The following is a 138,512-nucleotide window of genomic DNA, read 5'->3' as shown; positions in this document are numbered from 1 at the left end:
AGTGAAGTACAAGGGTTCAAGTGTTCGGCAACTACTTAGGTGAGAGTGGTGATGACAAGCGATGGCCAAAAACCCCTCAGATCTGGTCTGGACAACGGGTAGGGGAGAAGAAAGTTGGGAGGAAAAGAGTACATTCTACCTTGGCCCCATTGAGTTGGCGGTGCCTCTGAGACTTCGAATTCTTCCACAGTGGTCAGCTGGACATAGAGATGTAGTCTGAAGATAAATCTGTGAGTGTCATTGCAATAGAGATGGTAAGTGAAATTGTAGGAGTGGAGAAAATCACCAAGGGAAAGAGTGTGAGAAAAGAGCCCAGAACCAAGACCTGGAGAACCCAGGTATTTATAAGTCAGAGCAAGAAAAGCTGACAAAGAAACTTATAAAGAATGGCCTGGGTGATAAAAAGAAATACCAGGAGAAAGTGGCACTCCTGAGCACAAAGAAAGAAAGCATTTTAAGGGAGAGAGAATGGTCAACTGAATCAAATGCTATCGGGAGGTCAATTAGGATCAAGACAAAAGAGCTTCTATGGGATATAGCAAGTGGGGGCACTGGTCACTTTATCAAGAACAGTGCAGAAGAGTGGCAGGGGATGGGAGATAGATGGAATCACGCATTAAATGGGAGGTGAAAAAGTGGATCACAGGACACTGGGCCAACGCAGGAGAAAAAGTTGAAGATAGATGAATGAGATATAACTGATGAAGACCGTTTCCTCAGAAGGCAGGAGGGGGTAGGGTGCAGGTAGAGGAGTGGATGAAGAGATTAAGAGGAACACCTTCATTGAATAATAACAGGAAGGAAGTAGGGACAGTGGGTACAAAAGCAGGTTGGGTTGAAGATTTGTTGGCAGGAAGTTCACGTTGTTTCCATCAGATGGCTTTTATTTTCTCTGAGAAGAGTGAATAAGAAGAGAATGAAAGAAGTTTTGAGGAGAGAAAGAAAGATTTGAAATGATGCTTGCAGATATGTGGAAAACAAATGATTCTAAAGAAATGTGGAAGACATCCAGGCAGTGTTGAGCCCAGGTGAGGTAGGTAATCATGAATTGCAGTCTGCCAGATTGCATACTTTTTCTCAGGATTCTCTTGGCAGCCTGGAGTGAATGCATGATATGCAAAATTGCTTTGACCCATGAATATAACAAAAGGACAAGGGGGAGAGGAAGTTGAGAGTATAAGTAAGAGCCTGACTGGAAAGATGGACCCAGGACTCAAAGTTGAATAATGTGCATACAAGACAGAACTGATGAAAAGAGATAGTGTAGATGAGCCAATGGACTGGAGGCTCTGATGCAGTCAAGGAACAGTTGGGAAGGTAAAAGCGGAATCCCCAAGGAGAGGAGGTGGTGGCCAGACAGGGAAGAGACTGAATCAAGACATTTTGGAGATGGGCAGTTTTGAGGGATAATGAATTCCAGGCTATAGCCATTGGAATAGATGGTTGAGTAAAGGCAGGGGGAAAGGTCATCAGCAATGTGGAGATGATGGAATTGAAAAGCCACATTTTGGGGAAGTCACCCACAAGGACACTGAAATCCACCAGGCTTGTGGCAGTAGAAAGAAGGCCAGTGGAAGGCGATGTAAAAGAAGAGTGGGAGGTAGGTGCTCAAATCATTTGGGAATGAAACGGAGAGGTAGATGTTGGAGCATCCTGGAGCTTCTGGTGGATTCTAATTTTCAAATATGTAGAGTTCTCAGAGTTTCATACACTTGACAAATTAAATTTCCTAAATCTTAGAGCAGTGCAGATCTAGATTTCTTAGAAGATGCCCTAATATATAGATTTCCTGGTATTTCATAATAAATAAAAGAACCTATATATTTGTAAATAGATCTTAGCAGATTGAAGTCATTTTTACGTCAGAAAAACAACAAATGTCTAAGCATTAACCACACACAATCCGAGTCATTCAAATCAAGAACCTTATAATTTTTGCCAAGATGAATCATCACCCAATGACATACCCAACTGGTCACCTCCAGCAAATCTCCAAACAGGTCTTTCCTATGATATGCAGGGTCTTTATCCCCTGTGTCTTTTCTATTTCACATACAGTTGTCCCCTCTTATCCACGGTTGTGCTTCCTGTGGTTTTGGTTACACGTGGTCAACCGTGGTACAGGAGCGGATGATCCTCCTTCTGACAGATTGCCAGAAGGTCAACAGCAACCGAGAGCTACATCACAATGCCCGTGTCATCCACCTCACTTCCTCTCTTCACGTGGGCATTGTGTCATCTCACATCATCACAAGAAGAACAGTACAATGAGATATTTTTTTTTAAATTTTTTTTTTCAACGTTTATTTATTTTTGGGACAGAGAGAGACAGAGCATGAACGGGGGAGGGGCAGAGAGAGAGGGAGACACAGAATCGGAAACAGGCTCCAGGCTCTGAGCCATCAGCCCAGAGCCCGACGCGGGGCTCGAACTCACGGACCGCGAGATCGTGACCTGGCTGAAGTCGGACACTTAACCGACTGCGCCACCCAGGCGCCCCTACAATGAGATATTTTGAGAGAGACTACATTCACATAACTTCTATCGCGGCATATTGTCATAATTGTTCTGTTATCAGTTATTGTTGTTAATCCTTTACTATTTCTGATTTCTAAATTAAACTTTTTCATAGGTATTATGTACAGGAAGAAAACATAGTCTATATAGGGCTCCGTATGGCCTGCAGTTTCTGGCACCCACTGGGGGTGTGGGAATGTACCCCTGTGGAGAAGGAGGGACTACTGCCTTACTATTGTGCTCAATCTCTTTCTTACATAGCAGGTAAATAGAAAATCAACAACAAGAAAGTGTTACCACAAGTGTGAAATCTGTTGGTGACAGTAGAAGTCCCCAAGAAAACAGCAGTGCAAAAACTTAGCCTTTTCCTCTGATATTTGGCTCAATAATTATAATGGGTAATTCGCCCACCCTCATCTCAGCTGAGGCATCCAAGCATCAAGTATCTGGAGTTGCTGTTGAGGGAGGAGGATGGAGGCAGAAAATCATCTAAATCAGCACCACTCAGTGTGGCTGGAAGACCACTGCGGGTCCATGAAGTGTTTGCTACCCGTCTGTGGCAAGAACAGCACAGAAATGAAGTTTAAAAAACTTTACAGCAGGGCGACTGGATGGCTCACTCTGTTAAATGTCCAACTTTGGCTCAGGTCATGATCTCCCCTTTTGTGGTTTGAGCCCCGCGTTGGGCTCTGTGCTGACAGCTCAGAGCCTGGAGCCTGCTTCAGATTCTGTGTCTCCTTCTCTCTCTCTCTCTCTCTCTCTCTCTCTCTCTTTCTGCCCCTCTTCTGCTTGCGCTCTGTCTCTCACTCAAAAATAAATAAATAAACATTAAGAAAATTGAAAAAAAAAACTTTATAGTAATCTGATAGAATATTTTTTTGTTAGATCGAATCATTGAAAACAGGGGCTTGCATTCTGTATATCTTTACATTATTTTTCATTTCATTACTTCCCTAGTAATTCTTTTGATTGTATTTTACTAAAATGTTGATCCACAATGAATTGAACTTCTTTAAAAATCGGATTCTTTACCAAAGACGGTTTGAGAAACTCAGGTTTAAATCACACTCCCCAGCTTATTCCCAGACTCAGGGAACCTCAGATTGGGAGAAAGAGGTAGTGAGATACCATTGGTTGAAATACGTAGACTTAGACTAACCTGGTTCCAAGTCCCCACTCTACCACTTAGAGTTGACCCTAAAGAATTTAAAATCCTCCTCAGGGGGCGCCTGGGTGGCACAGTCGGTTAAGCGTCCGACTTCAGCCAGGTCACGATCTCGCTGTCCGTGAGTTCGAGCCCCGCATCGGGCTCTGTGCTGATGGCTCAGAGCCTGGAGCCTGTTTCCGATTCTGTGTCTCCCTCTCTCTCTGCCCCTCCCCCGTTCATGCTCTGTCTCTCTCTGTCCCAAAAATAAATAAACGTTGAAAAAAAAATTAAAATAAAATAAAAATAAAAAAATAAAATCCTCCTCAGGAGGTACATATTGCAGCCATGCTTGGCTGCCATTGTCTTCCTGTCTCTGATTTTGTTCAGGTATTGCATGTATGCACTTCAGGGGAGCAGGGCTCCTCCCAAGGTTATTGTTTCCCCCATCCAGTGACCGACTTAGGAATGGGTTTGTGATGTAACCTGGTCAATGGGACATGAGGAGAGCTTGGATGACGGGCTACTGGGAAATATTCTTCTTCTTCTTAAAAGCAAGGAAACTAGGCTTTTTTTCTGCCTCTGGATGTTTTCCATGTTTCAAGCCAGGAATTGCTGAAGCCTTCTCTGAGATCATGAGGGGACTCAGCCTGAGGAGATAAATCAACAAATGGAAAATGGCAAGCAGAAATAACAGAAAGAAGTAAGTCCTTGGTAACTTTGTCAAACACACGAGTTAACCAATCCTAGATGAGAACTATTTCAGAATTTTCTATATATAAGATAACAATTTTCCTACTAAGTCACCGTTGATTGGGTTTCAGGTTACTCACAGCCAAAAATATGTACAAAAGATATGCGTGAGCCCTTGGGCCATAAACAGTCAAACAACACTAATCCTGGGGCTTCCCTTACTCCCTTCCTCCTTCTGGGTAGCTAGCTGAGTCACCTCTGACTCGTCCACTGAACCCCAAATATTTGAGGGAGTTCAGGATGGTCAAGGAGTTCATTTCCCTTCACCACAGCACATGACTCCCTAGTTTCAGCCAATTCTCAGGCCAACCCCTATGCCATCTTCTTCAATGTTTTCACCCCAGGAAACCAGACCCTTGTAGAGCTGTGTGCACACTGATGCTGTAAGTGAAATGTGTGAGGAACGCTCGCTTATTCCTCTGGCCCACATCTGCTTTCTCCCAGGGTTCTACCTTCTCACTCCCTTCTGCTGAGGTAGACTCTCCTTGGCATCTTCCACTTCCCTTTACAAAGGCCTCCTCTCCCACAAATCCTTCCACCGCAGTGGGAGACCAGATAGTTATTTCCATTCATTGAGCAAACCACTGAGCCACACATTTAGACAGTTGATGTTATTCTAGAAGGTTCTATCTTCTCATGAACTTCACATTGTCCCTCACACCTGACTACACCTTTGAGGGCAGGGAGGAGTCTCGCAGTCCTATATCCCTAATAGTATCAAGCACAGAGAAGGCATTATATAAATGAGTTCAATTAAAAAGAAGATTTTCCTGGGGCACCTGGGTGGCGCAGTCGGTTAAGCGTCCGACTTCAGCCAGGTCACGATCTCGCGGTCCGTGAGTTCGAGCCCCGCGTCAGGCTCTGGGCTGATGGCTCAGAGCCTGGAGCCTGTTTCTGATTCTGTGTCTCCCTCTCTCTCTGCCCCTCCCCCGTTCATGCTCTGTCTCTCTCTGTCCCAAAAATAAATAAACGTTGAAAAAAAAAATTAAAAAAAAAAAAAAAGAAGAAGACTTTCCTTATAGTTACCAAATCACAGATATTTTGAGTTAGACACTCAAATGCTCTCTTATCCACCTGCCATCCACAATCACGCTAACAGACGGACAAGAATTGTGATGTGTATACGTCAATATTTGCAATGAAACAGAACTCATTACATGGTGTTACACCTGTTTCATTTCTGGACAGCTCTCATGATTGGAAATCTCTTTTGATTTTCTCATCAGGCCCAAATTTGCTTGGCTATAACTTACTTTCAGTTATTTAGTTACACTTTCTGGGATAAAATAGAATAAATATATTTCATTTTCATATGGATAGTCCTTCAAATATTGAAAACAGCTATTATATCTATCCTCAGTCTTAATTTCTTTAAGTCATCTGACTTAAAGCCATACATTATTCAAAATGTATGGTTTCCAGTATCTTTTCCATTCCTGCATTTTTTTTCTTGTATGCACTCATTAAGACAGTCCTTTCTTTTTTAACCCTCACATATTAATTCAATATTGATTGGATTCTTACTACGTGCCAGGTACACAGCAGAGAATCACATGTGGAGCTTACAGACCCAGAAAGGAAGACAATTAAACGATGACAGTGAGGAACAAAGGGTGCCTGATCACTGTGTTGCACAACTTCGGGGGCACTCTTCACACACAATATGATACGAATTTCACCCCTTGGAGTTGTGCAACATGGTAAACCGGTAACTGATGGAAGCAAGCAAACTGGACCAGGAAAGTCCTCCCTGGAAGAAAAGAACATTTAACCTGAGACCTAAAATATGAATACCCATCAGTTAGGCAAAGGGGGAAAGGAACAATGTGCTGGGCCGAGGGAACAGCAGGTAAAAAGATGTGGAGGCAAAGGGGGAAGGTATGAGACTAAGAAGAGGGAATGGAGAGAATGAGACTTGAGAAGTAAGCAGAGGTCAGGCCATCCAGTTTCTATTAGGACACGTTAGGGAGGGTGACTCATATCCTAAAGAGAGTGGGAATCCATTGAAGGGTTTTAAGCAGGGAAATAACATGACTGTATTTGCATTGCAGCTGCTATGTGGAAAGTGGATTTGCAGAGGATAAGACCAGAGACTGGAAGACCGAATCAGAACCTGTTACAGTAATGCAGGTAAAAATACAATACAATACAATAATGAAAAATCAGACAGTGACTTGCACAAGGATAGCAAGGTAAGAGGAAGCAGTGGGGAGCCGTTCACAGAAGAACTGAGAGTGAAAACTGGAAAAGGAAAGATACACGCATATCAGGGTCAGCACGTGTCACTGAGGCTGACGCTTGTTAAGGAGGAGACAGAGCAAAAGCAACTCCATGTTACTGCCAGAACCCAGAGCTTTGGGTGCAATCGTGAATGTCTAGAAAGGAGGGAGGGTGGGGAAGTTGCTGACATACATCTCCCTTGGACTCCGGTGACCCCGTGACTGGAATATGTTTATTTGATGGCTGATTTTGCTGTACTGGGCTCTTTCTTTCCTCCCCTTCTCCTTTTGTTTCATAACACACGATAACACTCTCCTCTCTCCCTTCTTTTTTCCGTGGGAAAATACTAAGAATGAATAAAGTCATATTAGTACTATGAAACAAGTAATCTATCATTCTAGAATCACAACATCTTTATTCTTGTATTCTGAATCAGATGGCCTTGCTATCTATAATCTCTTTGCAGGAAAAGAGTTGGCCTCTTCTCTTGAGGCAGAAAGGAAAATAACCAGTCTTCTTTTTTTTTTTTTCTTCTTAGATTTCCCCAAAGCTACTTAGGATATTGGAATTAATTAGACAGAATTATTAGAGTCAGCTTTATCATGGGCATATTAGTTAAGATAACACTAGCTGCTGTAACAGATCAACCCTGAAATCTCAGTGACTTAATAGAAGTTTATTTCTCACTCATGGAGAGAATGCGTCTGGAGAGGGTAGCAGCGAGGTACAGGCAAGAATTCTGCTTCACCTTCACTCATGATGATGGAGGTTCTGCATTATAGTCACTCCTGAGACAGGATGGATTCCCCTCCCAACAAAATGCGGTTCAGATGCCAAGACTGGTGATGCCACACGCACACACACACACACATTCCAGGAGGGTATGGAAAGGTTTATTACTCACATAATGAGGCTTTCTTGGAGGGAGGAGGGCTGGTTCCAACAATGGCTTGAGCAAAAGCAGGGAGGGGCTACTGGTGTGGGGTTCATGGTCATTATGTGATGGGACTTGAGTAAGGATTCCCGGGTGCAGGCTGAGACTTGTGTGGTTTGAACTTCCGGTGAGTGCCACAGGAGGGGGCGCTCAAACTTCCCTTTCAGTTTTGAGGGGCAGAAAGGGAAAAGGGGAGTAGCGGGCTTGAGAGCCGTGAGCAGACATCAAAAATGGAGTCAAACTCTTAATTACACTTTGGGGCCCTCAGCTTCTGGATACAGCCGGAAGACAAGGGACAAAAATGTACGGGAGGTTTTAATAGGTCAGGCCTGAGAATGGTGGCCCTTTCTCTTCGGCCACATTCCACTGATTAGAACCAAACCACAAAGGAGCAACAAATATGGAAGGTGCAAAAACCTTTAGTGAATAGCTTGCCTTTTCTGCCAAGCACCAATGGATCCAGATTTGTGGGGCCCAAAGCTTGAATAATTTAGAGGTTGTCTTTAAGAAAAAAAAAAATGAGACGGGGTGCCTGGCTGGCTCAATCAGTTAAGCATCCGACTCTGGGTTTCGGCTCAGGTCACGATCTCACGGTTTGTGGGTTCGAGCCCTGCGTCGGGTTCTGCACTGACAGCAGGGAGCCTACTTGGAATTCTCTCTCTCTCCCTCTCTCTGCCCCTCCTCTGCTTGTGCTTTCTCTCTCTCTCTCAAAATAGATAAATGAACATTTTTTAAAAAGAAAAAATCCACTAGAGGTTCGAGATGTCAAATTAAAAAGTATTTTTTGCGAGTCAGGACACAGAAGCTGGGCTTCACCAGCTTCACTAGGTAAAGAAAGGTCTCTCCTTGCAAGTCATGGGGCAATTCTCAGAAGGCCATCACTGGCCACTCCCCAGGGTCACCCAGCGGGGAGCCAAAGGGAAGGGGCGTGGTTTCTGGTACGTGGTTGTTACACAGAGTTACAGAGCTACAGAGGGAGTAAACTCAGGGCTGGTGACTCCAGCTACAGAGTTCACAGACTAGTCCAGAGCCTTTGAAAACAGTGCCAATGTGCTGTGAGAACTGGGGAAGAGAATATCGTTACAAATTTGCTATTAGCAGAAACAGCTAAAATGTTACCTCTTTGTGACCTTAAGAAATTACATCCCCTTGGGTTTTGCTCTATATGTAGCTCCTCAGGGGTTTGGGGGCAGGGGTATTTTTTAAGCAAAAGGTTTGTTAGGGGTGAAGCACCAAAAATATGATTTGGTGTTCCATGATTCAGCAAATTTGAGAAACACCAGTATCCTTTCGCAGAGCTCCCGCCTAGAGATTTCTGTGTTTCAGAGATGCCCCCCGAAAGTCCATCACTCAGCCTGCTTTCTGACTTGCCTGGGTGAGGGCATGGGATGGAAACTGGAGAAGAGCTAGGACCCCATAAAAATCACGACATACCACTTCCCCTGTAGGCTCCAGGAGCAAGGGACACGTCCCCGTGCCTGTGATAAGGCTGTGCCCCTGGACGGCACTCAGAACAGGTCCTTGCCAACACATGGCGTGCAAGGGTCTAGACAGCGCAGCCCTTTACAACTCTGGGTTTCGGCTCTACTCAGCTCCCCCAGGTAGGATCTCCTGCCGACACACATTGTACACTCCTCTCCTTACTTTCTCATTTTTCTTTTCTTCTTTCTTTGACTTTCTCATGTATTTTTCTCCAGCTATAGTATACTGCACTGGATGCAATTTTGGAAGCTTCTACTTGGGGGAGAGTGGCTAAAAATAAAACACTAAAAACACAAACAAGTCATAAAGCGAAATAACCAACATTTGTTTAAAGGCTGTCATCGCCAAGTCTAGACAGAAGCCGGGTCATTAAAAGGATTTCTCAGGGCATGTTTTAGTCCCCAGCTTCATCCATCCACTCGGCCAGCATTTCCTGAGCTCGCTGTACGGGTCGACTCCCCAACAGGGACTGGGGATCGTGCCTCCATGAGTCCACCCTACTCCAAGGGCGCAGGGCTCTCAGCTTGTCCCCTCCGGGCTGCGCAGGGTTATGGGCAATTTGTCTGCAGCAGCCTCTGCTCAAGCCTGCTGGGGACACCGGGTTGAGGAATGAGACGGGTTGGAATGGTTAGTGCGGTTACTGCCACAGGACCCACTGAGGGCAGAACAAGAGGAAATGGGTTGAAACAGCAGCAGCAGGGATCTGGGTTTGACAGAGGGAAGGCTTCCCCTTTATCAGGGAAGGAGACGCTGTCTCAGGTGACGGGGGAGTCCCAAGCATCAAAGTGCCCGGCTCTGCCCTCCAGGAGGCCTTGCCTGGGTCTCAGAGCTCTGGGGACCGGTCCTGCCCCGAGCACGTGCTGCGGCGGTGGCCACGCCCTCTGGAACTTACTCATACACAGCCTGCTGCCACCGTGCACGGAACCGCCAAGTCAGGCAGGCAGAGGCTGGGTCTCCTGTGTCTTCCTTCTCTGCGAGGAGTACTGGATGCTGCTAGGTTCCCACCAACATCTCACAAGCATCTGAGGGCCTACTGTGTGCCAGGCACCGGCGATGAGTCCGCGAATAAAACACACTCGGATCTCTGCGCCCGTGGAGCTTAGGTTCCGCTGGCGATAAATAAGTTCCACAGGTTTCTAGAAGGGGATCAGATCTTTGGGGGGGAAACCTGAAGTAGGGTAGCATTTGGTGTGTACATTCTATTTCAATTAAAACGATTTAAAATGTAAGGCCACAGAGGGGAGTGGAGAGTAAGAGTGAGGGGTGGGGTGTAGGAGGAAAGACTGTAGTTTTAAATAGAGCAGTAAGGCTAGAGGCATCATAGAAAAAGTGATACACAGAACATAAAGGAAATGAATTGTGCAGATATCTGAAGGAGGAGTGTTCCATCTGGGGGGCGTGGGGACGGGGGGGGGGGAATGGCCTATGTGGTGCTGCCCTTCCAGATCCATGAATGCTGTAGGCCTCTAAATTTGGCCTCAGTTGCTTTCACGGCCTCCTCTTTGCCTCTGGGAAGTGTCCCAACAGGCTACGTTGGGGTCCTATATCAGAAGAGATTGTTTACGAGGTACTTAAGCTGACCTCAGTTTACAAATCTATAAAATGGGAATAATAATACCACTAACCGTATAGGGGTCAGAATTCAGAAGAAAAGAGGGATGTCTGGGTGGCTCAGTCGGTGAAGTGTCCAACTTCAGCTTAGGTCATGATCTCATGGTTCCTGAGTTCGAGCCCCTCAGGCTCTGTGCTGACAACTTGGAGCCTGGAGCCTGCTTTGGATTCTGTGTCTCCTCTCTCTCTCTGTCCCTCCCCTGCCCACACTCGTCTCTCGCTCTCTCTCTCTCTCTCTCTCTCTCTCTCTCTCCCTCTCTCAAAAATAAACACTTAAAAAAAAAAAAAAAAGGGGGAAAGAGAAGGGACAGTCCACAAAGGGGACCAGAGGTCTCTGAACAGGACTGAGCAGTGTCTTCACCTGGTTCACATTGGCTATGTGCCGGGAACTGGGCTAAGGGTTTCCACTGATTAGCTGGTTAACTGTCACAGAAGCACCGTGATGGAGATGCTTTCCTGCCACCATTTGCTAATGGGGGTGGAGGCTCACAGAAGTCGGTGGCCTCAGCCCGCACGCAGAAGGGGCGCAACGTGGTCTGGGCCTACAGGAGTCCAGGGCTCCAGCCTACCCCACCCGGCAAGCCTGACCCACATCACTGCAACTGGGTCTTTTCTGCAAGAGTGAGCAGGGAGGACGGGGTTCAGAAACCCAGACTAGAGATAACGGCTCTCACGTTTCCTCCCAATCAGCCCTGATCTCTGCGGCCTCCTGTGAGGGGGTATGACCCAGTGGTTTTCTTCGCCAAATTCTTATGAGAATAATACTGCTGAAATCGGGGGCCTGATTAATTTTGGCAACTGTGGGAGGGGAGAGAAGGTACACATTCTTAGAACCGGGGCGAGGCTGGGCTGGCGGGCCCCACTTTCGGCACATTCTAGATGCCATGGGCTTGGGAGTTTCGAGAGAAACCCTGTGAGTCACCCTCACTTCCCATGGCCCCTGTTTCACTTGAAGGCACACTGCCTTCCCATCATCACCCCCTGGCCCCCAACTCTGCCGGCCACTAACGCCCTCCAGTGACACACCCAGCTGCTCCCCGTCCCAGCGTGAGTGTGGGGGTCCTCTCTGCTAGGTCACAGAGCCACAAACCCATTGGCCCAAACATGCCTGCAGCAGCCGATACAGCGGCCTCCCAGGTCAACCCAAAGCCACGCAGTGTAGGTCACCTTTACTCTCCTCTAGTTAAAATCAATCCACTCACGCCAATGATACAATAACAGGACTACGACCTGCGATAGAGGGTAACAATGAGTGCTAACTGAGGTAAGCGATATCATGGTGTTAGTCTGGGTCCTCTGAGAAGGAGCTGCCAGAATGAGATTGAACTTGCAAGGGGTTTGCTTAGGAGAAATGTATTCATGAGACAAAAACATGGGGGGAGCCTGGTCAAGCTGGGAGAGCCATCAGACGATGGCTGACCCCAAGGAGGAGCGAAGCAGAGAAAGTTGGAGGTGCGGTCTAAAGAAGTTTCCCCAGAGTTGCCAGAGAATCCTCAAACCAAAACCAGCCATCACTAGAGTCCCGGTTTCCCCAGGAACTGGGGTACCTTGGCCTCCCTGCTGGGCCCAGTCACGGCTGGGGCAGATGGAGGGAAACAGGGCCTGAGCGTAGATGCAACAGTGGATTTCAGAGCACAGCAGCTGGGGCCCTTCGGTTGGTTACGCTGTAATTGGAGGACTATGAGGCCCATCCTCATAATGAGTACGTATTGTTTTAAGTATTATTAAGAACTTTTGTGGAGTGCCGCAATTATCATCCCCATTGTACTGGCTGATAAACTGAGGCTCCATAAAGTCAAGTCACCTGAACATACTTTGAACCCAGTTTAGTTAACTCCGAAGCTCTCTCCCGCACAGTGTGCATCTGAGCTATTGAGCACCGCATCCCAAACCTGATTCCTCAGACTCCACAATCAGTGGAGGGCTGGGCACACCATGAGTGTCCCATAAAGGTTTCTGGGGGTAATATGGTTGAGCTCTTGCCTAGTAAGAAAAACTGCTTGCAAGTCTCCTGTGTCTGCCCCAACACCTAGAACTCTGAGCCTGAGTCACCTTCTTCAGCATGTGCCTTTGTCCCCAACCAGAGAGAGCCCTCTCTGGGAAGCTCCCATGGCACTCGGGGCCTCGCTTACGGCACCTGCCAGTCTGCCTTGTGTCAAAGTCATTTGCACACCGCCATCTCCATGGTGTTCCCACCAGGGGCTTCCCAGTCTGGGGAGCCGATCAAGTAACATGCTCAAGACCAAACACCAGCTGAGTAAGGCTGAACCTCAGATTTGTTTTTGAGCCATTCTGCCTGTACACCCAAAATAGATGCAAATATCTGTAACTGGGCGAGCAGAGCCACTGATGTGGGGAGAGGCTGAAGGAATCCCCCTTGCCCCTCCGCATCTGATTCTTCCAGTCGCCCACAGTGCAGCCGAGGGTATATATCTATGTTTTGGGAAGTGCTTCAAATACCCTCTTAATCTCAGCTGACTTATTCTATCCCCAGATTGCCCCACTGCTGACAGCAAAGTCATTCATGGCCCTGTCATTCAGCAAGCAACATGCGAAATGCATTGATTCATAAATTGACAGTGTCTTTTTGGGAATGCCTCCCAAAACATAAAATGTACGTATCCTTTGACCTAACTCGCACTTCTAGGAATTTATCCTACAGAAACCCTCACACATGTGCACAGAGATGTTGTGCAAGATGTTTGCAACATTCATACTAATAGTTTAAAAAGAAAAGGCAACAAATGAAACGTCTGCCCACCATCAGCAGATAGTTAAATAAATTGTGGCTCATCTCTACTATGGCATACTCTATAGGTGTTGTAAGGGTTCTGGGGCCCCTGGCTGGCTCAGTTGGTAGAGCACACGACCCTTGATCTTGAGACTGTGAGTTTTAGCTCCACGTTGGGTGTAGAGATTACTAAAAAAGTAAAGAAAAAAAACTTTAAAATAATGGGAAAAAAAAAAAGAATTCGATGGTTCTGAGTTCAGCCTCACTAAGGTAGGCTAAGTTTAAAAAGCAAGTTGCATGTTAATTAATAGGGATGAAAAAGCTCTGGAGACGGGATGTACAACAATGTGAATATACTTAATGCTATTTAACTCGACACTTAAAAAGCGGTGGAGATGGGGTATTTTATGGTACGGGTATTTCACAATTTTTTTAAAAAAAGCAAGTTGTAGAACATACCTAATGATTCCATGTGCACTTGTGATAGCCCTCAAAGAAATTCCTCATCTGTGCTTATAAGGATATATATGTATGTAGATAAATTAATAGAAATTTTGGTAAGGCTGGATAAAATCAAAATCAAACCGAGCTGTTGAATGAAGTTATTTCTGGAGAGGGAGCTGGCGTGGTTGGGTGGGGAGAGAGGTTGTAACCAACTTTCACATTTCACTCTGAATGCATACACAATTACACGTGCATGTAATTTCTTTGCTGTTCGAATTACTAAAATTACTTGTGTTGATTGTTCTGTGGATGCATTCATCCACCCGACATATCCCGAGCACCTATGTGGGGTCAGCTGCCATTTTCAGAACTCGGAATAAGCAGGTCAGGCTGATTTCTCATCCTTTACTCTTCCTTGCAGACCCACTCAGAGAATGGCCTGTCCCCTCCTGCCTTCAGCCCCGGTGGGGCGGCTGTGGGTGCAGCCAGTAGGGTCAGAATCTCACTATGAATGAGGACCATTACTTAGAAGAGGTTTCTGACCTGAAAAGGGAGATAGCTGAGTGCCAGAAAACCCTAGGCCCTTCTGGGTCTTACTGCAAAAAACCAGGTCTCCCTGTACCACACAGGCTGTAGGCACAGCTAACCGACGTCTGGGGCTCAGACTTAGAGGAGATCGTGGTTTCTTTGAAAAGCAAACCTCTGACTGGTGTATTTGGAACCACAGGTCTCCAAATCAGAGGGGGAGGGCTGGGAGAACTCTGCTCATTCTGAAACTTGAGGCCTCATAGCCCCTGGAGGCTGGAGTTCTTTGAGGAACAAGATCCCCCAGCTGCCTGGACTGAGGAAGGACTGCGAGTATGTTTCACTTGCTCGCAGACACCAGTGGCCTCAGCTCTCCAAAGGCTTGGACTTGGGCCAGAGCCACCCAACCCCAGGGACTCATTTGCATAACCTCTGTAGATAACTGTGCATCTCGGGGCCCCAGAAATGCCACTCTCCCAGGAGCCGAAAGGTTAAGACCCGGTATTTGGTCACACTGAGCCAGAGGGACTGAAACAGAACCCAGGGGGAGGACAAGGCTCCTGGAGGGGGAGGGTGAAGGGGGAAAGCCAGTCCCAGCATTTCCCTTGCAAATCCTGGCAGAGGGGTCTCGAGGAGTAGGAAACTTCACTGTCCCACGGAGCAAGAAAGTTATGCAAACAAATGCATTTGCATGGCAGCCTGGGCCCCTAAAAACGACTTACCACACACAGGTTCCGACAGCCCAGCCCCACTCACCCCTCCCCACCTGAGATCCTGCAGGCTTCACAGCCAAGACTTCCTGGCCAGAGGCTCTGGGTAGTCGTTTTCCCCCAGAGCAACAAACATGCACCCCCCCCCCGCCCCCGCCCGCCACCGCCAGAGGGTGGTTGTACATTCCGAGGTAACCCTAGGTTTGAGATGTTGGTGTGTGAAAAACAAAAAGTGTGGAAGCTTAGGTACATTAAAATTGGAGCTCTGGCTTTTTAGTGACAGAGAGGAGCAAGGAAACCCTCGACAACCACTGCTCCCAGTTTCCCAAGAGGGGCCCCCAATTACAAGTCACATTAGCCTGTTTTTATAACGACTTGTAAAATGGGTAACTAAAAATGATCTAAGTTTAAGGCTTCTTTAAAAGTTAATGGAGAACAGAGGGGAAATCCCAGTGGGGCTCTGTTCCCAAATTCTGGTTTGGGGGAAGGAACCACAGTAAATGAGAGGAATTCAAGTTGGAGGGGCGCGGAAGAGAAAAGGGGCAGAAAAACGCCGAGGGGGGCGGAATCAGACTTCCCCCGCAGACAGACCGGTGGGGGTCAAAGGTCAAGCTGCAGTGGTGCACAGACAGCAGCTCAGACCAAAAGACGGAAGGAAGGGGTGAACCTAGACTCAGAGAAGGAAAGATGTGGCTCTTGCCGAGACCAGAGTGGAAATCTGATGGGAAAATCTACCCCCGTGCTCTTCCCTCGTGGTTTATGGTCAAATCTGTCCTCCCACAGCGAGCTCCAAGGGCATTTCAGAGGAGGCGCGCCAGGGTCTCTCCCAGAAAAGCTCCACAACCACCTGTCCACGAGGGCTGGACACACGTCTAACGCATCTATATCTCCCCGAAGTCCTGAGCACTGGGCCTGGCATGTAGCGGGTGCTCCAGAGGGGCTGAGTCGGAAGGTGGTGCCTTAACTTTGAGAGCATGGGGAGTCTTCTCCAAGAGCGGTTGAGCCGAGGAGGCCAAAAGTACAGGCCACCCCCTTGTCCACCCACGGATAGAGCCCCTACTTCTCAAAGTCCTGGCAAGGCCACATGTGATCATCACGCGCCTCAGTGGGGGTAGGACTGATACTATCCCCAGGATAGGCAGAGGTGAGGGCTTTGCCCGGAGGACAAGGATTCAGGGCGTGCTTCACCTGACCTCACTCATCCCTCCAGTGCCAAAACTTTTGGGGGTGCTGAAAGGCTGTCCCGGGACCACCTGGGCTTGGATGATAACCGCCCTCACTGTCTGGGGCAGTTTTGAATGGATAGATTCAGACCCCAAAGTCTGTGTCCAGGCCAGTGGATGCAGAGAAAGGACAGAACAAGGCCTCCCAAGGTTGCATACTGAGTAGGACCTGGGTCCTACACGTGGTTTTTCCCAAAGCACAGTGCATAAGAGTGTGTGCCTGGGTATTTAGTGATTCAGGGCGTTGGGTGCTCTCTTCACACTGGTCTGAGTGCAGGGAGGGGAAAGGTAGATGAATTTGCCAGAAGGCTCCCCCAGAGCCAGAGCTTGGTACTCCTTCTGAAGAGTAGCTACTTCCAAACTTGGCCAGTTTCCGCCCCCCCCCCCACCCCGCCCCTGGGGTGGCTGAGCCCCTAACTGTGGGCTTCAAGAGTCAAAGGCAGGAAGGGGCTGTATTCCTGGGGCCCAGGGCACAGAGGCTGCCCCCCAAGGTTGCTCCCACACCCACTGGGGCCCAGCTGGGGAGTGCCCAGCAGGTTTGTTTACATTTACCTGCGGAGGGCGGGCACTTTCCCCAGCCTCACCAACCCCATCCTCCTCCCCTGAATAACTGAATTTCCTTCACACCCTGAGCAGGCACTACCCACTCGTCACTCACAGCCCTCCACAGCGCTTCCTGTCTCCAACCAAGTCAAAGGAAAACCCCAAATTTACTGTTATTGTTTACCAAACCAACTGCCTCCTCAGCCCAAGGCACACACATCCTGAAGCTGAGGGCGGGATAGACCCAGCCTAGACCAGTGACCCTGCTCCAAACCTAGGGATCCCTGTGTCCTCTGGACGGTGGGATTCATAAAGGCCACCTAGTGCCTTACGAAGCATTAAAATCCATGATCTCATTAAATTCCTCACAGTAGCCCCAGGACACAGGCACGTCACCCCCATTTCATACAAAAGGAAACAATTCCACTCAGTGGAAGGGAATCCAGTCTCGCCCTTGGCTCCCCCGCTCCACTTTCTTATCAAGAAACTTGGGGGAGGGGGGCGGTATTTGGTTTTATTTGTTCTTTTCAAGGAACTCTAAACTTGGAAGCTGGAGTCACAGGTGAGATTCGCCACTGCTTCGTTGTGAGGTCTCGGGAGAGTCATTTTACTCTGTGAGGCTGCGTTTCCTCAGGTAAATTGGAGACTAGTCCTTAGACCCTCTTTACATCTTACAGCACTTAAGGGCATTCAGGAATCACACCACTCTGTCTTTTGCACCCCAGAAGGCCAGCATTTGTCATTAGGTCAAAGTTCCCTTTCCCATCCCACCTGGGAGTTTAGCAGGAGAGTCACAGAGCCACCCGTGTGTGGGTCAGGGGCATGGGGAGGAGGGCAAAGGCATGGGCAGGCCCCATGCATGAAGCCGGGCCCCTCAGGGCCCTTCACCCCAGCCATCCTCCCTGAACACCAACTCCATGCTGGATGGTCTCTGGCCACAAGCGTCCTGAGCCGGGCTGACCCAGACAGAAGAGGCAGCAAACACGAGTGTCAACGTGTGGGGACAAGAGGATGAGAAAGCTGTGGGACAGGCCTCTGTGGCAAAGCAGGTGCCTTGCAGATGCCACATCCTGATCCTTGGACCTAAGAACCCTGCAGATAGAATTAAGGTTAAGAGCCTTGTGATGGGGAGATTATCCGGGATGATCTGGGTAGGCTCAGTCTCATCACACAGGTCACTAAGAGTGGAGGTCAAAGCGGGGACAACAGAAGCATCGGAGGGATGTGATGTTGCTGGCTTTGAAGAAGGGAGAAAAAAGTCACTAGCCAAGGAATGCAGAAGCCTTTTGAAGCTGGAAAAGGCAAGGCAATGGAATCTTCTAGAGCCTCCAGAAAGGAATACCGCTGTGCTGAGACCTTGATTCTAGCCCAGTGAGACCCTATCAGACCAGTGACCTGTAAGATATTACATCTGTGCCGTTTTAAGCCATGGAATGCATCAAGGACTCAACAGAAAAGGGATACGGCCTCCAAAGACAATGGAGCTCTGACCATGCCCTTCTGCCCTCTCACCCTGGTTCCCCTCCTATCTGCCCTCGCTCGGCTCCTCTTCCCCCAAGTTCTCGTCACTTCTGACACTTGTGTCAGCGCAGAGAACACAACTGGATTTCTCTGAACACAAAAGCTCATGATGGTTCACCCGAGCGGTGGTTTCTAGAACACTGAGTGGGGTCTCAAGCTAGGAACTAGCCTCAACAATCCATTCAGGGGGCATAAAGTGGAGGTCGGGGGTCAACGGGGGCTGCCCTGCCTGAGCCCACCAGCCTGAGCAGTGGAGCTGTGATCCTGCTAATGACTGAGGGGATAAGCAGGCCCCTCCTCCAGCCACAGTCAGGTGTGAGGATGGAAAACACCCCCCACCCCCACCCCAGGCCTTTGGATCCTGAGTTCTAGTCCAAACCGGTTAGCCGTGTGAGCTCCAGTACATTCTTGCGCCCTCAGTCAGTTCCCTCATCGTGAAGCAGGGGTAACCACCCTGCCCTGCGTTTCTCCCCAGTCAGCTCTGAGGACCGTGTGAGAAGATGGAAAGTTAACTACTCGGGTGCACTGTTTTTCCTCTCCTTTCCTGAAAGAGCAATGGGGTCAGGAGACCAGTTTCGACCTTAGGCCCTACTGCAGGCCAATCCATGGTGTGACCCCAAACATCCCACCTCTGGGCCTTGCTAGTTTCATCCGTGAACTGGCGGGAATTGGGTCCTGTGAACACAGAGGGCTCTTCCAGGTCCATGTAGAGTATTTTGGTTTAAGCCTAACCCCTATCGCCCCCTGCTGGAACTTTCAGGAACTACACCAACCTGCTCCCCTGGTCTCTCCCAGGGTTTGAAACAAGTTCCTCCCATCCCAGGCCAGCAGGGCCCCTCAGGCTGAGGAGGCCAGCACCTGGCTGTGGCTAAACAGGTCAAAGAATCAAGTACTGAGAAACAGCTTCCCTCCTGATTCAGTATTTCGCAAAAGAGCATGGCCCCCCCACCCCTTGTTGCCATCCCATGCTGCTATAAAGGACAGCAGCATTCATGCCCCTACACCAGACACATCCCGGCCAGACCCTGGACGGGACAGGCGCTGGCTCCCACTCACCCCGGAGGCCCTCCCGTCCTCTCCCCTGCCAGGACACCCAGACTCTGCCCTCCCAACATACAGAACCATCTCCATCTGTGGGAAGAAGAGAAATGGGGGGAGGGGGGTAGAAGGGCTGAGTCCCGTGAAGGAAAAGCAAGGAAACCTTTCAACTATTAAATCTGTTTAGTAAAGACAGTTTCGCTCATACAAAACATCAATAGTTTACAACAATCTGAGTGCTGGACACACCATCAGAGACAGGGAGGCGCTGCAGGCCCTCCGAGAAGGGCCTTCCCCTGTGCCCAGAGAAGAGCCGGGGGGCTCCTCCACCACCTTGCCCCTGAGGGAGACGAAAGCTGAAGGATTACAGCCCCGAAGACCATGGCACAGAGGACGTCTCCCCAGGTTGCTCATTAACACTGGGGGAGGGCCCTCCCCACCCTCCCCTCACTGGCCTGGATACGTGAAGCTGAGCTGTTTGGGGTAGGGAAAGTGGCCAGTGGGGACGGGGGCGGGGGCAGAGCCGGGACATCTTTGGTGTGAAGGATCCCCCCCCCCCCAAAACACACAACAGCACTTGAGTGGTGTTGCCTTTGCCCGCATGGGGTGGCTCGCCAATGCCTCCAGAGCCCAGGAGAGAGACAGCAGAATGCAGAAGCTGTGTATCACTTCTAGACTGCCCAGGCTCACCCACGCGGGCAGAGGGGAGGCCTGTTAAGAAGTGGCTAAAAATGTCGGAAAACTAAACAAGAGTGGGTTAAGAATGGCAGGAAGGAGAAGTGGAGAGGCCACTTGGAAGCTAAGCGCCTCAGAGGACAAGGACCAGCCCTAACTAGGGAGCAGGGGGTGAGGACGGGGGGTGGTCCAGTCTTCCTGATTGTTGTGCCAGTGCCTAAGTCACTCCTCTCTGCCTCCCAGAACCGGCTAACGGGCAGGCCACGGAGGGCCTGGCCCAGAATCTGGATAGGCTTCTCAGGCACTTTGGCAGACCCGACATGGGCACGGCAGGCCCAGGGAGGGTGAAGGCTCTTGAGCCACAGCAGGGCCCCTCCCTCTGCAGCCCTGCCTGCCCCCGGCCCCTCAAATGCAGTCCCAGACACAGATCCGGGCACACATACACATGCGCGCGCGCACACACACACACACACACACACACACTCTCATACTCACACTCGCCTCTGTGCGTCTGGCACACGTCTGAGGGCTCCAGCGGAGGTGGGTGGCATCCCAGCCCCGGCCCTGCATGGCTTCGAGCTCCCAGAATGCCTCGGCCAGCAGGGACCTCAGGCTGTAGTGGGGAAGGAGAGGGCAGTGGGACCACACAGCAACACTCCCTAGAACAGTTTCCACAAATACCCTTTAACAAACCCCAAACCCTTGCACATCCAGAGGAAGGGGTTTGGGGAACAGGAGGGCAGAGTGGGGCAAGGAACAATAAAAGAAGTTTCATAAAAACTCTAAGTCAAATTACTGACAGAATGGCAAAAGGAGCACGGGTTCAAGAGCATCTTGCTCCCTTCTCTCTCCACGCCACCCCTAACCTCCCGGCCTCCCTGTCTCTGAGGTGGCCGTTCGTTTGGAACCAAAGGCAGGATTCAGCCTCTGATGGGGCTCCGGACTCCATGCCGCCGAGGAGGAGGGGAGGCGGAAACGGGACAGTTCTGTGTCTCTTCGTTTAAAAAATATATCCAGGTCGAGAGTTATTGCTTGCCCTGCCGTGCAGTGGGATGGGCTCAGAGGCTCAGTGAGCGAGGGCCGCGGCCTCCAGGGCCCGAGCTTTCTTCCGCCTCTTCAGAAGGAGAGGATTGGATGCATCTTCAATCTTTTTTATCTTGATCTGCTCGTAGTCGACGCGCATTGTGGCCAAGGCACTGGTCATCTCCTCCTGGGGAGGGGAGGGTTTCACCGAGGGGGAGACACGGGAGACAAGAGACACGAGGGCAGGGGGAGGGCGACGGGAGGCGGGAGCAGAGAGGACAGGCTGCTTAGTTAGTGGGTCCAGGGCCGACAGCGGCCTGGGCCCCGGCGTGGGTCACCGGAGCCTGGGCACGGCATCCTGCTGCTCTCCCGGAGCCCTCCAACGACCCCGCAGGAAGGCAAGAAGAGGACCAGGAGTCCCGTGAGCTCCAGCCTGTCAACAGGTGCGTGACCCTGAGTAGTAGCCTTTGGGGTCCCTTTAGTGAGTGGTGGGCTTAGCGGGAATAAACACAGAGTCCCCGGCCCACAGCCTGGCCAGGGAAGTGGCTCAGAGTCACTGCTCTTGGTCTAACACAGATCCCCGGGGTGAGCGAGCGCAGACCCAAACTCCCCCCACCCACGCCTGGGCACCCCTGGCGAGCCGCCTCCCCCAGCCCCTCGCAGCCAGGGCTTCCCTCACCTTGACATCCTCCCACCGCTCCTTGTCCTCCTTCAGGACCCGGCTGGTGTGCAGTGGGGTCTGAGGGACCTTTGTGGATTGCTGATGGGGAGAAAAGGAGTTTAAGTGACAGCCTGGGGGGGGGGGGGCGCAGTGGTGGCTGAACCCTCACCCTGAGGGACGGTTCCCATGGACCCAGGTCTATCCGGCCTCTACCAGGCTTACCATGATCCAGGGGTGGTTCATAAACTCCGTGATGGTCATCCTCTGCGTGGGCTCTGTTTTCAGCAGGTTCCGGATAAGCATCTTCACTGGGGGGTGGGGCGGGGGACAGAGACAGTTCAGGGGCCACTCTCCCTCTTCTGCCTCTTCCCAAAGTTTGCAAGGTGAACCCAGATTCGGGGGTGGGGGTGTTGCATGGAGGCAGACTGCCCTAGGAGCTGCTGAGGGCATGACGCCTGCACCACTTGATAGGTTACGCGTGGCCCCACAGCCCTGGCCCTGCGCCAGGCCCTTCACACAGACCGGACGCACCCAGCGGGCACAAGCACAGGTACAGACCCGCTGCCACACCACCCCCACGAGCGGGACACCTACATGCACACACGCGCACGTGCCGGCCTGGGGTCTTTACCTTCCTCTGACACTTCGGACCATTCTGGGTTGGGAAATTCATACTGGCCCATTCGGATGCGAGTCTTCATGCCCGGAGAGATGGCAAGACCATGGTTGGAGTAGAAGGGGGGATACCCACACAGCCTAAACCACGACGCAGGAAGAGAGGGATAGCGCTGGTATTACGTAGGGGGCCTTGCACCAGGAACAGGCTGAGAAACAGGCTTCTTCTTGTCAAGGTCACAGAGAAATTGGAACTCATTGATTCGGGCACAACGTACGAAGTCATGACCAGGGCCCAGAAATCCAACATGCGGAGTATCTAAAGCACATTTTCCTGCCCATTTATCAGTTTATACCACCACTTGGCTACCAGAATCCAAAATGCATTGAGAGAAGGAGACATGCCGGGGATTCCCAGGGAAACCCCATCCAGAAGGGGACGCTGACCTTCGCTCCTTCCTCTTGTCCCAGAGAGGTACAGGCCTCCTTCCACCCCGCTGCCCCAGCCCAGCACCTCCCCACCCCCCCCCCCCCACCTCTCCCTGGCACACTCACAGGATGTACATGATGACACCCAAGGACCACATGTCACAGGACTTGTCATACTTCTCTGGACCCAGCACTTCCGGAGCTGCAAACCAAAGGTCCCTGTGGGTGGGTCTGGCCCTTGGAGCACTGTGCTATCTCCCATTTCTCTGTGGAACATGTTCTCCCTCCCAGCCCTTCAGCCCCTCATGATGGTCCTGGAGCTGGGGGTGGGAGGGGGGGAGCAGCCATCACCCAGTGCTGGGATTGGGGGTGGGGAACAGACCCTCCTCCAAGAGAAGCCCTGGGGCTAGAGTCTCAAGACCGAAACAATTCCTGAACTGAACAGCCTTGTCAACCCACGCTGTCCATTTAATTCGACAAACACGTTCGGAGAGTTTATTCTGTGCCAGTCAGCTGGGGCCCCAGAACCAAAACTGTGTCCCAGGCTCCACTGGGAATCTGATGGCAAGGACCGACCTTCTTGGGGAAATTACACGTGGGCACAAAATCCTGCCTCTACTCTCAGAAAATTTCCCATGATGCCTCAACCCCAGCTTCACTCTGACGAGCCCTACTTGTGGTCAGGTCACATCAGAACCAGCTCCGGAAAGCGTCAGAGGACATGATTCTCCCAGGACCGGTGGCACCGAGAGCTGGAGGGAGGGTGTGAGAGCAGCCCTGGGGACAGATGGGCGCCCCAGGCCTCCTTGGGACTTACCCACATAGTACGGCGTATAACAAGGAGTGGTCAAAGAATTGTGGCTGGTGGTTTCCTTGGCAAAGCCAAAATCGGTGAGTTTCAGAATGGCATTGGGCCTTTTGGAGGTGTATAGGAGATTCTCAGGCTACAGAGAGAGAGAAAGAGAGAGAGAGAGAGAGAGACAGAGAAACGGCAACTCTGCTGAGCCTCTGAGGGGCTATGAGAATCAGAAGGGTGACGTTCCTGTCTTCCCTCCCCCATTCAACAGTCATCAACAATCAGGCGGGTATACATGACCAGGGGTCTGCCTTCTGAGAACTTACAGCGTGCTCGGAGACAGGAGACTAACACAGACAACCACAAGCAAACACCACAGGGACACAGAAACCAAAGGTGAGGACCACAGGGCTGGGCACAGCCACAGGCGGCTTTGCTCCTGGGTTTGGGGGTGTGCCCAGAGCGGGCAGGCCCCGTGGGGCAGAGAATGGCACCCCGCCCTACTGTGCCCTCAGGAGCCAGGCAGCAAGGCTGCAGGACACTCCTGGGAAGGACAAACCTTCCCAGGGTCACCGCGGTCCCACAGCTGCGGCCCTCCGCGACACTCAGTCAGGGGGAGGGGCGGCAATAAACGGCTGGTACCTTGACATCCCGATGGGCAATGTTGATTGAGTGCAGATACTGGATGGCCTCACCGATGCTCTTCATGATTTCTGACGCTTCTGTAGCCGTGAGAGGTGGGAGAGAGAAGGAAGGTCACAAGATGCATTGTCGGGTTTGAAACCCCGCCCCCCGCCCCCCAGTGCAGCCCCAGACTCCCTACGTCCACCACCCACCCTAGAAACCAAGAAATGGGGAGCAGTCACATTTCAGCTGTGGATGCCAGCCTCGGCAACAAGCTGGAGGAGGCCGTGGGCCTCGGCATCCCTCCTAGAGAGCAGGCACTGCAGAGGCCCCCTTCCCACACCCCTGCCTGCCAAGGCCCGTCCCCACAACAGACCCTTTCTACCTCTTTCTGTGAACGCTTGGTCTCCTCGGTCCTGGATTCGGCTAAAGAGCTCTCCGCCATCCAGACTGAAACAAAGCCACAGTCAGATCCGACGGGTACAAATTCCTGCCACCCCTCCCCACCGCCCGCCAAAAGAAATTAAGCATTTACGTCTGAAGCCGTGGGTCCAGGCCTGGGCAGTGCCCGGAGGGCGAGGGGCCTGAGTGGGAGGCGGGGACAGGCTGGGCAAGAGGCAGAACGGGCACGGGTGCGTACCATTCCATGACAATGAGCAGGCACTTCCTCCCCGCGTACAGGTTCTCGTAGACATCGACGATCCGCACGATGTGTGGGCACTGGGAAGCCCTCCAGTGCAGCTCAACCTCCCGGCGGGCCTTGGGGCAGTCCTGAAGCATCTGCAAGCCAAACGGCCACCTGTGTCACTGCACTGTCTCTGCAGGAGGACAGCTGGCTGTCGCCCCGGGTAGGCCTATTCCAAGGCCGTGGCCCGGGTGCCCACGGACATCCACGCTGGTTCGCCAGAACTCCCCACCACTCCCATCTGGTCCCCCGCCAGCTCCCGTGGCATTTTCTCTGGCCCCTCCCCCTAAATCCTGACTTGGAGCTCTGCAGCTCCCTTATCTGCTCTGAAAGAAACCTCAAGATGACCTCCATGGGGCCTTGACAACTACACCGAAATCAGCCCGTGGACCATTTTATCCAGGTGGGCCCTTCCTAGCCATGGGCATGGAGTCTTTTCTAGAAGGCAGGCAGCAGTCGGGCACTGGGAGACAGGGGTTAGTAAAGGAGGCATGAGGAGAAAGACAGGCTGAAGAAAGTGAATACAATCATAGAAAGGGGCCTGGAGAAAGTAGAGACTCCAGAATCAGTAAGAAAAGGGACCCCCAAGATCCCTCACAACCCAGCACACCAAATCCAGAGCAAGGTGCTTTCTACCTCTGTGACATACTTCGTTCGACCAACCGATGGCCTAGGGAGTCAGCCTGATGCGGTTCGAATGCCGCTTCTTACATGTTTGCAACCTTGAGCACATTCCTTACTTAACTCATGAGCCTCCTTCCTGTGCCTTCTTCCCCGGACCAGGTGGCCAGGGACACTAATGGAACCTGGGGGGCTGAATCTTGATTAATCCAAGCCAGTCTCACTAATTCCTAGTCCTTTACTAGTGACTAGTTTTGGAACAAGCCTAAGAGCCAACGCCGGCCAAGATGAGATTTGTAAAAAATCCGCTAGAGGCCTCTTAAAGGGAGCACAAGGAACCCATGCCGTCTTTCCTGCTCGCGGTACCTGGAACGGGGACAGCCACCTTAGTGCCATACAGGAGGCCGCCTTAGAGGACAAGTTCATGCCCTGAGGAAGCAACCGGGAGAGGAGACAAAGACCTGGATCCTTGCTGACACCAAGAACCCGCCCTCAGAACTTGTTTGTGGTAAGATCAGAATCTTTCCTTACTATTTAAACGGCTTTTAAGGAGAGTTCTTTTATTGCGCGGAGCCAAAGGCACCCTGATCTATTCCTTCGCAAAATGGGGACAGAGTTGCGAGGATTGAACCACCCCGCAAAGCGCCTAGCAGAGTGCCTGGTACATGCCCGATAACCAGAGCCATGGCTTTCATTCCAGAACGTCCGCTATGCGCACAGCACAGATGCCAAAGTGATTAAGACAAAGACCTGGAGAGACTTACCATCTCTGTGGGAAGTCAAGATTAGCCCTGCACAGTAATTTAAGGGCGGTGGAGGCTGAGAAGGAAATGGTGAGGCAGAAGGGAGGGCATCCAGGCCGGGAAAACAGTGGGGATCGGGGCACTGACTGGGAGGGAGTGGAGTTGGGATGGATGGCTGATGCAGCCCAAAAGCTCAGATGGTCCGGATCACAGAGGGCGGTGAAAGGCAAACACAGGAATTTCCAACAATAAAACTAGAATTCATCATGCTACGGTCTGCGATATACTAGGCCTTTTCTAACTGCACAACTGCCTTTTTTTTTTTTTTTTTTTTAATATAATTTACTGTCAAGTATACAGTGTGAACGGTGTGCTCTTGGTTTCGGGGGTAGATTGCCGTCATTCATCACTTACATACAACAACACCCAGTGCTCGTGTCAACAAAATGCAACTGCCATTTTATGGGAAGAGGAAATTGAGGCTCAGACAAATAGCGTGTCCAGGGCTAAGTTCCTAGGGAAAGGCAGAGCCAGGGTTGGAATCTAAGCATGGTGGGTTCTAAAGCACAAGCCTTTTCCGTGACACGAGTCTTTAAAAGGAGAGCTGGAGGCTGAGACTTGTCAGTTCCGGACAGGCAAGTGCAGACTGACCTTGCAGAGGCAATCCCCAGACAGGTGCCCAGATAGTTCAGTCTCCTAAGGAGCAAGCAGGAGGCAAGCTTCCTGTGGGGTCACACTGCCACCTCGTGGCCATCTGGGGATACTGCACATGTTCTGAGTTCCGCCACCTTCAACTTTAATTCATTTGGATGGACCAGGAAAAAAGTTTACTTTCCTTCCCATGCTCTAAGGAAAGCAGGAGGAGGTACTGACCAATTTCATTTGCATGTAATTCAACTCAGTAAGCACTTACTGGGTCCCACATTGTGTTGAACGTCAAGACGTAACAGAAGAGTCCCAATCTGAAAGAATTCAAGCTGGGGCGGGAGGAATCAGGGTACTAGGGGACATAGACACAGAAAATACTTATGACCCAGTGAGCTAATGTGCTATATGGGTGCTAAGTTCAAATGGTTCAGAAGCAAAAGTTCTCAGAACAACCAAATAGGAAAGACCTCTCTCGCCCCCTACAGGTGCCTAGATGACTATGAGACCCAGAGAGGAAGAAGCAAAAAAGTTGACAGATTTACTCAGAGGCAACTCGAGGTCATGGATTTACAATCAGGAGGGTCTTGCGTGCGGGTCTGGAATTTGTCAATTTCTGGTTGCATTACCTGGGAGAGGTCATTACGTTTCTAAGCCTGTTCTGCATCTGTGAAGTGAGGGGGTAACACTTGGCTGGCCCCCTTCCTCACAGAGCCATTGTAAGCATCTCATGAAATAGTCTCGCTAAGAGTGCTTTGTTATCAGGAAGGCACTCATCACTGTAAACAGCGGCGTAACTGCCACAGCATAGGGACTCTCTCCATCACCTCTGAGTTGAGGCTGGAGCCCGCTGACGTCACCAGCAAGACCGTAGGCCGGGCTGGCGTTTGCGGCCCAGTGACCACAACCTGGAAACCAGCTCCGGGCTCTGACCAACCAGAGTTGTGCCAGGCGGGGACAACACCAATGCCCAAACCCAAGTGCGTGTTCCCTGGCCCCCCCACCCCCCACGAACTCAGAGCTGGCGCTCCAACCTGAGACAGGTTAGACCACGTGGCAGAAGAGCGTGTGCGGTCAGGAGGCCTGGGTTCACATCCCGCCTCCAGGCCCACACACAACGCTTCGCCTGGTAGACGAGCCAGACGGACCCACTACAACACGCTGGCCTCAGGAGCCACGCGCACCTCACTTCCCAGCTCTGCGCTTCCTCGTGCGGTCCGCTAAGCCAGCCTCCCTCTCTGCAAGGGGTTTCCTCATCTGTAAAGCGGGATTAGATTCAGCAAAACAAATAAACCGGAAAGAGTCGAATGTTTAAGTTCTACAAGAAACATAATAAGAATTTCCCATGGAGACTGGTGCCTGGCATCCAGGTACGTGTTTATCAGAAATCCCTGGAGGGATACGAAAACCAACAAGCATCGAAGGCAAGACCTTCGACTGGGTCAGGTGGGCAGGCAGGCTGATGTCGTGGGGGAAGAGCCTGAAGAGCCAAAGAGGCTTTGCAGACAGCTGTGGGGTGTGGACAGCCAGCAGGGAGGACATGAAAAGCGAGCTAAGTAAAGAAAAGAACAGTGGTGGGGGTGGTGGCAGATGGGGCGGGGCGGGGGGGGGGGTGCCTGAGCCCCTAGCCAGAGAAGAGTCAGAGAGAGAAACAGGATTCCCATGGTGCTGCCAGGGGCCACCAACAGGTTCAACCAGAAGCCAACAGAGTCACCTAGGAAAGGCTCACTCCTCTGGCACGACAAAGACAGTGGAGGCCAAAGGGCCCAGGTCTCCAGCTCTCAGGGCTCCAGACCAGATTGGAGGAAGGAAGGAAGGGTCTTCTCACCAAGAAGCCACAACACACAAAGCCTGCAAGGGTTTATGAAATATTTTAAGCCCACACTAAGTGTGGAGCAGATGCTGTGACTTGTCTCCGCCCCCCGCTCCGCACGCCGCATCTGAAATTCTCTCGCACTGTGGAAAAGGTTAATGATCACATAAGCAATAGACAAGGCCACCCGCCAAGTGTGGCGAGGGCCAGGGACAAGGCCACAGAGCCCACCGCCTGGGGAGGAACCTCTAGGACGACAGTGGCAACGAGGGAGACGTGGCAGCTTTCCCCAAACCCTGTTTCGAGCCTCAATTTGCCGGAAGCTCTGGGATGAGGAATGGGGCCCCTGATGCTGGTTGCTTATGGTCCCCCTTGTCTCCCCAGTCACCAAATCTTCCATTGTGGGGCCACAGGAAAAGGCTCAGGAGTGGTCAGCATCCTAAACCTGGCTGAGGCAGAGAAATGGGAAGTAATAGAGCCCAGGGCCTGAAGCATGGTTCACCAGCAAAGCAGGTACGAGGACTGGAGGGGAAGGAACGAGCCGCAGGCCCCAAGGGATCATCCCCTTCACAGGCTCCAACATCTGCCAGGTGCGTGACCTTGCGGAAGTTTTTAATCCCTTTGGACTTAAAAGGGGGTAATAACAGGACTTGCCTGTATTAAATGAGGTAACGTATGTAAGTTACTAAGAGCAGTGCAGGGCACACAGTGAGCAGCGCATTCGCATTTGCTATTATCATTCTGCCCCCACTTCCCACCCAGGTCGTTCGTTTCAGGGTCCCAACGGGGTGGGCAGCTGGGATCCCGCTCACGCCCACTTGGTTTACGGCGTTATTAATAGCTCCAGGCACCGGGCGGAGGGGGACCCAGAACACTGGAAGGGAGGCGGTCTTTGGCATCCCAGCTCTGAGCTCTTCCTCTCCCTCCCTACACCACCCAGACCAACCGGACAGCTGGGGGCGGGTGCACCCGTAATGAGAGGAGGAAGACATCCCTTCCCAAGACTGACCAGGAGCCAAGAGTCTGAGTCAGGCACTGCGTGTGTCCGCAAGTGTGTGGGGTGTCGTTAAAACCAGACCTCCTCCGTCACTCCCAGCAGGAGGTCAAGGGAAAAGGCCCCCGTGTGCCGTGCACCCGCCCTCCTCCTGGACTACAGGGCGGTGCTGAGCTGGCGCTCTGAGGCACAGAGGGAAAGAGGAGGTCGTGGGCAGGAGGGCTGCTGCTGTGAGTCCCAGAGAGCACTCCAGCGGAGAGCGGGATCCCCAGGGAGCAGGGGTAAGGGAGCCCCTGTCCTCCGGGGTGCTCTGTGCTAAGCGGGTGCTAAGGACTCCAAACGTGGAACCCTCGTACCCAACTGGGAGGGCGCATCCCACTTTACTAATGAGAGAACTCAGGCTCAGAGAAGCCAAGCAATCCATGTAAGGTCTCCCAGCAGTTGCCTGTGGCAGGGCTGGGATGCGGTGCCTGTTCTCACTGCTCCTGAAGCCCCTTTTCCACCGCCCCGTGGTAGGGCAAAGGCACAAAATCTGCCATGACTGTCCACATATCAATGCCAAAAGTGGGGGCCCGAACGTACGAACCCCTTTGATCCTGAAATCCCACTTAGAGAATTTTACCCAAAGCTACTATCCTAGAAGGAGCCTTAAGGTATGTCCCGGGTCAGTGACATCAACCAGAAACAGCTAACGAAGGCCCAGCGATAAGCAGTCAGAGTTGCTTTTGTTTAGAAGTGTGTTTACCTATACAATCTATAATCGTTACTGCAATGTTGGAACTGAATGTTTCGTCAGTAAGGGAGTCGTGTGTGTTAGATTCTCAGTCACCATCGGTCACTGTCAATGGGGGCACTCAACTTTTTTTCTTTGAAGCACAAATCCCAATCTTTGTTTCCTCAAATTTGCTCATCAGAAAGTATCTGACAGTAAGTGAAAAAAGCAAGTTACAAAGCCTAATTAGGTACAGTACAGCTCTATACATTTATTCACATCTGTGGGGGGAGGGTGTAAAAGGAAGGGCATTCATATACTCAGTAAAATGCTAATGTAATTCTACCTGAAAAGGAGGATTACAGTAACTTAACTTTCTTGTATCTTTCTCTTCTAGGTGACTTACAATGAGCATCTGTACTCAATGAGGCAAAGAAAGACGCTTAGCTCTCCAAATGTATTCCAGAGGCTGTCGTCCCACCCCCAGGTCTCCCCACATCCACGGAAGGGGGAAGGCAGCTCACATCAGCAGGTGCAGGCTGCCACGGGCAGGTGCCCACACCCCTCTCCCCGACAGGAGGGGCGGACACTGAGAACTGCAGCTCAACCCGCCCCAGCGTCCTCCGTCCCCTCTGGCTCCCGACCTGGCCGTCCAGCTCCCCAGCCAGCAGGCGTCTGCGTCAGCTCAAAGCTCTTTAGGCCTCTCCTCTCAGCCTGAAGCCTGCGGAACTGGCCCCCGCAGCCCCATGCTAGCGGAAGAGGGAGATGTGGGAGGTCACGAGGCCAAAGGACTGGGACACACTGTCCTCACAGCCCTCATCCCTGGACCTGGAACCAGGGAGGAGACGCAGAGCGGGAGCTCACCCCCCCCTCCCCCCCAGGATGCCATCACACAGCAAGCATCTGCAGCACCCAGTTCACACAGCCCGCCGTTTGGGAGAGTGCTGGGATGTAACAGAGAACACAGCAAATCACGCCTGTGCCCCATGCAGCCTCCATTGGGATGCAGGAGGCACACGGTGAAAAAGTCTAAAAAGGTTTATTACATCCTGTGACTTGTGCTACAAAAGAACGAAACAGGGGGCTAGGGTGCTGTCAGAAATCAGCAGTGGTAGTGGGGAGACTCTCTCTCGCCCCCCTCCCCCCCCTCCCCCCGCCAATGACAGAGAGATCCTTATATCCTGGACACATGGTCACTTGTCTCTTCACATCTAGCCCAGCTCAGGAACCTAAGAGATGATGAACAGGTAAGTCTTAGTTGAAATGACCTTTCTCTAAATCCCTGGCAGCGTGGGGGTGGGGAGTATGCCCTCTTCTAGAACTTCTGCAATGAGGAGCTAGTGATGACCTTCCCCTAGAAAATGATCTAAGGAGAAATCAAATAGAGTTTTTAAGTCTTAGAAGGTTACTGACATAAAAGATACACAGCAGTCTTGCATCTGGGTCCCTCGTTGGCACACACAGTCCCAAATATTTGGCTGGGAGGTCAAAGTGGTTCTCTGTTTGTTACTGACTTTCATTATTGTGATAGGGAAAAATCCTCACCCAAAACAAAGCTAAAACTTATAACGGGGAATCCAGTACTAAAAGCCTTGAAAGAACCACACTACACTGCCCAGACCAGCTAGACCTTCCCTGTGCTTCCTGCCCTCTCTCTCCAGGACCTTCCTGGGGGAGCCACAAAGGACCAAGGTTCAACAAAAAGGCAAGAAACTTAAAAGTCACACTATAAACGACAATTAAAAAAATATCTATTTGCAACACATGACAGATAAAAGGCTAACTTAACTCCGACAAACCAATTGTAGAAGATTAACGGTCCGATATAAAAATGGGCAAAGAACACGACCAGGCAGTTCAAAGAAAGGGAACACAGATGGCCAAATGAGAGATTCTCCATGCGACTCGTGAAAAGAGAAATGCTTACAAAAACAAGACAGTAATGTCACCAGAATGGCAAATATGTTTTAATGTTTGACCAAAACCAAAACAAAACTCCTGGGTTTATGCCAAGATTTGGGAGGAAAGGGTACACCCTCATACACCCCGTAGGGACGTAAGCTAGTATAGAGGAACCTGGCCCGAATCTATCAAAATTGTACATGTTCAAACCTTGAACGGAGTAATTGCCCAGCTAGGAAATCATCCCACAAATATGTTCCTAACGCATTTTAATGGCCCCCAAACTGGTAACGACCTATGTCTGACACTTCAGAGCTGGTCAGATAGATGGCAGGCACCTACACACCAGAGAACTTGGTGCACAGGCTGTGAGAGACGCGGGGCCGCATACGCCATGGTTATGGGAGGGCAGACCAAGAACAGGATGGCACTTTGGCTTTACTGTTACCGTCCTGGTTTGTTTAATGGACTTTCATTGGCATTACTTAAGCAACTTTTAAAGTGTATTCATGAACACAAGAAGCCAACACACCAAAAGGTTAATTAATGGGTCACTGTAAACGGTGGTAATAAAGGTAGTGCTTTCTTCTTTTGTGGGCTTTTCAAACGTCCAAAAAAATATACTGAACAGAATAGAAAATATAATAATACCATTTGGGTGGTTTGTTGTTGTTTTGTTTTTTAAGGCGCAGGGGAGAAGGTACACAGGCCTGCAGATGCTCACAATTTTTTTGGAGGTATTTATCCCAAATAACGTTAAGAAGGTTGACTACCAGGAGAAGATTCTACCGAAAAACTTGTGTTTTTTTGTTTGTTTTGTTTTCCCCTTTATTTTATTTTATTTTTTTACTTTATTTATTGAGAGAGAGAAAGAGAAGGGGGGAGGGGGAGAGGGAGGGGGAGGGGGAGGGGGAGAGGGAGAGGGAGAGGGAGAGGGAGAGAGAGAAAATCCCAAGCAGGCTCCGCGCCCAATGCCGCACTGGAACTCAAGAAACGTGAGATCATGACCTGAGCCGAAGTCGGAAGCTAAACCCACTGAGCCACCCAGGTGCCCTACGTTTCTACTTTATATCTTTCTGTAATATTTGGATCTGACCATCTACATGCATTTCTTTTTAAAAATCAAGCCGAGAGGTTTAGATTCTAAGGTGCAGTATGCCTCAGTTCTTACTTGACCCCTGGCCTCAGACTGTGACCCAGCTCTGTGTGCTCCAAAGCAAGTCAACCTTCCGACTAGTGAGGCAGGGGACCAGATGCAGGAGATCCCACACTGGCCGCAGGAGGAAGGACCCGGCGTCGTTCAAAGTTCGAGGGCTACCCGGCTGATGTAAAGGCCTGATGTCTCCCTGAAGAGCATTAACCCAAATATGAAAAAGAGCAGCTTGAGGCCCCAGACCACCGCTGCTCTAACCACCTGTGACTCCTGTGGAAATGAGCACCGCACAAGGTCAATCACGCTGGAGTCTCAGGCAGGAAACTGACGGACTGGGGGACACAGATATTTGTGTTTCTTCCAGCAGATGCTCATGATCGAAAGAGGAATGTTCGTGTACACCACACCAACCACGTGTCAGGTGTACTTTATATTTAGAAAACACGTTATAATGAAGCCTCGGAACAGCCCTCTGGAATAGTCAATTGCTGAGTCCATGTGGAGGTGTGGCAACAGGTCCTGGGGAAGCAACTTGCCAAGGACGCGCGGCTAGTAACTGCCGGAGCCAAGATGCAGACCCGGTTCAGACACTAAGTTCCAGGGTCTTATCTTCACGACAAGCGACGCTTTGACAAGCAAACCCTGAGCTGCTGCTATTAGTTTACTGTTGCCCTGGCTCCCTACGCCGCCCTGTTCACAGGTCTGCCCCATTTATCTCTGCACCTGCCAAGCCCAGCGCACAGCTTAGTGCAGAAGAGACACAATGTACACTTCGCTGATAAATTAAAAGGCGGGCTGTATAACAGAATGGCTTACATCAGGCTACAAAGCATCTTTCCCTGCACACGAGGCAGACAGTGGTGGGAAGGAAACACACTAAACGCTCCCAGCTGGATTGAAGCCAAAATCAGAGTGGCAGGAAGAAGAAAATGCCACATTCTTTGCAGGGTCTAGGTGCAACTTTTAAAAAACCCACAGAGATAGACAAAGTATCAAAAGAAATTAAGACGGAAGGAGGTCAGAGACACTGTTTCTGGCCTATGCAGCCTCCATCAACTTGACCCTGTGCAACTGACGAAGCAAATTCAAATTCTTAATTAGCAGCCATAAGTGCCAGGTCACGGTCAACTCTCCTGTGAAGTGGAATGAGATTCATGGTGCATACACTTTCATCAACAGATCTAATGGGAGGTGGAGAGAGTTGAGAGACAGAAAATGGAAGATGAGAAGGGTCCTACAGATCACCAGGGCAACACACACACACACACACACACACACACACACACACACAAACACACACACACACCCTACCCCTGAAACAATTCCTCATGCCCAAGACTGAAAGTCAGCAGAGTGAGGAGAGAAGGCAAGGGAACCAGAGGTTAAGTAACGCCCATGGTAACCTAGGAGAGAATAAACGGGTAGAAGGTATGAACCACTCTTCCCTGCTGTTAGCAAAAATGGCCCAGATGCAAGACAGAGCTCGCATCACCCAACGTGAACACGAGGGCATCGGACAGAGAGAAATGCAAGGTGTTTTGTTTTGTTTTCTTTTTGTCTGCTAAGAGCATGGCACTTGATAAATTCTTGCCGTGCCTTTCTTAAAGAGTTCACCTGTCACACAGCCGGAGGTGCAAGGAAGGGAAATGCTCCTTCAGATTCTGACCAGGAAGCAACATCTAGTAAATTATGTAGGAACAACAAAACATCTTAGCACAAACAATAGCAACAAGAATACCACATTGGGAGGAAGTAACCTTGTCATTTTAGAGTTCAAAGGAGGGAAGAAAAAACTCAGGCACAAAAACAATTGTTTAGCCTAGACTTGCAGAAAACCGATATTTAGATGTTGCCTCAACGGAGCAGTATGAGCTCAGATCCCACAGGGGAATGCATTTCGAAAGGTAAGGTCTGGTCCCTCTGAAGTAGATTCTGAGCACGTAAAACATAATAACCCCCGAGAAAGAAACGAGGGGGAAGCAGCCACCGATGGTTAAGTCCACAGCACAGGGAGCCCCGATGAGCTTGGGTACTGAAGACAGGACAGACCCCAAGAGAGTGGCGTGGGCTCTTAGAGCGAGCAGGGCTTGCGAAACGCAAGAATGACTGCAGGCTGTCTTAATCCTACGTGCAAAGCTGTAAGAAAAACCAGGGAGGGGGAAGAGGGCCCCTCATGGGGCTGAGGCTCTAAGCCACAAAAATGACGGCCGATGCGGGAATGTTCATCTCCAGTATGGTCCATCGTGTTTTGTTTGTTTGTTTTTAATCGCAGAGGAAGTTCTTCAGATTCGAACAGGCCAAACCTTGACACACACTGAAGGGAAGCTTTGAAGGGAAGCTGAACCAAGAGCCAACCTATAAGCACCCAAGGATGACGGAGTGACAAGATGCCAATCGTGAAGACACCGCGGGACGCAGAAACAATCTGCAGGTGTGCCTCCAGAACCAGCTGGTGATCAGGGAGGGCTCGGGGAGGAGGAGACGGGGGCGCCCTGCTCTCCCGCAGCTTTCCTTCTCTCAGCACCCGCCATGCTCCAGGCACCATGCTGAACACTTCGGGATTTAGGGAGTTCACAGACCAGTCAAGGGAAAAAGAAACGACACGTAAACAGAATGGTCATTAAGAGGGGCCGCCGAACGTCACATCGGTCTCTGGCCAACGGATTCTGAAATGCGACCACAGCCCAGCCTGGGTTCCCTGAGAGGCTGTGACACATCTCATCTCAATACCTTTTCTAGCAGAGTCACTACATTATAGACCAAGGAGTGCCAGATGCAGGGGGCCTTCACTTCTGGAGAGTACACGGACAGTCCCTTGCCGGACCTTTGACATGACAAAGAAACAAAGCGTGAGAGGACAGAGTGCTGCCACAAGTGACCAAGGACGAAGTGCTATTTAATGGATCTGGGGCTGGCTGAGTGTGCAGCCAGCTGAACTCAGCGCCCCCTCTGACCTGCTCCTCGGCCTCAGTAAATGACAATGACATCCGGCCCCCAGATATAAACCTTGAAGTAGTTGTCCCACCTACTCACCCACCCACACATCCAGTCTGATCTTGTCTTTGGAAAGCTCTCCAAACAAATCCACGTTCTCTCTTCCAGTCTTGCGTGCCTTCTAACTGGAGTCTAGATGGGAGCCTTAATCTGTCCCCGGCACATCCCATGTCAACCTCTGAAAGGCAAACAGGAGCAGGGCACTGTCTTCCTTAGACATGTTCACTGGCTTACGGGACAAAACCCCAGTTCCTTAGCCTGGTCTTTCCTGGCTCCTCACTGCAGCATCTCTGCCCGCCCCCCTCCCCCCACAACACATTCTTTCTGCTTGAGTGCCACGACACTTGACAGTCCTCCGGGCCTCCAAGTCTGCATCCTTCGAGCACCAAGGCAGTGCTGACCTCCTCTGAGAAGCTTCCCTGACGTCCTCCAGGCACGGCCAGCCCCTCTCCTCTCTGCTCTCAGAGACTCTTGGTAAGCTCCTACTTCCACACTCACTGGCGTCAGTTACAAGACCATTCCTTGCCCTGCCGTGTAGACCTTGTGCCTCTTAAAGGCCGGGACTGTATCTCATCCACCATTTTTTCGAAGCTTAGTTGACACGAAGCGTTACCTTAGATCTTGTTCACTTTCGATTGCAAACCCTAGGCCCAGTACATGGCATAATGGCTGTACTTAATACACGCTTGCTTGTTGGCTAAACACAAAGCACACCTCCAGCGACAAACTGAGAGATGCCATCTGTGGCTTTGCCTGCTATTTTACCAACAAGCTGGTTGAAGACAGAGTACACGGCAAGCTCATCAAACTCGGCAGGTGACTGACAAGTGGAGGTGTGCCGGTAACACATTTCTAAACGATTACAGTAGGTGAACACATGGGCCCGAGCAAAGTCCCAAGTCAGGGGTTCAAAAAAAAGGCATCTACTATAACATGTGATAAGAGGGACCTTTCTCAAGTGAGATCCATATAACACGAGGAGTGACAGCAAAGGCTCTGAAGCCAGGCTACCTGAGGGGTCGCAGTTCCTGCATTAGCTGGTTTCCTCACCTTCTTCGGTGTCCTTGAGTATCGTACAGAGACAATAACTGTATCTACCCCATAGGGTTGTTGCTCAGTTAATAGGAAAAATAATGCATTTGCCACTAGAATTATGTCTCGCTCAATAAACTCTAATATTTTTTGCTATTGGGCTGCTGCTGTGTTGTTAAAAGCTACTTCTAAGAGAAGAGAATCTGTAAAGCACTGTAGTTAAAAGCACAAGGACCTGGAACTGGACAGTCCTAAGTTCAAATGCCAGCTCTGAGCTTAGTAGCTGCCTGAACTTGGGCAGTTATTTCACATTCTTTTTGTTTGTTTTTAAAGATTTTATTTTTACGTAATCTCTACCCCCAATGTGGGGCCCAAACTCACAACCCTGAGATCAAGAGTCGCGCGCTCTGCGGACTTGAGCTGGCCAGGCGTCCCAGTTATCTCCGATGTCTTCATCCACTCAATGGGGCTAGTGATGAATCTGCCAGAGATACCCACTTCAGCATTATATCCCATGGAGAAAAAGCAACTGGAGAGAAGCTAAACTCCATTAACAGAAAACGGGTCAAACAAATTATTGTACATCTACAACGACACATAAAATAATACACAGTTATCGCAAAGAACGACGTAGATCCAGATATAGCAAGATCAGAAGTTCTCCAAAAAAGAGATTTCCCATGAGAAAAGCAAGCTGCATATTGACACTTGTAGTCTGATCCTATTTTTGTTTTGAAATGTTTTGAAAAAAACGAAAGAGAAAAAGCAAAAGAAATGTTGTGTGTGTATTTACCCACACCTCTCTAAATATAGACAGCCTTTGCTTTGCACAGTAAGACAGAACCACACAAATGATCGTGCGATCTTAATCATCAATGGAAAAAATTAAGATTGTTCCATGACCTTTAGAAATTTTTGTCAAAACATTGAGAACTCTCTTACTGTCAGTTTTAAATGAAGAGAGAAATGGAAAAACGAGTAAAACTTGTGTTCAGTACACTGTAATACAGATTAGAATAGCGTATGTCAGTTCTCTGGGAAAAACTTATCCAGAGTAGTTGGGACACTGCTTGCTTTCTAGAGAGGGCACCGTTTCCGTGCCTTTGCAAACTGGCACACTCCTTTCAAAGTTTGGGTCGGTTTTCAACATGTTATCCGCTGTGCTCTCAGTGTCACAGAATACCTCCACGAATGCCTTCAATGTGGTTTCTTCCCCAGCGCCACTTCCTCTGCAACTTCTTCCTCCTTTTTGTCACAATCACTCGTCAATGAGCTTGCCTTCCAGGGTTCCTCTGACTTCATCTGCAGAGTCGTGACCCGTGGCCATGTCGACATCCCTATAATCAACTACTGATTCTGTGACTCCATTTAATCCAGCTCCAATTTCATTTCCGGGATTACCACTTTTCAATTCTTTGTGGAAATGTCATCTTTGTTGGCCAATTCCCTCTTTGGATTCTCCATGTTTGTAAAGCGTCACATGAGTTCATCGCTAGGGGACAAGGAGGCAACACAACGGCCCACTTCCCTATCTGTGTGTGAGCCCGACAACAGATGGGCAATAAGCAACCGCCACTGACAGACTCAGAAAGGAGGGATGTGATCATAAAAAAACATCTGTTCTGTACATAGTGATTTGTGGGCTGAAGAGCTCGTAGCAAAGTCTGTGCTCCATGCAACTACTCAGTTAATACACCGCGGCAAGTGGTGTTACTTAACTAGTAGTAGTAGTTTAGTAGTAACTGAGATCCACGTGCACCAGATTTGCAAAAAGCAAGGACTGTCCTGCACAAAGGACACAATACGGGCATATACATCCTAAAGAATAACACCGGTGACCCTTTGGGAAGAGCTGTGTTATTTAAACTTTTTTCAGTGACCAAGTTCTATGCCTTAAGAATGGTTCTCAACCTAAGAGGACTTTCCCCCTCAGGGGACACCTGAAAATACCTGGAGAGATTTTTGATTGTCCCAGCTTATGGGGCATGGAGAGGACCGCAAGTGGATAGAAGCCGGGGATGCTGCGAATTCCCGTGAGGCACAGGACAATCCCCAACAAAATGTTAACAGTGCCAAAGCTGACAAACACGGTTTGAAGCCAAGTGGTTTGTTAAGTTCTTTTTAACAGCAACTTTCTCATAAGGTGGCGGCAAAGAGTAAAGGGGATGATGGCATATGGAAGGTGTGCTACAAATGCTATTAATACCTGTGGCTCCGGGTGACTTAAAACGGGCGGTCTTAATACCATCTGAGATTTGCGGGAATTTTTACAAACATTAACTCATCTCCTCCTGCGCCATGATGGGGCTGCTAAGAAGTAAACGTTGCCTTCAACCCATGGGTGGACGAGTACCCAGGTCAAGACAGGAGTCCAGATCCAGCCACACTCTGTACCTCACAGAACACGTCCAGAATCCAGGGCTCGCCTCTGGGCAACACACTTGAAGGGGGGCATTAAGCTTTCAGAGGATGATGACTGCAACGTAAAGGGTCTGAGAATCACGTCACCCGAGAGACGGCTCAGTCAACTGGAACAATCCGCCTGAAGAAGAGAAACCCTGGAGGAGCAGCTGAGGGATGAGATGTGACAGCAGTCCTGAAATTCTATAGGGCTGTCACACAGAAGAGGCTAAATTAGACTTGTCCTATGTGGTTCCCCAAGGTAGAAATTAATAAGCAGCTGTCTCCTAAGAGCAGGGACCTGTTAGGAAACAAGTTCCCCATCCTTGGAAACATTCAAGCAGAGGCTCGAATGTCAGGTGGGTTCTCAGGGGATTCCTACACCGGCAAGAGAATAATCTAGATGAGCAATAAGGCACTTTCTGCTACTCACAATCTCAGGTGCAGAATACAATGAGAGAGCAGGGCAGAGTCCAGAACAGGAAGGAACGGCCAGCCTCTGTTGACCCAGCAATCCCACTCCTAGGTATTGACCCAAGAGAAATGAAAACATTATGTCCACAAAAAGACTTGTGCAAGAACGTTCATGGAAGATTTATTCATCACAGCCCCAAACTGGAAACACTCCAAATGTCCATCAACGGGAAAATGGATAGGCAAATTATAGGCTGTCCATACAATGGAGTACCACTCAGCTATAAAAAGGAACAAATGACCTACACAGGTAACCATGTGGATGAACCTTACAATAAAAAGTTCATACTGATGATTCCATTCATATGATGTCCTACAACAGGCAAAACTAACCTATGGTGAAGAAACACCAGAATTGTGAAGGAGCATGAGGAAACTTACTTAGGTAACAAAAATGTTCTGGGGCACATGGGTGGCTCAGTCGGTTAAGCGTCCGACTCTTGCTTTGGCTCAGGTCATGATTTCATGGTTCATGGGATCAAGCCCTGTGTTGGGCTCTGCGCTGACAGCGCATAGCCTGCTTGGGATTCTCTCTCTCTCCCCCTCTCTCTGCCCTCCCCTGCTCCCCGCCCCCCCCCCCCAAAATAAATAAATAAACTTAAAACAATGTTTGTTCTGTGTCTTGAAAGAGGTTTGGAATTCACAGATGGAAGCGTTTACCAAAACACATCAAAGCATACACCTAAAATTTGAGCATTTCACAGTTACATACATTTTACCACCAAAACACAAAAAAATAAATGCATGAACAAACACCGAACTCTAATGCCTATGTATGCAGAAATGCTTAGTGGGGGAAATGTACTGATTTCTGCGACTTGCTAACGAAACGCATCCCTGAAATAGGGCTGACAAATGGGTGGAGAGATGGAAAGACTGCAAAGACCGGAGAAAGCAAGCAGAGTGAAATTTAACGGTACGATCTAGGTGGCTGGGTACACGGGTGTTCACTGTGAAGTTCTTTCAAGCTTGTTGCATATCTAAAGTGCTTCATAATAAAAAGTGGGGGAGAAGGGAAGGAAGTTACAGCCAGTAGGAATCACAAGGGAAAAAGAGGTGGCTGGGGGGTCATGGGAGGAAAGCAGCAAGGGAAAGTAGAGGAACTGTTCTGGCCAGGACAGGGGCCTCTTGGGGCAGAATTGCAAAAGGCCCGGCTGACCTGGGGACAGGAGATCATAGCTAAGATGGGACACATGTGAGGTTCGCACTCAGACCTTTCCTGTCGTAAGTCCTTGTGCCCGTGAGACCAGTTCCATCACTATCTGGCTCTCTGGTCCCAGACAGGTCCTTGCCCCGCTCCGACCTTGGTCCCTCTCCCTGGACACTCAAGGGACTAGTTTAGAAGACGCTTAATGTGTTTTCCAGCTCTGACAGTCTACGATTCATTGCATCTGTACAAACCATGTTTCTAGGCAGGAGCCAAAGGATGCAGAGGTACCACGGTGGTGTCAGACATTCCAGCCAGTCTCCTACAGGCAAAAGGCAAGGAGCTCACGATCATATCCGTGTGTCCCCAGAGAAAGGAACAAGCTCTTAACCTGCTGCATGTGGACTATCCACTTTGTAGGGTAGCCACAGAAAACACTGAGTACAGGAGTGGGAGCACCCCGCCCCCCAACACACAGCAGGTCTCTGGGACACAGAACACTGTGGGAGCCCGAGAGAAATAAGGAGATACGTTTGCTACAGGAAAAAAATTCAATAATATTTTGCAAAGTTCAATTTCAATAATTTTAAGAGTATCTTCTCTATTGTCCTCCCTCCCCTACTCTCAGTGGCATGGATGATTTAAATCTGATCGCACACAAGACTGTCAGATTTTCTGTGCCACGTTTTCTCTACTCTGTGGCTCTCTACCCCAAGGACACAACCTAGAGTTTGCCAAGCGATAGAAGGATGTGCCAGAAAGCTGGCTGACCTGGTTCTAGTCCCACATCTACAATTGCTGCTGAGTGCCTACCTACAGACAAGTCACTTTCACTGTCTCCTCTCCTGTAAAATCTAACATATAACCAGCCTACATGAGGTCTAAGGTTTCTATAACTCCGTCTTCTTTGACACGATTCTCTCCTCCTAGACAGGTAATATAATCTCAAAATGTGTTTAATTTTTATATATTCTGGAGCGCTTCTGTGTATAAGGTCACCTTTAAATCCGTAATCCAGGTGGAGTCGACATAACCTTCATTTTAGGCACATGAAAACCAGGGTGCAGAGGGTTTGAGGTATTTGCCAAGGTTCCCCTGCTGGTGGGTGACAGAGGGAGGGCTACCGCCCAGGGCCCCCTGGGAGTCCCTCCCAGATTTCAGTACCTATAACCAGCCCCCAACCCCCTCCCCCTGCTCCTTTCCCTGCTTTGCCCACTCTGGTTTCCCATTGCTTCTGGCCTCAGATCTTAAAGGGGAGGGTGTGTTTCTCAACCCAAAGACCGTTACCTCACAAACCAAAAACAATTCTGGCGGGACTTCCTTCCCGCCTTTCTCCTTGGGGTGAGGGGTGGGGGTAGGGGAGGAACAGGAGAGTAGACTGCTAAGAGGTCAAGACTCAGAAATGGGAGCCCGCAGCCTGGAGGAAGTCTCTGGAGTGTTTGGGGGTAGGGGAAATCCCGCTCCTCCCTGGAATAACTGTGGCAAATCACCTAGGGGAAGTCTGGGATCCTCATTATGCAGGACAACAGGACACCCTGTCTAGGTCCAGATGTGCCACCACAGTGGCCAGTGAGGCCATGACAGGAAGTGGAGACCCAACAGGGCCCGGACCTATGGAGAAGAGGAAGGCAAGGCATGCCCGCTATGCACCAGACCACCGCCCCAATGTCTGCCCAGGTGAAGACCGGCTGACACGAGAAGGGAGAACAGGGAGAGATCACGGGAATGGGGGCTCAGACACTGCTCCGCCTTCTAGCCTTGAGGGGACAGCAGGCAAAAGGGTTGGACCCTCACGGCCAGGACATCTAAAGATTCTTCTGAACACGCAGTAAAGCCCCACCGTGGGGTAAGAAAGAATTTCCATAATGACCAATTTGTCTAGAAGTGGCCTGAATGCATTCCCAGCAGTGGTGATGCATCCCCAGCTGATGGAGGAAGGAGGGAGTCATCCCCCTGCTCCTCTCCTACTACCCAGTCCTCCACCACCCTTACCCAACACCCACCTCCAGTGAGCTCAGAGGTTCCTGGCAAAGGCTCCCTCCCCGGGGACCACAGCAAGTCCACAGGGGTCAGAGCTGCTGGTCCCTCCGGAGACACTGGAGCCTGGGAGTCTGCAAACATAACCCCAGTTGGCAGCAGAAGCTAATACTCCTGTTTCCCAAACCAAAGCCTGGCCCACCCGGACTTCCTGTTCAGGGGGAGCGGAGGGACAGCATCTGCCTTTTCTCTAACAAGGGCAACGATCGATCGGAGGGATTGGATTTGCTCCTCCCCCATCTGGATGAATGACTCCAGGGAGCTCTGCGGCTGTGACTGAGAAGAGAAGGCGAAGGCCAGATTAGAGGGGAGGTAAGGGACACCTCACCCTCGTTGCTGAGGCCCTAACTCCTCCCCCTCTGGGAAGGTCAAAAGAGGAAAAGCATCATAAAAGTATATTAATACCTACATCCGTACAAACAGATTGGGAAATCCTGAGCCCGCCTTAATTACACAGAGGTCTACCCACATCGGACATGTACGATCCCCAGGAAGAGTGACTTACACATTCCCATTTTTTTCCCAGTTGCCCATTTCCTTAGAAATCCTTTGCCTCCTGGCAAAGCTGTGCAGGAGGGGTACTGAGGCCTGCCACCGGCTCAGGAAGTGCCTGCACCTGGTTTTGTTCCAGGGGGAGAATCCAGGAAGGCCTCCCAGACCTTTCTCAAGGGGCCGGCCCTCGGGGAGGCCAGGCACTCATACCTATCTCCTGTCACCAACGGCCTAAAAGCAACTCTAGCCGGGACCCTCCAACTGTAAAACACCACAAACTTTGCTAAGTCCACTTCACAATTTTGAATTCTTCCTCACATTTAAACCAAAATGGCTTCATCTCAGCCCCCCACCCTGGGTAATGGAGAGCTGAGTGCCTTTCCGCTCTGGTCCACCCTCCAGATGCCTTGTGGTTATTAGCAAAGGGGAGGAAATACCCTGCCCACCTGCTTCTTCCCAGCTACCGCCTCAAGGTTCAACACAACCTCCCCCACCGGACGAGGAGAATGCAGCGACAAGGGAGCTAGGCCTTGCTCCCCTCCACTTCCAGGATTAGCGAGCAGCTGCCTCTGGACCGCCAGCCCCTCCCTTCCATACAGAGGGGCTCTCAGCAGCCTGGGCCTCAAGCTGGGGTGTCTGCTCACTGCTTGTTCACCCCCCATGCTGCAAACTGCCGCTTCCCAGGCATGACAGATGTAGCTGCTATTCAGTATGTTCAAGCCAGGACAAAAGCCTTCTCCAGAAGCACAAAGCCAGCAGGGATGCAGACAGGGCCAACTTCAATAGAAGCCACCTGCCGGGTGGGGGCCCTTCTCTGCCACACCCCCCAGCACACACGCATGCGCACACATGTGTACACACACACACACACGCACACCTTTTTAAAGCCTCTCAAACCCGTGCTGAGTCAGAGTCAGGTGAATTTTTCTCGAATCACTGGACCGTTCTCCCAGAGCAGGGAGACTGTGCACAGCCATTTCTCAGTATTCTACCAGGATATTAATAAGTGGTGAGTAAAAAAGGGATCCTATACATGTCAGAAGCACTAGGTTTTACAAAGTCGAATGCATTCTTTTGCTACAGAACTTCTCAGAGCCTTTAAAATGTTAATGTGCACTGCAGTGTTTCCCAGGTTTCTCTGGTCACAGAGCATCTCAGGATGGGCACTCCAGCAGCACGTTCCAAGACTGTCTGGTGCTTGGAGAAACATGGGCGGCTCTTTTCCTCCACGTTCACCCGGCCCCCTGTCCACAGCTCTTCTACACGTGGAGTATCGAAGACGTACTTGGCTCACATGGTCTCCCCTCGATAAACTTCCAGAGAACGGCTGGGTGGGCAGATGGAGCACGCACATGCCTGTGGTACCTTCACCGTTCTGCTCAACTAGTGGGGAAGTTTCTGCAAGGGCCATTAGAATGTCATCGAAGAGACGGATTCTCTGCACACGCCCAAGCCAACGCTGGCTGTGAATCATCTGTGTTTATGTCACCAGGGACAAGGGTTCAACCCCAGGTGAGCCAGTGGGTTTCGTTCTCCTCCTAAACTACCCCGACTGTTTTGCATTTGTCCACACAGGTAACTGGGTCACTGCACTCAACGTACGACCACAGACCACACACCATAAGGGTCACACATGGTGTGGGTGTATCAATACCACAGACACCAAAGGATAGGTGACAGGAGCGTCAGACAGGACACAGATCGTCAACATTTCCCAGTAAGCCCAGTATTTTTACATTCAAACTGAATATCTCAGATCGTCTCTTGGATTCGACAGTAGTCTCTCCCTACTCACCCCCCTAAAAAAATATTTGTCTGATTTTGGCCACGTACCTGGGGTGAACTTATGGAAGAGACCCTTCAGGAGGCCCCTGCTTCACTCACAACCGTGCACTCTGAAAAGGCATCTTCCACCGGGCTCTGCAGCTGGGCACAGAGGCAGGTGCCCTGGTGACAGGTCGCAGGGTACCCTCAATCCCCCCTCACCCCACCCGCGTGCGCGCCTGCGCACGCGCGCACACACACACACACACACACACACACACACACACACAGGAAGCCTCTGCCTCTTGAGCAGTTGCCCTTGTTCTGAAGCCACGGACTGTTCCTGGTATGCATGTTTCTCAGAACAGTGGAGATGGCGATTGTGGTTAGTATCTGGGCAACAGCAGGAGGCTGGGGGATTCCTCATGCCCTGGTTCTGACCTAGGAAGGGAGGAGGCCCCAATGTCAGCTCTCCATTCTCAGCCCTCGAAGCATCAGAAGAAAACACGAGGAGACACCTCGAGGCAGTATTGAACGGTCCCTACTTGCCACTAAAAACAAAAGTGTGCTTTTTATCACCTTAGAAAAAGCCCTCAGTTTATTCCTAATTCCTACCCTATTTTTCCAAATTTCTCTTCTTGCCCACCTGGCAAAATGAGTCTGATCTATGGAAGCTGGGAGTGGAAAGGTAAGCTGACAGGCTTTCCTAGTGAAGCAGCCCCAGGCCCCACACCAAGAGCAGAGACAGAAGCTTCCCTTTCTAGCACCCCAGCCAGGCGGCTTCCCCCCCGGGCCCCCGCGGGGCTAGAGAGAACAGCACCCCAGCCAGGCCGCTTGCCCCCCGGGCCCCCGCGGGGCTAGAGAGAACCCTTTGGCTCCACTCATCGTTCCATTTATCTTAACTGGGCAGGCTTCTGCTTGGATGTTGCTGCTTCTGAAGCTGACGCTTTAATTCTTTTTTTTTTTTTTTTTCCTTTTTTTTTTTTCCAACGTTTATTTATTTTTGGGACAGAGAGAGACAGAGCATGAACATGGGAGGGGCAGAGAGAGAGGGAGACACAGAATCGGAAACAGGCTCCAGGCTCTGAGCCATCAGCCCAGAGCCTGACGCGGGGCTCGAACTCACGGACCGCGAGATCGTGACCTGGCTGAAGTCGGACGCTTAACCGACTGCGCCACCCAGGCGCCCCTGAAGCTGACGCTTTAATTCTTGATTTTAAAAACTTTATTGTTTAAATACCAGTTTTGCCTCTGAGGCAGCCAAGGCTCCAAGCCCTGCTTGTTAATTATCAGCTGCTAAACAGTACTTTTGTCAAGAGAACTGATGGGGCCCGAGGCCACTGCGGAGAGAAAGCTGGCACGGGGGAAGGGAGTGCGGAAGGGGCTCCAGCTCCCCGCGGCAGACTCCTCAGAATCCAAAAGACAAAACAGCCAAGAGACTGGCCCACTTCTGTGGGCACACACAACACCTCAGCTAGGTACCTGGCACTGTGCTTTGTACTGCAGGACTCCAAATAAATGAGACACAGTCCTTGTCCTCAAGGAGCTCAGAGTCTAGCAGGGAAGGAAACAAGAGTCACTGTAATTCAAATTCACAGCAGACCTACAGCTAGTATGAACTACCACTAGCATAGGGAAGGGAATTCTGCCTGGAGTTGGGGGTGGGGGTGGGGGTGGGGGTGGGAGTGGGCAGTTTGCAGGTAAAATCTAAGCCTCAAAGGCTAGCTATAACTCCACCAGGATATAAGAGGATGAACATTAGGAAGGCCCAACAGAAGATCTGGGAGCATAAGAATGCACTCAGACTGGAAGCAGTCATCTCTGAAAGGGTGAGTGTGTGCGAGGGGTGGGGGTGGGAGGGAAGGTGAAAGCCAGCTTGTTTGAATACCATGTCAGGAGTGGGAGCGTTACGCTGGGGGCCAGGGAGGGTGGTGCTACTGAAGGTCTCCAAGCGGAAGTAATGTTTGTGGTCCTATCTGACCAGGAATGGATGGATGGCTGAGTCTCTTGGTGCCTCTGAAGAAAACCAGATCAGTGCCCTCAAGAGGCAGAGTTGACCATGGGGAGTCGGGGCCTCTTTCCCATGAATCAGTGTGCAGAGGGGTGGAGGACATGCCTGGTCCGCAGCAGCTGGACAGCCTCTGGGACTCCCCGTTGACAGGGTCCCCTGAGACGTGGACCTTTCCCCAATCTCTCAGGAAGGCCCGGTAATCGGAGGCATCAGGGAATGACGTCACATCTTTGCATCTCTCCAGGGCCCTTGGCAGGTCAAGTACTCTGAAAATGTGCCATGACATTGGGTCACAGGCTGTGTTCAAATATCTGCATTAGCCTGCGCACAGAAGATGGAACTGATGCATTCTCTGAGGCTCCAGAAAAGGCCACTAGCACCGAGGAATATTACAAGTCCCAGGAACAAAATTTTGAACTTTAACAACAGCAAATTTTTTTTAATGGTAAGGTTTTTTTTTTTTTTTTAAACCAAGGAGTTTATTTATTTTTATTACTTTTTGAAATATTCATTTTTGAGCGAGCGCATGCAAGAGTGGGCGGGGGGGGGGGCAGGGGCGGGCAGAGAGAGAAGGACAGAGCATCTAAAGCGGGCTCTGCACTGACAGCAGGGAGCCTGACATGGGGCTTGAACCCACGAACTGTGAGATCATGACCCTAGCCGAAGTCGGATGCTCAACCGACTGAGCCACTCCGGTGCCCCAATGGTAAGGTTTACCTGAAAAGGGGTAAGCTCCCCCATCACCAGAGCAACTGAAGCGTAAGGTCAATCGATCAGTGGTGGCCAAACCCAGATAATCATCAGATGAAAACACACATTCCTGAATACCTCTCCTCTGTAGAGTCTCACACTCAGTAAGATACAAAGAGTGGAGCCAGGAATCTCTATTTTTGTTTTTTTAACTTTCTTCTTTTTTAGTATTTATTTTTGAGAGAGAGAGCACACGTGCGTGTGTGCAAGCAGGGGAGGGGCAGAGAGAGAGAGGGAGACACAGAATCTGAAGCAGGCTCCAGGCTCTAAGCTGTCAGCACAGAGCCTGACGCAGGGCTCGAACCCACAAACCGCAAGATCGTGACCTGAGCTGAAGTCGGTCACTCAACCGACTGAGCCACCCAGGTGCCTCCTTTAGAAAAAAAAAATAAATAAATAACTTTTCTTTTTTTTTAATGCTTATTAATTTTTGAAGAATCTCTATATTTCAATGTTATCTATGGGTGATTCTGACAACTGACTTAGAGAGCCACTGGGCTAGATGGCCATTTGCTGCTATATAGTCTTAAACAAGACAAAGTAAATACTACGTAAGGTCCTTTCTAAATGATTACCTTCTTTTTACCCTCTCACCTGGGCCTTCAAACCTCTCCTTGTGCTCTTCCATAAATCCCCTTTCCAGCTCAGATAAATCTTCACCACGGTGTAGAATGATTACCTCAGAGTCCAGCATCGTCTAAGAGAATGTTCTGTGATGATAGAATGTTCTCTATCTGCACTGCCCAATACAGTGGCCACGAGCTATATGAGACTACCAAGGACTTGAAAGGTGGCTAGTGCTATAGGGGAACTAATTTATAATTTTATGTATTCAATTGAAATAGCCACAGATGACTAGGGGCTACTCTATTGGCTGCAGCAGCTTCCTGCGAAAGATGGCTTATGTACTCACTGTGGGATCCAGGTAAACAAGCCAACTCCCTCGACCACCGCCTCTCAGAGCTCATTTCCAGCCTGAAGTGAGCTACCTGATGACAGAGAGGTTAAATTCGAAGAAAATAGCAGGAAAGGAGGAGCTCTGTGTCAGCTGTACCAAAGACAACAGGTACAGAGAACAAAGAGCCCAAACTAAAACTCTCACCCCAAGGGCTCTGCCCTTCCCTGCCCGAGAAAGCAACACCACCAGCAGCCCCAGAGGTACCAGCAGCCACCATCCCAGCCCAGGCAGTGGGGTGTCTCCCGGCTTCCTTGGAGCAGGCAGACCTCATTCTCAGGGATGACCTAGAACACTCCTTGGCCAACTAGAGCCGGACTCTCAAATTTTGTACCGGAACTTTTTGGCTGTACTGGGGTGCAGAAATCCAAGAGAGAGAAAATGAATCTCACAAAACAAAAAGCAAACCTCAAATCCACTACTTTTCCAGACCTCAGAATTTGTCATCAGGCAAAAGACATCATCTGCACACTCTCAAACATAACTGGACCCCTGCCCAGGTACGGTAAAAGGCCAAGTTCAAACCTGACCGAGGACTCCAGATTAACACGTGTGGTCTTCCAGCCTTGATTCCTGCCTCCCACATTTTAGGCCCTTTTTGTCCAGCATCTGCCTGCACACATGCTCTGAATCTACCACAAAGTGTGGTTACCTGAGCTGAGAAGTGCTGCCTCAACCTTCTGGAATACCAAAGGAACAGACTGATGTGACAGCAGGAGAGGCCAGGTGGGTATCAGGAACCACCTGTCGTATTTCAACAGCTCCCCGTCAAGGAGAGGCCACCGAGCAAGACTCTGGGTAGCCAGCCTGACGCAGGGACGTGGTCTCTCAGCCAAGAGGAACACCACAGTGGGGGGGGGGGGGGGGGGAAAGGGGAGAAAGATGGAAGAAAAGATCAAATACGAAAAGCACTGTGGGGGTGGGGCAATGGCTTCCATCGAAGACTGGATACTGTTTGTGAAGTTTACTGGAAGATGGTTTTCCCCCTTCTAGAAAAAAAAAAAAGAGAGAGAGAGAGAGAGAGAAAGAAAGAAAAGAAAGGAAAAGAAAAAGAAAATGATGTTGCAACTTCCTTCATCACCGCACGCACTCAGGAAAAAACCCCAGGCCTTGCTTCACTTTCCCATCTGTGCTAACGGTCAGCTCCATCCCAAGCCCTGACTTCTGGGCTCCTGAGAGGCAGGAAGCAAAGATGGCCAGAGCTTGGGGGACAGACAGCCTCCCCATCACCTGGCAGGCGGCCTGCCTGCTCCTCCACCGGGAGGCTGAACACAGGATGGAGGCGATTCTTCAGAGCGAGACAGAAGTCCCGTTAGGGCCCAGAGGAGGATAAAAATAAGCTCTGCCCCAGGCTCAGGCCGGCCCCCTCTTTTTTATTCCCCCTTTCCTCCCTGATTCTCTTGGATGGTCAGCCAGCCACACCCATACCGAGCATTTCCTCTTACCAGAAAGATCCCTGGGAGGAGGTCATCTCTTTCCCTCTCAGCCAAACATAAGACAGGAGCACCCAGTGTAGTTCTTCACCATTTCCCCTTAGAATCCCCCCCACTGGCCAAACTTTTATCTGTACCCTCCCCTGGGTGTGTCACAGATGTGATTCCATGATGTGTCCTCTGCCCATGCCAGGCAAAAGTGAGCCCTTCCACCCTGAGGGGCCCATCCCGTGTCTCTGTATCCTCTGCCCTGACTCCACCCGCGTCCCCACCACCATCTCCCTGAACCTCTTTCTTCGTGTGTAAACCCAGAAATCAGGCCACCTGGCCTGCCTCCGTCAGAGAAGTACTACCTTTACCAGTGATTACCAAATGGGAATGTGTGTGAAAGGGCACAATCCAGACTGCTGTGTGTGTGTGTGTTGGGGGGGGGAGGGTATTCATCTCTTTTATATGCACACAGGTGTTCACTCCTGTTCTGAACTGTAAGTTCCCAAAGGCAAGGCCCACACCTTACCATTGTGGCGATCTGCATGAAATAAGCATTCCATAAATATTTGATGATACAACACAAATCGCTAGGTCAACTGAGTACTAGATTATAAGGGAGTCATGGAGGAACAATTCGGCAATATTGCAAACGCCAAAGGAGCCCAGGTTTCAGCGTAAGACACGCCCACCATTAATGGCCTCAGGGCTTTGCAACCTGCTGTTCCTTCTGCCCCCTGCCCCCGCCCCTCCCATCCCAGTATTCCCATAGTGCAGGCAACACCACCTTCCCAGGAAAGCCTTCCCTGAGCCACACACATTCTCAGCATTCCAGGGCCTCCTCCCTCCTTCATTTTTTTTGCCACTGTATCTATCACCATCTGTCAAACTGTATCATTTAATTGATTACGTTTTGTCTGTCTCCCCTTACTAGGATGCAGGCTCTGTGCAGGTTGTTTTTGTTTTTGTTTTTCTGTCTTGTGCACTTCATGTATCCCCAGAGCCTAAAACGATATTTAGCACTCAGTAGGTACTCAACAAATGGTTGCTAATGAATGCATTGCTCGGAACATGTCTGATCACATTTCCCCTTCTGTAAAATGTTAAGTATTCTGTGAATACTTTTACTTGGCCGTATTAATATAGGGAATTAACAAGAATATAAGTAAGACACCTAACACAATGCTTGCCACATAGTATCTGCTCAAGAAAGACTTGTTATTAATCTGGGAAACCTTCACAGGGTTGCTAAACCTTCAACAGTGAGCTGAAGGGGGCAGAAGGTTGAGGACTGTTACATGTTTCAAAGTCGATCTGCTGTTCCGATCTATCCGTAGGGAGGCTGCAAAGTCATCCTTAACACTGCTAATTAATTTTCTTGAGTAGTAAGTTGCTTTGGATCTCAGAGGGATAGACGGCACCCTAAGGCAAATCCTGCTTAGAAAGGCAGGAGTCTAGTCCAAGCTGCTAGAAAGAATCAGCCCTCATTGTTCCAAATTCTTCTCATCTCATATAGCAGAGGTATTAAAGGGGTCTAAACCCAAGGGGATGACCCTGACTAGTCTCCCAGTCGAGGCTAATCCTGCCATCTGGGCCTCCTGATGGCCAGTCAGCAGGGAAGACAGGAGGCAGGCATGGAGGAGAATAAATGTTTACAAACATCGGTTGAATGGCTGAATGAATAAAAATACTACAGCCCGGAGAAGGGTTGGCCTGCAGAAAGTGAGGGCGGAGAGGATGGCCCCTGCGGCCTGGAACCTGGACTGCCCCACGTCCTCCAGCACAGGCCAGTATTCCCAGCGGTGGGGTCACAGAAGCAGCACTACAGAAAGCCCTTCATTCGAAGCAGGTGTCCTCTGAGATCAACTCTGAGCCCTCTGATTCACAAACGAGGAAACTGAATGAGGCCCAGACAGGTTCTCGGACCTGCCGAGGACCACACAAGCCAGGTCTCTCAGATACCAGTCCCCTTCTGTTTCTCCTACAACGGTGCGGCATGGAGTCAAGTGGCCCCACGAGAGTCAAACCTCTGACCTCAGACCTGGCAGTCTAGTATTCAGCGCTGGTGTTCTCGCCTCACACAGGAGCAAAGCCAGCAGTAAGATCACCTTGGACTACATCTGTGTGTCTCTGCTTTGTCTGGAGCTAACTAGAAGATGCCAAGAGCCAGAGGAGAGCTGGCTACTTCCACATCTGTCCTTCCCTTAGTGAAAATTCTCTGAGAGGCAGAAGGGTCATCTTCGTAGTGGAACCGGAAAAGGAGGGGCGCTGGAGCAGGGACGAGAAAGACAAGAGGCATCAATGGGAAACTGTGGTCAGGGCCCTTACGAGAACGAGAAATCCGTTAGCAGAAACAGAAAGGTGCCAGCTTGAGTCAGCAGATCCGAATGTGTGGAGAAAAGAGATGCCCAGAAGACTGTTCCGCTGTGAATGGCTTTTTGGCAGACAGGAGGGAGAGCAGGGACAGACACTCGGGGGGCTTCACTATACCCCTGGCTAGTCTCAGAGAGCCCAGCCCAATACTGTTCCACGCCCGCGGCCGTCCCCCTCCACCCTGAGGATCACCACTCGTACCTTATATCGATGCAGATAGCATCCACCATTACTCAGTTATCGCACCTTTTTCAGGCAGCTGAGTATAACGCATGATGCCAAAATACTCCATGAAATTTTTCTAAATGAGGGCATAGAGTCACGTGGAAGTATGAGCATATAAAGAGAATGAAGATGTGAGTCTTCAGGAACTTGCAGTCCAATCTTTAGAAAGCCCCCCTGAACATGGAGAAACTGTCTTCAACTGAAATAGAAGGGAGGAGTGTCTTGGCAAGTTTGGCGGGGGAGGGTGGGGGAGACCCACTTCTAGGGTGAAGGCTTTCATGAGGGTGGCAGCATTTGTCCAGGGTGGAGTAGGTAGATACAGACAGGGGTGGGGCAGGGAGGCAAAGAAGATACAGATGAACAGATGGCACACATACCACGGGCAAAGGTGACAGTGGAGGGGGAGGGGAAGGGTCCTATTAAGGAAAGAGCAAATGTAAGCCCCTTGAGCTGAAACATAGCAGTCATTCAGAAAAAAAAAACAAAACAAAAACACAACCAAAAACCAGATTGGGGTCAGATCAAGGAAGGCTCTGAAAATCTCCTGTGCTCCCCAAGCAAATGGGACCCACTGAAGGGTTGAAACTACGAAGCTACATGACCAGGGCTGGCAAAGTAGTCCCGCGTGTGGTCCAAGGGACAGAGGGGCAAGACCCTAAGTCCCCGCCTGAGGTTCTCAGAGTCAGCTAAATGTTTTGGCTGCCCCCCTCGCCACCCCCCTACTCTCCATCCCTTCTTTCTCTAATTACACACCTCTAACTCAATTTTATGTTCTTTTTAAAAATCTAAGGCAAGGTAACAAAAACAAGGCCACGAAATCAGAAGGGTCAAGGGTGCTCTCACCCCTCGTCCTCCTCCCTAGGAGCACAGGGGACTAGTGCCCTGCCAGGGGAGGGGACATGAAGGTAGGAAACCCCTGAGAATCCCACGTGGGCTCTAGTGGAAAGAACGGATGTGACGCTTGGGAGGCTGGCAGTCAGAGGGAATAACAAACCTTCCGGGTCTCTGTAAACATGAGCATTTACAAAGCAAGCTACCAGGTACACTCACTCTGTCCCTGTGGCCTTCTGCTCTTCAGAGACCTGGGTGCCTGGAAACACAGAGGCACCACGAAGGCCACAAGATGTCCCCTGCCACCCTCCCCAGCACAACAGAGTAGACAGGGTCCTCCGAGTTCCAAGGCCCCTGTGGCCTCCGCACCGGTCCACCTGCATTCCTAGGATGCTGTGCGTTCCACACTTGTGGCCTCCAATGCCCAGGGCTCCCCCTCTACTCCCCTGCCCCCACGGTGCTCTGGGCTCTACAGAAGTCGGGCCTGTCGGGCAACCTACAGATTCTTCACTTAGAGAGGCTCCCGTTCCCCAGCTCCTGTGAAGCCTGGCCTTTGGAATCTACAAGCCTTCCTCTAAGAATTACAGAAGCCAGAGAAGGAGGCCCAGGACAGAGAAGAGGGAGGGTATGGTGACTCCAAGGACAGGGGCTCCTTCTGTCAGAGTTAAAAATAAACTCCTAGCCATTTACACCCAACTCCTCCCTCCAGAAGCCAATGGGCCTTGGCAGATGAATCTCTCCCTGCAGAGGAAATGAGGCCCTGCAAGGACAGACGGGAGGAAGCAGTCCATGGAGACCTGGTCCAGTATGTAACTCTAGCTCAAGCCAGAGGGCCCCCCAGACCTGCCTCAGCTTCTATTACTCTTCCCCCAACACACCTTCTCCCAAACAAATCCCAATCCCAGAAAAAAGACACAGAATCCTTCTGTGCGTGGTTAAGTATCAACACCTGCCCAAGGATTAGAAAAATCAGTAAGAAGAGAGTGCCAAAGTCAAGCTAAAAGATATAGTCCGCCCAGTATCTACCAGTTAAGCAGGTACCCCAGCTCCCTGAGCCCCTTTCCTCACACCCTGTAGGTCTCCGGGATCCCCAGGCAGTAGGGCAAGAGGTCACCTCAATGGACCTCAGTGGACACTAATCAGCACCACCCCTGCCCTCACAGGAGGCAGAAGAGACCCGTGCTCTCTGTGACATCCTGCAGGTGGCGAAGCTGGGAGGGCCAGAGGGGCCATGGCCTGACTCAGGAGGGAGGCCCCGAGAGCCAGGGCCCAGTTATCCTTGGAAGCCAACAGGATGAGGTCACACTTCTGAATGTGGTAACCTGAAGCCCCACGCTGCAGGGGTGGAGAATATAGCTCAGCAGCAGGGCAGGAGTCCCAGGGCAGGGAGCGAGCTCAGTCACAGGGCAGTCGGGGTGAGGGCCTGGGGCAGCCTCAGGCAGAGCTCTCCTGCTGGCCTCCGTGTACCTTCTGCGGGGAGGCCTGCTTGCCGGTGCAGCCTGGAGGAAGCCGGAGCAGGAGGCAAGCGTGGGGGAAAGTCTAATTGACCCGGGGAACTTCTGCAACCTCCTCCCAGCCCTTCCCCTCACGGGGAAGAAGCACGGTGGCTCCCCAGAGCCTTTGTACGCACTGCCCCTTCTCCCGTAGCCCGAGCTTGGGAGGTGGTGGGGGGCAACTCACGTTTCCGAGCGCTGGGAGCAAACCGAGCCTGGTGCTGCTCCGGGTATTGTATCTCACTCCCAGAGCTCAGAACCGTGAGTTGCCCCCCACCACCTCCCAAGCTCGGGCTACAAGAGAAGGGGGCAAATGGGGAGACCACAAGTGACAAGACAGAGTGGGCTCGGCGGTGTGGCAGGCAGCCCTGGGGCCGACAGCAGGGCCGGGCTGTGCGGGGGGGACTGCAGCAGCGGCAGGTTTATTTTTAGCTGTTGGGACGGAGGGGCTGAGTAACAGGTCGAGGCCCTGGGCGGGAGGCCAGGTTGCAAGTGTCCAGTGTGTGGGCTGGGAGCCTAGAGATAACATGGATCGTCACAATGGCAGCAACATGACTGACTCAGTCACCTGCCACAGAAGGGTCAGGGGCAAGGCGCCCCATAAGAGCATGACGGTCGGTGGAGGAGGCCGCAGGGACCTGTCAGTAGGTCCCCTTCACCTTTGCTTTGGGTTCAGAAGAAGAATCAGTGGAGAGAAGCCAAGCAGAGAGAAGGCATCAGCCATACAGCTCCCTTTGTCACCCGCAACTTGTCTGAGACAGAAAAGGCTTCGAGTGGTGGCCACATAGCTTCCGCCTTCGGTCACCAATCCTCACCTTCCAGATGAGTGCTGGATGGACACGGGCCATGGAGATGCCTGGAAACGTCCCTCAAGAGTAAGATGCCCTTTCATATGACCCTTTGGGACGGCTCATGTTCCTAGCAGAATAAACACACAGCTTGGCCAGTCTTGGAGGGAACATGAGTTACTGATGGGGGTTGACCTTGGGGCCATGTCCCAGCCTCTCCCACCTGCCAGCTAGCACACAGCGATGTTTACTGGATCAGGAAATAAAGCCCCCAAAGGGCACTGCCAGAGGCTCATCCCCCTTTCCACTGTGTCTCTTCTTCCTGGATCCAGCCACATATGATGGCCTAGAGCACAGGACTCCATGGTCCGAAGCTCCAGGACTGAAATGACTGTTTTAGCATTTAGTGAGCAGGAAGAAGAAGAAAGAGAACAGACCTCACCAGGCATCCCTCTCTCCTCTTGCGTCCTTAGACTTCTGATTTCCAGTCTTACCCAACCCTAGGGGGTTGCTGCGTGGTACCTGGGTGCAAATCCTAATTTCCTCGTCAGCTTTAGAAATCTGTCCCCAACTCTCATCCCAGGACAGTCCCCAGCCCACACCGTATCTTTGGGTGAATTACAAGAAGGCACCCACGTGGATGGACCCAGCCACAAGCCAACGCGAAGCCTGACTAGCGAACAGTAGGTTAGACTGCAGCCCTCACTTCCTCCCTCAGCTGGTGCCCCTGTGCAGGTCCCAGCCCGCACACCGATCACAGCGGCCACGTCTGGCCCCACACCTCAAGTGGGGAAGAAGTTGCAGACAGGGAACACAAAGAATTCCGCATCTCTGCCTGGAGACACCGCTACACTAAGATTCTTCTAACTTCAAGGCAAGAACAGATTCACATCCCACTGAGTTATCTGGCCCCATCCTCTCTGCCGAGGCGCTAGGTGCAACACTTTCCACGTCTTCACACAACAGAAGTGACGGTTGGTCAGGGAGGACGGTTAATTAACTGGGCACAGGCTACCCTGGAGCCATCAAGACCACACCAGGGGCATCCACTCTGGCTCAGACGCTGCTGATGGTCAGACACGGGGCTGGTCAGCAAGCCATCCGGCCAGCTCTTGGCCTCTTGCCCCCGGCACAGCCTTCCGCTACCCACCAATGCCAGTGCTCAGGAGCAATGGGTAGCCTGACCTCTGCCATGGGCACCCAAACCTGGAAAATTTAACTGACCTACTGCAGGACACATGCCCAGGTAGCAGGGCATATAGCCTGGACCCCATGTTTGGCTTTCCCATCCGACACATAACAAATAATAACATGCTCTTCTCTAAAAATATGCATCTGTATACATCTTAAAATACAAAATATCAGTATTCCTCTCAAGACCAGAGAGGGTACAAAGTCTGATGTGGGTCACATACCTGGTGTACATCAAGCCGCCCAGTGGCGTGGCCCCTTCTCTTTACCAATGTCCCCATTTATGAGGTGACCTACGTAGGAAGACCTAGTGCCACGAGCTCACTTTTGTGCTGCCAGGTCTATACTCCCAGCGCTACTCCCTCTAGCAACCAAAAAACCAAAGAAACCCAGACTCAGAGCAGGTCCTGGGGAACTGTGTCCCTGATGCTGATGCCAGGTAAGGCCTTGGGACAGACCACTGAACCCCTCCTGACGGGCCTAGCCTCCCGCTCTGGTGGGATGGAAGGAGTCAAGAAAGATGCCGGGGAGTGTCAGCAGTAAGGTGCAATGATGTGTGGGTCTCTGTACCACCGGGCCTTAAACCATTACCAAGAGCACCTGCAGCCCCTTGGAACACAGCAGACACCAACCCTGCCCTGCCCGCCCACCTCCCTCTTGGACCCTGAAGCACCGCTGCAGACCAGGGAAGAGAAGAGAAAAGAGACCCCACATGACTTTGAAGGGCCTGCAGCAGAAGAGAGGACCTCAAACCAGTAGGGAAGAGTCCTGACTCAGAACACGCAAGGGCCTCTTGGGAATCGTGGAAGGGACTCAAATGCAGACGCCAGTGCCCTGTCCTTCCCCGCTTGTGGCTGACATTCCTCCTGGCAAGGCCGCCAAACATCCCTGGGATTTGCGGGTGACAGGAGCTTTGGCCCCTCCTCCAACCCCAGGATCTGGGCAGGGATCAAGTCTGCAGTCCTGAATGTTGGCTCCTCCAGATCTCTCCCTGGATCCCTGCACCTGCTTCTTAAGGGAAGCATCAATGGATGATGGGCCAACTCCTCTGGGCCCAAGCAGTCAAAACATCTTAATCATGAGCACCAGTGCCTTCGTCCTCCTGAAAAGGAGCCCCTTCAAGTCCCAGGCACCCACTGATATCTGGTCTCAAGGCCTGGGGGCTGCTCTTCCTTCCACTTCCATCAGCTACTGACCCCAGATCTTAGCTGGAGATTATTTTCAACTCCATCAAAGCCCAGAATTTACAAGTGAAAAAGGACCATGAGCCGACCCAGCTTTGATCCTGCCTCAGTGGACACCAAGAGCCCTGGTGCAGTAAACAGGGACCAAGGCCCCAAGACGGGGAGGGCATCTCTGAAACCAGAAACTAGAACCTCCTAGCCCAAACCTCAGTGATCTGTCACCCTGCTTTACAACAGCCTGTTCGTTTACTTCACGCCCCTCAAGTACTTTGAAACCGGCTTTTAACACAAAACTAGGTCAGAGTCAATTCTGAGCCACTAGCCCTATAGGCTCCTTGCCAACCCGATCTCCCCTCAGAGCCAGGGTCACCATCCCCTCCGACAGATCTACTCATACCTCAGAGGCCCAGCAATGAGCCATCCATGGCTCCTTGGGTCCTCCCAGATTTCCCTTCTAAAGCTCTTCTGTTCCCAATCACATGATTTAACCTCCAAACCAGCAAAGGCTAGTAGAACCTTCTACAAGGATGAATATATTCTTCTGCACTATTCAGTTCAGCAGCCATTAACCACGTGCAGGCTACTGAACATTTGCAATGTGGCTAGCAACTGATTTTTAATTTGATTTAGCTTAATTAATTTTAACTTCAATAGCCATGCATGGGTATTGGCTGCCATACTGGAGCGTGCAAACCAAGTTTGTTAATTTTGCCTTCTCCAAATCGGTTTCTTGGCCCCCTAAATTTTAAGGCACTTTATAGGTCTGTCTCCTCCACACAAGTAAGCATACGATAGGATGCTCAGCAAACTGTTAACTACCTGTAACCTCAATGGATATGAAAGAGGCTGATCTATTAGTCAAAGAAACTTTCCTCACCGTGTGATTCCATCCAGAGAACCCCATCTTGGGACACTGCCCCTCACGCAGCCACACTACCTATCTTGCTCCCCGCTCCCCGGGAGGTATACAGGATGATGTGAGCTGGAGAGGACGATGTCTGTACTTTGGGGCTGTGGGAGATCTGGTGGTTCCCTCTAACACTGTTCAGACCAACCATGGGCAGTTCCGATGATCTCCCCCTCAGAACAACAAAGGAAGCCACACCGCAGTGACACAAGGTGACCTGGGGAAGGAGGACCACTGGAGAAAGGAAAGGAGAAGACATCACAGGACCTTGTTTTCTCTAATCCACGCAATGGAAAGATAAACAGAGATAAGGGAGGACAACATTCTATATTTTGTAAAGCAATAATGTGCTTCACCTAATCAGAGTCACACAGCAGAGAGGGACAACAGTGCCAGCTTTAATTAAATTTGTTCAGCTAATACCCAAGAGTCACCATGACACGGAGAAGCAGGAAGCAGCTGAGGAACCCCACGGGGAATACAACCAACCATTACACAAGTGGATTGGGACCAGGCGTCTGTATCAAAGAAATAGTTAATAGAATTCCCATGTTCTTATACAAAAAATAATACATTAGATTTATATCAAACACGCCCTAAAAAGGGAGGGGGTGGTATACAAAAATTATTTTTAAAAAGCTTGTTAACCATATTTAGAGCTCATGGCGCTGCTGAGTTGGTACGTAAGCTGCCCTTCCAACTTTGGGGGTTATTGCTGGGGAGGTAATACATACCCACCCGGCACCCCCTCGCCATCAGTCAAGGGGGTAAGAGAGTAGCTCCCTAGGCTGGAGCCGCAGCCAATCCCAGGTCCGAGTCTGCTGACGTCACTGCAGTTACAAAGTGGGAAGAGGCCTGAGACAGGGAGTCAGGCATCCTGGGTTCTAATCCTGCCTCTGCCAAGCGCGTGGCTATACTACCTCAAGCAAGTCTTTGCTCTGGGCCTTGGTTTTCGCAAATCTGCACAACGAGGGGGGTAGATGCGATGACCTCTGAAGTCCCTTCCGACTCTGACGAAGTATGGGTATGACTCAGAACTTAGCAACAGCAGCCGGCAGAGATGGTGAGGTAAGGTCACAGCCGCACTAAAAGCACTGAAATGTTAGCTCTCTGAGGTGCAGGGAGAGAAGCAGCAAGGTGGCTTGGGGCTTTTTTTTTTTTTTTTTTTTGGAAAGCACTGATTTCACTTAAGAGGGTTAAGAGGTCACCAGACCACAGAGCGAGCAGGGCATCTGGGCATCTGCCACCTCCCATTAACTCTCAGAGCTGAGAAACAGCAGAGGTCAGAACCCCCTTCCGAGGCCCTGCTCCAGCCCCGCAGCTTCTGCCCCGAATCCCCAGGAATGGCCTAACGCTGTGCGGAGAGTGGAGATCCGATCCCTTTTTCCTCAGGCACCTACCGATGGGGCAATCTCTCCACCTCCCCTTGCTTCATAGTCAAAACGCTCCTGGTTTTGAAAATCATTTCACCACTCGGCACCGAAGGTTAATTTCACCAAGATTCAAGATCTAGAAATCTCTTTGGTGTGTGTGTCTCAGACAGGATTCACTGGGCCAGATTCCCCCTACAAGCTGTAATTATGTCTTAGCCAATATTTGGACATGGAAGTGCTGTTGACACTATCAGTCTCTGAATGTCTCATACCTTCTTTCTTCCTCTATTATTAAGTTTTTACACAAAGATGTGTGGGAATCTGCAATTTAACAGTTGAGCCAACTTACAAGATCTGGGAGCAGACTGCCTGTCAAAACAGACTGACTTCAATCTGCACCCACTTCCCACCCGAGAGGGATAAATTATGAGTGTTATTTAAAATGCTGCGGGATTTTTCCTTTCAAAACTAAAGCGGGGGGGGGGGGGGGGACATATCCAAATCTCTCTCCTATTAATTACAATCGCAGAAATCTGAATTACAAAAGAAATCTGAATTGCCACCCTAAAACATTTTAAAGTGGAGTTTTATGTGTCATTAAATAGAATAAAAAGAGGTTGAGAGCTTTTGTTCTCAAGTCTTTATGCAATATTCCAACTATCCAGGGGAATGAATGAACAGCCTTCGTCCCCAAACTGCTGATGGGTGAGGGCAGATGGCCTCTCCGAGGGATAGAAAACTCTCTCAGAAAGGGCGTCTGTCGCTTCCTCACCCGTACAAGTTAACTGTGGTCAAACAGCACTCGCTCAATTCCATTCCCCAAGGTCAGTGACACATTTAAACCACAGCTCCTACTCCCTGTCCCCAGTTGACTGTATGGGGAAAGGGGTCTAAGTCACAACAGCTAAAAGCCCACAGCAACAGCTTAGAGTAGAAACCAAAGAAATCTGACAGTGTTGGGACTAGCTGAAAGCTCTCCCCCAAGAGGATGAAAGCAGCAGGAAAATGATTTTAGAGGCCTGAAAATCTGGAAATTGCACATGGAATGCAAAGTGCCAGCCTTTTATTACATCGAATTATATATTCCAACAGTTCCGCCCATCACACCTATCTGAGTTGTATTAATAGCTGAAATACAGCTAGCTGAGGAGGGGAGGCATGAGGGGGAAGAGAAAAATATAACACAGGAAGTATTTTTCTACTCCTCCAATCATTAAGACACCCCAGGGGAAATAGGCGTAATGTGTCACCTTTAGAGATGTGGTTTGATCTGAAACCTGTCTGAGGGGGGAAAACCTTTTTAAATGACCCTGAACACCGGCTCACGCTGCACTGGGGACCCACCCACCTTATCAGGCCTCCAAGTCCTTTCTGTTTAACTTCTGAACTAGGTATTCTCACTTAACTCCTCATTCCCCAACCCCCCCCCCACCGAAACCACCACACCCCCCCTTAAAAAAAAAAAAAAAAAAAAAAGAGGTTGGGTTTCCCCGGCTCAAGGAAAACGTTCCGTCGTACTGTCCACCAATCGCCCACGTCCAGGGCTCAAGCGGCCATCCCTGATTTGCGGAATCAGCACCGGGCCAAGCCGTGGTTTAGACACCCGGTTCACAATGATCAATGGAGCTATGGAAACAGCAGACATCGCGCCGGAGCCTGCTGGCCTCCCATCTGGAGCCTCACAGACACTGAAGGTAGGAGGGGGCCTGCTCTCGGATCAAAACAGTCCCTCCCCCGCGCCCGGGGGGCGGTGTCCCCGCGGAATCTCCAGGCTGGCACCTCCCGGGCCGGCGCGCCCCAAGGCGGCATGGCCGCACTCGGGAGGCCCAGGGAAGTGAAATCACACATTCCGGCTCCCAAATAAGGAGCGAGGCTAAATAAACCTCTGAGATCCGACTTCTCCAAACTAACCGACCAACCAGCTCAATGAGTAATGGGCCTTTTGTGCCCGCAGAAAGAAAGAGAGGAGGGAGGAGAGGATGGGGAACCACAAGCCTCGAAAATCACTTCCTCGAGCCAGGGTGAAATTAGCAGAAGTGGTCCCGAAGCCAACCGTTGCGACTCGGCTGGATCCCGCTCAAACCCCAAAATGGCAGAGTGCTCACGAGTCCTCTCGGGTCCCGCCACTCACACCCGGAGGTGACCGGAAACTCGTTCTGGGCGGCGTGGTCCGCGCGGACCTGACCTTCCCCGCGGCGCGCCCGCCCCCGGCCGCGCACTTGGCTCCCCTCGGGCGCCCGGGACCCACAACCCCGCCGCGGCCGGGACGGACGGTCGCCGGGTTCCGGCAGGGTCCGCGCGATCGCGCCCGGCGACCGTGCGCTTTGGCCGCTCGGAGCGCTGGGGGTCGTCCCCGGGACACCCCCCCCGCCCCCGCCTCCGCGCGTGCCCGTCCTCCCCTCCCCCGGCCCCCGAACCTACTTTTAGGGCGAATTTCTCCTGGGTCCTCTTGTTGAGGATCTGCAAAACTTTCCCGTTGATACCCAGTCCGAGGACCTGGGTGGTGACCTTGTAGTCGTCGATGATGGCGTTCTTCTTGATCTGCAGGCTCGACTTGACGTGGAACTGGGGAAACTGCTGCGGGGGCTGCGGCGGCGGCTGGGTAGGGGGGTGAGGCTGGGCCGGGGCGGGGGGCTGCGGCGGCGGCGGCGGCGGCGGGTTGGGAAACAGCACCGGTGGGGTCTGGCCTTGAGAGTTGGACAGCATGGTGCCGGGAGACGCGGGAGCAGAGGCGGGAGGGCCCGCGGCCGCCCCCTCCTCCGACTCCGGACGGGGTCCCCGCCACCCCCCGCCCGGCGGCGAAGTTTGCTCCGGGCTGGAGCCGGCTTCCCCGCCCCGGCCCGGCTCCAGGCTCGGCGGGTCGCGGGGCTCCGTGGGTCCCGCCGCGCGCCACTGGCGCCTACCAGCCCTGCTCCCTCCCTCCCACCCTCCCCCCCCCGGGGGCCTGGCGCTCAGGGGACCGCGGGACGGCGGGGGGCCCGGCCCGGGGGGAAGCGGCCGCGCGACAATGTACCCAGCCCGGGGGCCGGCGGCCGCGTCACAGCCTCGTCTGCGTCCGGGGCCGGTCCTTAAAGGGGAGGGTCGGAGGGGCCGGGCTTCGGGAGGCGGGGCGGGGCCAAGGAGGCGTGGGCGTGGGGGCGGGGCTGGCCTTAAAGGGGAGGACGCGAGCCTTCCCGAGTGCGGACGGAGGGTGGCTGGCCGGGGCAGCGGCCTGGGGGCGGGGTCGCTAAAGGGGAGTGGGGGCCGAGACACCCCGGTTCGTGATTGATCAGGGGCAAGCCAAGAGAAGAAGGAGGCGTATGAAAGTAGGCGCATAATTCAGATAGAAAACCCACTTTTCTCCAGTCGTCTGGCTCTTTTAGACGGCAGCAGCCAATCGGAAGAAGGGGTGTATTTTGAAGGAGAGAGGTGACCGACTAGTAAGTGTAAGCGGCGTGAGCATGAATTACAGGGAATTACAGAGGCCCTTCCTCCTAGAAATAGGTGTGAGGCAAATATTAAACATGTTCTTAGCTGGACCATTTTCCTCTGAGTTTTGCATTTCTTTTCTCATGAATTTGTCAGCGAAAGATTTAATCATTGTGTAACTTTGAACAATGTAGCAATTATAACTTTGAACTGTTTCTCATGTAAATTAGCTAAGAAAGGAAACTGCGGGGGGGGGGGGGGAGGGAGGATAGACTGACCTTCAGACTTCCTGTGTGACCCTGGGCAAGCCTTTGCACCTCTCCCTCAGTGGGAGGAAAAGCAATACCTTTCTGCAGCGCTGTGGAATTAGATAAGACGGTGAAACAAAAGGAAGGTCTGGATCAGACCAGGGTCTGATTTCTAGCGTGGAAAAGTTAGTCCCTGGGTTACGCCTATTAGGAGAAGTGGGTATTTTTAAGAAGCTGAGGTCTAGTCCAGATTAGCGCCATATCTCTGCGGAAGATACCAAGGATCTAGCTGGGCCCATAGTAGCCCAGATCAGGGGGAGGCGACTGGGGAGGCCCTAACTATAAGCTGCTGGAGGGCCTCTATATGCATTCTGATGGGTGTGGGGGATGATCATCTAATACATCCCTGCTGACCTCCTCCCTGTTCTAAGAACAGTTGAGAAAAAAGACCAGACAGGTGAACACAAAACCTCAGCTTGATTACCCGTAATGCAAAAGTAAGAATGGGGCTTGGGGTATGCCTGGGTGGCTCAGTCCATTAAGCAACTAACTCTTGATTTCGGCTCAGGTCATGCTCTCACAGTTGGGGGGAATCAAACCTCCTGGGCTGAAAGCCCGGACCCTGCTTGGGGTTCTCTCTCTCTCTCTCTCTCTCTCTCAAAAAAACTAAATAAAATAAAATGTTAAAAATGGGGCTTGAGCTATAGCCACACATGGCCCCTAATATGTCCCTCCGATACTCCAGAGCCCCCTTGTCCAAGGACACCCAGCATAGGGAGAAAACAATGGGATATCCTGAGGACAGGAGCCCTTGGGACTGAGCCCAGGCAGGGAAGGATTAAGAGGCAGAGCAAAAGGCAGGAGTCTCCCTTCCAGGGAGGGCAGCAGGATTCACTCCCTGGGGCCAGTTCCCCTAACATAAATATTGGCTCTTTTGAAGCAGAGCTCATTTAGTGCACAACTTGACTGTATACAAGAAGCCATGCTCAGCCTTGCAGTTGGTAGATGGTGTTAATTGGTGGAGAAGACAGACCTGTGCAAGCGAACAGCTTGGCCAAAGTGGCACAGACACAGGTCTGGGAGCTGGAGGGATTCACTTGTGGCTGCAGTAGCCGAGGATGCCTGTGGTGAGACAGTTCTCCCAACCCCCTGACTCTTAAAAGACAAAGAGACTGTCTAAGGCCACAGAGATTGGAAAACACCTTGACCTCTCCAGTTTAGTAGTATGGCTATTGCCTCCCCGAGGCACACACTGGAGATGCCAGAGGACTGAGACAAGAAAGGATGCAGAGAGAGGGAGGTGAAAGCCCCAGCTACTCCGTCTTTTTCTCTGTTGATTGAAGGTCCTCGGTCTGGGGCTGCTCCGCCCTCTGAGTTGTTCTTTTTCTGTCCACAGAGGGTGTCACTAGGGGTGTTCTACTGCTTGGCATGGAGCTTTCACAGCTTCTCCCCACACCACTAGAAGGAAGATAAGGGTCTTTTTTTGCCTTTGCAGAGATGGAAAGGCACAGCAGAAAGAAAAGAATTCAGAGACAAGTGACCTGAGTTCAAGTCTGCCCTCGGGTTGAGTTACCCTGAGCAAGCCATTTATCCTCTCTTTGTGTCTGAGCAAATGAGAAAAATAATAACATGGACTTCAGGGCTGAGTGAGAATTTAATGAGATTGTGTTTATGAACACAATGAGAATTTAATGAGATAGTGTTTATGATAATCATTTCTTCATAAACTAGAAATAATCAGGAAATTCTTCTCCTTCTCCTTCTCCTTCTCCTCCTTCTTCTTCTCCTTCTCCTTCTCCTTCTCCTTCTCCTTCTCCTTCTCCTTCTCCTTCTTCTTTTATTAAAGCATTGCTGTGCTCTGTGCCCACTGCCTGGAGATCTGTCCCTGATACCAAAGCTGCCTTCCTAACTAGCTGGGGCTCTGGGGAGATGCTGAAGCCCAGTGACCTAGGAATAACAAGACAACTGAAACCCCAGCTGGGGATTCCTCCTGGAGTTACATGGGCCACTTAGGCCTTGGGGCACACAAGGACAACAAGGACGTGTATGTGTGCGTGTGCACAGAGATCGCATAAACTGCACACAGTACCCGGAAAACACGCACCTACGTAAACACAAACATATCGGCATGGTGTGCCTGGCATGTAACACAGAATAAATGCCCAACAGATGCGTAATAACCGGGAGTGAGCTTGCCTAAAGGAAGAAGCACTAGGCAAGAGATCTAAAGTTCCTTTGCTGACCAACTAGCCATACAACCTCACTGAAGTCCCTTGCCCTCTCAGTTCCTTCTTTCTCATCTGTGAAATAGTGATAAAACATTTGTCCTGCCTGCCTCACAAAACTACTGTAAGAATAAAATAAACGATTTTCCCTTAGGACGCACAAGTCCAAAGTCCTATTTTTTATAATACCAAGCCCTCAGCCACGTGTAATGAACTTCTCAAGCAGTTTTTATGGATGTGTAGAAGCACTTCAAAAGTTAAAGCTCTATGCAGATAGAAAGCACTATTTTTGTCTACTATTGACATACAGACATATGCCATGCGATATTGTACAATTTAAAGACCTCATTGCATAGAGTCAGATTAATTATAATCCTTGATTCACAACACAGCCCCAACATTGGATCATTGGTCCAGGTATCTCTGCTTTTATTTGGTTATTCATTATTTTTTTTTTTCAACGTTTATTTATTTTTGGGACAGAGAGAGGCAGAGCATGAACGGGGGAGGGGCAGAGAGAGAGGGAGACACAGAATCGGAAACAGGCTCCAGGCTCTGACCCATCAGCCCAGAGCCCGATGCGGGGCTCGAACTCACGGACCGCGAGATTGTGACCTGGCTGAAGTCGGACGTTTAACCGACTGCGCCACCCAGGCGCCCCTGGTTATTCATTACGTTTAACAACGCAAGAGTCTCCTGTGAATCTCCTGCCCAAAATAAAAACGAGGGCTTTGACAATGAAATAACTAGGTGGTTTCTCCATCCCCATCCCACCCCACCTCTGTTTCCACCGTCAAAGAGAACCATTATCTAGAATCCCGTGTTCACCATTCCCTTGTTTTCCTCAGTTTTCTCTTGCTTTCCATAATTTTATTTCATAAGGTATAAGTGTCTGACCTTCATAAAAGAAAAAAACTAATAGTGTCTTAAAAGGGAGGTGGATAAGAATGACATTAACAAGATGAGGTTAAAATAAAGAAACATCTGGTGATGGGTTTCAAAGTATTCTCCACATTCTCATGGGGATGATGATGGTGACGATGGTGATGGTAATGGTGATGATTGGGTGCTTACTCTGTGCATCATCTTATTTACATCTCATAAAGATCTGTGGCAGATTGCTAGGTATTTGAGCCAATACGCATTTCCCCCTCTTTAATAGTAAAGACCTTCCAATGTTTGGCTAAGCACATGACTGCCCGGACTAAAAATTACATTTCCCGGCCTCCATTACAGCTGGCTGTGTTCATGAGATTAAGTTCTAGCCAATGACTTGTAAATGGAAGGGGTTGAAAGGTAGAGGTAGTCCTTCTCCTTCTCCTCCTCTTTTCTCTTCCCCGATGGCTGGAATGAAAATTTAATGGCTGGAGCTTGAGGAGCCATCTTGGATCATGAAATAGAGGCCATAGGTTGAGGATGACAGAACAAAAGGATAAAAGCAGCTTATGTCCTGGGAAGCAAGCATCCATCATATCAGCCCTAACACACTTACCCAGACTTGTATATAAAAGAGTAATAAATGTCCTTCTTGTTATAGTAACTGATATATTAGGTTTTCTATCACTCCCAAACTTAACTCTTACTTATCCTACCTATTATACAGCCTTATGGGGTATGTACTGTTATCCTCATTTACTTATTTTTTTAGGAAAGGAAAGTGAGTCCTAGAGGAATTAATAACTTTCCTAGGGTGACAGAGTTAGCAAAGGACAGAACCCAGTTCTTTGTGACCCAAAGTCCATGATCATGGCCCCCAGTCTAAACCCTGAGCAGACATATACCCACAAATCCTTCTTGATGTCAGAAAGATAGTATATGCCATTTCTGGGCAGGAATGGCCCAAAGAGCTATGGGCTATAGTTTCCATTTTCAGATATACTTTAAATCTCCCACATTTCAATTTCCTTCAACCTTCTAGTATAGGTCTATGTTAATTTGCATAGCTCGGTTATATTATGGGGTAAATATGACTCCACAGTGAACTCTCTTCTCCAAGCTTCCCATCAGAGAGTAGACATCTCCTATTTTATTATGCTGTGACATTATGACTGGATGACAGAGGGTAGGGATCTATGGAGGGGAATTTCTTGGAAATTTTCAGATAGCATGCTCTTGATGAGATAGAATCATCCACTGGCTGCTGGATACGCATAGGCACACAGATAAAGTAGACTTTGTATCTAATGCTAGCATGGCAAAAAGCAGAACATTGAAGAAAGGGAGCGTGATTCACAGGAAAAGATCTGTCCACTGAAAACTCACCGTTGGGAAGGAAAATGATTTGGGACCAGGGAGAGATGAGCAGTCTTCATGTCATAGGCTAGTAATTCTTTGGTAAAATGAGGGTCTTCAATGTCTTCAAGGATAACAGATACAGAAGAACCATTAGTTACAAAAATTTCTGAAATCTCTGAAAGTGCTAAGAGCTGGTCCACAGCAAGAAATTCTACCCAAAGCAAATGCTGCCGACAATGCCCTACTTGAGGGCTTCCCAGAGGGGAAGAAATGCTCTGCTCCCCCACCCCCCGATGCCTTTGTCTGTACCCCAACCTTTGAGGGTTTAATGCCATAGCAGGGAGCAGCTGGACTAGAGGGGAAGAATGGGAATGGAAAGAGAAAGAAGGAAGTACCCAGAGGGGAATGGAAACTTAGCCTCTGCCCATCAACAAGCATAACATGTTTAAAGGGGCCACAAATGAGGCTAATCAGGACTACAAGATGCCTAATTATAAATTCTGCACGTTAGTATGGGAAATGGAGGGAAAAGAGGTAAATATTCTACCACATTCAAAATGGCCCAAGGCTGTGGTCCCTGTCCCTGTAGTCAGTCTTGCCCCTTCAAACTACCCTGTATTGAGCATGTCAGTTACAACTCAGATGAGCATTCAGCCTGGAGAGTGAACTGGGGAAGGGAGAAAGGAAAAGGGGACATCTAGGGACACAACCAGAGTGTGTCAACCCAGGAGGTCATTTCATCTTTTCCTGGTAATCTTGTGTCCCCAGGTTTTTGTTTTGTTTTGTTTTGTTTTTTGTTTTTTTGTTTTTGTTTTTTTTTTTTTTTTGCTCCCTCCCTCACTTAAGAAAAATATACAGAGAGGCGCCTGGGTGGCTCAGTTGCTTGAGTGTCTGACTCTTGATTTTGGCTCAGGTTAAGATTTCACCGTTCGTGGGATTGAGCCCTGTGTCAGGCTCCACACTGGCAGCTTGGAGCCTGCTTTAGATTCTCTCTCTCTCTCTCTCTCTCTGTCTCTTTCTCTGTCTCATTCTCTGTCTCTTTCTCTCTCTCAAAAATAAATAAGTAAACATTAAAAAAAACAACAACAAAAGTAAAGTAAACGGAAGTGGGAAGGTAGGAAAGGGGGAGAAGAGGTGTGCCAGCGTGTGTGTGGAATGTCTAGTGGTTTCCTAAGGGTATGATGATATTAGCTTCATATGAGAAGGTAATTTTCAGGCAGTAGAGCATGGGGGAATCAAATTCTGAGTTCAAATCCCATCTCCACCACTTACCACTTGCCATATTAACCACACCTCAGAACGCACTTTTTATAATGAAGGGGGTGATAATTCCCTAACTTAAATACACATGAAACATTATGAACTGTTACCCACACATAGTAATTGACCTCTATAAACGTGAGCCGTGATACTGCAGTAGATATTCTCGTGCCAATTATCTCCTTCCATCCTCTCAACAAGGCTGTAAGTAGTAGTATTTCTGCCATTTGGATCACGGAAACCACCGAGGCCCAGAAAGGTTAAATACCCGGCCGAAGTCATCGCGCTGGAGTGGGAAGAGCCAGACTTCAGACTCATGCTGTTCCCACATATGTCAAAGTCTGTGGTCCTAAATGCTCTTGTAAGTGGTCCAGCTACCTGACACCTGCCAGGCCTCTCTAGGGATGCCATCTCAGCCTGTGTGCATGGTTCAGGAGAAGGAAACACACTCTGCGACCTGCAGTTTACTCTGATTCCAAAGATTCTCCCTCTAGGAGAGGTAAAGGCATTGAGTAAAGTCAATGAAGCATTAATGAGTTTGGGATCCTAGCATGTATAAGCTTTTGAGGGAGGACCTAAATATGTGAGGTATATGTAGTACATACACTATGTTTTGTTTTGGTTTTGCTCATTTCACGACAGGTAGGAGCTAATTTTTTCCCCACCTATCTTCTTAGGCTATGAAAGCTGTAATACTGTGCAGATGAAAAGGACATATGGCAATCACCTCATTTGTCTCCTTCCTCCAAAGACCACAACTATAGCACCATATAGGTAGGTAGGTGTGTGACCCTAAAAACTTCACACTCTCAGGACTTCCGGTGCCTCATTATAACACGAGGGTAGGTTTTTCCTTTTGTGTGACCCGTGTAGCACATGTTGCAGGCAAGTCCCTGTCACTCCTGGATGCTCACTCACTGATGCTGGCAAGGGTCTCCCCACGGTGCTGGAAAGACAGCTAGAGCCCCGCCCCCCCCTCCGGTGGAGCGGCAGATGCAGAGGAAACTTGGATGTGCTGAAAGAGGGGAGTTGGAATGTGGCCCAGCCTGAGACCTACCTGCAGATGCCCCCCCCACACACCATCAACTTTGTGCCCGTCTCGTATCAATAAAGGTGGACTGGGTGGCACCGATTAGTGCCAAGTACTGTGCTGGGCATGGGGATGCCCTGATGCCCCTGACAGGCCTTGGGTGCCTGGAGAAGAAGTTTTTTATGTATATATATATATGTGTGTGTATGTATATATATACATATATATACACATATATGTGTGTGTATATATACATATATACACACATATGTGTGTGTATATATATACACATATACATATGTGTGTATACACACATATATACATATGTGTATACATATATGTGTATACACATATACATATATGTATATATACACACACATGTGTGTGTATGTGTGTATGTATATATGTATGTGTGTACGTATATATGTGTGTATATATATATATGTACACATATACAAATATATATACAAGTATAGTATTTGTTTTGTGACTGGCTTATATACATGTATATATATATATACACATATATGAATATATACACACATACGAATATATATACAAATATAGTATTTGTTCTTTTGTGACTGGCTTATATACATGTGTATATATATATATATATATACACACACACACACACATATATGAACATATACACATATACAAATATACATACAAATATAGTATTTGTTCTTTTGTGACTGGCTTATTTCCCCGAACATAATGTCTTTGAGATTCAGCCATGTTGTAGCATGTGTCGAATGTCCTTCTTTGTTTAAGGCTCTGTGTATGCATACACCATTGTATGTATGAACCACCTTTTGTTTATCCGTCCCTCCCTCAGTGGACACCTGTTTGCTTCCACACTTCGGCTGCTGCGAGCACCATGTACAAATGCCTGTTGGAGCCTCTGCGTTCCATGCTTTGGGGTCTATCCCCAGAAGCAGGATTGCTAGATCATATGATGATTCTGTTTCATTCTTTTTAAGAACCGCCTCCTGTGCTGTTTCCATAGCAGCTGCATCTTTTACATCCCCACCAGCTGTGCCAAGAGTTCTTGTGTCTCTCCATTTAACCAACACCCATTACTTTCTAGCGTTGGTTTGGTTGGTTTCAGTTTTGGCAATAGCCACCCTACCAGGTGGCCCTTGAGAGGGTTTAAGTATGGTGCTCCTGAACTCATAAACAAGACGGATTCATCCGGAAAGTCCTCCCGAGGAGGTGACATCTGACTTAGGCATCTAAAGACGGGCAAGAGTTCTCATGGAAGGGGAGGAGAAAGAGGTAGCACTGAATGATGGAATGGAGAGAAAGGTGACATTGCGTGGCTCGTAGAAGCAACAGGTGGTCGGCATGGGCTGGAATATAGGATGTGTGTGGGAAAGTGTCAAGATGTGAGGTGGGAGGCAGATATAAAGATGAGAAGTTCTACTAAAGCTTTGGACTTGGGCAATAGGGAGCCATCGGTAACATATGTGCAAGTGCTATGCAAATTTCAGCACATTACATGAATGTAAGGATTGAGAATAAAAAGGAGAGAAAGTTTTGTTTTTTTTTTAAATTTTTAATGATTATTTATTTTTGAGAAACAGAGACAGAGCATGAGCAGGAGAGGGGCAGAGAGAGAGGGAGACACAGGATCTGAAGCAGGCTCCAGGCTCTGAGCTGTCAGCACAGAGACAAACGCGGGGCTCCAACCCAAGGACCGTGAGATCATGACCAGAGCTGAAGTCAGACATTTAGCCGACTGAGCCACCCTAGCGCTCTAAGGAGAGAAATGTTTTTAAAGAAACAAGTTTTAAGACTAATACACAATGCCTGAAAACTGAGGTGGCTTCTGGCACGTTCAGAGAAGACACTGGGTCCCCAGGGTGCTGGCACTGGCCCACCCCCTCCCTGTGGACCCCCAGGGACCAAGGTAACACAAATGGCCTGCCCGGCTGACCTCTCTGGGTGGAGCCGGGCTCCTGCGGTCCTTTAGATGGGAGACTCCTGGCCTTCCAGACCCGGAGGGATCACAGGAGCACAGCAGGTACGTCCTTTCTCCTCCTGGACCAATGTGCTCAGCAATGCCTCTCCTTCCAGTGCAACATTGCAAATCATTCAGATGCTCGGAAAATCCCAGACCTGAGCAGCCACCCGCCTCTAACGGCCCTTCTAAGCCTGAAGTCTAAGCTGGATGTCTCACCGTCAAGGGGACAAGGGTCAAGGGACACTTCTCTATAACTTAACATACAGAAGATTTACCAACTCACAGAAGTCTTTTTTTTTTTTTTTTTTTTTTTTTTTTGATTTTGGAAACTTCAATACATTCACATGGAACAAAATGCAAACGCCCAAAAAGATATCTAATAAACTGCCCCCTCCCGTCCTAAGCCCTCAGCTACCAGTTCTCTGCACCCCCCCCCCCCTTTCTTGTGGAGCCCTTTCTAGAGGTCTTTGAGCCAGTCCAACCTTCCACCCAGGAACTAGAACTAGCAGGGACCCTATCTGGCCTCCATTCCTGAGACATCAGATCCTAAACTCCCAAGTCATGCTGTTCAGATGGAAGCTCTGGACCAGCCACCCAAAGTCAGAAGGCCCAGGCAGCTCATGGGCTGGCCCAGCCTCCATTGCAGCCTTCACTCTTGAGTTCCTGGGATCAAGCCATCCTCCTGGGATTGTGAGGCTTCTTCTGGCAACAGTGAGGGAAGCATACGATTCCTCGTGCAGGGTGAGGGGGGGGGGAAGGGGGGGCACCCAAGGGTGGGAGTTAGGTACAGGAGTAGGGAAGAGGGTGAGACAAATGCGGACACAGGAGACACGGGGCAGATGTTCCCTGATTGTGAGACTGAGCCAGGATGCCAGATCCAGAGTCTGCAGGGCCATTCGGTGTGAAGGACCCTGTAGCTCAGAGTACGGCTGCAAGGGTAGCAAAGAGGGACATGTGGGCAGCCTTCCCCTCAACCTTCCCCAGACAGGTCAAGGCCAAGCAGAGGTGCTCCTTCAAGTCACACGGCTGCCTTGATCGGCCACAGGGCTCCTGCCCGCGTCACTCCCCAGGAATCTGGTTCTTGTTTACCACGAGGAAGTGTGGTTATTACAGAGCCTGGTGGCCCTCCTCCAGCTTCTCCAGAGTGTGTGTGGAGGAGCCCAGGGCCTGGGAAGGGGGAGCCGCTGAGCAGAAAGACCAGCACCCTCCCTGGGGCCCTACCCCTCCCAGGGCTCCCTCACCAGGACAAGTCAGAGAAGAGCCTATCAGGACGCTGGGGCCTTTTTTGGCTGAGACATCTGGGACCTATCTTCTGCAGAGTTGGGAAGGGAAGGAGCAGGGGAGCAGCAGCAGCAAATGAAGGCAGTCAAGGAACAGGGTCAAGGAACAGGGTCAAGGAACCAGGAAGAATGCGAGTCAGTGCGACACCACCTATTTTCTGTTAAGAAGAGAAACCCCGCAGAGGGAGCGAAGCCCCCGGAGATTTATGTTTTGCAAACTTTCCATCCCTCGCGACTCACCCAATGCTTGTCACAGAATGTGACACTTACATTCTCCTGGATGGATGGAATGGAGGGTGGCACACGAGACAAAATCATGATAATGGCCCCCATATGGTTTAGTGTCTTCCAGATGGGGTTTCTAAGTGCTTTCCATGTGTTAATCCAATCAATTTCCACAACAACTTTATAGGGTAGGTGTTACTAATATCCTTCCAGGAGTCCGGATGAGGAAACTGAGGCCCAGTGAATCTTAGTGACTTACAGGAAGTACTGGAATGGGGGTTTGATCACAGGAAGCCAGGACTCAACAGTGTCTTCCTAGGCACCACGGTCTCCTGGACAGGGAGCAGGGCCAGCCGGAAGGGGACGATCCGGAGGCAGACAACTGTCGTCACAACTTGGGGTATAGAGCTCTATGCTGGAGTTTTCTTCTTCTGTCAGTTACCCTGTTGTGGCCTCAGCGCCATCCCAACCCCTGGGTAGGCTTCACTGGGATCTTATTAAGTCGTAAGGAGACTACGATGGTTATATGTTTCCCAAAGCAAAATTCCAACACTCTGTTACTCTGGCTCAAGATCTTGGTACAAAAGCCATAAAAAGACATGGGCCCCGGGACTAGCACAAGAGCCCGGCACCCTGCTCGCTCTTTCTCTGTCTTTGCTACCTCTCCTTGATGCATTTTCCTCATCTGTTCCCTCTGTAGTTTTCAGAACGTTGTCCAAATGAGAAGGCATTTCTGAAACACCAGCTTGGTTCGTTTTCTCCCCACACAGCTGTCTCCTCTTTTCTCCACGGGAAGTTGCGCTAACAAGGTAGTATGAAAATCAGGTCATTTTCACTATTTTTCAGAGTTTCCAGAGGCCACGGTGCTGCAAATGGAAATGTCAACGTGGGATAATTACATTGGCCCTGATGCCCTGTTTTCTGACTACCGTTCGTCCACAATCGATTACTGAAAAAGACAAAGGCTGTGAATAATCAGCCAAGCAGATGAAGTGTCAGGTGACCAGGCCAGAAGAGAAAACAGGGCTCCCTGAAAGGTGAGGGGAGAAAGGCCTCTGGCCCAGGAAATATGTCTGCCGTGGGGACAAGTCAAGCAACAGAGAAAGGTGTAGGGCTCAGACCTGGCCTCGGCAGGCAAGGTATGTACAGATGCACCAGTTACTCACGGGGCTGGTCCTCTTAACAACTTCTGAGAGCCATGGGAAGCTCTCTCTAGGAAATGGGGAAGGAAGTCGTAAGAAAGGCCCCTGAGGATATCACATGAAGGAGGAAGCATGGGCATTAGAATGAGGGTAAAAGATCACAAGTCCTGGAAACTAGTTATTCAGAGACGGTCCTTGTAACACACCCACACACCCACAACCACACCCACACCCCCCCTCCCACACACACACACACGGGGTTGACAGAGTCTGTGGCCCACAGTTTTCTTTGGCTGGCTTCTTCTCTGCCTTTAAGTCTGGCGGAGGAGATGGGGCTAGGCATTTATCGCTGGATGTTTTAGTCAGTTTCACTTCCTGTTTCTCATGCTGAAAGCATAATAATCATCATAATGATAATAATAATTCTAAGGACTTGCCTCTGCCTCCTATTTATCTAGGGCCTGTCAGAAGTGTGCACATAGGTGGGAGAGGGAGACTACAGCTTATCTACTCCATCAATCAACAGCCGGGAGTGGAGGCAGGCATGGAGGTGAGGGTGGGGGTTAGTAATTAGCAGCGGAAATTATTAAACTCATTTTTTTTTTTTTTTCAAGAGGAGGGATCTAAATTTATAAATCTCTTCTTCCAAGGTCCTCCGGAAATAAATCCTCCCCAAACCTTTCCATTCTCCAATCTGCCCCAGCTAAGGAAATCCTTGTGAATTGAGGCCCAGAGAGTTTAGGCTCACCTCCTAGAGCCACACAGCAAGCAGACCGGCAGGAAAGATAGGACCAGGCCAGGATTCTTCTGCATCCATTAAGAGCTATAACCAAGAAGGGAATTTCCAAGTCTACAGGGAACTTGCAAAGTTTTTAGGAAAAACCACAACTATTTTAGCTAAGGAAAAAATGTGCAGTCCCTGCCGACTTGAAACCCTAGGACAATAAGAGAGAGTTCCCTCTTACCAAGAACATGTTGGGAACATCCAAGATTAGGAGGGGTAGGAGGAACATCTTTCAGACTTTGGTTGGGAAAAGCGTTCATGGAATAGAGATGTCGGGCCAGGGTTTTAATTTTTTACCACCAGTCAAGAGCTGTACTCTAAAGGACAAAGGTTGTACACTTTATAGGCTCTCGGGACTCAGATGGAAGTGGAGGGAGGTACGGGAAGGAGCCATTATCTTGATGACAGCAGGGACATAATCTTCCTTTAGATCCAGGGAGGGAGGAAGCAGGGAGCTCAAGATTCGTTTTTAGGGGCACCTGGGTGGCTCAGTCGGTTAAGCAGTTAAATGTCCGACTCAGGTCATGATTTCACAGTTTGGTGAGTGAGTTCGAGCCCTGCGTGGAGCCCTGCGTTGGGCTCAACGATGACAACACAGAGCCTACTTGGGATTCTCTCTCTCTGCTCCTCCCCCATTTATGCTCTCTCTCTCCCCCTCTCTCTCAAAATAAATAAACATAAAAGAGCGTTGTCAGGAAGGTGACAGGATGCGATGGTGCACATTTATTTATTATGATATTTATTGTTGTTGGATTCCTCCCCTCCTCCCCACCCCCCCCCCCCCCCCCGAAGATCAATCATCAGCCCGGAGCTGGATGGTGAGTGATAGGTTAAAACTGAAAATGAAATTTTAAAAATTTTCTTTAATGCTTATTTTTGAAAGAGAGAGAGAGGGGGAGGGAGAGTGTGTGCCCGAGCCCGCGAGCCCAAGTGGGGAAGGGGAAGAGAGAGAGGGAAAGAGAGGATCCAAAGATGGCTCCGAGCTGTCTTCGCAAAGCCAACGACGTGGGGCTCCAGCCCACGAACCGTGAGATCATGACCTGAACCCAAGTCGGACACTCAACCAGCTGAGCCACCCAGGTGCCCCTAAAACTGAAAATGAAATTTAACTGTGACCATGTGAATGAATAACCTCAAGCTGTCAGCTGTTGAGTCAGTGCAGAGAGGGGCTAATCACGCCATCAAACACTTAAATGGCAAATCACTACGTGCCAGACGCTGTTCTGAACTCTTCCCGTGTTTTTGCTGGTTTCAATACTCACAGCAATGCTGTACAGTAGGCTCCGGCTGCTAGGACGTTCTTCTTCACGTCCACGGCCACCCTGGCTGTCTCGGCACCGCAGAGCTTGTCGAAGGACTGCGTTGTTTGGCCTCTAACCTCTGCTTCTCTTCCCAGCACCAACTACCATAGGCTCCGGCTCCTAATTTGCAGGACCCAGTGCAAGATGAAAATGCAGAGTTCCTCGTTTCAGAGCTTATTAAGAATTTCAAAGAGCGGTAGCAGAAGGTTAAAACCAAGCACAGGGTCCTCTAAACACGGGCCCCTGTGTGACCGCATGGGTCACACGCCCATAGAACTGGCCCTGCATAGACCTGTACGAATCCTTGAGCGGAACGCTGGGGCTGGCGTCTCTTCTCCTGCCCTGGTGTGTGTCCAACTCCTGAACAAGCAAAGGGAAAAGGGAAAAAACACATCCTACCCCCAAGTGCCTTGAATGTCTGTGTCTGGCTTTGTTGAAGAAGGTTTTCCATAGCGAAATGACAGTTTGGTTTTCACCCTTGATTTAGAGGATTTGTAAAGACCTCTCTCGATGCTGTACGAGTTGATTTGTCCTTCTATCCATTCCTCTCCTCACATCCCACATCTAACAGGTTGGCAGTTTTTGCTGATTCTATCTCAGCGAGGCGTCCTGTATCCTGCCCTCTTTTCTATCTCCCCGGCTACTGGCCTAGTTTTTGCTTACCTAGAATATTCTAGTAACTGCTAACTAGATCTATTTCCTTCAACCCCCATTGTTTCCAACCCTGTGCTGTTACACTTCGGTCTTTATTAGTTTACATGTTAGGACTTTCTCTCCCCTGGACTGTACATTTCTCCAGGGTGGGTACTCAATTCCCAGACACCTGTACCTTCCTCAGGAGCCCTGAGAAGAGTGTTCCGCCTTCTGGGTGTTTCTCTCCCGCCTCCTTTGTTTGCACATCTCTGGATCTCTATCAGGCCCCATGGTCTGGAATACAGCTCTGCCTCTCAAATCCTCAGTCAAGAGAGCACTGCTATTTTGCCTAAATTCCAGAGGAAAGCATGACATCCAAAGCCCTATCTTCTATGACAATCAAAATGTGGCCAATTAGAACTGTTAGAAAGATCTGCCCCCCAGGATGCCTGGGTGACTCAGTCGGTTAAGCGTCTGACTCTTGATTTTCGCTCAGGTGATGATCTTGCAGTTCATGGGATCAAGCCCCACATTGGGCTCTGCGTTGACAGCTCTGAGCCTGGAGCCTGCTTTGGATTCTGTGTCTCCCTCTCTCTCTGCCCCTACCCTTCTCATGCTCTCTTTCTCTCAAAAATAAAATAAACATTAAAAAAAATTTTTTTAAAGAGTGGTGGTTTTGACTGTTACTTTAGGAAAGAAGCTCTAATCAAAGATGCTTTGCCTCACTATTTTTTAAAAAATGTTTATTTATTTATTTTGAGAGAGAGAGAGAGAGAGGGAGAGAGAAGGTGGAGAGAGGGGGAGGGGCAGAGAGAGGGAGGGAGAGAGAGAATCCCAAGCAGGCTCTGCACAGTGCCGACATGAGCGTCGAACTCAAGAAACCGAGATCGTGACCTGGGCCCAAATCAAGAGTTGGACGCTCAACCAACTGAGCCACCCAGGCGTCCCTGAAACTGATAGTTTCTTAATAAGACTGAAGGGAAGTGATTTCGGGTTGCTCAGCCACTCAGCAGGTGCCACCAAGGATCCAGGTGTTACCATCCTCCTGCTTTGCTGTCCTCGGCTGACTGTACCCCGCCCGCCAGCTCAGCTCACCCCTTCACTCTTGCAAGGATGCTGCAGCAGCTCTAAGGTTCACACCCCCAAGTGACAGCCTTCAGCAGAGCAATGAAAGAGGCAGGGGTAAAACATATACAAATAATACAAGCATACAAATACATTTTAAAGGTTCCCCCCCCCCCCCGCTTCCTGTGACTATGTTACTCATCAAGGGAAGACATACTTCCCAGAGAACCTCAGCAGATTTCCCGTTATATCTTATTGGCCTGAAATCGGTCACATGTCCATCTTAAACCAATCACTGGACAAAAGGAACTGGAATTCTCAGGGTAGGAAGAAGCCTACCACCCAGGAAGAGAGGGCTGGTTTCTGCATGGGTAACTGACAGCAAGTGCCCGACTCCCACTCTGCGGACTCCTCCCCCAATCCTGTACCATGTGGAGGCACCCCCCGGCCCTCAGCCCTGCCTCTGCCTACACTTGCCCCGTTTCTCCCCTTCCGTTTCCCAGCAGACTCATGGCAGGAGCCATGCAGCTGCGTTGCCTGTGTCCAGTTCATCTCGTGTCTCCTCAGCTCCGCCGCAGTCAGGCTGTTGTCTCTGCCACCTTCCTCCTCCTTCTCACCCGAGTCCACTTCCTCAGTTTGATCTCTTTGCTGGCTCTGAATGCGTGGAGCCATCCCTTCTTCCTCAGCCTCCCTCTACCTTGATTCTCAGGACATCACACTGAATTCGACTTCTACCTCCCTGTCCACTGCTCAGTTGCCTTCAATGGCTCCTCACTCCTACCTGTCCCTAAGGTGTTTGTGCTGTCTTGGGCTCCTTCTTTGACCGTTTTCCAATCATTCCCTGCTACTTCTCAGGTTTCAACTATTAGCTAACTCTGTACCCAGGACCCCCAAATCTACAAATCCAGCCCAAATATTTTCTTGAATCCATACCCCTTGTGGACTTCCATTACTAGGCGTTCCCAGACACCTTAAATCATCAGCTACAAAATGGATTTCATTGTCTACACACGTGGACACATACATGCACACACTCACAGCTTCATTCTGCTGCTCAGAGAAGGGATCACGATCTGCTGAGTTGTCAAAGGCTGAGTCTGATAGTCCTCACTCCTCTCATCTCTGACACTCAATGACCATTTTCTGCTCGTCCCCCCTCCTCTCTACCAGTTTTCTTCCTCTCTGCTACTATGCCACTTCCCTGCCTCAGGCACTCGCCATCTTTTATCTGGATGATGGCACCAGCTTCCTAACTGGCTTCTGGTTTTCTCTTTCCAGTCCATTCTCTCAACGTTGCCCCAATAATTTTTAACAATATAAATCTGGGGGTGCCTGGGTGGCTCAGTCGGTTGAGCATCTGATTTCAGCTGAGGTCGTGATCTCATGATTCGTGATTTGTGAGATCGAGCTCCGCATGGGGCTCTCTGCCAGCGTGGAGCCTGCCTTGGATCGTCTGTCCCCTCTCTCTGTGCCCCTCCCTGCTCATGCTCGCTCTCTCTCTCTCTCGACAATAAATACACATTACAAAAAAAGTAAAAAAATAAAAATATAAATATGAATATGTTATTCTAGAGCTTCAAAAATCTTTCAATAGATCCCCAGAGCCTAGAGAAATGGACTACGTTCCCTAGTACAGCCTTGGGCCCAAAGTCACCAGTGCTGTTTTTAGAACTTTAGTCTGCAAGTTTTGTGTAAATTCAGCTGAAGAGAGGACACACAGTGACAGAAATCAGTGAAGAGACTATTCTAAAATACTGTTTTGAAATCTCTATTATCAGATTTACAGATTTTGTAAGCCCACGTTGCTCCCAGAATCCTTGAATAAACACAATGCCCAATGAGTATTGATTTAAAATTGAAGTGTATTACTTTCCTTTGGGTTTGAAGTGTTCCAAGTACTTACCAGAAAAGATAGAGTCCTGCAGCCCACTGATTTTAGCCAGATCACTTGATTTCTACAAATTACTTACTCTGTGGCCTCATATTAGTATCTGGAGGTGAGAATAAAGGTACAAAGTAATTGGGATGAAGGGGTGGATGAAGGAAACATCTTTGAGAATGAATGATAGGACCTGGTTACTACTAAAACCTGGGTGCTGGAGTGCCTGGGTGGCTCAGTCAGCTAAGTGTCTGACTCTTGATGTTGGCTCAGGTCATGATCTCAAGGTCGTGAGATTGAGCCCCACATTGGGCTCCACGCTCGGTGTGGAGACTGCCTAAGATTCTTTCTCTCTCCTTCTCTCCCTCCCCCTCCCCCCATTCTCTCTCTCTCTCTTTCAGAAAATAAAACTCAATAAATAAAAACAAATGAGGAGCTCCTGGGTGGCTCAGTCGGTTAAGCATCCGACTCTGGATTTTGGCTCAGGTTCATGAGTTCGAGCCCCACATCAGCAGGCTGACAGCACAGAACCTGCTTGGGATTCTCTCTTATACTCTCTCGCTGCCCCACCCCCATTCTCTCTCTCTCTCTCTCTCAAAATACATAAATAAACTTAAAAAAATAAAATAAATAAAATAATAAAATAAAATAAATAAAATAAAATAAAATAAAATAAATAAAAAATAAATAAAATAAAATTAAATTAAATAAAATAATAAAATAAAATAAATAAAATAAAATAAAATAAATAAAAAATAAATAAAATAAAATAATAAAATAATAAAATAATAAAATAAAATAAAATAAAATAAATAAAATAAATACCGGGTATCCATAGTAAGTTCTGTCCTCTGTCTCAGGGGAATGTAGCCAAGTTCCTGGATTTGAAAACAGTTAAAAACAGGATAATTTAGTGTAGGGTATGAGAGGAGTTGCCTATATGGGTGATTGTATGGGGAGGGAGGGGAGGAGGGAAAGAGAACACATAACACATAATAAATCACAACCACATCCAATAAAATAGAAATTGGGAGGCTCAATTTCAGATAAAGACAAACAATACTCCCCTTTCACATTTTCTTACTAATAGAACCCTAGCTTTAAAAGGCAAAGGTAATGGGGAAGCTTCTGTTTCTTAGGATCCGACACAAAAGGAGCCAATAAGAAATGGAAATGGAGTCAAAGAAGAGGAAGTCGTTTCCCGAGATGCATCTGTGAGAGTGTCTGGCAGGTGGAAGGGAGGGAACGAGCATCATTGAACTTCTACTACTCTCTGTCTCTGCTACGGCACCTCATATGCACTGCCTCGCTCAAGCCTCGTACCATGAGGTAAGAATGACTATTTCCATTCGTGGTGTAACAGAGGAAAACCTAGCCACAGACTTAGCAAGAGACAAAGGGACAAAGATCTTTCTGACCTCAAAGGACATGCATTGTCATGCCCCTACGACCATGAGTAGCCAGCTAGGAAGTCTCCTTTCTCAGGATAGTGTCTATCTTTCCAGATTCATCCATTCATTAAACAAGTCTTAACTGAGACATGGAGGTAGGCTATGGGGTAGTTGTGGTTCTGCTTTGTGGAAGGGCCATGCAGAGGATCCCTAGAGGTCCCTTCTCGCTATAAAACTCAACAACTGTAGCACAACCCTCTTCTCTGCTGTTATCAGTACCTGAGTCATTCCTATCAGGAAAGGGCCAGAACACGGTGACCACTACAGGTCTGATCAGGTTAGGGACAGCAGCAGAAGAGAAAGCCACTAGGAGGTCTGAGGGTCAAACTGGACACCCCAGCAGGCTCTCATAGGTACTTGTGTTAAATTCAGACCCCAGTACAGAGTTTTAGTTTGAGATGATGAAAAAGTTCTGAAGCTTGCAGAGTGGTGATGGTTGCACAATAGTGCGAAAGTACTTTAATGTTCTGTGAACTATCCACTTAGAGATGTTTGTACATTTTGTATCATACATCTTACCACGGTAAAAAAAAAAGTTTTGTATCCTACGCTTTGTATCCTATACATCTTACCACAATAAAAAAAAAAAAAAAAAAAAAGTTTAAAGGTAACCCTTAGTAACATAAATTCTTAGAAAAAAACTTTTTTTTTTTTTAATATTTGATTTTTAAGTAATTTCTACACCCGATGCGGGGCTCGAACTTGAAACACCGAAGTCAAGAGCTACACTTCCACTGAATGAGCCCGCCAGACGCCCCTTGAAAACCATTTTGAAACACATTGTGCAACATTGGTCCTGAATGTACACCTATCCAAAGCATTGACCATTCGCACTACTGGGTTTATTTTAGTTTTTTTTGTTTTTTTTTTTTTTTTTAATTTTTTTTTTTTTTTCAACGTTTATTTATTTTTGGGACAGAGAGAGACAGAGCATGAACGGGGGAGGGGCAGAGAGAGAGGGAGACACAGAATCGGAAACAGGCTCCAGGCTCTGAGCCATCAGCCCAGAGCCTGACGCGGGGCTCGAACTCACGGACCGCGAGATCGTGACCTGGCTGAAGTCGGAGGCTTAACCGACTGCGCCACCCAGGCGCCCCGGTTTATTTTAGTTTTTAAGCTATCAGTAGAAGGAAGGAAAGAAGGAAAGAAACTGTAGCAAAAATGCCATTAGTTTCCCTGTGGAAACAGTCACAACACTAGTCATATTGTTTCCAAACAATTGTCCCGATTTGTTTGCCACCAACAGCACCCAGCATCTGACACATAAAGCATCACAGGGCACATAAAAGGAATGTTCAGTGGGGCGCCTGGGTGGCGCAGTCGGTTGAGCGTCCGACTTCAGCCAGGTCACGATCTCGCGGTCCGTGAGTTCGAGCCCCGCGTCGGGCTCTGGGCTGATGGCTCAGAGCCTGGAGCCTGTTTCCGATTCTGTGTCTCCCTCTCTCTCTGCCCCTCCCCCGTTCATGCTCTGTCTCTCTCTGTCCCAAAAATAAATAAACGTTGAAAAAAAAAAATTAAAAAAAAAAAAAAAAAAGGAATGTTCAGTAAGGTACCTAAAAATAAACATAAATCATAAAGACTGTGAAGTGACGATAACAACAGCAAAATAGGCTCAGGACCAAGTCTTTCCATCCCGAGTGCCACAATCATCAGGTCACTCTGACCTTCCCTGGCAGGCAGCCCTGGACGACTGGAAAAGGTGACGTCCCTACCAGGACCAAGGAGCCCAGCAGCCTCGAGGGTCTGAGCCGTGGGGAGGTGTCTCAGGTCCAGGCATGAGTGACAGTGACAGTAGCTCCTGACAAGGAAGACCACGCCGGCGATGGGACTACCTGGGTTCCAGGACCAGGAAGTGCCCCCCTTCTCCCACTCCTTGTCACACGGCACCGTGGCAGGCAGTGGCCTTCCCGGGAGGCAGGCAGTGCCTCTATCGTCTCCACATTACAGACGGAAAGAGCTAGGCTTGAATAAAGATATGCAGACAGGTGGTTTCTTTTCCTCCATGGAGCCAAAAGGAAAAGTGACTCACTCAGTGTTCTCAGTGCTTTTTCCACTGTAAAGTATCAATTCAGAAAATGGAAAGACGCTCCTGGCTAGGGACTGTAACTGCAGTCAAGACAGAGGGAAGCTAGAGGGACTCAAGCCTGGACTCACAGGCTTTTTTTTTTTTTTTTTTTTTGAGCTTTGGAGGAGAAATTGCTGTGGACTCAAGTGGGAGATGAAACTGACCTCGCGTAACTTCATACCCAAGTTCGCCACCAGAGGGGGCAGTTGCTCCACATCGGTGGTCTCTCTGCTTGGCTGAGAAGGTACTTACTAAGGTGAGAGACCCCTGAGGTCCTAAGGGTCATTTTAGCTCTCCACTGCCCAAGTGTGGCCTGCATTTACTTAGCAAACATCACCCAATTTTAGATGAGGGAGGCATGCAGGGATCATCTTGTCCCAGGCAGCTGGCCGTTTCCCTCCACTCTTAAAGAACTCCAGAAATAGACTCCAGCATCTCTCCTGGCGGCTGTTACAAGGCTGTCAGGGTTGGCTGCTGGCTACCCACAGCCTGTGAGACAGGAGCCAGGTAAGGGTAGGTAACCCTCCCATCCCCCGCCCTGACTCTGGGTGATGGTACTTTAGTCTCTGCAAAAGGAGTGGTGGTTCCTCCCTCCTGCCCAGGAGACCCAGGCACCTGCTCTCATCCTTCTGGCCACCTCACAGACCACGCCTGAGAGCGACACTTAGACCCTTGGCCTGTGAGCCCAAAGCCTGGAGCCCCGTCGTCTGCCTCTTGAGCTCCTTGTTCTAAGAAGCACCCTTTGTGGGGGTGAATTTGGGCTCATGAGAAACCCCATTTAGAATCTACTCCCACCCCTCCTTGCCCCCAATGCATCTGTCTTTGCTTCATTCCATCTGGTGTCCTCAGAGGAATGGCTAATTAAATTGAAAAGAGCTGGCCTATTTTTGGTGTTTTTCAGCTAAGACCTAGAGGAATAGCCACAAAGTTTGGAAAGAACCCCAGGGAGACTGAAAAGCCCTGGAGTTGGCTGGTTATTCTAAGATTGGCAGGTCCTAAATCCCATAGGCTGTCTGCTCCAGTTAAGGTTCCATCCCAGTCTCTGGGTCAGCAGATTTGGGGATGGGGTAAAACCTGGAGGAAGGGGAAGTATTCTCCTGAGTGTTCTTGTCCACTCATCCTAGAAGAAGAGACAAGCTCGTTTATTGGGCTTTGGGGTTTTTGTTTGTTTGTTTGTTTGTTTGTTTGTTTTATTGCCAAGTCAGAACAGCCACTGCACCAGTTTGGGGGAACAACACTTGTTTTCTGGAGAAAGATGGCAGGAGTTGGGGTGAGGGGGTGAGATGTGGAGGGGAGGCAGGGGTGGAGCAGAGGTACAGATCCCTATCTTAGGTTCCTTTCCTTGCATCTGAACAAATACGGTTTCCTCCCAGAAAATTACTTTCTGGCCAAAAAGAAAACTCATCATGTTACTCCCCTATGTGAAAACTCCCTTCGGCTTTTTATTTGTCTGCTTGACTGATAAACTCCAGAACTGGACCTACAACGTTCCCTTTAAGTCAACCCAAACCTTTCTCACCAGATTCAGTTCCTGCCATCCTGTGTTCTAGACGACGTGAGTGTTTCACCATCCTTTTTCACCTCTTGCTGTTCCCACACATTTCAAGTCCTCTGCCAGGAATTCCCTTCTCTGCCTAGCAGATTTTACTCATTGATGGACTTTTTGTCCAGTATTACCTCTCTGAAGCCTTTTTTTTTTTTTTAACACTTCTAGGAATTAGTCACTGTCTTGCTGTGAGTTCTAGAACTTTGATAATAGCTCCATCATACCTCTGACCAAACACATTATAGTGATTTTTTTTTTTTTTAAACCATGTCTCTGTTCTATGTAAAATATTTGCTCCTTGAGCAGGGAGTGTGTTTTATCCATCCATATAGCCCGAGTCTCCAGCATGGGGCCAAGTGAATTTTTATTGAATTGCTTGATCGATCAGGACATCACTCTTGGAGGTGGAAGAGATCTGTCCTCTAGAGAGCCTAGTGGGGAAGACAGTTGAGAAAGTTCGGGCAGGCAGTTCAGAAATTGATCCTTCCCAGGTGAGGTGAGAAGTCACGTGTGGAGTCCGGTGGGTGTCTTTGTCCATGGCTGTTGTGTAAAATCTTAGGGGTGGAAAATCTGAAACTTGTCCTTGGGTGGATCCAGTTGCTGAGTAAGCGGCAACAGTGAAAGTACTCCCAGCTCTTCGTTCACCTGTCCCCAGGCCCCATCTCACATTCCCACTTCCTCCAAGAAGCCTTCCCTAAACATTCCTGCTCCTGGCTCCCCAGCTGGGCTGCTAGATTCTTGAAGTTTTGTCCTCATTGGACAGCACGATCGTGGTGCATGTTTTGTGCCCCCAAATTGTTCATCGGTGCTGATGAAATTGCCTGCTTAGGATCATAGAGACTGTGTTGTAATACTCTGCCCCTGCCCCTCTGGATCTGCTACCCACCATTCTCCACGGCGCTCTGTGCCACCCCAGAAGTTTGGCCTTTTAGGATTGCACCAGCCAGACTCTTCTCCTCTGGCTTGCGGTCAGGTTTGGCCAGTGGGAGGTGTGGGAGTTAAGAGGAGATGGCAGCCCTTTCAGCCACTTGCTTCCTCCCTGCTGGCCAGAGGTTGGCAGTGTTTGTCTTCCTCAAAGGCCCTCTGTGGAGTGGCCGCCTCCTCCTCCTCTTTGACAGTCACGCTCTCCAAGATTGCACCAACCAGCCCTTTCCCTGGGCCAATGTGGCTATCTCCTGGGAACCTCACTGTCCCCTGATAGTTTCCTGTCACCCTTCCCCGGTTTGGTAAACGGCCTCTTCATCAGACTCTCCCCAGTGTTCCTCTTTGAGTGGGGATTAGACACGGTGGCCTCTTAACCCTCTGGTCTAGCTCCAGGCCTGTAGGGTTCTCCAGATGACTGCTTAACACTGGCCCAAGCAGGGCCCTAAATTATTGATAACTTTCCAGGAACTTACATGCTTCTGCATATGCCCTACTCCCCTCTGATTTCTTAAATTTTCCAGCCAGAGAAAATGAACATTTGTCTCCAACCTTAGCAGTAATCTTCAGGGAGTTTGGGGTTCCCTAATAGCCCCTGAAATCACAAATAATCCTGCTCCTTCCCGATATGTTCAGTGTTTTTCTGAACTAGTTAGATCTACAAACACGGAATGGCTTTTTGTTTCTTTTGTTTGGAGTGGGGGGGGGGTCCCAATTTCTCCCCTGAACAGTCAGCCATCAAGTTAACAATCTTCAGCACTGTTGAATGTGCCCCTGCCTTCCCTCCACCCCCCACCGCCATTCCCCAAGTTCAGGCTCCTTGAGTTCAGGCTTCTCAGGGCCTAGGGCTCCTGGGGTCTGGGCCTCCCCATTGGACAACACCGTGTCGTCCTGCAGGGAGCAAGTTTTCTGACTCCTCATGATCCCAAGACCACTATCTGCACACCCTCTGCAATGAACAGGTACACTTGGGGCCACACGCTTTCAACCATAATACACAGGGCATTTGTCTTACCAGGAGGATTGGAGCAAAATGGAACTCCTGGCTCAAGGTCCACCAACCTCTTAGGGGCTCAGAGCTGAACAAAGAGGGCTTTAGCTTATTGAATTGCTTCACCTAGTTCCGAGACCTCAGTAAAAACTCTTCTCCTGGGAGCCTCTCCGGGTGCTGTCCTAGATTGCCTAGGGGGCCCTCAGAGCCAGATCCGCAACCAGCTGCCTAAAGGGAAACTGAGGCCTAGAGAGGAGAAACAGCCACTGCCCTGAGTGACAGGAGAGGGTGGGTGGGGGAAGGGAGAGGGGACAGGTGTGCGGTTGAAGGTCATCAAATGCTGATGTTCTGAGCAGAGAGGGCTGGAGATGGGGACAGGAGTGCATGCAGGGGGACAAAGCAACGGGAAAGAAAAGATATCAGGGGTGTATGTGTGTGTGCGTGCACACGCGTGTGCCCACTACAAGAGGCTTTGGCCAAATTAAGACTTGTGGAACTTTTGCCAACCTCTCTCCCTTCAACTCCTCTGCCTACACTGCCCTCCTGCGGGTTATCACCCTCTCCCAGTGCCAGGACTGGGGGCTGATAGTTTTGCCTGGGGTAAAGTCCCACGAACTGGCTGCCCTCCCCCCGGCCTGAATTGCCCCTTCCCACTCTCCTCCGGTCTACCCCAGGCCCCATAAAGAAGAGCTGACACCCTCACCCACATAGCTCCTCCTGCCAGATTGAGACACTTGAGCTGGGAGATTACCGGAGCCCTCTTTTTAACCAGTCTCGGCTCATGTGACTGGCTTTGGTCCAGGCAGACAGATGCGGGCCAGCCCTCCAGGCAGGGCACACAGCACTATTTATTTCCTACCGGGTCCTCTTTGGGCAGAGCAGGCAGGGTGGGGCTTTCTCATTGTATTTAAGCCTCAGCTGGCGCCACGGAATTGCCCTAGCCTCAGCCTTTGCCCCTTTCCCAACCCTGTAGGTAAAAATACCCCCCTCCCCCCATTTTGGCACCTTTGGGGAGCTGGGGCGGGGCGGGGGAAGAGAGTTGCTGAGAATGCACTGTAAACACCGCATGGGGTGGGGGGTGGGGGTGGGGTTGAACGGGACAGGTTTTTTTTTTGTTTTTGTTTTTGTTTTTTATAGCAGCAGGGGAGAGTCTGGCTCCAAACCAAGACTCTGCTACCAACCAAAGGGACGAGGAAGGGCGTTTGGTGTCTCCAGTTTGGGCCTCAGTCTGTCGCTTTTCCCATTAGGAAGAGCCTGGGCACCATTCATTCATGACGTCTCAGGAGGAGGCGTTGTAGATAGTGGGTGGTCCGTGGGGGACACGATCCTGGCTGGTGAGGGATGGGGCAGCCACCACGAACATCCTGCGCTGACCTCCGCCCCCACGCTTTATTTTGTTCACTCCTAGGGCACCTAGGGCATCATCGCACCTATCTCCTTGAACGTCAATTCTTTCCCCGAGCTTTACCTTTCCCCAAATTTTGAGAGCAAGGACTTGTGTCTAATTCATGTTTGAATTGCCCAGCACAGCGCCTGGCGCACAGAAGACACGAGAGAATGGAGAAGGGGGGCGGCCGGTGGCGGGGGGGGGGGTGCTTGGCGCCCCTGGGGGAGCCCCTGGAGAGCACGTAGCTGTGTGGGGAGGGGGGACACTCCCAGGGCTGGGATGGGGACACTGCCAGCACTCTCTCCCTGGTTTCGAACTTCACCAACCTTGACTCCACGGCCTGAGAAATCCCAGCCTTGCCCCCTTCTCCAGCCCCAGCGGCACCCAGGCTTTCCCAGCTAATGCTGCACCTTTCTCCTTGGGAGGTAGTAGAATTTAGGGCCGGGAATGAAGAAAGAACGGGGGATTACTCGCTCTTTGAAATGCAGCTGCCGGGGGCCAGGTTCGGTTTGGAATGGGTAGGAGGGGTGGCGTGTGTGACCCTGCAGTTGGGAGACAGTTGTCCCTGCAGGAAGGCCGGCCACGGAAGCGCCTGACCCCTGTTATTTCAGCAGGATTGAGGGGAAGCACCTGTGGTCCTTCCCTCCGCTTGGCCCCTACAGGAGTCAGAAGCCTTCTCCGCCTCACTCCTGCTGCTGTGCCTGGACTGTCTCTCTAGCACCTTGAAGCAGAAGGTGATTTGAGGTTCCAAGGAAAAGAAAGGGGCTCTTTTGTTTTTCTTAATGTTTATTCATTTTTGAGAGAGAGAGAGAGAGAAAAAAAACGAATGAGCAGGGAGGGGCAGAAAGAGAGGGAGACACAGAATCCAAAGCAGGCTCCAGGCTCTGAGCTGTCTGCGTAGACAGAGCCCACTGCAGAGCTCGAACCTGCCAGCCATGAGATCATGACCTGAGCTGAAGTCGGACACAACTGACTGAGCCACCCCAGGGCCCCTAGAAAGGGGCTCTTGAATGAAGCTTTCCTGGCAGGGACTGGAACCAGGACAACGTGGGACAGCTGCTCAAAAACCACAGAGCAGGATCTCAGGGAGGATGTTTCGGAATCTATCCCAAGCACTTGCCTGGGTCTCAGGCACTGGGTTTGATGATGGGACAGAAATAAACAATGTCGATTTAGCAACCGGAGAAAACAGCAACGCTAGCCAGCAAGTTGTTGAAGGAGATAGGCAGGGAGGGAAGTGGTGGGGAAGTCTGGTGTCTGCTCCTCCCTCCTCCTCTGTGCTTTCTCTGCATAGTGAATTGGGATAGAGTTGATGTTTGAGGAGAGAGTACCAGGAGTCGAACCCCTGACCTGAAATCATGCCGGAGAAACCCCAAGGGTGACCCCAATCTCATCTTCAAGGTTGGAAATGGAGGGGAGTGAGAGCCAAATAGCTTTTGGGATAGCACATCTTTCTCCTCCTTCAGCTCAGAACACAAGCCTTACATAAGAACATTCTCTTCTGAATCTATCTCCCCTTCCTGCCCCATTCACTTACAGATTTACACAAATTTAAAACCAGAGCAGAGTGGAGGTAACTTAGGAGTTTTCTCTAAACCCATTGCCTGGCTTTTGTCAAACAACAGAACATATGGACGTGTGGTCTGCAGAGCTGTGGATGCTCCCGTCTCTGACAAATGCCACCAGAGTGCCCCCAACCCGCCCCGGCCCCGCCCCGGCCCCCCCTCCCCCCACCAGCCATAGCTCAATAAGTCACTGTTGAAAGAATAAATGTACTAATAAAGGCCTGTATGGACGTGCATTAGAAAGGCAGAGATGTGTGGGCTAGGGCTCCACCCTGGGAATGATTAAGGATTCTCTGCAGTGGATCGGATTGGGTATCCTGGGTCTGCTCCTGCATCGGGAGCCTGTCAGCAGCCAGATGCACAGGCAGGGCTGGGCAGCATTTGTAAAACAAGGTCAAATTGTACCCAGGCTCATGCTATAGAAAAAGCAAGACCAGACCTGAGCATTGTCACGGTCTAGCTGCGGTCACTTCAGGTCTCTGCCTCTGGACTGAAATTACCTCCTGGGTAATGAGAAGCGATGGACGGCACACCTATTGTTCTCATTGCCATTTCATTGCCTCCTCTAAGCTCTAAGTTCTGATAGTTTCGGCCTTACAGTGGCCCAAAAAGCCTCGGGACCGTCCTGGCTTGGTGTCTACTAGATTATGAGGAAATCTGAACAGCATGGGGAAGGCTGATATTCTTTTTTAATTCTGCCTGGCCTCTAGTTTCTCTTAAGGCACAGCTGCTTTCACGCGAGTACAGGAGGGTCCTTTTCTAGCTTTAGGCCAGGCTCTCATAAGGCAAAAACCCTGTTCAAGAATCCAGGGGATGATTCAAGGGCGGCAGAGGGCGGTCCGTGAGTTCAGCATCCACTTAGTTCCTGTTGCCAGGGCAAGAGTGGCGCAGGGCCAGCTCAGAAGCAGGCAGGAGCTGAGTTGCCCAAGGGCCCCTAAGAACTCTCGTTTCCCTTTCCTTCCACGAGCTCAGTTCTCTTAGGTTTTAAGTTGTTATGTGGTACAAGTCCTCGGCCTAAGAAACACACTGAAACTTCCCAAATAAACTGTATTCCTTGAAGCTGCTTGTTAGGATTCATCCTGAAGTTACGCTTGGGCCCCTGGAGGCTACGTGTAAGAAATCCTGATGGGAGAGCTGACGGTTAGGGCCCCCGGGGAAAATGGTCATCCCTACATGACTTCTCATTTCCCTTTTCCACAAAGCCAGGGTACGTCCTGGATTCTGAGGAACTATCAGAATAAGCAGAATCTCTTTAAGGCCGTCTCTCATCCTACCCCTCGTCCATTTATTTCCTTTTTCTAGCATTTTCTTTCTCTCTCATTGTCAGTACTGATAACCCATAGCGACTGGTTCACAGTCGCCACACTGGTGGTGAGTACAGCAGGCAGGGCCAGCTGCGGACGTTCTCAGACTTGGTTTTGAAACAATCATGAGGTGCTGAAAAATTCTCAAAGCATTCCATCTTTATGTTTTGATAAATACCCCCCACCCCCAAACAAAATAAAACAAAACAGAAAAACCCACTGAGTCATCCTTGCCAAACTATACTTTCCAGAGGAAGCGTGTCAGCAGATTCAAATGAACAATGATAGAATCCCGTGATACCAAGATGATTCAAACCTGATGCTTTAGAGGCTGACATCCTGAGCTGAAATAGTCAGGGGTCACCATCTGGCCTGATTTGGGGGCAGTCCTTTCTTTTTAGTTTATCTGTGCGGTGGCAGAGGAGGTGAGACTCTTTCTAGTCAACAGGCAGGCAGGCTTCTCCTGTTATAGAAAACTTGTGAGAGAGTCTAGGCACGACTTGGTGGTTGGTGAGCTATATTAAGAATCATATTCTCTCCTTCAAAGTCTAGACGATGTATTTGTAGCTCTGGCTTATCTCAGGGGTTATAGATCTCAGGGGCCAGAGCTTTCAGTCCCTACATGGATGGGTTCACTGGGACTCTTAAAAACCTGCCTCACTGAAATTAGCAGGCATAATTGGACAGACACTTGGAAAAGATTACCCCCTAATCACATTATGGCTGCAGGCCAGGTTTGGAAGTAAGCTCTTTTAAATTCCTAGGCCGTAGGAAGTACAGGTTGAAGACGAAAGCGGGACAGGCTGGACTGAGGATGTTAAAAATATTTTTTAAAACGGGGAGGCTGATGCCTGGCAGAGGACAACTCTTCCCTGATGTGCTATTCCCTCGTCTTGTCTCTCTCCTTGTTTGGAAAACTCCAGGTTGTTCATATCATGGACGACTGCGGCTGCTCTCTGTGTGGTGAGCTCTGGTGCTCTACGGACCGGTCACCTGCGACACGACTGAAGACCCGAAGGAACACGTGCTCTGGCAGCTCCCACCTGCTTCAGAGAAGGACCGAGCCTTGATTCTCAGAGGAGCAAAAGCGTACGCAGGCAGTCCGGAACAATCATTGCCACTTTTCCACTTCCATGTTGGTGACATCAGGTAACAGATACATGGGACATAATTAAAAATAAACGAGAAAAAGGTTTCCATGGTTCACAAAAGCAGTAGGAGTACTGTGAGGAAAGCTTAGAAGCATTTATCTGCTGCTACCCAAAATTTAGCATTTGACTTTAATTATGCCTCCTTAGGAATTAAGCAAAGCAGAAAATGTTTCAACACGACCAGCTGCTGCAGATCCAAACTGTTTCATGGGTGAACTTTTTATTTCATCTTTTCTGTTGCTTTTTGATCATGCAATAAACCCCACTCGTAACAGATTAAAGGTCATAAAAATTATAATGACATTAGCCAGCTAACCCATTTTTCCCAAACCCTCTTAAAACACCTAGGACCAAAGCATGCTACTATAGTCATAAACCAGAGTCGTCTGGGGAAGATGCAGGCCCCACCCTCTCCTCTTTCAGAGTCCCTGTGGGTCAGAAGCCGAATCTTTATGCCATAGTTAAGGTTATGGCTGCGTTTTTCATACGTATTACCAAGGTGTCAGATACTGGGCCAGAAGGAGATGCCCTCACATAACCCTTCTCCGGTTACCCCTGCTCAAAGAGGAGAGATTGGAGAGTGGAGATCGTGTGGGTTAACTTAAAAGACAAGAGGTGAGCACATTCCTGGCACACAGAGGGAGATGGACCTCTGTCACCTGCGCGTGACGGATAGCATTACAACTGGCTCATTTAGAGCATTAGGAAGACGTGGGCCTGCCCATTTGAAGCTTCCGTTCCAACAAAGGAGAGCTCATGATGGCATATGAGGAATGCACAGATCACTCACTGTGAGGGCAGAAGGTAGGACAGAGTCTAATACGATGAGCAGGTTATTAGCTGGATTAGCCAATTTCCCATGTTGAAAGAAAAAAAAAATAACTTCAGGAAATGAAATAAAACAGAAATTCCTACCCTACTCTTCCCACGGCGTCAATAGCAATTTGGAAACGGAGTTGAGTTTTGCCAATTTACAACACAGTAGAAGTCAACCAACTTGGCCTGTTTAATGGAAATGACCAGAAGAACGAACATGGCTGAAGAGCCATCCAGTAACCGTCAGTCAGACAGCCTGAATCTCTGCACTAACTCTGATCCAGTTTAGTCACTCACTGCTGTGGGCAGGGATCCAAGAAAAAAATTTCACAGGGGCTGAAAGAAGGGGGCCCAGGGTAACAGCCTCTAAAAATGACAACTTGCCCCGAAGCTTGAAACCGACTCAAACCTCCCCAGATCCATCTGGCACAACCAGCACATCTGACAGCAGCCCACGGTCTCTGAACGTGAATCGGCTGCAGAGGACTGGCACGCCAGCCTGAATGACTCTGCTCCGCGTCACTCGCTAGATTGCCAAACTTAGGCACGAGCGCATCCATCCACCTTCCCAGAGCCTTCTAGAATCTGTCTCCGGTGTCACGGGTTGCCTACCGCCTGTCACTTGGCCTGCTTTCAGGAACCCGAACGTCCACTCACTGCACAGAAACAGACCACACGTCCACCTCAGCCACAGGCTTGTCTCTCCCGTCACGGATGGCGCGGGCCGACCCGGGAGACCTGGCACTGAAACACCGACACCGAAATCCAGGGGCAGCCCGTGTGTTTGGGGTGGCAGTCCTCGAGACACTGTTTGCTTAGAAGAGCAGGCCTTCCACGCTGATAACAACGGGCATAACCACCTCAACCCGTGCTGGGCCGAGATAACGCAGGGGATCCTTATGCAACTGCTCCGTCAGGTGGCGAGCGCAGCGGGAGCTGGAGGGGCCTAAGGGAGGCGCGTGTTCCATTGCCTTCTGTAAACCAGGAGGGAAGGAAGCCATTCAAGTTTTACACAGTGCACCAGGAGCACCGGCACGTCCCCTTTCTAGGAGGCGGAGGCCTCAGTCTGAACTCGGCCGGCGGCGGGGGGGGGGGGGCGGGGGGCTAAGGGCATGCTCTGGACATTGCTTCATTCTGTTTGCACGGCCTGTGCTGTGGCAATCAGAGTGCTTTTGGATAAGGCAAACGTTCCTTAAATGATACGCCCTTGGCATGTTTTTCCTTCTGGCTACTGTGTTGCCCAGTGAGCTTATGATCTCCTTCTGATCTCACGGCGCTTGCAGGAGACTAAGTTCTACAGTAAAAATGGAACTGGGTCACCCTGAGAATGGTGGTGAAGAAAGCAACGGTCTACTTTACAGAGCACACTTGGGGGCAGAGTTCAGGCGCACCCCTGGAGGAGAGTGGCAGGAGAGGGCAACAAAACAGTAGCACTCAGGTATTTAGGCACTGTGCCTTCTCCAGCCTTCCCAGAGACATTTGGCTGGCAGTTAGCTTTACTGCCAGCCCTCACTGTTTAAATCTTAGCAGAGAAAAAGAAAGGATGTTGAAGTGAAGGGAAAGGAAATGGGTTACCCCCAAGTTTCTGGATTTTCTTGTAACCGAAGTGCGCTTAGAATCTAGGGAGCGGTCTTCAGTTTAAGCAACTAAAAAGTAGGGTAAACTGTGGCACACTGAGGTGGCAGAGAGCGGGGAGAGAGGAGGGGAAGCAGCAAACTATAGTGAGGATTATCGGACGGTGATTTTATAAGGAAGAAAGTCCAGGGAAATGCAGCAAGCAGGCTGGTCTCCAGGGTTCCCAGAAATTAGAGAACTGTAGTCTGCATGCTGCTTCTGCCTTTTTTTTTTTTTTAAGTTTATTTATTTTGAGAGAGAGACAGACAGAAAAGTAAGTGTGGGGGAGGGGCAGAGGGAGGGGGAGAGAGAATCCCAAGCAGACTCTGCACTATCAGTGTAGAGCCCAATGCAGGGCTTGAACTCACAAACTGTGAGATCATGACCTGAGCTGAAGTCATGCTTAACTGATAGAGCCACTCAGGCGCCCCTGCTTCTACGCTTCTAACATTAATCTGGGGCAAAGAAGCTGCTTTATGTTGCTGGGAGCCAGGGGTGGAGTGGGGCGGTAAAGTGATACACAGGACTCAGTTTTCAAGCCAGCACTTGGTAAAGTGGTAAGACATCAGTAAAATGCTTTGACTAGGAAACAAATCAGAAGCAAAATAATCACAGAAATAATAACAACACAAAATAAAATCGCCACAAATCACAGGACTGAAAGAGGTATGACTCATTTGAGAAGCAATGACACCTCTTCAAGTGACTAACAGCTTCTGGAGCCTTCCCTTACGCCATATTCTGCTGAGCCCTTTCACCTGGAATGGGCCCACAGAGTGGCCTGCTGGGACAGGAGGGGCTTTGGCTCTCATCCAGAACCACAGCCGTGTCCCAAACCATCCCTCTGGAATAGATGCTGAGGGAGACTAGACACGGTGAGGAATGATCAGGATATTCTTCCTGCGAAACCTTCTACCTGGAGAGAAAGGGATTTCAACCAGCAGGATACGCAAGGTGACGTACATCTGACAACAGTAACGAAGATACACTGACCTATAAAAAGTCATTTAATGTACATTCCAGGATGGCCAACACAGGCTGGTTAGGTCATTAGCCCTTGAAGAGTTCTGTTACAGACATATAAAAATGTTTTGCCGTGTTAAAAAAAGAAATCTAGTCTAACAAAAACATATCCACCAACGGGCTCGTTTTTTTTTTTTTTTTTTTTCCGCCACGTTCAGGTTTGCAAGAGAATTAAAAATACATACATACGCATCTCTGAGCACAGCACTGTCCATTAGCTAATGAGTTTGGGCAATACACTGCACAGAGGTATACCACCGTTGGATTCGGACATCAAGTTAGCTTTAAGCTTATTGGCTATTCCGACAACTGGAGGCAGCTTGGAACCCAGTCCCTGGAAAGCATTTGCAGGATTTACCACCCGTTTACCCGACACTTTTTCAATGGTCAGAGGTCTGGGCACAGACTTACTAATCCAAGGATGTCTCAATGCTTGAGCCGGGGTCAAACGGGCAGAGGGGTCCCAGTGGAGACATCTTTTCAAAAACTCTATAAACAAGCAGTCATCACACCCCTTCAGTGCTGTCACCCAGTCCTTGCTGCCTGGCGGACCCCGCTTTTTACCCCTACGTGAGCGACCCCCCACAAGCACGACTCTCCCGTCTGCCTGAGTAGTCACAGAACAGTAGCGAGGTAGGCCCTTGGAGTTAATAAAGTACTTGGCACGTTTGGACTGCTCCAGAAGTTTTGGTGGTGGCATCCCTAGCAGCTCCATCATACAGGCCAGCTGGTCCCCCTCATCCTCTCCCGGGAAGAGAGGCTGTCCTGTTAAAAGTTCTGCGAGGATGCAGCCAAAACTCCATATGTCTATAGGCGTGCTGTAGCGGCTTCCTAAGATGATCTCCGGAGCTCTGTAGAACCGAGACTGGATATAGGTGTAAAGCTTCTGGTATTCGAAGCAGCTGGACCCAAAGTCAATGACCTTGGTTGCACTGCGCCCGTGGTGTTTCAGGAGAATGTTTTCTGGCTTCAGGTCACAGTGAATGATCTTATTCTTGTGGAGAGCATCCAAGGATTGCAAGATGGATTGAGCAAACTTGCGAACTAACTGGACGCTGAACCCCTGAAACTTGTTTTTTTTAATTAGCTCATAAAGGTCTATGCTCAGCAATTCGAAGGCCATGCAGACATGATTCCGGAACGTGAAACTTTCCAGCATGTGGATGACGTTCATGCTCCCAGTTTTGTCCTGCTTTTTGAGATGCTCCAAAATCCGGATCTCCTCAGCTGCCTGCCGATGGAAGCGCTTTTCATTGCGCACCATCTTTAGGGCTACATACTGTCGGAGTTTGTGATCGTAGACCCGGGCGACTTGCCCAAAGCTCCCCTTGCCGATAATTTTCAGCACCTCATATCGATAAGCTAGATGGTCACGAGGTACATGAATATAGGCCCCGTCTGCATCATCGTACCCCCCGTTATTGGGACCGCCGATCACTCCATGTCTCTTTTTGGCATTTGGACCCACGAAGTAAATTTCTGGATAGTTGATGATTTCCAGCTTCTCATAAGCAGTGAGGTGGTGTTTATACTGCTTCAGCGCTTGCTCTGGAGTCAGTGGCACCACTTTGGATGCTTTGGCGGAACTGCTGGGTTTTACCGCATTCGAGCTATCTGAACTCTTACCCTGAGAAACGGTAGGAGAGCATTTCTCAGAGTCGCTGATGCCATCCGACTGGAGAGTATCGGATCTTCGGTTGCCAAATTCCTGAAACAGCTGTTCCACCTTCACCTCGCCTCCATTCAGAAAGCGCTGAGTGTGGTCTCTTGCTACCTGCTCGGCAGTGGTCTATGGAAAAGAAAAATGAATGTAACAGAAAAGTCACTGAAGACAGTGGAAGGATGAAAGAATCCTCCCCCTGACTGAACAACAACAAAACTGTCCGGTCACGTACGTTACAAAGACCCAAAAGTGAGGTAAGACAAGCAGGAGTCTCTAGAGACTTGGGTTATATTGATCTCGGACCCCCCGGAATACTATGACCACCTCAACCCCCTACACATGCCTTGGTTTGTTAGAGAGAGATGGTCTTCTTACCAAGCCCTACACATGCTAGGTTCCTTCTGGTAGGTATGTCTTTCTACTGAGAATCTTCTCACCCCATCCACTCAAATCCTACACTCTGTCAAGGCCCAATTCAAGCCCTCTCTCTTCTATCTAGAACTACTCCAAGCCCATACTAACGAATCGTGACTGTAGCTTTTCCAACCCGTACCACACAATCTGGCACTTGATTACATACACACTGTCTCATATTGTTTACTAATTGTTTCAAGTATCTTCCCAAATCTTAATGGCATATATAGAATCAAAATATTCACGTTATAGTGTTCTATTAAAAAAAAAAAACCAAAACAAAAAGGCGTTCTATAAATAAAACACCACTGAAGGACAGAGGCAGGATTTGAGCCCAGGTCTTCTGTCAGTCCAGCACGCTTCTCATGAACACAATTTGGTACCAGCTTCTCCCAGTACCTGCAGTCCTCTCCAACTAGGGCTGAACGAGGACTGTGGCTTGGAATCAAGCGAGGCCTCGTTATTTACTCCCAGGTTCCCCCCAAAATGATTGAATCCTTCTAGCTCAGCGCACTGAATCACAAGAGTTCTAAGCCAAAGAGGGTTCCTGAGATCATCTGGGCCAGTTCTTTAAGTATCTGATGAGTAACGGTGAGAATCCAAGGTCCTAGGGGGTAAGGTGGGGGAGGTTCTTGTAAAGCTCTCTCAAAGAGATCAAGAGTCTCTCTCTCTCACTTACACCTACGCCCACTCTTCCTCAGCAAGAGCCTAAGTGATAATGGCATACTACTTTTTTTACTTGCATTTGCTTAACATTCTCCTTCAAGGAACAGTAACTCACAGAAGACAGCTCTACTTACCCCTTCAAGAGGAAACACAATTTCTTTGAAATTAGATGGAGGAAAGGAAAAGCAAGAAAGATAAATACTTTAAACAATTACGCGTGCGCGCACACATACACACACGCACACACACACACAAAGAAAAACTAAGAGGGTGCTAGAAGGAAAGAAGAGATGGAAAGATAATGATCCAAAGTGGCCAAATCTTTAAAAACAAGAATTTTAATCTAACTCAAGAAAACAGCACACGGCCTATTACCTAAACAACAATATAAAAGATATAAATAGCGGCAAAAAACAAAAGATGAAAACATTTGAGTGTTGGCGAACTTCATATACAGCTATAGTTATGCAAGCAGGACATTAGTTCCTGCCTGCTCCTTTCAGGTCATTTAATCAATTTAAACATTTGTGAAGTCCCACAGTTACAAAAACAGGATATTACATGGTTACACACAAAGTGAAGTTGGCAATACAACTGTAGCCACACTTTGGCACGTGGGGTTTCACTAAAGAGACGACCTATGGACCCAGAAACATCTCTCCGATACCAAAATGGAGAACTATCGCTGGTCAAGAAAATACAACAGACAGCAGACAGAACCCAAACACCTTGCTAAGATGGAAATATACTACAACGTTTTTCTTAGCAGTAATTAAGTCAAATAACTATTCCTCTTTTTAGGTGGTTTTTCTTTTAATGTTTATTTACTTGTGAGAGAGAGGGAGAGGGAGAGAGAGAGGGAGGAGGGGCAGAGAGAGAGGGAGACAGAATCCGAAGCAGGTTCCAGGCTCTGAGCTGTCAGCACAGAGCCTGATGCGGGGTTCAAACTCAGGAACCGCGAGATCCGTGACCTGAGCTGAAGTCGGATGCTTACCTGACTGAGCCACCCATGTGCCCCACTATTGGTGATTTTTAAGGATAAAAAAAACAGAAGAGGGTCCCATTTATCCATCCATCCATGTGACATTCACAGGAACCCTTACTGTTCACTCTTACAAGTGCGGAAAGAAACAGGTGTTCTCAAGGAACTCCAATCTGTGAGGAGATAGACTGGCTGGACTAGGGAGTTACAATTGTTTGGTTTTAGGTAGATTTGCATAACAAAAATGAATCTTTGCATGCATCTCAGCTAGTTGTCCTTAAAATTTTTAATACCTAACTTCAATGCATCTAAAGATTTACCACTAGTGCTTTGGGGACACACGCTGAAGAAAAGCGATGTCAAAAGGCTTGGGTTAGAGTCCTGGCTATACTGCTTAAAAGCTGTAGGTCCCTAAGCAAGTTGTTAAACTTTAGCTCAGTTTCTTAGCCTCGGTTTCTTTATTTATAAAATGTGGGTCATAATACCTACTTGCAGGATGCAAAGTGTAAATCAAACTATAATGAATAATACATGTGAAAGACCCTTACAAGCTATAAAACATTTTACAAACACTGGTAATAAGTAGACAAAATTCTCAACATATTAAGGTTTAAACTCTTATACGCCCTCCCTTTTTCCCCTTTCAGTTTATCTCTTCTCTCTCTGGTACCTCCTTCCACATCTCCAGTCTCCCTCCACAGACATCTGGCACTAAATATCTCTCCTGCAGCATGGTGGCACCCACATTAGGCCTTCTTTTAGGAGGTGTGGAAACAACTCACCCATTTTCTCCCTGATACAAAACGTGCTTTTGACTTGCCATACAATTTAAGGTAATTTAATTTACCTCTCCAAGATATTTGAACTTTAACAGCAGATCCATGCCTTAACCCAAAGGAATGACTCTCTAGGAACCGTAGTCATCAGTAACAAGCTGGTAGGAAAGGTATTTGGGGTCCAGGGTCCATCCCTGTGTATTTCACCTACCCTGCCTACATGTAAGGCTGTGTGGGTTCCGGAGTCTTCATTTCTGTCTGTGATAAAGAGGGGGTCTCGGGCACAGAACATGAATTTGAATGGATATGTTACAGAAATTTCATTTCCACAGAGCTATGACAGTAAGATTAAGGATGCCATGGTTTTTCCTTCAAGTGAGCCTAAATCTCTCTCCCTGAAAACGACATCTTATTTTGCCCTCTGGAAGGACACAGAAGTGTCCAGATTTCATGTAAAAGTCCTCCAGATACTAAAAAGGGGCTGTCCTGCCCTCCCCTCCCCCCCCCCACTTTTCCCTGGGCCCATCATGCCCATTATATCCTCTGCCTCATGCTTACTGCCTTATTCACATTCTCAGCACGGGCTGTTCTCTTACAGTGTGGCTCCCAGAACAGAACAAGGTACCCCAGGTACAGTCCACTATGGGTTATCAAGGTTTGAATCTCCAGTGAATCTGAAGAATTCCAGGAAGGAATGTTTCCACACAAGGATGGGGTATCTTCTCAGGTCTCTTTCCTTTCCTGTAAATAACTCAAATACTGGCCTGAATCAATTATGTATCAAGACTGTTGTGCTATAAATAAAATCTTCCTTCCATTGTTCTAGCAGAGTCTAGAGTTTGCACACATGTTAAAGTAGAATAGTTATAAATAAAATACTATATGTTTCTAGTCCGTAGTTGTAATCACAGTAACTCAACAATATGTATGACCAATTCTACCAATTATTTTCTTAATTATGTGATTACATCCAGAGAGACCGATTAATCATGTTTTATTTAACAACGCTTCACATACACTGCTAATTTGGAGGACTCTTGACATTTCAAATAGAAGCTGACATTCTCAATTGTGTGAGTCAAGTCTCAAAGATCTTGTTGAGAAATTCCGAAAAGGAATATCCTTCTCATCCAGATATGAAACACTACTCTTTCCCTAGCTCTTGACCCTAAATCTGCAACACAAAGCTTAAGCCAATAAATGCCAAGCAGACGATTTATAGTTTAGAGTGAGAACGCAAGAACATCTTGGATAAACAAAGCTTAAAGGCTTTGTGACAAAAAGCAATAGGGTCTAGGGATGGAATCATGTCTTAATGAACTATTATAAATGTCAACAAGAGGTCAAAGAGCACTGCTTTCAGCAAAGTTTGCAAAGACACCGTTAGGTTAGAATCTAAAACCCCATGTTTCTCAAAAACTGTTACTCTGTATGCTATACAGTAAGAAATTCATTTTAATCTTGAAACATACAGTTGAACTGACCTACTGGGAGGTGATTAGCACTGGCTAACTCTAAACTGAAGTTAAAATGAACTTTAAATCATATGTTAATGCGCCAGCCCAACTGCAAAAAGTTTCCTACAGAGATATGCTAATTGGCAGCCAGTAACCAAAAAGCCCATGGTCAACCAGAGGAGTATATGGTTCTGGAACTCTGAGAGGTTTTCACATATTAAAGAAATAAGCTTGTTGAAAATGGAAAGGAAACTTATTGTACTCCAGGGAACAGGTTAAAAACAGGGAGACCAGCCCTATTTAGCCAATACTTTGGCCAATATATTTAGCCAATACTTTGTAATATTATTAGCCTTGGAACTAGTGAAAAGATTGATTTTAATAGCAAAAGCTAACAGAAAGTTGGAAAGGGCTATGAAAAATTCAAGTAATTTTTTTTTTTAGCCTATAGAAACTGGGGCGTCTGGGTAGCTCAGTCAGTTAATTGGGACCTTGATTTCGGCTCAGGTCATGATCTCACAGTTCGTGGTACTGAGCCCTGCCACGGGCTCTGCGCTGACAGAACGGAACTTGCTTGGGATCCTCTCTGTCTCTATCTGTGTCTTTCTCTCTCTCTCTCTCTCTCTGTCTCTCTCTCTCTCTCTCTGACCCTCCCCAGCTAGAGCGCATGTGCATGTGCACTCTCTCTCTCAAAATAAATAAATAGACATTAAAAAATATACTAGAATACAGAAACAATTTTAGGTCTTAAATGCAGAAATCTGAAGGAGAAATATTACAAATAAGTCTATTCAGTTATTCAATTTGGTCATCAGGTGACATATGCAGCAAATTTTAAACTCACAGAATGGCTTCTCCCTGTCATGGAGTTCCTCCAAACCCCGTTCTCCCTACTATCCTGTGTATGCTGATGGAATATGAATTAATTTTTTTATTACCTTAAGTAAAACAGTGTCAAAAGCTAAATGTCTGCAAGCTCCAGAATGATTAAATGCATCAGAAACCAAACTGTACTGTTCAAGTTTTATTTATGATCTGTAAAGTGATTCTCTTTAGCATACTAATAAGCTAGGACTGCATTTCTATCTTGCAGGGAAAAAAAAAAAAACAACTTGCAGATCTATGAATTCAGGGGTATTATCTGTTCCTCGTTTTTGTTAAAATGAACCTTTATAATACACTATGTCATCCCATAAAACAACAACAACAACAACAACAACAACAAAACATTCCCTAGATAAAAGTAGCATTATTTTTTTCCTAGTGCCATATAATTTATCCCAGTGATTGAAAGGAATACATGGGGCTCCAAATCAAAATCATCTGTAAAGCTAAACTTGGACCACAGAAATTGTTATTCCAAAGTCAAGAGACACCAAAAGGAAACAAAAGAGTCTGAGTTGCCAGTGAGATGTAATTGGACCTTGGGCATTAAGTAGCGTTTCCTTCTTTCCCAGACATCTAGACAGCAAAGAACAATTTCGTTTACTTACATTTAGTCTTCTGGGTAGAGGTGGTTCGGAAGGATTGCAGAGTACATTCGAACAGGGTGGGCATTTGGTTTCATCTATCATCATGAAGGTATCATAGACACCATCCCCCAATCTAGTTGAAAGAATTACAGATAAAATCTGTCAGTAACTGAGGGATATAAACTTGTATTTCCAAAACATTTTGTGTCTTGACTTCTTCACATCTGCCACAAATAACTACTACAAAAAAAGTCTACACTGCATTTTGGCATTGAATACAAACAACTAGGGTATTTGGCAAAAGAATAGAGAAAACCCAACTTTTCTTCTTTTTCTTTTTTAAACAAGGATAGCATTTTAGGTTTGTATTTTGACAGAGTTAAGACAACTCTTACTGTGTAAATGTTGTTAACAATAGGGACTATCGGGGGTGCCTGGCTGGCTCATCAGGAGAACATGCAACTCTTGATCTTGGGGTTGTGAGTTCGAGCCCCACATTGGATGTAGAGATTACTTAAAAATAAAATCTTTAAAAAAAAAATTTAAAAAGTAAGAATAGGGACTATGAGAAGGATCTCATTTAACTTACTACATGAAAATAAAGGCTCGTTTAAATCCAAAGCCTAAAAGGTAACCGGAGCAGGAAAAGAGAGGAAAAAAAAAAAAAAAAAAAGACAGAGGTAACTGTATTTTAAAAGTCAGAGCCTTGGATTCTAATCTCTGCTTTACCACTGGCTGTACTATCTTCTTTTCTGAGCCTGTTTTCCACGTTATAATGGGAAGAATAGTTCCAGTCTGCACACTTCTCTGTCTTACAGGCAAGAAATAAAAAGCCTTCTTAGAATGTCTTCTTTTTATGATTTATTCACTTACCTACTTAACAGCTACCCAACTTGTAGAAATGTCCAGTGAATACTACAACAAATACTAAAGAGATTCTCTAAATTATACAAGGTACTGAATTTCACTTCTTTATCCACTCCATTTTCTAGTGGACGGTGGAAGCTAAATGCTAAATGATTAAGGACCATTTCTCTGTTCCTTCACGCTGTGCCTCTGCCACAAAAGAGGGAGAGGATTTATTTAAACCACAAGATGGTCCTAGATAATGCATTTCATCTGCCACCACGAACATGAATTTCCCAGTCATACACATCAGCCTTTCATCGTATCATTTTTACATAATATACTACAAATACAATGATGATCACGAGGTTGCAGGGGAAGAATTTTTAAAAATCTTTTAAAATATGCTGAAATATTTGTTTTCTTAATTGCAATATTTAAAGTTGCCTTTCAAAACTTTTATAAAATCAGTTCCAGAGTTTTCTTAATTGGTGTGTTATAGAAATACAAAGATAATTAAAAACACAACTACAAATATTTTTGAAAGATTCTTTATAAACACAAACTCACATTCTGATAGAATTTTACGTATCTTTAATGGACACTGCTTCTCTGACAGCCAAAAATTCTGGATGTGACTGACTCTTTGCCAACAGCATGAATATAATAAATAAAATGGGACAGGCGTCCACAACTACAGAGAAAAAGACAGACCCTGAAGACCTGCAAGTATTCTTATAAACAGGCAGAGGAAATTACCCAAAGGAAGTCTTCATGCAAATGAGCGGGGTGTCCCTAGTCTCCTTTTAGGTGTAAAATACAATGCAAGGTGGAGATCTCTCAAAATAGGATCCCCAGAAAGCCCTACTCAGCGCAACCCTTCACCTGCATATCCCAAGTCAGACCGCACCCCTCACGGCAAACCCCAAGAGTTCAGCCCTGGGTTATTTGCTCTGAGCAACAGGGCTTCTTGGAAAGGTATTTGCTCTCTGCCTCCCCCGGTTTGTTAAAAAGCCCCACGAAAAGTCCCAGCTTCTTAGAGTTCCTTACATATCCCCGATCTACGGCTTCTTCTCCTAGCTCCGCTCCAGCTTCTCCTCCTCCGCTCACGGGGGGCCGGGGGGGGGGGGTGGAGGGCAGTTGATGCAGACTAGGAGGGTGGGCCGGTCCCCGGGAGGAGATCAGAAAGAACCCTTCCCTCGTCTCTGCTACCGGGGGTTCACTCCATCAGGCCTTCCCCGCCCCCCACTTCCCCCCACCCCCGGCCTCGCCAGCCTGCGCCAGCCACCCACTCGGGGGCCCCCAGCCCGTTACCCTCCGCCGCCGTTACCTCCGCTGCTGGGGCGGGAGTCCGGCTCCGGGCGGCCCCGCATCCTTCCGCCCGGGCCCGCGAGCCGTGCCTCCCATCCGCTAGCTCGGGAGCTCCCGGGGGAGGGGCGACGGTTGGAGGGTCCGACGCGCAGGGTCCACCTGCGCTGGGGCGGCTGCCTCCGGGACCGCGACGCTTCCCGGGGGACTCTCGTCCAGACACTGCAGCTCCGCACGCCTTTGCTTGCGACTGGCCGGGCAGGGAGTGGGGAGAGGAGCGCCAGGGGCGGGAGGAGCGCCAGGGGCGGGAGGGGGAGCGGTGTGGTCGCCTAGCAACAGAGGCACGCCCCGGGAAACGCCTCTGCGAAGTTACGCGATGACGCCAGGGGCGGGGCCCGAGGCCTCTCCCCACCGTGCGGCGCTGGCCTCCGCCACTGGCTCCGGCTCCGGGAGGTTCGGGGCGGGGCGTCCGTCGCTTGCGCTGCCTGTGCTCTCAGGCAGCGAGTGAGGTTTGGGGTCGCTGCCCCCGGAGGGAGAAAGGCCCGGGGGAGGATTTGTGGAAGTAGCAGTTAGCCCCCGATTTCCGCCTCAGAAATACGGGCGCGCCCCTCAACCGTCTGCTGTCCTTCAGCACGTTGTAGCCTGAACTTCTAAAACCTCCCGTGAATATGAATTAGAACAAAAGTGAATGAAAAGTCTAATTTCCTAGGCTTTCCCAAGGAGGGGCTTCTCCCCCCCCCCCCCACCGAGGGGTAATGAAAGCAATAATAAAAACGTAAGAGGCAATAATAAACCCATTTAGTGACGCTGCACCAGCGTTTACGAACATTGTTTTATTTAATCTCCGTGATCATACTATGTGGCATCCGCCTTTTACAGATAGAAGTAGGATCCAGAATTTAAGCTGACATTTGCCAGACTGCCCTGTCACGGGATGCTACGGATGGTAGGGCGCAAAGAGCCTTTTTATTGATGAGAAAACTGAGGCCAGAGGAGCCGTTCTTTCCCAGGATCTTGTAGCTGGAATTCCCAGCCTTCCTCGGGCTGCACCAGGCCCCTTGGAAGACGCTTCTTGTTTTTCTCTCCAGGGGATATTTGGGGGCTTTTTAATTCTTTTTCTGAAAAGTGAAGAAACCTCAGTAACCCCAATATTAAGTGGATTTCGATCATTGGAACGAAAAGTGAGAGGGAAGGAGATTAAAATAGAAGAACGCCTAGTGTCTCCTTGAGCGTGGTATCTAATCGGATTTCCCTTAAACCTACAAAGCACGAGGCTGACAGACAATCCAAGAGAGAAACAAATGTTCCCAAAATGTCGAACAGGGGCGCCCCCTGGTGGGACTTGGGGACTCATTGTCCCATACCAGCATAGCATAGTCCATAAATCTGAAAATTTCCATCCAAGGCTCATTTCCGTGTGACTAAAAGTCATATTCCCTGTTCTCTTGCCTCCAAGTAAAAATGTCGTTAAGGATCCAAAGGCTTTTCACTTTGTAAATTAAGGATGTGTCAGTTTGGGGAACTTGATTCTTTGTGACCAAAGTTGCTTTAGCTTCTCTCTGATATAAATAAATAAAACTTCTTGCACGATGATTCTTAAAGTTATTCTAATTTTATAAGTAAGCTTTTGTGGGTTTTGCCCCTCCAGGCCACACCCCCAGCAATCCTGCTTTCCTATGAGTTTGTGTTAGGGCTCCTGTGGAAGCTTTTGTTTGAAGAGAGAGGGTTCCACAGCAACAAATAGTTGGACTAGATTGTTGCTGAGGTCCTTCCAGCTCTAAGATTGTAAAATCCTATTAAATAATCCCTGTTGTTAGTACTTATGTGGACACCCTAGACCACTTCACTGCTCTGAACATCTGACTGGGACTTGTTCCCACCAGTTTTTTTGCTTCATTCTGAATCACTGCTTTGAGAGGACCCCATCTCCGGTTTCAGACATACCTCTGTGAGCCACCCTGAAGCCTTCCTGCTCTCCTTCCTGCTCCTGAGGTGGGAAACAGAAGCATCTTTTATCTTTAGCCATTTGTTCTCACGGTCAAGGAGAGGAGGATTCCTTGGAGGTGTTAGAGCTTCACGGATCTCTGAGCTTAGTGGTTTAAATACTTTCCAATATTTCTTCAGAGTCCCCATTTCATAACAATCTGGCTGGGTGAAACAGTGGGCTGGGTTCAAGTCCAGTGATGGATCTAGCAGGAGCTTCCACACCCCCTCTGAGCTGGTATCTTGTGCCCTCTAGTTCATGAGTAACTTTCAGACAATTCATGTCCTTTCTTCTCCTTTCAAAGCCCCACTCAAAAGTAGTTCAACATCGCCATTATCTTTCTCCACATAGTTAAAGCCAGATTTAAAACGTTAACATGGATTAGCCAAATATAGAAGATGCCTGCCTGACCTTTGAAACCAGTTCTAATAAATCTGCAAAATCAGAAAACTGTAACGAACAGACAAAAAAAGGGAGCTATTCCGGGAACTTCAGAAATCAGTGGAACATTCGGAATGTGATCACAGCAGTTTCAAATGCATAGAGTAAGAAAATTTCCCTGTGGCCGCCTTCACCTTCAATTGTGTGATGAGATAGCTGTCAGTTAAATTTAAAATCGTTTCATTGCTATGAAGTATTCTTTACAGCATGATATGCCAATACATAATATGGCATATGAATCACAAAATTGGAATGCATTCTTAAAAATCTTTTGGAAAGAAATTCTCCCTTTCCTCCTAATTGACCTCAAATTTACCTAAGCTCCAGAAACATGTACCTGCTATTTTTTCAGAAATACAGAAATCTACGGGCGCCTGCGTGGCTCAGTCGGTTGAGCGTCTGACTTCGGCTCAGGTCATGATCTCGCGGTCAGGGAGTTAGAGCCCCGCGTCGGGCTCTGTGCTGACAGCTCAGAGCCTGGAGCCTGCTTCATGGTTCTATGTCTCCCTTTCTCTCTGCCCCTTCCCCACTTATACTGTCTCTCTCTCAAAAATAAGTAAACATTAAAAAAAAAAAAAAAGAGGGGCGCCTGGGTGGTGCAGTCGGTTAAGCGTCCGACTTCAGCCAGGTCACGATCTCGCGGTCCGTGAGTTCGAGCCCTGCGTCGGGCTCTGGGCTGATGGCTCAGAGCCTGGAGCCTGTTTCCGATTCTGTGTCTCCCTCTCCCTCTGCCCCTCCCCCGTTCATGCTCTGTCTCTCTCTGTCCCAAAAATAAATAAACGTTGAAAAAAAAAAAAAAAAGAAATACAGAAATCTAGCTCATTGAAACACTAAAACTATGCCTTATTTTTCTGGAACCCCACCAGTCTGCCTAACCAGACCCTGGAAAGTCAGTTCAGTTTTTTCCAACTCTGCATTCAGGGTAAATAAGTGCATTTGTGGAGGTTAGGGCTTTGAATTAGGCAAATGCCTTGTACCTTTAACTATCTCTTCCCACTACACAGCCTCCCCCGATACCTGCCCTTTAACAGGTCTCTGGCTACCCTGTCCTTCAAGGCCTATGCAAGCATAGCAGACCTCGTAAACCACACTTGGGCACTAGAGGCCCCACAGGCCTATAGAGAAATGACCCATCCCCAATCAGTGGCATTGCCTTAAGAGTAAGAGAAAGCCCACGCCCAAGGCCTCTCATGGACCTGTTGCTTATTGGGGTCCCCAGCTGCTGCTGAAATCAGGCCTCCCAAGTGTATGTTATTGGAAGCTACTCTGGCCAAGCTGCCCATCCCTGACTCAGCAAGGCAGTCCATATTCCTCCAGCTTTGCCTTGAGCAGGAATATGCACATTGTGTAGGTTAAGGCTTGAAATTAGGTAATGTAGGTATTCCCAATAACTTGCTCTTGTGACCCAGCCTTGCCTGACATGGCCCTTTTCCCCCTCCCTCACTACCCTGACCTGTGCCACCAGGGCATATGTGGACCACACCCGTTAGCAGGCCTTTAGCTTATGGTGGACTATGGAACTCAGGCCAGATGCAAACCACTGAATAGCCTCCAGGATGAGGGAGGCCACCACTTGAAAATTGTTCTGAGGCAGTAGCTTTAAGCTGGCAACAGTCTGTCCCCTTGTGGGCTCACTCTGCTGGAGTCCTGGGCATCTACAGTAATCTGTAATAGGTCAACTTATAAGATATCAGAAAGCTTATTGTATATAAGTTCGCCTTAAACTCACCTTTCATGAATAGTGGAGATAAAAGGCTTATGTAGTTCCCTATTAGGGTTATCAGTAATTACTAACCGCCCTATCTCACTTCTGTGACCTCGCCTGCTTGCTAAGCAGATACCTTAGGATGCAAAACTCTCCCCCACCCCCTCTACCAAGATCTGGCCTAGGCCAGACCAACATGTAAAATTCACGTACTCACTGCCCTACAGCATCTCAGGTGTCTAACTATGATTGGTCATTTTAAACCCTCTTAGGACAAAGACCTTCAAAATTTATAGGTTCCCGCCAAAACTAACGTCTTTGTGTCACAATATAATTGGCTACCATGAAACGCTGTAGATTGTAATTGGTTAACCAAATAATGATGTATTCTGACTTGCTAAAATCCATATAAGCCCACTGCTGCCTTTGTTCGGGGCCGTTCTCTGCGCTTTTCTCCTTAACATCAGAAGGTCAGGTTTGGCCTGGCCGTGAATAAAATCTTGCCTCGCTTCTATTCGGCGTCTGGTGGTTTTTTTCGATATCACCCTGTTTCAATCACAGATCCCATGTGTCCCCATTTGGACTAGCTGCCTGATGTGGTGCTTGCTGACAGGGTGTAAACTAAGCATGTGCAGGCGTACAGGGACCTGGAACAGGGCAAGTGTCCTGAGAGGCCTGATCATGACAGTGAAGTCTTGTGATTACAAAGCATCTGCCAAGTTCCGAGCCCTAACCTATACATAGGCGCCTATTCCCCCTGAAAGCAGACCTGGAGGAATGGGACTGTCCTGCATACAGTGGATATGCTGAGCTGGCTGGAATATCCTCCAAAAAGAGATACTTAGAAGCCTTCATTGCTGCAGAAGGCCAGAACACTAGCAGAAAGTAAGTCTACCTGAAGCCCATTCCAGGGGCCACTTCAGAGCAATCTTCCATGTGGGGCTGCCTCCACATTTGAACCTTGAAGGTTGTTGGGGATGGGCGCTAGCTACACAGGCCTGGAGAGCGCTGCCTGCGTGATGGCGGCTGATGGAATGCATATGGTGCATGCACAGGACGCGCAGGTCAGTGTTGCCAGGGACCTGGCCCAGGGCAAGTGTTGGGAAAAACTGGATGACGGGAGCGAGCTCTAGGGGGTACAGAAAACATCAGCCCAATTCAAGGCGTACCTTCCATTGTGGAATATTCACCCTGTAAGGGTAGGTCTAACCTGTAGCTTTAAGAAATAACAGCTTTGTTTTAACACTATAGGTTAAGAGATTAACAGCTTTATCCTATCAATCAAGGGATGGATTAGCGCTTGATTGGATTGGGGCAAGGGCCTGTTTCAACTGTTTCCACCTGGGAGCTATTCCTTTGTTCTGTTCCCAGGTGATAATAAGACAATGTGGTCGGCTATAAAAACTCTGTATCCCAGCTGTTGGAGACTGCACTCTGGTCAAGAGTGTCCCAATCGATCGATCGGTTTGCCTTACCTCTCATTGCAATAAACTTTGTTGTGACTGTCACTGGTGCCCGTAGCATTCTGTTTCAGGAGTCGTGTGGATGCAACAACCCCAAGGCAGAGCTGGAGGTTTTCGACTCCCTTGACAGGGTGGGGACAGGTGGCAGGCAGGACAGGGTATTCTTTATTAGGAGACACCTGGGAGTCATTGTCTCTAGGGAAGTCCAGAACCCTATTAGACACCAGGTCCACATGAGGACTGACTGTTGCCATTAGCAGCTGCCACTTCAGAGCAATTATAGGAAGGCTCCCCCGACATCGCCAGGGGCTATACTACTAGGCTAGTAACTCTGCTGGTAGCTGGGGCCTGGCCAGAGTTCCATAGGCTTGAGGGCCAGGCCTGCTCAATTCTGATTTAGGGATGTGTACCGCACATGTGCAGGCAGCGCAGGTCAAGGTGGAGAAGCACCTGACCAGGGTAAGTGTTTGGAGAGGACTGGTTACTGGAGCAGGCTATTGGGATTACAAGGCATCTGCCTGATTCAAGCCCTAACCTACACAATTGCACATGTCCCTGCTCAAGGCAGAGCTGGGGTATCTGGATGGCCTTTCCAGGGCACGATCATGCAGGCCAGTCAGGGTCTTTTCCAAGAAAAGACACCTGGGAGCCCAGTAAGTCTACATGGGGACTGATGGTTGCTCTTTTTAGGGGTTAACTCAGACCAGTTTTACGGAGGGTGGGCTCCCTCTATCCTTGAGGCTATGCAGATAAAGAGGGGCCCTAGCTCCACAGGCTCTGTAGGCCCCAGCTGCCCAAAGGGATATGAACTGTGTATGCGCAGCTTGAGCAGATAAGGGTAGCCAGGGGCCTGAACAGGGCAAGGGTGGGAGGGGCTGGGTCACAAAAACAGGTTATTGGAAGTACCTGGCTGGCATCTGCCTCCTTCCAAGCCTGAACGTGCATAAAGGCACGTATTCCTGCTGAAGGCCGAGCTGGAGGAATCTGGACTACTTTGCTAGATCGGGCCAATCGCAGACACCTGGGAGCCTTGATTGCTGGAGAAGCCCAGGACTTTGTTAGGCAGCCAGTCCATGGGGACTATGGCTAGTTTAAAGTGCCACCTTAGAAAGATTTTTCAGGTAGTGGATTCCCTCTAGCCTAGAGAAGATTACCGTGGTTGGCTCCACGCCCCCCCCTCCCCCCAGTTTCCAGAGGCCTGGAGGGCCCTGGTAGCCAAAGGACTGTTGCTAGGGCAAGGGCTAGGCATGCACCAGCAGCAATGGTCAGAGTAGTCAGACATCTGGAGCAGGGCAACACGGGGTGAGGCGGGTCACAGGAGGCGGCGACACGGGGGTGCCTCGCCTCCGCCTAATTCTAAGCCTTGACCTATGCAAATGTTCATATTCCCACTGCAGGCAGAGTTGGGGTAGATGGATGGGGCAGGCTGGCTGGCTGGGGTACCCTCCAATAAGAGACACCTGTGAGCCTTAATTACTGGGAAATCCTGACCCGGTCAGGCAGCCAGTCCAAAAGTGGCAGACTGTCACCAGTATCAAAGCTGCCACCTCAGAAGGATTTTCGAGGTGTGGGGTCCCATTACCCCGAGGCCATTCAGCTTGTTGGGTTCATGCTGGAGTTCGGGAGGCCGGGAGTGCCCCCTGCAGCCCCTGGGGAAGCTGGGCGAAGACCCGAGTGTGTGTGGCTTGGCACAGGTCAAGATAGCTAGATACCTGCACCAGGGCAATGTTGGGGGATGCTGGGTCACAGGGAGGAGGCTTTGGGGGTATAAGGTGTCAGCCTAAAGTACCAAGGCTTTATTTTCCCCATTGTGAACATTTCCCCCAAAAGCAGAGCTAGAGGCTTTTCAACTGCCTTGGCAGATGGGGCCAGCAGTACAGGCTTTCCCCCATTCGGAGACACGTGGGGGTCCTGGTTTCTGGAGAAGGCAGTAAGTTCATAGGGGGACTAGCCTTTGCCCACTTGTGGCTTTCAGCTCAGCTCAGGGTGATTTTTCAGAAGGTGGGCTCCCTCCACAATGTTGGCTATGCAAGTGCCTGACTGGAGTTTCACCAGACTGGAAGGCTAGGTCTGCCCAAGGTCGACATTTGGGATGAGTACTGCTCATGTGTGGGCTGCACAGCTCAGGGTGGCCTGGGACCTGGAACCATTGGGTGTACCCAGCATCTGCTTAATTTCAAGCCTTAAACTCTGGGCCTGGCCAGAGTTCCGTGGGCTTGGAGGGCCTGCTGGGTTTTCAGATACGAACTGTGCACACAAAGGCAGGGCACGACAGAAGAACCAACGATCTGATCAGGGCAAGTGTTGGGAGAGGGCTCTGGGGGTTACAGGACGTTTGCAGAATTCCAAGACCTAGCCCACACAAATGCACATATTCCTATAGAAGGCCTAACTGGAGTCATCTGGGCTGCCTTGCTGGGGCTGGATTGTGTGGGCTGGCTAGGGTAGCCTCCGATATGAGCTTTGATGGCTGCAGAAGCCTGGAATCCCAAGAATGGGTGAGTACCTAGGGGAACTGGCTGTGGCCAGTTAAAAGCTGCCACCTTAGAAAGATTTTCATGGGGGAGGTGCCTGGGTGGTTCAGTTGGTTAAGGGTCCTACTTTGCCTCAGGTCATGATCTCATGGTTCGTGAGTTGGAGCCCCTTCTGCGCTGACAGCACAGAGCCTGCTTCAGACTCTGTCTCCCTCTCTCTGCCCTTCTTCCTCCCTACCCCCATGCTCACTCTCAATAAACATTAAAAAAAAAAAAAAAAAAAAAAGGAAAGATTTTCACCGGAGGGGCTCTACAGGCCTAGAGTGCCCCCTGCAGGCCAAGGCCAGCTGATACAAGGCAGGCTGCGCATGTGCGAACGGCGCAGGTCAGGAGAGCCAGGCACCTGGAGCAGGACAGTATCAGGAGAGGCCTGATGACTGGAGAGGGCTGTTGGGAGTATCTGGTGTTTGCCTAATTTCAAGCCTTAACCTACACAAGTGTGCACGCTCCCCTGAAGGCAGAGCTGGAAGAATCTGGACTGATTCAGGGTTGGATTGTGCAAGCTGGTCAGAGTATCCTGCAATAAGAAACACCTGGGAGTTTGTTGCTGAAGCCTTGGACCCCAGCAAACAGTAAGTGCATGTGGGCACTGGCTGTCACCCATTCGGCATCCCCCTCGGACCCATGTCCGGAGGGTGGGCACCCTCCATTTTGAGGCTATGCAGGTAGTTCAAGATGGGCGCTAGCTTTGTAGGGCTCAGGGACCCACTGCCCAGGTGTGACTGATGGGGTTCGAATTGCGCATGCCCATGGGATGCCCATGGCAGGGTTGCCAAGGACCTGAAACAGGGCAAGCGTCTGGAGAGGCTGGGTCACCAGAGCAGTTTTTGGAAGTACCTGGAGTCTGCCAAATTCCAAGCCTTAGCCTGCACAAAGGTGTCAATTCATGCTGAAGGCAGAGCTGGAGGAATCCAGACTGCCTTGCCAGAGTGAGGCAGGCTCAATGCTGGAGTACCTTCCTGTTAGAGACACCTGGAGGCCCTGCTTGCTGGAGAAGCCTGGGACCCCACCAGGCAGCCAGTCCAAATGGTCTGTGGTCAGGTTATAGCTGCTGCCTCAGGTTGATTATCTGGGGGTGGGCTCTCTCCACCCTGCAGTCTAGCAGGTGGGTGGGGAACAGCCCGGGCTCCACAGGCCTGGAGGGCACTATCTGCCGAGGGTCAGCTGAAGGGTGCTTGGACTGCCCGTGCGAGGGCCATGCGGGTCAACATAGCCAGGGATCTGAATAAGGGCAAGCTTCCGGAGAGTCTGAGTCAAACAGCAGGCTGTTGGGGATATGTGGCATCTGCCTAATTTCAAGGCTTAACCCACACAAATGTGCATATTTCTGCTGAAAGCAATGTTGGGGTAAGACGCAAGGGGCTGGCTAGCGGGGGTATCCTCCAATAAGAGACACCTGGGAGCACTAAAGCCTGAAATGCCAGCAGTCAGTCTGCAGGGGCAGACTGTTGCCTGTTTTAGCAGCTGCCTCCGATCAATTTTGGGGGAATGGACTCCTATACTTGAAGCTATGCAGGTGATTGGGAATGGGCCCTAGCTCTAGAGGGACGGATGGCCCTGTTCACCCACAGGTGGCTTTCGGGGTGTGCACTGTGCATATGTGGGCCGTGCAGGTCAGGGTAGCCAAGAGTTTGTACTTGGAAAGACAGAGCGAGTGTGTGGAGACTCCACATCACAGGTTGGGGCTATTAAGGGTATCTAGCATCTGCCTAATTCCCAGGCTCAACCTATACAAAGATGTATGTTCCTGCTGAGGCCGTTTGGAAAAATCTGGACTGCCCTGCCAGCATGGGGCCAGGTGGGATGGCCAGACTACCCTCAGATAAGAGACACCTGGGGGGGGGGGGGCTTTGATTCCTGGAGAAGACCAGGACTTCATTAGTAAGCCAGTCTAAATGGGGACTGGCAGTTACCAGGTTAGGCAGAAACCTCAGAAAGATTTTCAGGGGGTGGGCTCTCTCCACATTGGAAGCTAGCCATAGTTCAGGCCTGGTTTGAGTTCCAAGGGCTTGTAGGTGGGGTCTGCCTAGGGTTGGCTTATAGGGTGTGTATTACACATGTGTGGGACTCCCAGACCAGGGTAGCCAAGACCCAGAACTGAGCAAGCATCTGGAGAAGCTGGGTCACTGGAGCAGGCTCTTGGGGTTACAAGGTATCTACCTTGTTCCAAGCTCTAATTTATACAAATGAGTATATTCACACAGAAGGCAAAGTTGGAGCAAGATGGAAGGGCTTGAGTGGGGTACCCTCCGGCAAGAGACATTTGGGAGGCTTGATTACTGCTAAAGTCCAAAAGGGTAGCATACATGGGAACTGACTACTGCCAGTTTAAAGCTGCTGCCTCAAAGATTTTTGAGGTGAGGAGGGTGGGCCCCCTCCACACTGAGGCCATTCAGGTGGTTGGGTTCAGGTTGGCGTTCCGCAGGCCTGAGTGCCCCCCTGCAGCCCAGGACGGGCTGACAGGTGCAGTCTGCGCATGCGCAGTGTCTGCAGCTCAGTGTGTCCGGGGACCTGTTAAGCGACGTCAGGCAAGGCTGAGCCTCAGGAGGGAGCTATTAATGTTAAAAAGTGATGGCAGTGGGTTAAGTGTCCGACTCTTGGTTTCGGCTCAGGTCACGATCTCCCGGTTCGTGAGTTGGAGCCCCACATCAGGCTCTGCACTGACAGTTTTCTCTCCAAACGCAGAGCTGGAGGTTTTCCAGCTGCTTTGCCAGGAGGGGCTGGGCCGGCAGGAGTCAGGATATCCTCCGTTAGATACATGGGGGGTCCTGGTTCAGTTCACGTGGTGACTAGTTATGGCCCATTTGCAGCTTTCAGCTCAGAGCAGTTTTCAGAAGGTGGGTTCCCTTCACGCTGGCGGCTGTGCCGGTGATTGGCGTCCGGCCAAAATTTCACAAGCTTGGTGGACTGGCTTAAGGGTGTGAACTGCGCATGCGCAGGCTTCACGGTTCAGGGCAGCTGGGAACCTGGAACAGGACAGGTGACCTGTGAGGCTGGCTCATACGTGGAGGCTATTGAAGGCACCTGGTGTTTGCCTGATTCCAAACCTTAGGCTATGCAAATGTACATATTCCCCGTGAAAGTAGAGCTGGAAAAATCTGGACTGCCCTGCCAGGGCAGAGCAGGCGAAATAGCTAAGGTACTCTCCAGTAAGTGACAGCTCAAAGCCGTGATTGCTAGAGACTCCATTAGGCAACCAGTCCAAACAGGGACAGTCTTTTACCGGTTTAAAGCTGACAGGGTGGGTACTACTATACGTGTGTGAGCTGTGCAGGCCCGGGTAGACATGGACAAAGTTGGGTAAGTCTGGGTCACAGGAGGAGGCTTTTGGGTATAACTGGCATATTCCTAATTCCAAGCCCTAACCTACACATAATCCATATTCCCCCTGAAGGCAGAGCTGGAGGAATCTGGAATGCCTGATCAGGGTTGGATGGGGCAGACCGGCTGAGGTAGCTTCCGATAAGAGATCCCTGGGATCCTTGATTGCTGCAGAAATCTAGGACCCCAGCAAATAGTAAGTACATATGAAGACTGTCACCTATTCCTATGGCTGCCTCAGAACAATTTTGGGGGGTGTTTTCCTTCCACCCTTGAGGCAATGCAGGAAGTTGGGTGTGAGCCCTAGCTCCACGGGCCTGGGGGGACCTGAGTAGCCAAGGGTGGCTGACAGGGGACAGACTGTTGATGCTTGGAAGCCCAGGTCAGAGTAGCCAGGGACCTAGAACAGGGAAGTGTCAGCAAGGCTGGGTAATAGGAACAGCAATTGGGGGCGCCTAGCGTCTAATTCCCATCTTGAATCTACACAAATGCACATATTCCCCATGAAGGCTGTTTTGGGGAGGCAAATAACACTCAGAAACTGATTTGGTCTTTGCCAACAATGTATTTAACAATGGTTCACTCTGCGAATTTCACAAGCCAATAGCATACAAGAGAACGTCTTTTCATTAGATAATACAGAAATAACATACTCCAAACCAGTGTTAGATTAATCACACTATTGTTCCAGGTAAGGAGAGATGAAAGGAGTAAAATCCAAATATGGCTCAGGTGTATCTTTACAGGAATTGGTACCCAGGAGAGACAGCTTAGCGAACTGTAGCTGACGTCCAGCTGCCAGTGCTAAAGTAAAAGTTCCATGTTGCTAGGGTACCTTGCCAGGGAATGAGGACTAGGTGTTGGTGGGCAATATGATTTTTGTAGGGACACTATATGGCTTTTACCACTGCCTGTAAAAGAGTCATGTTTATGGAGGCAGGAGCTATGCAGGCAGGAGCTAAGTGCCCCAAGGTCTCCAAGAGTCCATTTAGTTAGTTATTTAGAGAGCATGAGAGAGAGCGTGCACATGTGGGAGAGGGGCGGAGAGGGAAAGAGAGAGAGAGAGAGAGAGAATGTCTAAGAGAATCTCAAGCAGGCTCTAAGCCCAGTCCAGCCCAGCCCAGCGCAGAGCAGAGCCAGACATGGGGCTCGATCTCACAACCATGACATTATGACCTGAGCTGAAATCAAGAGTTGGACGTTTAACCGACTGGGCCACCCAGGCACCCCTCGAGAGTCCTTTTAGATCAGTGAAGTATTATTGCCTTGCCCAAACCAAACCCTCTCAGATAGTCCTCACGATCCCTCAGCAAATATAGTTTAATGTCCCCTTGTCATCGTTGCTTCTTCATATCTTTTCCATGGTAAGGCCCCTGGGGGCCCCTCAGTGGCTGAGCTAACTAAGTTCTCATGAGTACAACTTCATTGTTCTATCAAAGCAACTTCACTTCTAAGCACAACCTTATTTTTGTCATTGTTGTAAACCAGTGGATTTGAAATCCTTCCAAACCAATACACAACAGTCTACCCCGTGACTCAAATCACTCACACACTAATACTAAGTGTCTAATGTCCTGTACAAATCTAAATGAACAAAAGTATCAATCCATCCCGTGATTCTACATGACTTACAATATTAATCACAGTCACAAGTGGAGAGTATTATTCTTTGACACCATAGTTTCATGAGCAGTTTAAACAACTGTATTCCTAATATTTTTAATATAAGGATAACAAAGCACTCTTTAACGTGTTACCATATTTAATCTCCAACAACTAAAAGGTAAGCTTCTTGAACCACTCAGTTTATTGTCCTTGACAAATGTGTTTCCAAGTGAAGATCATCTTTATAACGCTGCAGGGGTACAGGCTTGCACAGGACTATCAAGCACGTGTTCCACTGCCATAACCCTAGCAGTTTTTAAATTTTTAACCCTAAATAATAATTTTATTTTAACCCCAGCTGTCATTATTTTAGGGAGTGTATGTGTTGGTTTTACTTAGGTTTTCTCATGTATGATTTACATTTATTAGATTAATTTGAGGAAATTCGACATGAAACGTTTTTCTGATTACTTTCATAGCTCTTTATCTTTTATTGACCACGAATTTTTTTTTTGTTTTCTTGACACATTCATTACCTGTTGTATGTTTACATATCACGTCACGTTGTAGTTTCCCCTTGACCCCATTAGGTTCGGGTGAGCTTTGGCTTAGAGCACGCTATCCTGGTCCAATTTCCCATGTTAAATATAAGTGGTGAGGGAGGCATCAAAGCCATAGTCATAGGTACCTGTATGGTACCTATGCCATAGGTATATCCAGAAGTCCAGCAATAATAAAGGTATTTTGGTTCTATTCCAATAATGTATCCTTAGGAACACATTTTTCTTCTATTATAAGGGGTCCTCCTGTGGCCTTCACTCTCCCTTTTGATATTGAGAAACAGCAAATGTAGGGAACCCAATGTCATGTTTCCTTCTTTAAATGCCAATATTCTAATTTGACAGCTGCCCAAGGAATTAGAGCCATTAGGATGTGTGATATCTACTTTCCTTCTGGTTGGGCTGTTATCTCAGGCAGCCAGTACTGTCTTGAGATTATAACTGTCCGAAGACGACTACATATATCAACCATTCCTAACTATAACATTGACAATTAACACTTAGAGAAACATGTTTTATGTTGTTTTTTAGTGTTATGGCTAGTGTTTTCTCCAGCTGCTTTATGTCAAATTTCCATTGCTTTATTTTGTGTGAAATTTATTTGTCGTACGTTGCAAATGTTTCCATCTACGTACCCAATAACGACAAAGGTGCCATTGCATGTGTGTAACTTGAGATTGATTTCAAAAATTGAAAATTTAATGTGGTTTGATGGATTTGGAATTGAGAAAAAGTGACTGCCACTGTTGCTTCAGTTAAACCTGCCAGTCCAACAAGGAACTAAATGGGTTTCCTTCCTTTTAGTGAATCTGTTGTTGGCATCCATTGCACATTGAGCATAAATGACGATGAATAAAATTGAACACAATTAGGGTATCTGTACCTGGCTAGAAACCCCTACGTGTTAAATTTCAAGGTATAGGCTATTATTGTAGGGTGCGACTGGGAGAGGTTTTATTAACATAGATTCCTTTGTTCTTGGAGTAGAAATCCATAGAGTGAGAAAGAAATCCATAGTGTGATGATATATGTTACATGCTAAGTTTTCTGTTTCTTATATGTCCCTGCTTTTTTTTTTTTTAATGTTTATTTTTGAGAGAGAGAGAAAGAGAGCGCGAGTGGGGGAGGGGCAGAGAGAAAGAGACAGACTCTGAAGCAGACTCCAGGCTCCGAGCTGTCAGCACAGAGCCAGACGCGGGGCTCAAACCCGTGAACTGTGAGATAGTAACCAGAGCCCAAGTCGGATGCTTGACTGACTGAGCCACCCAGGTGCCCCTCTTTTAAAGTCTGGACATAATATCCGCAGATCTATTGTTCACATTGTTCATATCTATTGTTTTCTAACAGGTGAATATGGGTTAAAAAGTATAAATTGTGAGTGTAATGATTAATTTTTGGCCTATTTATACTTAAGGATATAATTACCCATTCTGTGTATTCAGTAGCTGCTCTTCTACAATAAAGTGCTAGCACACAAATCAGGAACTAAATCCAGGTTGTTTTCAGAGTCTCTGTGATGTGTCCAATGCTGCCTCAATTCAATAAGATAAAAGTAAAAAATTCAGTACCTGGTTGCCTTAGTATGTATGCTGGGTTATAATACCAAAAGCCAGTTAGTAGTTCAGGCCAGTCTTCATCCTCCAAGTCAATGTCTAATAGAGTTGTTGTTCAGAATCCTTGATGGTTCTTGTGGAGATTAAAATGGAGGTCGCCACTGCTTCATCAGCTTCCCTAAGTATTTGGTGTCTCTACTGATTGAAGCTTTCCCGGTGAGTAGATAGTGCTGACAGAGAAGGATGGGGTGCAGAGGCTGGGTTGGTTGATGCCGGTGATGTTGATGAGTCCTCCGTTGCAATAAGGTGACTAGACTAGTGATCTCTGGGGAATGCGGAGGATGTCACAGACAGTGGAGTTGTGCCGGACCAGAAAGTGGCATTCCAGTTCAGAACACTGGCACAGCTCCTATTGCTGGAGCCATCAGAGGAGTATCCATAGCTGTAATGACTATGGTATCCAACAGGGAGAGATAGGCAACGGAGTATGGGCAGCAGGCAGCATGCTGCACTGACACGTTAGTAATCTTGGTAGGGTTCAAGATGCATCGTGGATTCATGCGTGCAAAATAAAGATAGTTTCCTTGGCATTTTTTTTTTTCAACGTTTATTTATTTTTGGGACAGAGAGAGACAGAGCATGAACGGGGGAGGGGCAGAGAGAGGGAGACACAGAATCGGAAACAGGCTCCAGGCTCTGAGCCATTAGCCCAGAGCCCGACGTGGGGCTCGAACCCACGGACTGCGAGATCGTGACCTGGCTGAAGTCGGACGCTTAACCGACTGCGCCACCCAGGCGCCCCTCCTTGGCATTTTTAATTCCTTCTCGTTGTTCTTGCCACCCAAGGATATCTACCATTATGACGTCCGTTATTGCCTATATTCCCTCTAGCATAGTCGCCCTCCATCTTGCGAGGCTAAATATCAGGCATCTGGTGTCAATACAATAAAGATGGTGTTCTTATGCCTGCCATTTTCAGAGTCATCATATTATTTTCTTTAATGTGATGTAATGTAGTTTTTTCTTCAGTCATCCAGTAGGTTGTATTGATGGCAGGTACCATAATTTCCCTAGTACTATATATATACCATTATGTTTTTTTTTTTAATGATTTCCTTCTAGTTTAGATTCTGGAGTTTGTTAGTGGTCTCATCTGTAGAGGTGCTTGCAATATTAATGCGATAGGAGTTTTTCCATTCTTTCCATATTTATGGTTTAGAGATCTTACCACCTCCCAGACTGGTTTCGTCCAAGCTTTTATATCAGGCTTATTAGTCAGCTTCTGCTTGAGTAAGCCATTGTGCCTTTCATTTGACCCAGACATGGTTGGGCTTGTAGGTGTAAGTCCTTTGTATCTTACTATGCTTTGTTCTTAGCCCATTCTTGTACTTGCTTTCCTTTGCAGTGGGGCCCCTGATTTAATTGGGATACCATAGCAAGCAATCCCGATTTCTAATGCTCTGTTGGTAGATTTCTGATCATTTTTCCTGCAAGGATAGAGTAATCCTATTCCTGACCATGTGTCTACAAAGTGCATGCATAATTTGTTCTCTGGTACAGATAAGGATCCTATACAATCATTTGTGTAATCTGGAAGGGTCTGCTGCTTCTTTGACCTTACAGAGTATTCATTAGTGACCTTCACACTTTAAACTTTCAGCAATTCCCACATTTCTTAATTTGAAAGTGGAGGTATTTGGTAGGTATATACATATTTATTTTCCTAATCATGTCCTAGTGCTTTGTGTCCCAGCATGATTTGTTTGGTGATATGTGCCCATGCAATGACCCAATCAATTGGCATATTTGTGTGCTCAGGTTTTATGTTCCATTGTTCTGCTTGTTTATATATGGTTGTGTTTTGAATTGGTTTCCTCCTTAGTCGTGAATCATTGTGTTTTTGTTAAATTTTGGGAATTTGGGCCTCTTAGTTTTCCTAGTGAGTTTGTCTATCTGGTCATTAAGTTTTGGTACTTGAGCCTTGTCTTTCTGATATGCCGAGACATGTGTGATGAACATGAAGACGTCAGCCAGTGCTATTTTCTGCCATATCCTTACTCCATATGTTCATATTTCCTATTTTCCAGTCATTTCCCCACCACGTTCCCGACCAAAGAGCTATTCCAACAGCTATTTCCCATGGGTCTGAGAAAGATATAGGTCATTCTGATTTTCTTTAACAGATTGTTCATCAGTTAGTTTTATGGCCATTAATTCAGCATATTGTGCTGATTTTCTCAAGCCTGAATCTGTCAGGGTTAGACCATCATTAGTCCTCAAGGCCACTGGCTGCCAGCATTGTCCTGATGGTGTCATGGAGGCTGATCCGTGTATAAACCAGGCATTACTGGGTGCCAGGGACCAGGGCAGTCCCCATTGCCCAACTGCTGGAGCTTGGATAGGCTTGCCCTCAGGAATTCTGGCAAGTCCACTATTGGCATAGTGGAGATTTTCTCAGTTCACACAAAGCTGACCCTCAATCTGTTTGTCCCACTTGGAAATATACCATTTCCATGTTAGGACTTTATGGTCAGGAGTAGCTTCTCTCTGTTTGTCAGGGGTCTGCTTTACCCATTCCAGAATAGGCTGTTGTAGCTTAGGTGTAATTAGTTTACTTTCTGTCAGTGGTTCTGAATTTTGTAGGGCTCATAGAGTACCTGGGTGAGCCCTTAATTGGTTGGTGTCTGTTGTTGGACCACAGGAACTTCTTAGTTCAAAATACAGTTGGGTAATATTTGGGGGTCCTGTGGTGTTTTAGTCCACAGAGATCGTGTTGTAAACCCTTGTGAGTATAGGCACTCTGGCTTATATCCAGAGCCCTCATGAGATGGTATTATAAGTTCTGACAGCATTTTTGAAATAAAGACTGCCTCATGGGTCTCCATCTAAATTCCTTACTATTCCTATTTATTTCATAAATGTGTTTTAATATTCTCATATGTGATATGTGCTGTTTCCAATATCCAAACAGTCATTATCAGTTTCTGAGTTGCTGCTTTTGTGGTAAGAATGGAATGCAATCTAGCTTGTCTGTGACTGGTTCTGGTATTTTCCAGGGCTCAATCTCACAACTGTGAGATCATGATCTGAGCCAAAATCAAGAGTTGGTTGCTTAACTGACTGAGCCACTCAGGCACCCCTGTTTTTATTTTATTTTTTAATTGAACTATAGTTGAAACACTACATTAGTTTCAGGTGTACAATACAATGATTTGACAACTCTATGTGTCATGTCCTGCTCACCACAACTGTAGCTACCATCTGTCACCATACCACTGACTATATTCTCTATGCTGTACCCTTTATCCCCTTTTATCCTCATGACTGATTCATTTCATAACTAGTAGCCTGTACCTCCTACTTCCCTTCATCCGTTTTGTGCATCCCTCCACCTCCTCCCCTCTGGAACCATCAGTTTGTTCTCTGTATTTATGAGTCTATTTCTGCTTTTGTTTGTTTTTTAGAGTGGACATATCAGTGAAATCATACAGTATTTTTCTATCTGACTTCTTTCACTTAGTATAATATTCTCTAGGTCCATTCATGTTATCAAAAATGGTTAAGATCATACTCTTTTTTGTGGCTAAGTATATTCATTAGCTATCTATGATATATCTATCTACCTATCTATATCTATATATACCTTTGCTTAATATGCTCAATACCTACATTTATTCTCCTGGCAAGAATCTTGCCCTTACCTTGTTTACAACAATGCCAGCAGCATGCTGGGTAACATTGTAGACTCTTCCAGTTTTGCCACAGTCACATTTGTGGGGCATTCGTTTTGAATAGTGCCCATTCCCTTTATATCTACAATATCACATTTCTTATAGATTTGCATGTATGTGGCCAAAGGCACAACTCTATGTTTTCTAAAAGGCCTAAAGAACATACAGCGGGTGCCTCTCCTTTTTCCTTTTGTGTTGGTCATTTTGGCAAATTACTGGAAGATGGCCAAAAGGAAGCCAAATTAGTGTTTTTGTTTTTGTTTTTTTGGTAAATACCCAATAGCAGAACTATTGGATCATATGGTGTTTCTATTTTTAATATTCAAGGAACCTCTATACTGTTTTCTCCAGTGGTTGAACCAATTTATATTCCCACCAACAGTGCACAAGTGTTCCTTTTTCTCCATATCCTCTTAAACAGTTTTTGTTTCTTTTTGATTTTAGCCATTCTAACAGGTAAAAAGTGATATTGTGGTTCATTTGTATTTCCCTGATGGTGAGTGGTGTTGAGCATTTTTAGTGTCTGCTGAACACCTATATGTCTTCTTTGGATAAATAGCTATTCATATCTTCTGCCCATTTTTAACTGGATTATTTGACCTTTGGTGTTGAGTTGTATAAATTCTTTATATTTTTGGATATAAATCCCTTATCAAATATATTGTTTGCAAATGTCTTCTCCCATTCAGTAGGTTGTCTTTCTGTTTTCTTGATGGTTTCTTGGCTGTGCAAAACCTTTTTGTTTTGATGTAGTCCCAATAGTTTATTTTTACTTTTGTGTCCCTTGCCTCAAGAGACACGTCTAGAACCATGTTGCTATGACTAATGTCAGAAAAATCACTGCCCGTGTTCTTTTCTAGGATTTTTATGGTTTCAGTTTTTATGTTTAGGTGTTTAATCAATTTTGAGTGTATTTTGGCGTATGGTGTAGGAGAGTGGTCCAGTTCATTCTTCTGCATGAAGCTGTCCCATTTTCCCAGCACCATTTATTGAAGAGACGGTCTTTTCCCCTTTGTATATTCTTGCCTCCCTTGTTGTAGATTAATTGACCATGTAAATGTGGGTTTATATGTACTATGGATCTGTGTTCTATTTTAGTGCCAGCACCATAACATTTTGATTACTACAGCTTTGTAGTATGTCTTGAAATTGTGACATCTCCAGCTTTGTTCTTCTTTCTCAGGATCGCTTTGGCTATTCGGGGTCTTCTGTGGTTCCCTACATATTTTAGGATTATTTGTTCTATTTTGTGAAAAATGATGTTGGTATTCTAATAGGAACTGCATCTCCAGAATAAATTCCACTTGATCATGGTGAATGATCTTTACAGTGTGTTGTTGTATGCAGTCTGTTAATATTTTGTTAAGGATTTTTGCATCTGTGTTTATGAGGGATACTGGCCTGTAATTCTCTCTTTTGGTGGTGTCTTTGTCTGGTTTTGGTATCAGGGTAATGCTGGCCTGATAGCATGTATTAGGAAACTTTCCTTCCTTTTCTATTTTTTGCAGTAGTTTGAGAATAGGTATTAACTGTTCTTTAAATGTCTGGTGGAACTCCCCTGTGAATCTATCTGGTCCTGGACTTTTTGAGTAGTTTTTTTGATTATCAGTTGAATTTCATTACTTGTAATTGGTCTGTTCAGATTTTCTGTTTCTCCTTGGTTCAGTTTTGGAAGACTGTGTTTCTAGGAATTTATTTATTCTAGCTTGTCTAGTTTGTTGACATATATATATATATTTTTGTAGTATTCCCTAATAATCCTTTTGTATTTCTGTGCTGTCAGTTGTTACATCTCCTCTCTCATTTCTGATTCTATTTAAGTTTGTCCTTTCTCTTTTTTCCTTGTTGAGTCTGGCTAAGGGTTTGTCAATTGTGTTTATCTTTTCAAGAACCAGCTCTTGGTTTCATTGATTTCTCTCTCTCTCTCTCTCTCTCTCTTTTTAGTCTCTATGTCATTTATTTCTTCTCTGATACTTATTATTTCCTTTCTTCTACTCACCTTGGGCTTCATTGTTCTTGTTTTATTTCCTTTAGGTGTAAGGTTAGATTGTTTGAGGTTTTCCTTGTTTCTTGAGGTAGACCCGTATTGCTATATGCTTCCTCTAAGAACTGCTTTTGCTGTGTCCCAGAGATGTTGGACCATTGTGTTTCCATTTTTATTTTTCTCCATGTATTTTTAAATTTCTTCTTTGATTGTTTCATTGACCCATTGGTTGTTTAGTATCATGTTGTTCACATGTTTGTGTTTTTCCACGTTTTTTTCTTGTGATTTATTTCTATTTTCATGCTGTTGTGGTTGTAAAAAGTGCATGATATGTATGATTCCAATCTTATTCAATTTTTTGAGGCTTGTTTTATGGGCTAATATGTGATCTATTCTGGAGAATGATTTTCATGCACTCCAAAAGAATGTGTATTCTGTTGTGTATATATCTGTTATGTCCATCTGGTCTAATGTGTCATTCAAAGACCTTGTTTCCTCATTGATTATCTGGATGATCTATCCATTAATCTAAGTAGGGGTGTTAAGGTCCCCTACTATTATTGTATTAACATCATTTTCTCTCTTTATATCCATTAACATTTGCTTTATGTATTTAGGTGCGTTAGTGTTGTGTGCATGGATATTTACAATTTTTACATCCTCTTGTTTGGTTTATCCTTTTATCATTATGGAGTACTCTTTTATATCTGTCATTACAGTCTTTGTTTTAAAGACTATTTTTCTGATGTAAGTATTGCCACCTGGGTTTTTTTTTTTTTTTCTCTTCCATTTGCATGGCGAATGTTTTTCCATCTCTTCATTTTCCATCTGTATGTGTCCTTATGTCTGAGGTGAATATCTTTTAGGAAGCATATAGTGGGTTGCTTTTTTGTTTTTTGTTTTTTTTTTTAATCCATTCCATTATCTTGTGTCTTTTAATTGGGGCATTTAGGCCATTTATATTTAAGGTAAATATTGTAGATATGTACTTATTACCATATAAAAATTTTGTTTTCTGGTTGTTTTTGCACCTCTTTGTTTCTTCTTCTCTTGTTCTCTTTGTGATCCATGAGTATCTGTAATGTTTTGTTTGGCATTCTTTCACTTTATTTTTCATATATCTGTCATAGGTTCTGGGTTGTGCTTACCATGAGGTTCATATATAACATCCTAAGTAAATAGCTCTCCATATTAATTTGATGGTCATTTAAGTTCAAACATGTTCTGAAAAAAATAAAACAGAAAAAAATCTTTTTTTCCTCTTTTGCCCTTCTCTTTTTATTCCCTTCTCCATGTTTTATGTTTATGTTGTCATATTTTTATACATATTTTTCTAATGTCTGTATGACCATTTCTTTTCCACTTAATGAAGTCTCTTTAAGTCCCTTTAATATTTCTTATAAGGCTGGTTTAGTGATGATGAGCTCCTTTATCTTTTCTTTGGGAAACTCTTCATCTATTCTCTTTAAATCTTGAGGATAACCTCACTGGGTAGAGTATTCTTGGTTGTAGGTTTTTTTTTTTTTTCCTTACAGCACTTTGAATATATTATGCCATTTCCTTCTGGCTTGCCATGTTTGTGCTAAAAAATCAGCTGATAGTCTTAGAGATTTTACCCTGTAGGTAACTTCTTTTTTCTCTCTCTTGCTGTATTTAAGTTTCTCTCTTTATCTTTAACTTTGACATTTTAATTACGTGCTGTGTGTGGTGTGGACATCCTTTGGTTCATCTTGTTTGAGACTCTGTGATTCTTGAAATTGGATGTCAAGATTTCAGTTATTCTTCAAAAACATTTTTTAAAGTTTATATTGAGAGAGAGGGAGCACATGCACAAGCAGGGAAGGGGCAAAGAGAGAGGAAGAGAGTGAGAGTGAGAGCAAGAGAGAGCAAGAGAGAGAGAATCCCAAGTGGGCTCTGCACTGTCAGTGCAGAGCGCAAAGTGGGGCTCAAATTAATGAACCATGAGATCATGACCTGGGCTGAAATCAAGAGTCAGATGTTTAGCCTACTGAGCTTCCCAGGCACCCCTCTTCAAATTTTCTGCACCTTTCTCTCTCTTCTTCTTCTAGGACCCCTATAATGTGAATGTTTGTTCACTTGATATTGTCCAAGAGATCTCTTAATCTATCCTTATTGTTTAAAATTCTTTTCCCTCTTTGTTGCTGTCTTTCAGATCACTGATACATTCTTTTAAATCCTCCAATCTACTGTCAGTTCCCTGAAGTGTGTTTTTGATTTCAGTTATTCCATTATTTAGCTCTGATTGGTTCTTTTAAATATTTTCTAACTCTTTACTGAAGGTCTCATTGAGTACTTCCATTCTTTTTTCTTGCAAAGTGCATATCTTTATAATCATTACTTTAAAGTCTTTATCAGCCATATTGCTTATCTCTGTTTTACTTATTTTTCTGAGTTTTTTTTTTTTCCTTTTGGAGCATATTCTTCTGTCTCCCTATTTTGCTTGACTTTATGTGTTTTTTTTTTTTTTTTTCCTGTGTATTAGACAAAACAACAACTCCTAAAGTTGATGGAGTGGTCTTGTGTATGGTGACCCCTGTGCAGATTGTGTGTGCTTGGTGACTTTTGCTGGCTGGCTGGAGCCGTGTCTGTAGTGCTAGTTACTCTTTTAAACCATGGCTTTTTACAGAGGTAATAAAGAGGAAAAAATAATTACATAAAAAAAAGTGAAAAATAGAGAAGAAAAAGAGGAAGAAAAGAAAGAACAAAAAAGAAAAAAAATACAGAAAAAGACAAATTTTAAAGAGTAAAAAAATAAAATAGTAAAAATTAAACCCAAAACCACAGCTTATTTTTTTTTTTTTTTTTTTTTTTTTGCCTCACTGTGAGCTGGACCTTGTTCAGGTATGGCTTTTTTTTTTTTTTAATATGAAATTTATTGTTCAAATTGGTTTCTATACAACACCCAGTGCTCATCCCAACAGGTGCCCTCCTCAATACCCATCACCCACCCTTCCCTCCCTCTCACCCCCCATCAACCCTCAGTTTGTTCTCAGTTTTTAAGAGTCTCTTATGTTTTGAAAAAAAAACTTTTTTTTTCCCTTCCCCTCCCCCATGGTCTTCTGTTAAGTTTCTCAGGATCCACATAAGAGTGAAAAGATATGGTATCTGTCTTTCTCTGTATGACTTATTTCACTTAGCATAACACTCTCCAGTTCCATCCATGTTGCTACAAAAGGCCAGATTTCATTCTTTCTCATTGCCACGTACTACTCCATTGTATATATAAACCACAATTTTTTTTATCCATTCATCTGTTGATAGACATTTAGGCTCTTTCCATAATTTCGCTATTGTTGAGAGTGCTGCTACAGACATTGGGGTACACGTGCCCCTATGCATCAGCACTCCTGTATCCCTTTGGTAAATTCCTAGCAGTGCTATTGCTGGGTCATAGGGTAGGTCTATTTTTAATTTTTTGAGGAACCTCCACACTGTTTTCCAGAGCAGCTGCACCAGTTTGCATTCCCACCAAAAGTGCAAGGGGGTTCCCGTTTCTCCACAATCTTGCTGGCATCTATAGTCTCCTGATTTGTTCATTTTAGCCACTCTGACTGGCATGAGGTGGTATCTGAGTGTGGTTTTGATGTGTATTTCCCTGATGAGGAGCGACGTTGAGCATCTTTTCATGTGCCTGTTGGCCATCTGGATGTCTTCTTTAGAGAAGTGTCTATTCATGTTTTCTGCCCATTTCTTCACTGGGTTATTTGTTTTTCAGGTGTGGAGTTTGGTGAGCTCTTTATAGATTTTGGATATTAGCCCTTTGTCCAATATGTCATCTGCAAATATCTTTTCCCATTCCATTGGTTGCCTTTTAGTTTTGTTGATTGTTTCCTTTGCTGTGCAGAAGCTTTTTATCTTCATGAGGTCCCAATAGTTCACGTTTGCTTTTAATTCCCTTGCCTTTGGGCATGTGTCAAGTAAAATTGCTGCAGCTGAGGTCAGAGAGATTTTTTCCTGCTTTCTTCTCTAGGGTTTTGGTGGTTTCCTGTCTCAATTCGGGTCCTTTATCCATTTTGAGTTTATTTTTGTGAATGGTGTAATAAAGTGGTCTAGTTTCATCCTTCCGCATGTTGCTGTCCAGTTCTCCCAGCATCATTTATTAAGGAGATTGTCTTTTTTCCATTGGATATTCTTCCCTGCTTTGTCAAAGATTAGTTGGCCATACGTTTGTGGGTCTAGTACTGGGGTTTCTATTCTATTCCATTGGTCTATGTGTCTGTTTTTGTGGCAATACCATGCTGTCTTGATGATTACAGCTTTGTAGTAGAGGCTAAAGTCTGGGATTGTGATGCCTCCTGCTTTCGTCTTCTTCTTCAAAATTACTTTGGCTATTTGGGGTCTTTTGTGGTTCCATACAAATTTTAGGATTGTTTGTTCTAGCTTCGAGAAGAATGCTGGTGCAATTTTGATTGGGATTGCATTGAATGTGTGGATTGCTTTGGGTAGTATTGACATTTTAACAATATTTATTCTTCCAATCCATGAGCATGGAATGTTTTTCCATTTCTTTATATCTTCTTCAATTTCCTTCATAAGCTTTCTATTGTTTTCAGCATACAAATCTTTTACATCTTTGGTTAGGTTTATCCCTAGGTATTTTATGGTTCTTGGTGCAATTGTGAATGGGATCAGTTTCTTCATTTGTCTTTCTGTTGCTTCATTATTAGTGTATAAGAATGCGACTGATTTCTGCACATTGATTTTGTATCCTGTGACTTTGCTGAATTCATGTATCAGTTCTAGTAGACTTTTGGTGGAGTCTATCGGGTTTTCCATGTATAATATCATGTCATCTGCAAAAAGTGAAAGCTTGACTTCATTTTTGCCAATTTTGATGCCTTTGATTTCTTTTTGGTGTCTGATTGCTGATGCTAGCACTTCCAACACTATGTTAAACAACAGCGGTGAGAGTGGACATCCCTGTCGTGTTCCTGATCTCAGGGAAAAAGCTCTCAGTTTTTCCCCATTGAGGTTGATATCAGCTGTGGGCTTTTCATAAATGGCTTTTATGATCTTTAAGTATGTTCCTTCTATCCCGACTTTCTCGAGGGTTTTTATTAAGAAAGGATGCTGAATTTTATCAAATGCTTTTTCTGCATCGATTGACAGGATCTTATGGTTCTTATCTTTTCTTAAATCCCACTTGATCATGGTGAATAATTCTTTTTATATGCTGTTGAATTCGTGTTGCTAGTATCTTACTGAGAATTTTTGCATCCATATTCATCAGGGATATTGGCCTGTAGTTCTCTTTTTTTACTGGGTCTCTGTCTGGTTTAGCAATCAAAGTAATGCTGGCTTCATAGAATGAGCCTGGAAGTTTTCCTTACATTTCTATTTTTTGGAACAGTTTGAGAAGGATAGGTGTTATCTCTGCTTTAAATGTCTGGTAGAATTCCCCTGGGAAGCCATCTGGTCCTGACTTATTTGTTGGGAGATTTTTGATAACTGATTCAATTTCTTTGCTGGTTATGGATCTGTTCAAGCTTTCTATTTCTTCCTGATTGAGTTTTGGAAGTGTGTGGGTGTTTAGGAATTTGTCCATTTCTTCCAGGTTGTCCAGTTTGTTGCCATATACTTTTTCATAGTATTCCCTGATAATTGCTTATATTTTGAGGGATTGGTTGTAATAATTCCATTTTCATTCATGATTTTACCTATTAGGGTCATCTCCGTTTTCTTTTTGAGAGGCCTGGCTAGAGGTTTATCAATTTTGTTTATTTTTTCAAAAAACCAACTCTTGGTTTCATTGATCTGCTCTACAGTTTTTTTAGATTCTATATTGTTTATTTCTGCTCTGATCTTTATTATTTCCCTTCTTTGGCTGGGTTTGGGGTGTCTTTGCTGTTATGCTTCTATTTTTTAGGTGTGATGTTAGATTTTGTATTTGGGATCTTTCTTGTTTTTGGAGATAGGCCTGGATTGCAATGTATTTTCCTCTCAGGACTGCCTTTGCTGCATCCCAAAGCATTTGGATTGTTGTATTTTCATTTTCGTTTGTTTCCACATATTGTTAAATTTCTTCTCTAATTGCCTGGTTGACCCATTCATTCTTTAGTAGGGTTTTTTTTAACCTCCATGCTTTTGAAGGTTTTCCAGATGTTTTCCTGTGGTTGCTTTCAAGCTTCATAGCATTGTGGTCTGAAAGTGTGCATGGTATGATCTCAATTCTTTTATACTTATGAAGGGCTGTTTTGTGACCCAGTATGTGATGTATCTTAGAGAATGTTCCATGTACACTCAAGAAGAAAGTATATTCTGTTGCTTTGGGATGCAGAGTTGTAAATATATCTGTCAAGTCCATCTGTTCCAATGTATCACTCAGGGCCCTTGTTTCTTTATTGATCCTGTGTCTAGATGATCTATCCATGGTTGTAAGTGGAGTATTAAAGTCCCCTGCAATTACCACATTCTTATCAATAAGGTTGCTTATGTTTGTGATGAAGTGTTTTATATATTTGGGGGCTTCCGTATTCGGCGCATAGATATTTATAATTGTTAGCTCTTCCTGATGGATAGACCCTGTAATTATTATATAATGCCCTTCTTCATCTCTTGTTGCAGCCTTTAAGTTAAAGTCTAGTTTGTCTGATCTAAGAATGGCTACTCCAGGGGCGCCTGGGTGGCTTAGTTGGTTAAGCGGCCAACTTCGGCTCAGGTCATGAACTCGCGGTCCGTGAGTTCAAGCCCCGCGTCAAGCTCCGTGCTGACAGCTCAGAGCCTGGAGCCTGTTTCAGATTCTGTGTCTCCCTCTCTCTGATCCTCCCCCGTTCATGCTCTGTCTCTCTCTGTCTCAAAAATAAGTAGACGTTAAAAAAAAAAACTTAAAAAAAAACTTAAAAAAAAAAAGAATGGCTACTCCAGATTTCTTTTGAGTTCCAGTAGCATGATAGATAGTTCTCCATCCCCTCACTTTCAATCTGAAGGTGTCCTCAGGTCTAAAATGAGTCTCTTGTAGACAGCAAATAGATGGGTCTTGTTTTCTATCCACTCTGATACCCTATGTCTTTGGTTGGAGCATTTAGTCCATATACATTCAGTGTTATTATTGAAAGATATGGGTTTAGAGTGATTGTGATGTCTGTAGGTTTCATGCTTGTAGTGATGTCTCTGGTACTTTGTGGTCCCTGCAACATTTCACTCACAGAATCCCCCTTAGGATCTCTTGTAGGGCTGGTTTAGTGGTGATGAATTCCTTCAGTTTTTGTTTGTTTGGGAAGACCTTTATCTCTCCTTCTATTCTGAATGACAGACTTGCTGGATAAAGGATTCTCGGCTGCATATTTTTTCTGTTCATCACATTGAAGATTTCCTGCCATTCCTTTCTGGCCTGCCAAGTTTCAGTAGATAGGTCTGTCCCTAGTCTTATCGGTCTCCCTTTATATGTTAGAGCATGTTTATCCCTAGGTGCTTTCAGAATTTTCTCTTTATCCTTGTATTTTGCCAGTTTCACTATGATATGTCATGCAGAAGATTGATTCAAGTTATGTCTGAAGGGAGTTCTCTGTGCCTCTTGGATTTCAGTGCCTTTTTCCTTCCCCAGATCAGGGAAGTTCTCAGCTATGATTTGTTCAAGGACACCTTCAGCCCCTTTCTCTCTCTCTTCCTATTCTGGAATTCCTATTATATGGATATTGTTGCATTTGATTGCATCACTTAGTTCTTTAATTCTCCCCTCATACTCCTGGATTTTTTTTATCTCTCTTTTTCTTAGCTTCCTCTTTTTCCATAATTTTATCTTCTATTTCACCTATTCTCTACTCTGCCTCTTCAATCTGAGCTGTGGTCACCTCCATTTTATTGTGCACCTCATTTATAGCATTTTTTACCTCCTCATGACTATTTCTTAGTCCCTTGATCTCTGTAGCAATAGATTCTCTGCTGTCCTCTATTCGTTTTTCAAGCCCAGCGATTAATTTTAGGGCTATTATTCTAAATTCTTGTTCTGTTATATTGCTTAAATCAGTTTTGATCAATTCGTTAGCTGTCTCTACTTCCTGGAGTTTCTTTTGAAGAGAATTCTTTCATTTCGTCAATTTGGGTAGTGCCTGGGGTGGCTCCAAACTGCAGGGCACTTCCCCTGTGCTGTCCGGAGTAACTTGTGTTGGTGGGTGGGGCCACAGTTAGACCTGATGTCTGCCCCCCCCAGCCCACCGCTGGGGCCACAGTCAGACTGGTGCGTACCTTACCTTCCCCTCTCCCAGGGGCAGGACTCACTGTGGAGTGGTGTGGCCCCTGTTTGGGCTACTTGCACACTGCCAGGCTTGTGGTGCTGCTTTGATGAGATCTGGCATATTAGCCAGGGTGGATCTGCAAGGTGCACAGGGGCGGGAGGGGCAGGCTCAGTTCACTTTGCCTTAGGTGGTCCCCTGCGGGAGGGGCCCTGCAGCACCGGGAGGGAGGCTGACCCATTGGAGAGATGGATCCACAGAAGCACAGCGTTGGGTGTTTGCGCGGTGCAGCAAGTTAGGTGAACTGGTTCCCTTTGGGGTTTTGGCTGGGGGATGGGAGAGGGAGATGCTGGCGCGCGCCTTTGTTCCCTGCTGAGCTGAGCCCTGTCTTCTGGGGCTCGATACCTCTTCCTCCCGATGTCCTCTCGTCCTCCCGCTCTCCAAGCAGAGCTGTCAACTTATAACATTCCACATGTTAAGTCCCGCTGGCTGTCAGAACTCACTCCGTCTGGCCCCTCCGCTTTTGCAAGTCAGACTCAGGGGCTCTGCCTTGTGGGGCGGGCAGCCCCTCCACTGCCCCGGCTCCCTCCCGCCAGTCCATGTAGCACGCACAACCTCTCCGACCTTCCTACCCTCTTCTGTGGGCCTCTTGTCTATGCTTGGCTCCAGAGTGTCCGTTCTGCTAGTCTTCTGGTGGTTTTCTGGGTTATTAGGCAGGTGTGGGTGGAATCTAAGTGATCAGCAGGACGCGGTGAGCCTCCATCTTGGATGCCACCATCTTCCAAAGTTCTGTCTCCTTAGCCCTTTTAAACCATAGTTCTCTTTTCAGTGTCCCAGTACATCTATGGCTCAAGTGAGCTTATGGACCCTGGGCTTCCAAGAGGCTTTCTATTGGCTCAATAGGGTCAGTTTTAGTTCCTGAAAGGTGTCTGGTCGTTTCTGAGTCTATGCATTTTTCTTTCAAATATGACATTCTAGTCAAAGCCTTGGGAATATAACCAATGTTTGCAGTGGTGTCCTGTTACAAGAACAGATTCTTATGAACTTATGCAAGTAAATATATTGCCATGAAAACATACGAATACTCACTGAGAGTTTCTTAATTCTGGAGGGGTCAGGTAGGGAGAAAAAGATAAACATTTCAATTCTGTTTATATAGGTATTACTTACCAAATTGCTATAAGTCATAGTTAGCTTAGGAGGAAAGGTCTTCTAATATTTGGAAAATAAAATTTAAGGAACCAGCAATGTTTCAAACAAAAAGTCATGATAATTATAATCATCTTCATTAGTTTGTTCAGCCCCACGTAATTAATATTGATTGATTTTAGCCTCATAAAGCTGCTTTAAGAAGATATCAGTTTCTCCTTTAGAGATCTGTAAATTCTTACCTAGTTCAGTAGTATGATGTTAAAGGTAATAGAGAACTGTATTCTAGAGTACTTGTCAGAGCCTTTTCCCTGAATCTCCTTGAAGATGAAACACTGTTGCAAAAGCATCAGAGTAAAACAATAACTGTCTGTCAATGACAGAAATAAAAATGGCAGTGGCTAAAGATCTAATTAGTTTATTACCATGAAGTTGACAAGGAAATTTGATTATTTCTGTGACCTACTACACTTCAAGATAACAACTGAAATTATAACTGATAACATACCCGGACATAACAGATTTCTAGGAGTTTTGTATAATTTCTAGAACACTTGCCTTAATGTATATTTACACAAATATTATCTAAGAAGGTATAGCGATATTTGTTTGACAATCTTCCTCATGTAATTTAACATAACAAATATGTCTGACATATTTAACATCCCTCTTTTATCAGAAGAAAGTCTTTGAGATTTTCCAGGGACCTTCCAGACATTTCAAAATTTAGTTTGGGGTCAAAAGATTTCACTTTAAATTCTGTTTTGGGGAAGTTCATAAAAAAACAAGTGTTTGGACATTTGATTAACTAGCTTTGCAGTCATTAGAAATCAATATTTAGTTATCCATTTAACCAAAG

General features: G+C 48.1%; 2 protein-coding genes and 1 long non-coding RNA gene across 8 annotated transcripts; 1 reads left to right on the top strand and 2 right to left on the bottom strand.

Moving 5' to 3' along the window:
* Positions 1–19,564: 19,564 nt before the first annotated feature.
* MAPKAPK2 (MAPK activated protein kinase 2) lies at positions 19,565–64,365 on the bottom strand. 2 transcript variants are annotated; one of them, XM_045456688.1, is made up of 10 exons: positions 63,751–64,365; positions 24,860–24,999; positions 24,605–24,669; positions 24,238–24,317; positions 23,617–23,743; positions 22,926–23,001; positions 22,387–22,511; positions 21,978–22,063; positions 21,774–21,854; positions 19,565–21,281 (listed from the first exon to the last, which is right to left on the bottom strand). In XM_045456688.1, the coding sequence occupies exons 1-10, from the start codon at positions 64,033–64,035 to the stop codon at positions 21,138–21,140; spliced, it is 1,209 nt and encodes a 402-aa protein (XP_045312644.1). In that variant the 5' UTR covers positions 64,036–64,365; the 3' UTR covers positions 19,565–21,137. The 2 variants fall into 2 exon arrangements, with proteins under 2 accessions (XP_045312644.1, XP_045312643.1); XM_045456687.1 differs by having other exon boundaries at positions 24,596–24,669; positions 63,751–64,254.
* On the top strand, positions 62,933–94,670 carry LOC123586990. 2 transcript variants are annotated; one of them, XR_006707054.1, is made up of 3 exons: positions 62,933–63,023; positions 83,153–83,342; positions 94,167–94,670. It is a non-coding gene; the product is annotated as an uncharacterized LOC123586990 (long non-coding RNA). The 2 variants fall into 2 exon arrangements; XR_006707053.1 differs by lacking the exons at positions 83,153–83,342; positions 94,167–94,670 and adding exons at positions 71,383–71,479; positions 71,579–71,729 and having other exon boundaries at positions 62,953–63,023.
* A 3,143-nt stretch (positions 94,671–97,813) lies between these two features.
* On the bottom strand, positions 97,814–123,128 carry DYRK3 (dual specificity tyrosine phosphorylation regulated kinase 3). 4 transcript variants are annotated; one of them, XM_045456684.1, is made up of 3 exons: positions 122,613–123,128; positions 105,299–105,410; positions 97,814–99,636 (listed from the first exon to the last, which is right to left on the bottom strand). In XM_045456684.1, the coding sequence occupies exons 2-3, from the start codon at positions 105,380–105,382 to the stop codon at positions 98,062–98,064; spliced, it is 1,659 nt and encodes a 552-aa protein (XP_045312640.1). In that variant the 5' UTR covers positions 105,383–105,410; positions 122,613–123,128; the 3' UTR covers positions 97,814–98,061. The 4 variants fall into 4 exon arrangements, with proteins under 4 accessions (XP_045312640.1, XP_045312638.1, XP_045312639.1 ...); XM_045456682.1 differs by lacking the exon at positions 122,613–123,128 and adding an exon at positions 107,454–107,744; XM_045456683.1 differs by lacking the exon at positions 122,613–123,128 and adding an exon at positions 106,883–107,294.
* Positions 123,129–138,512: the final 15,384 nt, after the last annotated feature.

This window comes from Leopardus geoffroyi, chromosome C3 (assembly GCF_018350155.1).
Source record: "Leopardus geoffroyi isolate Oge1 chromosome C3, O.geoffroyi_Oge1_pat1.0, whole genome shotgun sequence".
Taxonomy (NCBI): domain Eukaryota; kingdom Metazoa; phylum Chordata; class Mammalia; order Carnivora; family Felidae; genus Leopardus; species Leopardus geoffroyi.
This window is presented reverse-complemented; position numbering and strand designations above follow the sequence as displayed.

What these genes read in the sequence shown, in the direction of transcription:
- DYRK3 (XM_045456682.1), bottom strand. Translation starts at nt 107,530, where the DNA reads ATGGGAGGCACGGCTCGCGGGCCCGGGCGGAAGGATGCGGGGCCGCCC. An exon ending in CTCCCGCCCCAGCAGCGGAG is followed by an intron (nt 105,411 to 107,453) that starts GTAACGGCGGCG and finishes TCTTTCAACTAG; the next exon opens with ATTGGGGGATGGTGTCTATG. An exon ending in CTCTACCCAGAAGACTAAAT is followed by an intron (nt 99,637 to 105,298) that starts GTAAGTAAACGA and finishes TCTTTTCCATAG; the next exon opens with ACCACTGCCGAGCAGGTAGC.
- MAPKAPK2 (XM_045456687.1), bottom strand. Translation starts at nt 64,035, where the DNA reads ATGCTGTCCAACTCTCAAGGCCAGACCCCACCGGTGCTGTTTCCCAAC. An exon ending in TTGCCCATCGGGATGTCAAG is followed by an intron (nt 23,744 to 24,237) that starts GTACCAGCCGTT and finishes CTCTCTCTGTAG; the next exon opens with CCTGAGAATCTCCTATACAC. An exon ending in GTCCGAAGTGTCAGAGGAAG is followed by an intron (nt 22,064 to 22,386) that starts GTAAAGACCCCA and finishes CCCACCCCCCAG; the next exon opens with TGAAGATGCTTATCCGGAAC.